The sequence below is a fragment of the Lemur catta genome, chromosome 25, assembly GCF_020740605.2.
Source record: "Lemur catta isolate mLemCat1 chromosome 25, mLemCat1.pri, whole genome shotgun sequence".
Lineage (NCBI taxonomy): Eukaryota > Metazoa > Chordata > Mammalia > Primates > Lemuridae > Lemur > Lemur catta.
In genome coordinates this window covers 9,543,521-9,660,671 of record NC_059152.1, presented here as the reverse complement: position 1 = coordinate 9,660,671, position 117,151 = coordinate 9,543,521, and the positions used below count along the sequence as shown (strand labels likewise).

The 117,151-nt window shown below is 42.6% G+C and overlaps 2 protein-coding genes across 4 annotated transcripts; one reads left to right on the top strand and one right to left on the bottom strand.

Moving 5' to 3' along the window:
* The first annotated feature begins 477 nt into the window (after positions 1–477).
* Positions 478–61,714, top strand: ERO1B (endoplasmic reticulum oxidoreductase 1 beta). 3 transcript variants are annotated; one of them, XM_045537256.1, is made up of 17 exons: positions 482–752; positions 10,502–10,621; positions 26,534–26,617; positions 27,940–27,981; positions 29,545–29,627; positions 36,437–36,510; positions 42,806–42,926; positions 43,050–43,096; positions 45,937–45,948; positions 48,501–48,527; positions 51,083–51,175; positions 51,304–51,550; positions 52,790–52,859; positions 55,482–55,568; positions 56,521–56,654; positions 58,743–58,799; positions 61,382–61,714. In XM_045537256.1, exons 1-17 carry the CDS (start codon positions 654–656, stop codon positions 61,395–61,397), a joined length of 1,413 nt encoding a protein of 470 aa, XP_045393212.1. In that variant the 5' UTR covers positions 482–653; the 3' UTR covers positions 61,398–61,714. The 3 variants fall into 3 exon arrangements, with proteins under 3 accessions (XP_045393213.1, XP_045393212.1, XP_045393214.1); XM_045537257.1 differs by lacking the exon at positions 61,382–61,714 and having other exon boundaries at positions 478–752; positions 58,743–60,576; XM_045537258.1 differs by lacking the exons at positions 56,521–56,654; positions 58,743–58,799; positions 61,382–61,714 and adding an exon at positions 54,436–54,490 and having other exon boundaries at positions 552–752; positions 55,482–55,566.
* Positions 61,715–66,524: 4,810 nt separating this feature from the next.
* Positions 66,525–112,004, bottom strand: GPR137B (G protein-coupled receptor 137B). Its single transcript, XM_045537034.1, has 9 exons — positions 111,855–112,004; positions 109,766–110,080; positions 108,060–108,944; positions 90,136–90,185; positions 82,267–82,489; positions 79,687–79,836; positions 76,734–76,862; positions 70,455–70,579; positions 66,525–67,360 (listed from the first exon to the last, which is right to left on the bottom strand). Exons 1-9 carry the CDS (start codon positions 112,002–112,004, stop codon positions 67,249–67,251), a joined length of 2,139 nt encoding a protein of 712 aa, XP_045392990.1. The 3' UTR covers positions 66,525–67,248.
* Positions 112,005–117,151: the final 5,147 nt, after the last annotated feature.

Below are 117,151 nucleotides of genomic sequence, written 5' to 3'. Positions count from 1 at the left end.
GTCGAAAGTCAAAGATGCCGAGCTGCTGGTTCCTGACTTGCGTTCGTACTGGGCGAGACCCTGGAGCCTGGAGGCCGAGGTGTCCGGGAGCCACAGCGCGCTCGGGGACCGCACAGTCACCGCAGAGAGGCTCCTAGCCCGGTTTCCCCGAGCAACCGCCCGGGGCGCGGCGACAGCTGGCCAGATCGGGGAAGAGGGCGCCCCGGTTCCCCGCCCGCCCCTCCCGGTGTTTTGGAGGCCCGCGTGGTCCGGCCTCATTGGCCGCCGAGGGCCCCGGGGAGGCGGAGCGGCCCCCTCAGCTGTAGTCCCCGGGATTGCTCGGCCGCCGGCTCCGCCTTCCGGCCGCGGCGCTCGGGCGGCCGCCCGGGACCACAACTCCCACAAGGCCCCGCGCTCGGGGGCGTGGCCGCGGGGCCGAGGCGGTCGGGGGCGGGGCCGCCTGGGGGATGAAGCGGGGGCGCTCGGCTTTCCGGCTTCACTTGCAGCTGCCGGGCGTCTGGGAGCGCGTCCTGCTGCCTCCCGGCCGGCGTGCGGACCTCTGACCCTGGAGTCGCTCGGCCGGCGGGAACCGTCCCCTCGCGTCGTCGCCTGGGCCGCCCGCCGTTCCCCGGCCCCGAGGGCCCCGGCCGGCCGCGGCTGCGGGAGGGGCCAGCATGAGCCCGGGGGTCCGCCGGGAGGGCGCGCAGGGGGCGGCGGCCGCGGTGCCGCTGCTGGTGGCGCTGAGCTTCCTCCTGAGCGCGGTCGGGGCCCAGGTGAGCCCGAGCGATGGCGGGCGGGGAACCCCGGCCGGACGCCGGCGGCCGCTGCGAACGGGCAAGCGGCGGGGGCGCGGAGAGGGCCGGGCCGGGCCGGGCCGGACCTGAGGTGGTTTTTCCGACGATCGGAGAATCTGGGGGGGCGGGCAGAGACCTGACGGTCGGTCAACGGCAGGGAACGTCTGCGACCCGCCTGCGGTGTGCGGGGACGGCGACGCGCGGGGGTAATGGCAGTCTTGAGGGGAAGATGGTGACGGTCCCGGGAGCTGTTTTCGTTTTTCTGATGTTTTCAGCGGCCGGGAGTGTGGCGGGAGAGGGGACCGGGCTGAAAACCCGGCGGTCCTGCGAAGAGAGCGCGGGTGCAAACGGGGACGTCCCTCCCTGCAAGAGTTAACGCGGGGGGGGGGGGAGGCCGGGGGGGGGTGGCCTTCTCTGCAGACCCCCAGGCCCCGCCGCAGCCGAGTGGGTTGAGGGGGGACAAGGCTCAACTTCCTTGAACTTCGGGACTTAGGGATTCCTGGGCTTGTGCAGCTTCCCCAGGTAGGAGGGCCGGGGTCTGCGTGTCGCCTCCTGGCCAGGGGGTGGAAGCTCTGGCTCTGCCAGTAGTGAGGTGCTGGCTGAGTTTGGGGGTGTCTTTGGGAAGCGCATGTTACAGAAGTGTTTTCAACATGCTGGAAATCCGAGGGTTAGCTGACCGGAGCCTTTTGCCTTAGGAGAAGCGTTTGCTGCTTTTTTTGTTAAATAGAATCGGAGCATTTGAACAGATCGCCAGGTGCTGCTGCGTCGTGTCTGCACCTGCTGCTAAGTGGCAGCCCTGGTAAGACACACGCACGTGTCTCAGGTGGCCTGATAATGAGGGGAGGTGTCATCTGAAGCAGTTAATGCTCATCTAAGAAAAATCGAAGGGAACTGTGAGTGTAATCGCGTAAACATGTTTTCTTGAATTTATTGAGACGCTTTTTTCATGGTTTTATGGCGCCCTCCGCTAAATCCCCAAAGGCCTGAGTATTCCGTTTGTAACCATGTTTGAATATGTTTAAATGAATGATTTCATAAAAATAAAAGAGGAAAACGTTTGATACTGGAGAACATATTAAAATGCAGATTTCTCTGGCCCCACCTCCTGATGTACTGATTGAGTGCACCTGGAAAGTGAGCCAGGAGTCAGCATTTTGGTTTTGTTTTTTTTTTTTTTCCCCCCAAGACAGAGTCTCACTCTGTTGCCTGGGCTAGAGTGAGTGTCGTGGCGTCAGCCTAGCTCACAGCAACCTCAAAGTCCTGGGCTCAAGCCATCCTCCTGCCTCAGCCTCCCGAGTAGCTGGGACTACAGACATGTGTCACCATGCCTGGCTAATTTTTTCTCTCTGTATTTTTAGCTGTCCAGGTCATTTCTTTCTATTTTTAGTAGAGACGGGGTCTCACTCTTGCTCAGGCTGGTCTCAAACTCCAGAGTTCAAACAATCCTCCCGCCTCGGCCTCCCAGAGTGCTGGGATTGCAGGCGTGAGCCACCGCGCCCGGCCAGGAGTCAGCGTTTTAAACAGGTCTTGAAAGTCAGTGACTGTAATGCTGTTATCCTTGGGACTACCTCTTGGACCCCACTTGGATAACACTGAAATAAATAGTGGAAATCTGGACAAACTTGCAAAAAGTAAATTTTCTAAATTGTCTTTGGCAAAATTATTTTCTAATTACTAGTTGGGTGTTTGTTTTTGAGTGGAATTTATGTTTAGATATTTTTCTAAAATGGGACTTCTCATTTTCCCTTTTTATGTAGCATATGTTAATTGTATACTTTATCACCAATCTAGAAGGTTAATTTTAGATTTCTTCATCTACCACTAATTATGTGTAATTAATGTTTTATAATTGCATCTGTACTTTTAATTTCATTATATTCAAATGAATATATATAGTTCAACAGTTAAAGATTCGTGCATATTGAAAGTAGCATTGTGCCAAACCGTCTTCAAAAGTGAATATATTTGGGCCAGGTGCGGTAGCTCACACCTGTAATCAATCCTAGCACTTTGGGAGGCCGAGGCGGGTGGATCGAGCTCAGGAGTTCGAGACCAGCCTGAGCAAGAGCGAGACCCCATCTCTACTTAAAAAAAAAAAAAAAAAAAAGGAAGAAATTATCTGGACAACTAAAAATATATAGAAAAAATTAGCCAAGCATGGTGGCGCATGCCTGTAGTCCCAACTACTTGGGAGGCTGAGGCAGGAGGATAGCTTGAGCCCAGGAGTTTGAGGTTGCTGTGAGCTAGGCTGATGCCACCGCACTCTAGCCTGGGCAACAGAGCGAGACTGCCACAAAAAACCAAAAAAAAGTCAATATATTTGGTTTTTGTTTTCAGTGGTACTTTTTGCTACAGTGTTTGATCATTTTTTAGATAGTGCTTTAATCTGCAACCTGTGTAAATATACGGTATCTCATTTTATTTGATACATCTCTTAGAAGTGGGGTCATTGAGGTAACTGTTCAGAAAGCTTAAATGACTTGTTAAGTGAGTGACATTAAACTGGAGACTTAATATGGTCCCCTTCTGGTCTATAGGGTATGTTAGTATATTTGTTTGTCTGTAGTATAGCAAAGCAGAAGGATACCAGGAAAAGCAAAAATGGAACTCAGCCAGTTCTTTCACTTCTTACATATAATAAATTGGTAGAAAAACAGTAAAGAGAAAGGGGAGAATTATAATTTTTGGAAAATATCTCTATTCACAAGAAATCAAAGTCATTTAAAACAGGTGTTTTGAATATATGTTGTAAGAAAAGCAGAAAAATATTTTTGAGCGCATAAAATGATATGCATTTCTATGTCTCATGCCCCATTTTCTTATGAATGAAGTGAGAATATGCTTTGTAGTTGGGTGAAGGTCTAGGAACTTTAGGCATAGTGCATACAGGTGATATAACAATCTTCCTATAAAAACTAATTTTAGTCAGCTATATATTAAATTCTTCTAAATGCATTTGTGAGGTGGCATGAAATCAAGTAATACACAGATCCCCCCAACAAATGAAAAGCCAGAAAGTTGGGACTCTAATAGTGCTGTGCCAGTCCGTTACTGAAGACCTTAAGTTTCTGCTTTAACACCTGCATGGGGTGGAGTGGGCAAGAAATAACGTCTGTTTCTGTGCAACAGGGGGAAACTAATAGGAGATATTACCATAAAGCCTGAACTCCAAACAGCTAGATCCTCAATGTGAGAGTAAGTGGGATATGAATCCCACTGTGAGTAAGGGGAATATAAGGAAACTTGCTAGGAGAGGGAGGGGGGAAAAAAAAACTCCCTTGGGAATTTGTAACCATGAGCCAGCCCTTACATAGGGCTGTGAATTTTGCAAGCCAAATTCACACTACTCGTGCTGGAAAAATTTAATTTATAGCAGTTCCAGATTTCTATGCCCCAGGTTACTGGTAAAAGCAAGTATCCATTCCCTCTGGAGGAATTTATTTTTAAGTCAAAGGTTAAAGAATTCTCAAAGATAGGCCGGGCGCGGTGGCTCACGCCTGTAATCCTAGCACTCTGGGAGGCCAATGCGGGTGGATTGTTTGAGCTCAGGAGTTCGAAACCAGCCTGAGCAAGAGCGAGACCCCATCTCTACTAAAAATAGAAAGAAATTATCTGGCCAACTAAAAAATATATATAGAAAAAATTAGCCGGGCATGGTGGTGCATGTCTGTAGTCCCAGCTACTCGGGAGGCTGAGGCAGGAGGATCGCTTGAGCCCAGGAGTTTGAGGTTGCTGTGAGCTAGGCTGACGCCATGGCACTCACTCTAGCCTGGGCAACAAAGTGAGACTCTGTCTCAAAAAAAAAAAAAAGAATTCTCAAAGATAAAGTGCCAAGAATAATAAACAGCTAGCAGTAAAACATCACAAGACACCCAAGGAAACAGGACACCATGAATCAGATATTAGAAACAGACATGTAATGACTTCAGATTCTGAAATTATCAGATAGATAATATTATGTTTAATGTGTTTAAAAAAGAGAAACTTGAAAGTATGAAAAGGGAACAAGAAATTTTAAAGAATGGCCAAAAGTATTAAAAAATAATGAAACAGAAGTTCTGGAAATGAAATTAAAAACTCAATGGAGATAAAATAGCTGATTATATACAGCTTAATAAATGATTATTAGACAACCATTTCATGTCTGAAATTTTTCTTTCTCCTTAATCACCATCACCGCCTCTTCTATCCTCACTCTCAGATTCGTTCCTCGCTACCAAAATTGGAGAAATCAGAAGAGAAGTTCCATAGAATAATTCACATCTGTCCGTTCACTAGTGTCTGTACCGACATATTTTGCCTTGGTTACCGTAGATGACCTGTTTGTATTCTTATCAAAGGCAACTCCCTCCGCTTGTATATTAGGTCCCATTCCTTCTTTCCCACTCAAGGCCATAGCTCCAGCAATGTTCTCTTTCTCTCTTGGATCATCAGTTTTTCCTTCTCCAGTGGACTTTCCTGTCATGATAAAACATGCTGTTAATTCTGCTATTTTAAGATTCTTTCTTGACCCACACATTCCTTTTGTCTCTGCCCCATTTTTGCTGTTCCTTCTCTAGAAAAACTACTCAAAAGAATTATATTTATTCTCTGTTCAGCCTATTCCAATCAGACTTTTGCCCCTACTATTCCTCTGCAACTGTTCTTGCAAGGTCACTCATGTCCTGGTTAGTTCCTTTTTTTTTTTTTTTTTTCTGGAGACAGTCTCACTCTGTTGCCCTGGGTAGAATACAATGGTACAGTGGTGTCATTGTAGCTCACTGCAACCTCAGACTCCTGGGCTCAAGCAATCCTCCTGCCTCAGCCTCCCAAGTAGCTGGGATTACAGGTGTGTGCCATGATGCCCATCTAATTTTTCTATTTTTAGTATAGATGGGGAGTGGGGGGATGTCTCACTCTTGCTCGGGCTGGTCTCCCAGTGGTTATTTCTTAAACCTTAGCTTTACCTATTGGCAGCATTTTTTCCCAGCTCATCACTCACTCTCCTTGAAGTACTTTTTTATTTTGACTTCCAGGATAACTAAACTACTCTGGTTTTCTTCCTATTTGTTGGGCCAGTCTTTCTTAGTATCCTTTGTTCATCCTCTACCCTTAATTGCTAATCATTTGAGCCTCAGGGTTCAAATCTTGTTCTCTTTTCTCTCTCTATCTTGGTTATTTCAATCTATTCTCTTGGCTTTAAATACCACCTATACAGCTGACTCTCAGTCTGAGTCTCCAGACTGGGGTTCTTAGCTCTAGATCCATGTATCCAACTTTTTCCCCAACGTTTCTACTTTGGTGATTCTTAGGTATCTCAAACTTTATATATCAGAAACCAAATTTTTGATCTCCCCCTCCCCCAATCTGCTTTTCCCATGATCTTTTCTCCCTTATACAAATGCTAGCCAAACTGGCCTCCCTGTTGTTCTCAAACATGGCAGATACATTCCTCAGGCCTTTGTAATAGCTGACCAGAAGAATGAGTGGCCCAAAACTTAAGATTGGCGTCTGAAGTTGGGGCCATCTTGTGGTTCTCAGCCCTTGTGAGTGTACGCTAATTCTGGATAGTGTCAGAATTGAATTGTTGGATACCCATTTGGTCTCTGAGAGTTGGAGAATTGGTTGGTGTGAGAAAACATCCCAGATTTAGTAAAAGCTAAAATCTTACTACGGTCTTCTAATTCTTTCCTTCTTGCCTATTGCATAGGGCAAACTTACTGCCTCACTAATGCCTGGAATGCTTTTCCCCCAGATATCCACATGTCTTGCTACTTTTTCTCCTTCAAGGTTTGCTAAAATTTCAGTGAGAGCTTCCAGAACTATCCCATTTTAAATGGTAGCAGCCCCAATTCTGCAATCTGTTTCCATTCCCTAGCTTTCTTCTATATCGCTTTATTACCATCTAACACTTTATACTTTGTCCGTTCATTTTTTCCCTCCCTTTTCCTTATGAGAACATAAACTCTTTGAGGGCAGAGATTTTTCTTTTTTTCTTCTCATTCTACATTTCCATCATTTAGAACAGTGCAAAGCTCATGTTAGGCCTCAATAAATATTTTGAATGAATGGAAGATAAGTGCAAATAAATTATTCAGAATTAAATCTAAAAAGACAACAGGATAATAAATATTAACGAGAACTTAAGATACATGGAGAATGGAATAAGAAGGTCTAATGTCTAATTGGAGTTGTAGAAGACTATAACAGAATAAGGAGGAAACAGTATTAATTTCTACAGATTAGTATGAAAAAGATAATCCAGTAGAAAAATGAACAAAAGATACAGTTCACACAAGAAATACAAATGTCTTATGAAACATGTGAACATTGTACCTTATTAATGCAATAAAAAAAATGAGATATCCTTTCATGCTTACTAGATTGGCAAAAATGAAAGCATAGATTAATATTAAATATTAATAAGAATATGGCTTGACAGTAACTCTCATCCATTGTTGGTAGGATAGTAAATTGGTACAAATGTTTTGGAAATTAGCCTGCCATTCCCTAATGAAGCTGAACATGTACTTATAGCAATTCCATTCCTAAGCATATAACCTGGAGAAACTCTTGTACATGTATATCGGGATATATGTACAAAAATGTTTGTGTAGCATTGTTGTTTAGCCAAATCTGAAAACAATCTAAATATGGATTGTATTAATATCCCATTGCTGCTATAATAAGTTACCACAAACTTAGTGACATAAAAGAACATAGATTTATTACCTTGGAGTTCTAGGAGTCAGAAGTCTGAAAATGGGTTTTACAGAGTAAAAATCAAGGTATCAGCAAGGTTCCATTTTCTCTGGAGTCTCCTTTTTCCAAGCTTTTTCCAAGCTTCTAGAGTTTTCCATGATCTTTGGCTTGCGGTATCTTTCTGCATCTTCAAAGCCAACAGTATACCATCTTCCAGTCTTTGTCTCTGACTCTGACCCTCCTGTCTCCCTCTTACGGGGAACATTGTAACTACATTTGTCCCACCTGCGTAATCCAGTATTGTCATCCCATCTCAAGATCCTTAATTTAACCACATCTTTCAAGTCCCTTTTGCCATGTAAAAATAATGTATTCACAGGCTTCAGGGATTGGGGTATGGACAACTTTGGGGGTGGTATTCTGCCTGCTGTATGGATCAACAATAAAATGAATAAACTGTGATATTTTTATATCATGAAATATAACAGGGAAAATGAATGAACTACTGCAAACCTCATCATAGATGCCAAAATAAAGTGTTAGCAAAAGAAGTACATTATAGAAGAATTCACACATTACATTTAATTTATATTAAAGTTCAAAAACGGGGAAAACTCTTAAGTATATTGTTTAGGGATGCATTACAAAGACAAGTAAAATTAATAACTAAAATAAAATTTGTTTTTACCTGTAGGGAGAAGGAGATAGATGTAATTAAGGAGGGATTTAAAGGATACTGGCAGTATATTTTTAAAATTTTGGTGATAAACAGATTTTTGTTTTGGTAGTCTTTTAAAAGTTACAAATATGCACATGGTAATTTTGTGTACCTTAACCCATCCCATACCACAATTAAAATATTTTAAAGTAATAAAACATGGTGGTTTATAAACTAAAAGTCATAAGAAAGAGCAATCTTTTAAATTACTTTTAAAAAAAACCTAGAAAGTTTTTCGGTTTGTATTTTTTTCCTCTATTCTTATTTAGGGGGCTAGAATTTGAAGTCTTGTAGGTAGTGAGAACAATGGGATGAAATTTGGGAGTTAGTCATGGGATCCTGGTAAGTGAGACAGCAAAGCATGTAGAATTCCAGAGCTAGAATTCTTGATAATGATTCCCTCTTCTTTTTTTTTTTTTTTTTTTTTGAGACAGAGTCTCGCTTATGTTGCCCAGGCTAGAGTGAGTGCTGTGGCGGCAGCCTAGCTCACAGCAGCCTCAAACTCCTGGCCTTAAGCGATCCTTCTGCCTCAGCCTCCCGAGTAGCTGGGACTACAGGCATGTGCCACCATGCCCAGCTAATTTTTTAATATATATTTTTAGTTGTCCAGATAATTTATTTCTATTTTTAGTAGAGACAGGATCTCACTCTTGCTCAGGCTGGTCTCGAACTCCTGACCTCGAGCCATCCACCCGCCTCGGCCTCCCAGAGTGCTAAGTTTACAGGCATGAGCCACCGTGCCCGGCTGATTCCCTCTTCTTTATCTCAGGGTAATATAGCTCAAACTCTATGTTGTAGGGAGTTTGAGGACACATTTATAATTCTAGGGAGAAAGAACGAGAAAGAAATAGCTGGTAAAGACTGGTTTCCATTTTCTGATCATTGCTTGCATATATTTCTCCTATGGACTACATGGATAACCTTTAACAGGCTCAGCCCCGTTTTTGTTTTTAGTTAAAAATTTAAATTGGGATAGTTGTAGCTTCATATGCAGTTGCAAGAAATAATACAGAGAAATCGCCCATGTACCTTTTATTTATCCCAATGTGTAACATCTTGTAAACAAACATACAGTGTAGTATTATAACTAGGATATTGACATTGATAGAATCTACTGATCTTATTCAGGTTCTGCCAGTTTATTTGTTTCATTTGTGTGTGTACGTATTAGTTCTGTACAATTTTATAACGTGTAGGTTCACATATTCACCACCAGAGTTAAGATACTGTACAGTTTCATCACACCACAAGGATCCCTACTGTTGCCCTTTTATAATCACACTACCTCCTTCCTACCACCCTTTCCCACTCCAGCTCCCATCCCCTATCCTAGTCTAATCCCTGGCAATCAGTAATCTGTTCTCCATTTCTAAAATATTTTCATTGAAAACTCACAACTAATGGACGCGGTCAGCATTGTATGGGGAAAGGGCACACCTCCAATCCTGGCTTGGGTGAGGCAAAGTCATAACATGTAACCAAAATGTTTGTACCCCCATAATATCCTGAAGTTAAAAAAAAAAGTTCTATAAATGTAATCAGATAGTATGTAACCTTTTGGGATTGGCTTTTTTCACTCAGAGTAATTCCTGGAAGATAAATCCAAGTTACACATATCAGTCAATGAGTCCCGTTTGTAATTTAGCCGAGGAATGTTTTATGGAATCTTTGGACTCTGAATTTACTTTGTAAATATCAATTTCTCTTCTTGAATTAATGTATACCCTGAGTACTGGATAATAGCATGGATTTGAAAGTCTGATTTGGGAATAAGTTCCATTTCTATTTTGGAAAAATTATTTTAAGGTTGCTAAACCTTAATTTGCTTATATGTAATATAAAGATAATAATACCTTATTCAAAGAATACTTTTAAAGAGTAACTGAGATAACATAAAAATCTTAGCACCACACCCATCGCATAAGTGTTCCATGAATGACAGCCTAAAGGAAATATGAAAGGTATGGGTTACTACAGCAATGAGTGTATTGTTACAGTCTGTGACTTCAGGGTTAGTTTGGGAACAGATTGCTTGAATGTTCCATTGTTTCCTTGGATTTCATTTATGTGGAGCAGAGGAAAGAACTGATTATATTTCTTTTTGAACACTAAACAAGAAAGTTTAGTTATTCAGAATGAGTATATCTGATCTTTCTATTTTGTATTTCATTGACCATAGTGAAAAGTAAGTGACTGTTTTAATGTTATATATCTTAATCAGCAAACACTTGGTTAACTTGAATGAATAAATTATCTTTTTATCTAATAGATTTGTTAAGGTTGAAACATCAGTAATTTACACATTTCAAATTTTATACATGCATTCTAGGTTGCTGGAGTTCTGGATGATTGCTTGTGTGATATTGACAGCATCGACAACTTCAATACCTACAAAATCTTCCCCAAAATAAAAAAATTGCAAGAGCGGGACTATTTCCGTTATTACAAGGTAAGGTTATAATTTTTTATTCTGTTACAGAAAAGATTTCTATGTAGCTGTCTGCAGATGTGACTTTTATCATCCTTTTGAAAACCCATTTCAACTCCTCTCAGCACAGTATGTATAGCTTTTATCATTTGAATGTATTAAGTATTGTAATGAAAACCTGCTAGTCTTTTTAAACACTAAGAATATGAACTCCTTCCTATGTTAGAATTCCTCATCTTTCAGTTTGGGTTTTGAGACAGAGACTCCTCCCCATATAGAACCTGAAAATGCCAGGGACTTATTTTGTCAGCCGTGTATAGTAGGTTCTGCCATCTGGACACACCCAACCAGGCTTCGAGTTGTGCTGCTGGCAGTGTGCTAGCATTATTAGCAGTACACAGTACCACAGCAGCAGACATTTGTTTAGTAGCTCTCTGCGAGGGCTAGCAAACCAGGCTGAGGCTCCAAGTGGAACACTACCTATAGTAATATTGCAGAATTGGTTATTAAATCTAATAATAGTCTACCTTAGACCTTTACAAAATAACCACTGATAGTTTAAAGGTAGCAGTAGTCTTTAAATATGACAATAAGGCAATATTCAAAATAACAATATTTAAAATTTTAGAACAGCATTTTAAAAGCTGCTTTGCCTGTGTTCTTGCTCTCAGTATTTAATTGCTTTATAATTTCTTAGATTTTAATGTTTACTTTATTATAAAAATTGAGCATGATTTTCTTTTATCCTGATTCTGTACAGGCTATCTTAGTTCTTTAAATATTTTTGAGAATAAAAAAATCTGGTATCTTAGCAGTTTTAAGTTGTGCAGAAAGATAACAGATGAGAGAATTAAAGATTTGGGAACTCATCCCCTTTTCCCATCAGCACCAAGAATATTCAAAAAGTGAATATTTCTTCTCTACACAGAATCTTTTAGGAATGCATATTTCATGAATTTATTTCAAAGAGTAATCTATACCTAAACAAACTACTGAGGATATATTATTTTAGGCATTTTATATACAAAAAAGACAAATGCTTCTTTAAATTCCCACCACTAAATCTATAAATCTTGTATGCACGTGTAGCTGCTTTCTCCTTCCTTTCTACTATTACAGGGTGTCCCAAAAGTCTCCATACAAAGGAAATTTTGTAAAATTTTGTGATATTTTGTAAGTAAAGATACATTTAGCTACAATTTCCCATTTTTCCTATGTATGGTAACTTTTGGGACATCTCAATTCAATATTTTCATGGCTCCCAACTCTTTCACTCCTTTCTTCTGGGATTGTATCTTCTATTTCTATATCTACAAGGCCTAGTCAATAGAAGTACTCAGATATTTGCATGAATTTCTCATTTAATCTTCACATCAAAGTTTTGTCAGGATTATCCACATCTTTCAAGTGAAGAAATAATGGTTTAAGTATCCTAGGTAAGGCATTTTATTTTTTTAAGAGATGGGGTCTCACTCTGTTGCCCAGGCTGGAGTACAGTGGTGCAGTGATAGCTCACCGCAGCCTTAAACTCCTGGGCTCAAGTGATCTTCCTGCCTCAGCCTCCTGAGTAATTGGGACTACAGGTGTGCACCACCAGGCCCAGCTAGGTAGGGAACTTTTGTTGGCTAACAAAGAAAACAGAAGTTTTATTAAGAAAAGATATAGAATAGCTCACAAAATTGAAAGATAACCTGAGGAAGCATACTTCAGAAAAGAAACTAGAGCTGGAACCTAATGGCCATTCTTTTTAAGGCACCACCAAAATTTTGGATCAAATTAACCATTTCCCTATATTTTTATAACAGTTTATACAAGAGTCAGATTTCTGGAGGAGAGGGTCTTACTAGTTCTAGGTAGTGTCGTGTGATCCCTTGACAAAAGAGGGAATGACACCTTGGTAGACAGTCCCATTTTCATGAATAAAAGTGGAGTCCTTGCTTCTCAAAAGGAAATTAAGGGACTGTTACAGAAGAAGGAAAAACGGAAGTTGGATAGACAAAAATAATAATGTGGCCCTTGGCTACTCAACATAGAATTTTTGCTTCCTCTTATGTTAATACATGCAGTTTTAAAATGTTCTAACCAACACAGTGAAATTATTCCATATGTACCCAAAACAGACTCATATCTTTCCCTGAGGAAGATAATCCCATGATCTAGTTAATGCATTTAGCTCCAAGTCCAGGATATTTGGGTGATATGTCTTCTTCTTTTAGTTCCTTTAGTCAACCTATAAAATAAATAAGAAGGAAATTTTATCACTCCCAGTATACATAGAATAGTGGCAAAAAAAGAAAGCTAAGAGAAGAGGTTAATTTTAAACACACACATACGTACTCATGATTCAGGAAGCAAGGAAATATAGATAGAAGCAGTAGTCTGCTCTTGTGCAGCTGGACAGTTGGTTGCTGAAGCTGGTATTTGTAACTTCTCTTTTGTACTATCCATTCTATTCCTTTATTCACCAAGTATTTATTGAATAGATCACTGTGTGCCAGATACTAGTCTAGGTACTGTGGATACAGTAGTGAATATGATGAAGAAAGCTTTTATTTTGATTAGGGACACATTAAACAAGTAAACAACAAAGGTAAATTCTATAGGGAAAAATATCAAAGTAGGAGATAAGGAGTAATGGGGGTTGGGGGTAGGAGAAGGAGGTACCCCTATTTTAAAGCAAGAAAGAGAGGTATTTATACTAATGTGACATTTGAGCAAAAACCTACCTAATGTGAAAGAATGGCCATTACAAGATTTGGGAAAAGAACATTCCAGGGAAGGGAGTAGAACAGCAAGTATAAAGAAAGGTCTCACACAGGGAATAAGCTTAGCATGTTTGAGGAGTAGGCAGAAAGCTAGTGTAGCTGGAAGAAAGTGAATGAAAGGGAGAGTTGGAGAGATAGGTAGGGGCCAGATTTTCAAAAATAGGGCTTTATTGAGGATGTTAGATTTTATGCTAAGCACAATAAGAAACTTTTTTTTTTTTTTTTTTTTTGAGACAGAGTCTCACTCTGTTGCCTGGGCTAGAGTGCCATGGCATCAGCCTAGCTCACAGCAACCTCAAACTCCTGGGCTCAAGCAATCCTCCTGCCTCAGCCTCCCAAGTAGCTGGGACTATAGGCATGCGCCACCATGCCTGGCTAATTTTTTTTTAATATATATATTTTTAGTTGTCCAACTGATTTCTATTTTTTAGTAGAGGCAGAGTCTCGCTCTTGCTCAGGCTGGTCTCAAACTCCTGAGCTCAAAGGATCCACCCACCTGGGCCTCCCAGAGGGCTAGGATTATAGGCATGAGCCACCGCGCCCGGCCAGGAAACTATTTTTTTATTTTCTACCTAATTTATTATGATGTTAATAAACGACATTAAGTAAAACATTCATTTTCATCACTTGCTTCTGTTCATCTGTTTTCTTGAACAGTCTTCCTTCCTTCTTCCAAAATGTTGCATGCCACACTTGAGGCGAGAAGTAGTACTTTTAAAAACCACACCTGAAGGACATTCATCTGCAACCTGTATGCTCAATACATGTGGTGGTCCTAGTTTTTTCCCTGCCATCTTCTATAAGTTTTTGGAAAACATTTGTCACAGTGACCTTTATACACCTTCAAAACTCATAGGCTTTGCTGCACCTCCAAGAGCCCAGCTACAGGTGGGTGCACAGGCTCAGCTGCTGTCCTACTGGCATAACTGACGGGTTTTTGCGAACCTTCCTCTCTCCCAACAGCAGCGTGGGGGGCCGGGGTGGGGGCGGGGGTGGTGGTGGTGGTGGAAAAAAAGCACGATAAGAACTATTGAAGGGATTTTTGTGCAAAATAGACTGTAAGGGTATGAGACAGGAAATAGAGAAACCATTTAGAAGGCTATTGCAGCAGTTCAGATAAAGATGATACTGATTTGGAATAGAGTGCTAGAATTGGATGAGGTGAAAAATGATCAAATTGTGATTATATACAAAAGGTAACACCAACAAGCTTTTCTGATGGATTGAGTGTAAAGTGTGAGAGTAGAAGTGAAATCAAGGATGATGCCTAAATTTTGAGCATATTAAAAAAATATATATCATGACCAAGTAGATTTTATTTCAGGAATACAAGGGTGATTCTTTTAGATCTTCAACAAAATTCAACATACACTCTTGATTTTTAAACAATTCAATAAATAAGAATGATGTATACTTTCCTAGCATGATGATTTCTATCTTAACATCACCATAGCCGGCATCTTACATATGGGGAAACACTAAAGGAATTCTCAGGTTAGGAACCAAGACAAGGATACCCAATATCTCAGTGACTATTGACTATGTTAGCCAGTGCAGTCATATAAGGAAAACCAGTAGAGGCATAAAAATTTAAAAATAATAAGGAAAATTATTTCTGTTTATAAATTAAAAGAGCATACCTAAACTCAAAAGAATCAATAATAAAATGAACATAAACAATAAAATATGCATTAAGAAAGCAGGCTATAAACTTAATATGCAAAACATAAATATCTTCATTAATGCAAATAAGAACCAGCTAGAAGATATAATGGAAAAGAAAAGCCCATTTACTTTAGCAATGAAAAAGATAAAATGTATAGGAATAAATGTATCAAGAAATATGTAAAACCTGAAGGAGGAAAGCTTCAAAACACTCCTGAAAGATACAAAAGTAGACTTGAGCAAATGGAAAGATACCATTTGTAGCATAAAGATGTTAATTCTCACCAACTTAATACATTATTTGATGTGATCCTAATAAAAATACCAACATGTTTTTGTCTTTTTCCTGGATAAGCTGTCACAGGTTAGGTTCCCTGGGAAGCAGATTCTGAGATAGTGATTAGTGTGCAGGAGCTTAATTAGAGACTACACTTGGGACCAACAATTTGGGGAAGGAAAAAGAAAGGAAATCATGATTGGGCAGAGGGAGAAGTCAAGCTGTGATGCAGCCTCAGTGGAAACCTCAGGTGACCCTGTGGGGAATTCCTAAGATGGAATAACCCTTCAGAGTTAGTTGTTCCCATTTGGGGTAGAGCTGTAGGCCTTTATATCCTTACATCAATTAGACATTGGGTAAAAGCTACCATAGGAAAGGGGAGGTACAATCTCGGGTAAGATGGCTTTCTTCAGCTGAGGTAGTCTGCCTGCAACATTTCCAAAGCTGGAGTAATTATAGCCCCTTCATTCCCGAAGGGTGATCTGAGCAGCATGTTACAGTGTACCACAGTCCACTGCTTATAGCATGTATTAGTTATTTATTGTTGCGTAACAAATTAGCTTAAAATTTAGCTGCTTAAAACAGCGAACTGAGAAGGTACCATTTGATGAAGACCTAAAGCAGGTGAGAAAGCAAGCTATGTGGATATCTGGGGAAAGAGCATTCTAGACAGAAGGAACAGCAAGGACAAAGGCCCTGAGATTATAGTGTGCTCATGTACTTGAGGAACAACAAAGAGGTCAGTGAACGAGGGGAGGAGGGCAGGGGGACCAGATCATGTAAGGCATTATTAGCCATCATGAGATGAGCGAGAGGATTTTGAGCATTTTTAAAAGGATCACTCTGGTGGTCATGTTGAAAATAAACTGTATGAGGCCAGGTGCGGTGGTCCACACCTGTAATCCTAGAACTCTGGGAGGCCGAGGTGGGAGGATCACTTGATGTCAGGAATTCGAGACCAGCCTGAGCAAGAGCGAGAGACCCTGTCTCTACTAAAAATAGAAAAAAAAAATTAACCAGTCAAGTAAAAATAGAAACAAACAGTTAGCTGGTTATGGTGGCTTGTGCCTGTAGTCCCAGGTGCTCAGGAGGCTGAGGCAGGAGGATCGCTTGAACCCAGGAGTTTGCAGTTGCTGTGAGCTAGGCTGACGCCACTGCACTCACTCTAGCCCGGGCAACAAAGTGAGTATCTGTCTCAAAAAAAAAAAAAAGAAGAAGAAAAAGAAACTGTATGGGTGTAAGGGCTAGGTAGGGAAACTATTAAAAGGCAATGAGAATAATCTAAGAGAGAGAAGCTGATGGCTTGGACCACAGTGGTAACAATGGAACTGGTGAAGTATTAAATTCTGAATATTTTCTTTTTTTAAGAAAAATGTATATGTTTATGGGATGTTTTGATCTATGTTTACATTGTAGAAAGATTTACTCAAGTGAATTAACATATCCACCAACTTTATCATTTTTTGTGGTGATAACATTAAAAAACTTTTAGCAATTTTGAAATATACAATACATTTTTATTAACTGTGGTCACCACGCTGTGAAATAGATCACCAAAACTTATTCCTTCAGTCTAACTGTGACATTGTACCCTTTGATCAACATCTTCTCTTTCCCCACCCCAGCCGTTGATAACCACTTTTCTGCTGTTGCTGTGAGACAGACTTTTTAGATTCCACGTATAAGTGAAACCATACAGTATTTCTTTCTGTGCCTAGCTGATTTCATTTAGCATAATGTGCTTCAGTTCCATCCATGTTGCAGATGACAGAATTTCTTTTTTAAGGCTCTATAGTATTACATTATGTATATATATCACATTTTTTTTATCTTTTCATCTGCTGCTGGACACTTAGGTTGCTTCCATATCTTGGCTATTGTGAATAATGCTGAAATGAACATGGGAACACAGATATTTTTTCACCATACTGACTTCAATTCCTTTGGATACCCAGAAATGGGATTGCTGGATCATAAGGCAATTCTATTTTTAGTTTTTTGGGGAACCTTCATACTTTTTTCAAAATTGGCTATACTAATTTACATTCTCACCAACAGTTTACAAGGGGTTTCCTTTCTCCACATCCTAGCCAACACTTGTTATCATCCATCTTTTTGATAATAGCCATTTTAACAGGTGTGAGGTGATACTTCATTGTGGTTTTAATTTGCATTTTGCTGATGATTAGAGATGCTGACCAGTTTTTCATATACCTGTTGGTCATTCTTCTTTCTTTTGAGAAATGTCTGTTCAGATCCTTTGCCCATTTTTAAATCAGGTTATTTGTTTTATTGCTATTGAGTTGAGTTCTTTATATATTTTGGATATTAGCGCCTTATCAGATGTAAGGTTTGCAAATATTTTTTCCCAGTCCATGGATTGTCTCTTTACTCCTTTGATTGTTTCCTTTACTGTGCAGAAGCTTTTTGGTTGGATGCAATCCCATGTGTCTATTTTTGCTGTTGGTGTTTGTGCTTTTGGAGTCCTATACAAGAAATCATTGCCGAAACCAATGTCATGTAGCTTTTCCTCTGTGTTTTCTTCTAGTAGCTTTATAATTTCAGGCCTTACATTTAAGTCTGTAATCCATTTTGAGTTGATTTTGTATCTGGTCCTTTCCCCATTGTGTATTCTTGGCACTTTTGACAAAAATCAATTGACCTTAAATACTTGGGTTTACGCCTGGGCTTCCTATCTTGTTCCATTGGCTGGTGTTTGTTTTTATGCCAGTTCTATGCTGTTTGGATTACAATAGCTTTGTAAATATTTTGAAATCAGGGAGTGTGATACCTTCAGTTTTGTTCTTTTTGCCATTCAGGGTCTTTTCTGGTTCCATGGGAATTTTAGGATGTTTTAAAATTTCTGTTAAAAATGACATTGTAATTTCGATAGGAATTACATTGAATCTGTAGATTGCTTTGGGTAGTATGATATTTTAATAATATTAATTCTTCTAATTCCTGAACATGGGGTATCTTTACCGTTGTGTGTTCTTCAATTTTTTTCAGCAGTGTTTAGTCTACAGATCTTTCACCTCTTTGGTTAAGTTTATTCCTAAGTATTTTATTTTTTTGGATGCTGCTGTAAATATGATTTTTCTTCATTCCTTTTTCAGATAGTTCTTTGTTAGTGTATAAAAATGCTACTGATTTTTATATGTTGATTTTGTAACTTGCAACTTTACTGAATTTGTTTATCGGTTCTAATAGTTTTTTGATGGAATCTTTAGGGTTTTCTATATATAATGTAAGATCATGTCAGCAATAGAGACAATTTCACTTCTTTTCCTGTATGGATGCCTTTTCTTTCTTAATTACTCTGACTAGGACTTCAGTACTATGTTGAATAGAAATGACGAGAGTGGCATCTTTGTCTTTCTGTTTTTTTTTTTTATTTCAGCATATTATGCGGGTACAAAAGTTTAGGTTACATATATTGCCCTTGCCATCCACCCCCAGAGTCAGAGCTTCAAGCATGTCCATCCCCTATACGGTGCGCATCACACTCATTATGTATGTATCCACCTATGCCCTCTGTGCCCCACATCTGCCTAATACCCGATTAATGTTATTCCTAATTGTGCTCTTAGATGATGATCAGTGAAACCAGTTTGATGGTGAGTACATGTAATGCTTATTTTTCCATTCTTGGGATACTTCACTTAGTAGAATGGGTTACAGCTGTATCCAGGAAAATACAAGAGGTGCCATATCACCCTTGTTTCTTATAGCTGAGTAGTAAAGCTTTTGGTGTTGAATAGAAGTGGCGAGAGTGGCATCCTTGTCTTTCTGATCTTAGAGGAAAAGCTTTTAACTTTTGCCTCTGAGTATGACATTAGCTGTGGGTTTGTTGTGTATAACCTTTATTGTGTTGAGTTACATTCCTTTTTATGCCCATTTCGGGGGAGTTTTTTTAAAATCATGAGTGGATGTTGAATTTTGTCAAATGCTTTTGCTATATCTGTTGAGATGATCATGGCTTTTATCCTTTATTTTATTAATATGGTATGTCATATTTATTGATTTACATATGTTGAACCATCTTTGCATCCCTTGATAAACTCCATTCGATCATGGTGAATGATCTTTTTAAATATGTTGTTAAATTTGGTTTGTGGGTATTTTGTTTGTTGAGGATTTTTGTGTCTGTTCATCAGGGATATTGGCCTGTAGTTTCTTTTCTTTTTTTTTTTGTAGTGAAGTTGTCTAGTTTGGGTATTGGGGTAATGCAGGCCTTATAAAATGAGTTTGGAAGTATTTCCTCTTCAATTTTTTGAAAGAGTTTGAGAAGGATTGGTATTAGTTCTTTACATGTTCAGTAGAATTCAGCAGTGAAGCTATCAGGTCCTGGTCTTTTCTTTGATGGGAGACTTTTTATTACTGATTCATTCTCCTTGCTTTTTATTGGTCTATTCAGACTTTCAATTTCTTCCTGATTCAGGCTTGTTAGGTTGCATGTTTCTAGGAACTCATTTTTTTCTCTAAGTTATCCAATTTGTTGGTGCATACTTGTTCTTAGTAGTCTCTTATGATCCTTTGTATTTGTTTGGTATCAGTTGTAATATCTCCTCTTTTATTTCTGATTTTGTTTCAATCTTTTTTTCTTTGTTAGTGTGCACTTAAGGTTTGTTGATTTTGTTTTTCTTTTAAAAAACTTTTCATTGATCTTTTTTATTTTTGTGTCTTTATTTTGTTTATTTCTGCTTTAATCTTTGTTATTTCCTTCCTTCTGCCTTTTTCTAGTTCATGGAGGTTTACAATTAGGTTGATTGAGATCTTTCTTTTTTGATGTAGGTGTTTACTGCTATAAACTTCTCTTTCAGTACTGCTTTTGCTGCATCCCATAAGTTTTGGTATGTTGTGTTTCCATTTTCATTAGTCTGGAGATATTTTTAAATTCCTATTTTAATTTCTTCTTTGACCCCTTGTTGAGGAGCATGGTGTTTAATTTCCACATATTTATGAGTTTTCCAAGATTCTGTTGGTTGTTATTGATTTCTAGTTCCATGCTATTGTGGTCAGAAAAGATACTTGATATGATTTCAGTGTTTTTAAATTTGTTAAGACTTGTTTTGTGGCCTAACATATGATCTGTCTTGCAGAATGTTCCATGTGTACTTGAGAAGAATATGTTGCCATTGTATAGAATATTCTGTAAATATCTGTTAGGTCCATTTGGTCTAAAGTGTAGTTCAAGTCCAATGTTTCCTCATTGGTTTTTCTGTGTAGATGATCTAATGTTGAAAGTGGGGTATTAATGTCTCCTACTATTATTGTATTGCGGTCTTATCTCTCCTTTCAAATCTATTCATATTTGCTTTATATATTAATATTTAGGTGCTACGAAGTTGCTTACATATATATTTGTAGTTTCTAACTTCTAAATGAATTGACCCCTTTATCATTACAAAATGATCTTTTATCTCTTTTTGCATTTTTTGACTAAAAGTCTACTTTGTCTGATGTAAGTACAGCTACCCCTGCTCTTTTTTTAGTTTCCATTTATGTGGAATATCTTTTCATCCCTTCCCTTTCAGTCTATGTGTGTACTTTAGAGGTGAAGCTAGTCTCTTATAGGTAGCGTATAGTTAGGTCTTGTTTTTTAATCCATTTAGCCACCTGATGTCTTTTGATTAGAGAATTTAATCCATTTACATTTAAAATAATTATTGATTGGTAAGGACTCTTGCCATTTTGTTAATTGTTTACTGGTTAATTTGTAATTCTTTTGCTCTTCTCTTCCTCTCTTGCTATCTTCCTTTGTGGTACTATCTTCCTTTGATGATTTTCTATAGTGCTATGCTTTGAATCATTTCTTTTCCTTTTTTGTGTATCTACTAAGGGTTTTCAATTTGTGGTTACTGTGAAATGCACATAAAATATCTTATACTAGTAACAGACTATTTTAAGCTGATAATGACTTAACTTTGATAATGTGCACGAACTTTATTCTTTTACTCCCCTCCCCCTGCAATTTTGTTTTGATGACATGTTTTGTATCTTTTATAGTTTGTGTCTCTTTACAAATTATTGTAGTTATAGTTTTTAATAATTTTGTCTTTTAAACTTTCATACTAGTGATGTAATTGACATTTATACTATCATTACAGTATTAGTAGTGTTCTGAGTTTGACTGTGTACTTGCTTTTACTAGTGAGTTTTATATTTTCATGTTGCTAGTTACCAACCTTTTCCTTAAGCTTGAACAATTCATTTTAGTATTTCTTGTAAGGCAAGTCTAGTGATAAATCTCCTCAGCATGTTTGGCTGAGAAAGTTTTTATTTCCCCTTCATTTTTGAAGGACAGGATGGCTGGCATATAGTATTCTTGTTTGGCAGTTTTTTTCTTTCAGATTTTTAAATATATCATCTCATTCCCTTCTGGCTGTGGGATTGAAAAATCCACCTATAGTCTAAGGGAAGCCCCTTGTATTATGTAACAAGTCGCTTTTCCCTTGTAGCTTTCAATATTATCTTTTTGTCACTAACTTTTGAAAACTGGAGTATAATGACTCTTGGTGTGAGTCTGTTTGTATTCATTCTGTTAGGTTTCCCTTGAGTTTCCTGGGTCTGGATTTTTGTTTCCTTCCCCAAACTTGGGAAGTTTCTGCCATTATTTCTTTGAATATGTTTCTTTGCCCCTTTCTTTCTCTCTTCTCCTTCTGGTACTCCGGTAATAAATAAATATGTGCATTATTCCATTTGATGGCGTCTTATATGTTTCTCAGGCTGTCTTCACTCTTTTTTTTTTTTGCTCCTCAAGATGATTTCCAATGACCTGTCTTCAAGTTTGCTAATCCTTTCTTCTGCTTGATCTAGTCTGCTTTTGAACCCCTCTAGTGAATTTTTGAGTTCAGTTATTGTTTCTTCAGTTCAGTGATTTCTGTTTGGTACTTTTTAATATTTTCTATCTCTTTGTTGAAGTTCTCAGTTTGTTCATGCATTGCCCTCTTTACCTCCGTGAGCATCTCTTTATGACTGTCCGTTTGAATACCCTGGCAGGTAAATCACATATCCCCATTTCATAAGGGTTGGCTTCTGGAGATTTATCTTGTTCTTTTCTTTGGGGAACTTGTTGTTTTGTCATTTTCCTCAACTTTCTGTTTCTGCATATTAAAGAACCACCTTCCCTAGTCTTGTTAGACTAGTCTTGTGTAGGAGATGTTTCTCTCCAATCAGCTTGGTCAGGATTCTAGGTGCGTTTAAACTCTTTGTGCTTGTCTAACTCGCTGTCTTTGTTCTTATTGGCCCCTAAGAAATTAGTGTCAAGTCATGCTATTGCCTTGAGAGAGGCAGGATAGAAGCCAGTCCCTTGGGATGCAACTAGAGAGATTGGAGTGATACCTGTGTATTCTAGTTTCTTCTTTCCTTGCAGAGAAGCTGAGAGCCAGAGTTTATCTCCCATTTGTTCTGCCCTACACCAGGGAGAGGTCTGAGGCAGATACCTGTACTCTGGATTTGACTTCTGACTTTTAACCTGGGGGTGATAACTGCTGAACATCTGTAAGTTTAAAAGTCACCTTTTTGTTCTCTGTGCTCTAGGAGACTCAGGAGTGCAGAGCTCCATCAACTCCCAGAGGTAGTTGATTTAGAAACCAGTCCCTTGGGTGAAGGCTATACAAGTTGGGGTGCTTGATGTGCTCAACAATTTCCAGGAAGAATCTGCAGATCTGTAATTATTGCTGGAGCCCGCAGGGAAGAAGGCGTGGGGAGTACCCACTCTCCTAGTCTCACCCATTTCTAGCAGGGGAAGACTTCTGGTCTGGAGTCGTCACTGCAGCAAGGCAGGAGGAAGGCGCAGGGAGTGCCCACTTTCCCTTTTAGGCATGGAGAGGTCCCCCACTTCCTTCCAGTGAGAGATTGTAGGAATTTATCTAGAGCAAGCTAAGGAAGAAGGCGTGGGGAGAGCAGTCCCTTCTGTTCTTGCTAGCAGAGGACCCTGGCCTCTTTCCAGGGAGAGACTTCAGGGCTGGGATTATTGCTGGAACAAGCCAGGCAAGGAGGTACAGGGAGTGCCCACTCTCTTGTTCAAGCAAGAAGTCTCAGATGCTCCTTGCTGGGGGAGTCTTCTGGTCTAAAGTTACATTGAGGCCAGGGAAGAAGTCACAGGGAGTGCCCCGTACCCTGTCCAGTCACAGAGAGTTCTCCCTGCCTTCTTCGAATGACAGATGCAGAAATTTAGCTCAGGAGCTAGCCAGGAAAGAGAGCGTGGGAATGCCATCCCTGCTGTTCTTGCTGGCAAAGGCCTCCAGTGTCTTTCCGTGGAGAGAGTGCGTGGCCGGGATTATCGCTAGAGCAGGCCAGGGGAAGAGGCGTGTGGAGTGCTGTCCCTCCCATTTAGGCTGGAGTAGGTTTATTCTTTATTGCTTCATAGGCTCCCAGGTAATGGCTTGACTGGGAGCTGCAACAAGCCTGTGGCCAAACCCTTTCCAGGGAGAAGGTGGAAGCTGGGCTAATCCCGGAGGCCACAGCTACTGGGAGTGCTTGCATGGTTCAGAATCCCGTTTGTTTTTATTCTTAAGGGAAATTCTCTGATTCCAATGTCCTGTTCCTGCCCTTCCTCAAACACTGTGATTTAAGAGCCAAACTCTTAAATCAAGTTCAGCACTAATATATGTGGTATAATCCCCTCCCTTACCCCTTGGGAAGAAGCTGGGAGTTGGTGTTTCCTTCTCTATAGTAAGGCCATCCTAAGGCCCTGTACTTAGGGTGGGATTGGTGTGAATGTATCTGTACTTTTTTTTAAAGACACAAGGTCTCACTATCATCCAGGCTGGAGTACAGTGGCATGATCAGAGATCACTGCAGCCTCAAATGCTTGAGCTTGAATGATCCTCCTGCCTCAGTCTCCCCAGTAGCTAGGACTACAGACACACACCACCATGCCTAGCTAATTTTTAAAAAAATTTTTTGTAGACACAGGGTCTTGCTACGTTCCCCCCAGGCTGGTTTCAAACTCCTGGCCACAGCAATCCTCCCGCCTTGGCCTCCCACAGTGCTGGGATTACACATCTGAGCCGCTGCACCCAGCCTTTCTCCTCTTTTTCTACCACTTTTGATGTGGATATTTTCTCAGACATTGAGTGTGTGGGAGTCTTTCAATTGGATTCTGCCTTTCTCTTGGAGAGAATTGATCCATGTGTAGGTGTTTACTTGGTGTGGCTGTGGGAGGAAGGATAGTTACAAGCCTATTCTGCCATGTTGCTGACATCACTCTGCATTCTGAGTATTTTCTGAAGATAGAACTGACCAGATTTTCAGAGGTGTTGTATGTGGGGTGAGAAAAAGAGGCGTCAAGGATTTTGTCACTAGGAACTAGAATAATGGAGTTGCTGTTTGCTAAGATGGTGAGAATGACTAGGAGGAGGAGCACAGCTTTGGAAATACTAAATTTGAGGTGCCTTTAAATGCCCCATGGAAATGTCTAGGAGACAGTTGGATATATAGGTCACATGCTTAAGGGAGGTGTCCAGGCTGAGAACTTGTAGTCCCCAAACATGCCATGCTTGGGGACTACAAGTTGGGGACTATTTTAAGTTTGTCTTTGAATATCCTGCCCCCTCTGTCTAGAAGTCTTTCTCTAAAACACTTCTAGTCATATATATTTTACTTATTACCAAAGTCAGAGCTGATAACCTCTCTGTGTTGCCAATTCTCTCTACCTATTTTTGCTTCTTCCTCTATAATGTAGATACTGTTTGCTTCACATAATGCATACTCATTGAGGTGTCTGCTGTGTATCCTGGGCACTCTTCTAGGCACTGGGGATTCTGGCAAAATTCCAGTCCTTACAATGGAGGGTGCAGACAATAAATAAGTAAATGATATTCATGTAGTGATAAGTACCGTAAAAGAATGTAAAACAGTATACTGGGGTAGAGATTGCATACTGAGCGCTACTCTAGAGAGCCTGGTCAGACGGTTCTCTCTGCTGAGGTGGTGTATGAGAGAGAGCTGAGTGAGGGGAAGGACTGAGCCCTCAGAAGGTCTGGAGGAGCAACAGGACGAGCAAAGAGAGCAGCCAGTGTAACGGCCTTGACACACAGGGAGCGTGGTGTGCTCCCAGCAGGAAGGCCAGCGCGGCTGGAGGAGCGTGGGAGAGGAGGTCAGAGAGGGGGCAAGAGGCCAGGTTGTGAAGGGCCTTGTGGAATTTGGATTTACTCTAATGGTAACGGGAAGCCACAGGAAGGTTTTGAGCAGGGATTGATATGATCTTATTTGTTTTAAGGAGATAACTGTGGTTGCTGTGTTAGGAATAGACAGTAGAGACAGTTGCAGTAGTTCAGGCAAGAGATAAGTGGTGACAATGGAGGGCTGGGAGAAGTGGACAATGAATTGTTTGAAGAGGAATAGGAAAAAGGAAGAAACAGAATAAAACCCTGATTTTTGGCATGGGCAATCCATCTGCAACTCCTATTGAATCGCTGTCTTCCCGTAATGTTTAGAATATGAAATTCCATTTTACCTTGGTTAAAATGTCCCACATGATCTGTCCCTTGCCTACCTATACCCTCATTCCTTGCCACCCTCCCCTTTCTATACTAAACATCAGCCAGACTGGTGTTTTTCAGTTCCCAGAACTGTCCAGGCTCTTTCTAAATGCACACTTCCTCCAACTTTCATCCATCCTAAAATATTACCTCTTCAGAGGCCTCCATTCTACCAGCCTAACTATTACAAAACTGGATTTTTCTGTATAGTAGTTAGCACACTTGTAAGTAAATAAGCATACAAATATTTAATTTCTGCTTCCTCCAATAGATTGTAAATTCTGGGAGGTAAGGAGGGAGCTCTTTTTCTGCCTCTTTATTCCCCTGGAGAATTCCCCTAGCACAGTGCCTGACACCTAGTGGATGCTCAGTATATACTTGTTATGTGAATGGATACATGAGTGAACACGGATTGATGAGGTAATATTCGGGGGTTGGAAGACATTAAAGTAGTTCTAAAATGCTTTCCAGTGTTCTTCAGATGAGCAGTGAGCTTAAACTTTCTTTTTTCAAGTGTCAGAGGACTAATAGCCATTATTTTAAAAATTAATATTATATGTGGGTGTCTAAAAAGCTGCAGTCATCTTAAATTCTGAACTGTATAGGTGCCACAAGGATAGGAAACTTTTCCTTCTTATTTACCACCATGTCGCTGGTGCTCTGTACAGTGACACTTTGAAAGCATTCTATAACTATAATACATGTTTACTAACATTAATTTATTCTTTCTCTCAAGGTTAATCTGAAGCGGCCATGCCCTTTCTGGGCAGAAGATGGCCACTGTTCAATAAAAGACTGTCACGTGGAGCCCTGTCCAGAGGTATAAATAAATAAATAAAAGGGAAAAGCTTGCTTTCTCTTGTACTTTCAGATAAGCATAACCTCTTTTATTTTAGGTTAATGTCAATGGATTTGGACTTGACAACAAATTCATATGCTCTCAGCCCTCCCCTTTATAACCAGGTTCTTGAGGAATCTATACTTGCCATCAAAATGGGTTTGAAGACACTTGTATCCAGCAATGTTGGTGATTGGATGTGGAAAGATAGTCTGATTCTAAAAAGAAAGAAAAATCAGAGGCCTGGATCTACACTGGACTTTTATGTCATGCTTTACTGAATCTGCATCTTGTTTCATAGGCAAAAAAAAAACAAAAACAAAAAGCTACTGGACCTAAACTTTAAATTCAGAGTGGGAATTAGAGTGAGTAAAGTGGGCAAATGTCAGGCTTGGAATTAGATTTTCACTTGGCCTTGTTACATTTACATTTTAAAAAAGAATGTGCCTATTACCAAGAGAATGCTACATTTTAGACTTTGATTTTTGACATCTAGCATAATTAATTATATTCTTCTCAATAGTAATTGGTTGTAAGCTATGTTTTCATTTTACTTCTTTTTTTACCAAATCTGTTTGTCTAGTTTTCTGCCCTTAAAAATAGGAAAACAACATCTGGACCAGTGTCCCTCCTAAAGGGAAAATTCTTTAAAAATTTATTATCTTTATTTTCCTTTAAGAGTAAAAATATATTTTTGTTTAAAGTTATATTTGATCAATTGTAATAATTCAGATTTGTTTATTAAACCCTAGCACTAATTATTGGTTTTATGGAAAAGAACATCAGACCTATGCACAGTTCTTTCTTTGGTAAACCCTAGGTTAATCATATGGGCCAAAAATTTGACTCTTGCCTTCTAGTAATCTAAAATTTTCTAAACTCTAAATGTCATCTGAGAGCAAAAATTAAAATTATGCATAATATTTTTCAAATAATTTTGAGCTTTTAAAAGCTTTCTTTTCTGTGGTAAGAAAGTTTATGGAAAAAGTGATTGTCAGTTTTTCTAACCTAAAAATTATTATAAACTATAAAGAAATACTGTGTGGAGAGTTACTAGAGCTGATTTTGGCTCTCTGACTTTGTATATGTCATTCAGTTTTCTATACTTTGATTTACAAGTCTGTATATTGGGATAACTCTTTACTTTTACCTCATGAGACAATGTGAAAATGGAATTTGAATGGATGTGTATATGTTCCTCCTAGAATAAAATACTCAGTGAATTAGAGCAGTGCATTACTCATTTGTGAAGAAATCTCAAAAATAAAGATCACTTTTTAAATTATTTTTTTTGTTCCTTTAAGAGTAAAATTCCAGTTGGAATAAAAGCTGGGCATTCTAATAAGGTGAGTCCCTTTCCTTCCTTGACTATTTGTGCTTCACATAATCAAACTTACCATTTACTGATTGACAGTGGTTGTGATGGAGAACCATAATACAGTTGGTTAGTTGGGAATGGAGACCTTTTGCCTCAAAATTCCAAATCCCTGGTGCTTGCATCAAACACAGAGATTATGTATTCCTCAGCTTCTTTTGAAATTACTTCAGTTCTGTTTTTGGAATCTCTAGAAGAACTATTAAAATGTAACTACAGTGTCAGATTACCTACTCAACAGGTGTTTTATCATGTAGATATTTTTAGTCTTCTGTTTCAATTAGTCAACCTGGCAGATGCAGGATTATATTGTATAGAGAAAATAATTATCGAGATATTTTTGAGCTGAGTACTTTCAAATGGTATTAAAATTCTCCTTTATTAATGATTGCCCTTTTCCTCTTCTGAGCATGCCATAATTTATTTTGCCATTCATATATTTTAGATAACTGTTTACTTTTAGTTTTTCACTATTGTATTTAATATTATACATACGTAGTAAAGATCATCATATCCTCTCTCTGCCTCCTTCTTGTGCACCCATCCTCTCTCCGTTTTCTTCTTGCTTGCTCTCATATGTAGTCTTTTGTTTGTGTTTATTTTCTCATATTTACTTTTGTTTCAGATCTGTAATAAATAAATAGTATAAAGGCAGTTGAAACCCCCTGAACTCCTTCCCAGTCCCATTCTACTTCCTCCCTCCCCAGAGTTAGCCCTTTTTCTGAAGTGTCGTTTATTGCATGTGTACCTACAGGTAATATACTGCATGTGTATCCACAAGTGTAGAATCTTTTAAATTTTTAAATAACATTTTGTATTTATTCAGGTTAAAAACATTTCTTTAGTTTGTGGTTTTACTCATTCTTAAGCTTTTGAAATTTTTTTCTTTGTTTTTGTATGTGGATTTTGTTCATTCCTCTTAATAGCTATATAGTAGTCAGTTATATTACTGTAACACAGATTAGGTGCTCCTCTATTGATAGACATTTCAGTTATTTCCAGTTTTTTTTCTATTTTAGAAAGCCATGCACTAGCAGTTTTGTCCTTTGTCTCAATGTGCACACATGTGCACACGTAAGAGTTTCTCTAGGTCTATAATTAAAAGTAGGATTGCTGGACCATAGGGTGTGCCTATCTCAACATTACAAATAATATCAAATAAGATGGTTGTGCTTTGCTTTTAAATTGTTGCCTTGGGATATGGTCTCACTGGTAGGACTGCTAGATCAAGGGTTTTTGTATTTTTACAGCTCTAGGTATATTTTGTCAAATTTCTTTCCCAAGAGGGTTTTTTCAGTTTATATCATCACCAACACATCATTGCTACTTGTTAAACTTTAATGTGTTGGCTTATTTAGTTGGTGGAAATTTGTACCTCATTTTCATTTGTATTTCTTACATACGATAGGGATTTTTATAATAGAATGTACCTATATTTAGTGTATCATCATTGACAAATTGATTGTTCTGCTGGGGGAGGCTGAAATAAAAAGAAAGGTAATAATTATTACTAAACTTATAAACTTCTTTGCAGTACTTGAAAGTGGCAAACAATACCAAAGAATTAGAAGACTGTGAGCAAGCTAATAAACTGGGAGCAATTAATAGCACATTAAGGCAAGTTTTATTTTAGTAATATTAAGAAAATATTCTCTAGTTTATTTAAATCAATAATCTATTTTTCTTGTGATTTTCCTAAAACATTTTTGGTAACCATTAAAGTTTCAACTAATAAATTTTTAAAAGGAAGAAAAAGTTATTCTTTATCCTAAATTCCGCATAGCTTGCCTCTTCTTGGTTGATTTATCCTTAAATTTCTAGAATATATGATTAGTACCAAATCTATTAAAAAGCAGAAATTTAGAAGAATGGACCCTAGCAGGACTATGGGGCCATTCTTCCTGATTATTATGGGAAACAGGGCTTGAACCTCTAAGTCTTTTATAAGTATATCAATAGTATATATATAAGTATTTTAATATATGTTACATTTTGAATGATAAAAGTTGCTATTAGCATAACTGTTAAGTTTCATATATCTTTTATTCTGTTACCTTTTCCTTATTTGCTTTAAGCAGAAACTTATGAAGGCCAACACGACTAATTTACAAATGGCCTCAGATTATGCAGTGTACAATAACTGGATATGATCTATAGCTAGGAATGGAATATTGCAGAAATTCTTTTTAATTTCTGTTGAGATTTATATTTTTATGTTCTGTAATTGTTAATGACTCATAATAAAGTTAGCAGTCTTATTTACTGAAGAAAATCATAGTAAAGAAAAGTAAAGGAGAGAATATAATAAACACCCACATATCCTCTATTTCAAATGAATAAGTGCTAGCATTTTCTACCATTTCTACCAAGAAACAAGAAACATCACAGATAAATTTAAAATCCGCTATGTTCTATTCCCTAATCTTGTTTTCTTTTCTTTGTCCTTAGAAGTAACTACTATCATGAATTGGTGTGTAACCAGTCTGTTTTTGGTTTCATCATGTATATATTCATATGTATAAATAATATACAGTTTTATTTTGTATATTTGGTTTTATTTTTCCTTCATATAAATGATATAATACTGTATTTAACATTCTGCTACAGTTTTTCATTGTACATAATTGCTTTTTAGATCTATCCATGTTGAAACATATGGAGATTTGTCTCATTCTTTTAACTGATGAATAGTTTTCATTGTATAAATACACAATATTTTATTTATCGATTCTGTCAATGGACATTTAGGCTGTTTCCAATTTTTTACTTTTAAACATGGTACCTTGAACATTCCTGAATATGTTGTTTGTTGTGCACTAGAAGTAAAATTGCTGAATTTTAGGATTGTCCTTTTGCAACTATTCTTGATATTGCCTAATAGCACTCCAAAGTACTTGATGTGAATGTGTACTGACTCCAGTGCTGAGAGCTTGTTTTGTTCTCCACATCCTTGCCAAAAGGTGATAATGTTTGGTGAGTGTGAAATAGTATCTCATTTTTGTTTGATTTATACTTTGTGATTATTAGTGAGCATTTTTTATCTGTTTATTGGACATCTGAGTTTCTTATTTCTTCAACAAATGAATACGTACAATGTGCCAAGCACTGTTCTAGGGTACTAGAAATACAGTAGTGTACATGATAAACAAAATTTCTGCCCTCATATAGCTTAATCCTCATTGGAGGAGATAACACAATAAATAAGTAAGATATATGAGTAAAAGTAAAATGATGATGAGTGCTAGAGAAAAAAATAAAGCAGGGAAAAAGAAAGGAGAGGGCTAAGAGTGAGGAGGGTAGCACTGTTTTAACCTGGGTGATCAGGGAAGACCTAAGTGATACTAGGACATTTGGGCCCATTACTGAAGAAGGTGAAGGTGTGAGTCATAATATGGCTGCCTGGGCGCTGAGTATTCCAGGTATATACAAGTGTTAGTGAAAAGGCCCTGTGGCAGGGTCATGCCTAGACTATCTGAGGAACCACACAAGAAGGCCAGTGTAACTGGAGTACGGTGATCAAGGGCAAAGTAGAACACAAGGTCCAAAGATGCTAGGGATGGGGCCAGGGGGGTAAGTGGTGGATGGAGATCTTATAGAGCCCTGCAGGCAATTATAATAAAAATTGCTTTTCAACTGAGTAAAATGCAAAGTCATTGGAGGATTTTAAGCAGGGGCCTGTGATAAGGGAGCCTGATGTTCTATTGTGGAAAACTGGTTATGTGATTATTGGAATACAAACAAGACACAGTGATCAGACCAGGGTGATAGCAGTAGACGTGATGAGAACTGGTCAGGTTCTGGATATATTTTGAAGATTGAGCTGATGAGATTTGCCAAAGGATTGGATATGGGGTATGAAAAAGATGAGCTTTATGGATATAACTATAAGGTTTGAAACTATAAAAATGAAGTTGCCATTTTACTGAACTGTGGACATCTGCAGGAGGAGCAAGTATGATGGAAAATTATAGTTCAGCTCTGACTTGCTAAGTTTAAGCTGCCTGTGAGACATCCAGTTGGAGATATTAATTAGGCAGTTGGATATCTAAGTCTGATTTAGGGGATAGGTCTGGGAGTTAATCAATTAATATATGGTAATTAGTAGCCCTTAACCTGAATGAGATCACCAAAGAGAGTGTAAATAGAGAAATGATCTAGGGACTAGGCTTAAGTCATTACCAAGGTTTTGAGGTAAACTGCCTGTTCATATCCCTTGTCATTGTTTCTCCACTGGGGGGTTGGGATTTTTAAATTATTAATATTATTGATTTCTAAGCATCCTTTATATAATCTGGTGATAATCTTTTGTGGGCTATTTGGGTTGCATAGTGCTTGTCTTTTAATTTTGCTCATAGTTTTTTTGTTGAACAGAAATTATTAATTTTTCAAACTTTTAAATTTAAATATGTTAATACATACAGTAAAATATAAAAACCTTAAGTGTAAAGGTTAATTTAATTTTACAAAGTAAACCCAACTCTGTAGCCACCATCCAGAGCAATATACTTGCTACCCAAAAGATTACCGTGTGAAATTTCCTAGTCACTGTCATCTTCCAAAGTTAACACTTAATACACTTTTTGGCATATGGTATTCTATAGTAAGAATGTGCCATGTTTCCATCCTACTGTTGATAGCTGGATGTTTTACACGTTGGTGCCATTTCAAAAATATTTCATTGGATACATGTATGCATTCACGTGGAGAATATATATCTAGGAGTAGAATTATTTATAGACGCTGCTGAATGGTTTTCCAAAATTTCTACCAAGTTATATGGCAACTAGCAGTATATGAGAGTTCCTTGTTCCAGACTTCTCCAACAACTGGTACTGTAATTTTTTTTTTTTTTTTTTTTTTTGGAGACAGAGTCTTGCTCTGTTGCCTGGGCTAGAGTGAGTGCCGTGGCTTCAGCCTCACTTACAGCAACCTCAAACTCCTGGGCTCAAGCAATCCTCCTGCCTCAGCCTCCCGAGTTGCTGGGACTACAGGCATGCACCACCATGCCCAGCTAATTTTTTCTATATATATTTTTAGTTGGCCAGATAATTTGTTTCTATTTTTAGTAGAGACGGAGTCTCGCTCTTGCTCAGGCTGGTCTCGAACTCCTGAGCTCCAGCGATCCGCCCGCCTCGGCCTCCCAGAGTGCTAGGATTACAGGCGTGAGCCACCACGCCCGGCCATGGTACTATAATTTTTAAACAGCTTTATATTGAGGTAATAATGACATAAAATTCACAGCACATATTTAAAGTGCACTATTTGATATTTCAATATACGTGCACATCTGCAAAACATCACAGTTAAGACAGTTATCATCTCTATTATCCCCAGAAGGTTTCTCATGCCCCTTGGTGATCTCTCCATCCAGTCTCCTCTCATTGCTTGTGTCCCAGGTTGAAGACTACTCCTTTAACCTCACAGCACCATCTTGACAGGGAGCACTGGGTTAAGCCCAAGAAATTCTTATGTAAATATTAGGTCATTAAGTATGAAATGTCCTATATCCTTAAGTACTAAGTTTGACAGTTGGTATTTCTGACTTTTCACTTTGACGCTACTTTTTTTTTTCCCTATTGTGAAAGTACATCCTTAGTCTTTCAAATGCACATTTTGGCTTGTGATTATCTTTCACATTTTTTTTAAGAGCGATTTTTGTGAAACCATGGATAAGTCAAAAATTCGTGTTATTTTTGAATACGAGTTCCATCATGGAACCAATGCAGTGCAGACATCTCGAAATACCACTGAAGTGTTTGGGAAGGATGTGGCTAATGAACACACAGGACGTCGACGGTTTGAGAATTTCCATTCTGGTGATTTTAATTTTGAAAGTGAGCCATGTGGGTAACTTGAGACCAAGGTAGATAATGATGTGCTGAAAGCTGTAGCAGAAGCAAATTCATCTCAACCTATGAGTGAATTAGGAGCAAGGTTACTATTCCAACAATGTTGGACCATTTGAAACAAATTGACAAGGTAGAGAATCTGGACAGATGGGTACCGCATGAATTAAATGAGCATCAGAAGACAAATTATCTCAAAGCTTGCCTTTAAGCCTTTCTTTGCTATTATGACATAAAGGCAGACCATTTCTACACCATACTGTTATGTGTGATGAAAGTAAATTCTTTTTGGCAATTGCAAGCATTCAGCACAATGATTGGATAAAGATGAAGTGCCAAAGCACACTCCAAAACCAAATATTCATCAAAAATAGCTAATGGGTGTCTATTTGGTGGTCCAGCCCTGGTATTATCAGCTATAGCTTCATGTAACCTGGTCAGTCCATTACAGTGGACCTTTACTGCAACGAATTGGACAAAATGATGAGGATGCTTGTGATTAAGCAGCTGAGATTGGTCAATAGATATAGGCTTATGCTCTTACAAGACCACATGTTGCAAAAATAACGCTGCTCAAACTGCAGAGACTGGACTTGGAAACTCTCTGTCATCCACTATATTCACCAAACCTTGCACCAACTGACGACCACTTCTTTCAGGCTTTGGACCACTTCTTGCAAGGAAAAATATTCAATTCTCAACAAGCTGTGGAAAATGCCTTTTGTGATTTCATCACCACTGGCTCTCAAGGCTTCGTTGCTGCTGGTATAAACAAGCTTACCCTTAAGATGGCAAAACTGTGCCAATAGTTTAGGCATGTACTTTGATTAACTGTACGGCTTCTTGTTTGAAATACAATAAACTGAACTTTTGATTGGAAATTGGACATTTCATATTTAATGGCCTATACCTTTGTGTCCATCCCCAAACTGACTTTTGGAAAAGCTAGACTAGATGACCTCCAAAGTCCCTTCTAACTCATTTATAAACCAGACGGGGCCAGCTCTATTAGCATTAGATGCACATTCAATATCTTTTCCCCTACCATGGCTTTAGGCAGGAGTTAGACTCCGAAATAATCAACAAAACCTTTTCAAATGAGGATGCGCAAAGAAAAATGTGCCTTGAGTCATATTATAAACAAGAAAATAGGAATTTATATCACAGTTGATTTGTTCTTCACTATTTTCAACATAAGCTGTATCTTATTAAACACAACTGTAGTGATGTCACTTTAGCTTTAACTAGATCTTAGGCATTCTTGTTTATGGCGTCTTATATTTCAACTGAGTCAACTGATAGAAATTTTTCCATTAACTTTTTTTTTTTTTTTTTGAGACAGAGTCTCGCTTTGTTGCCCGGGCTAGAGTGAGTGCCGTGGCGTCAGCCTAGCTCACAGCAACCTCAGACTCTCCTGGGCTTCAGTGATCCTGCTGACTCAGCCTCCCGGGTAGCTGGGACTACAGGCATGTGCCACCATGCCTGGCTAATTTTTTTTATATATATTTTAGTTGGCCAGATAATTTCTTTCTATTTTTTTAGTAGAGATGGGGTCTCGAACTCCTGACCTCTAGCAATCCATCCGCCTCGGCCTCCCAGAGTGCTAGGATTACAGGCATGAGCCACCACGCCCGGCCTTTCCATTAACTTTTACTGTTTAAGTTAGTTATATGTTACCATTGGGAAAAAATTTCAAAGAAAGTTGAATTGGGAAAATGCATTGATGAAGTTGATGTAGAGCAGCATCCAGCCTTATACACTTCTTTGTAGTGCTTATGTTATATAGCAGTATTTCAAATACCAAATAAATTCTTAACTGTGGCAGTACTGCATTTAGGAATTACCTGGTTTGTACTTGGTACACAAGCATTTTTTTGTGTCTTATTTTTTCCTTTTGTGTAATAAATAAAGGTAGGAAAATGATGCTTCCCTGATAGATGCTGCCATCATATATCAAGACAGAGAAGGCCTGAATATAGGTTAAAGTGCATGTAGATCAAAGTTTATTTGAATAAATGTTGTTTCTTAACAGTTATTCAAGTTAGAAATCTTGGTCACAGATTTTGTTAAATGTGAGGTGTAGGATGTAAGTGGCATGGGTGTAACGAATGAATACCACATTGGATGGGAGATAATAGAAATGCAATTCTCGGTATTTTGGATCCTGGAAGTGTAGGAGCAATTTAAATTACAAGAATTCTAGAAGTAAATTTAATTCCTGCTTCAAAAAGAAATATAAACATTGTTACAACTTCTAAGTCAATTGAAAAGGCCATCTTGTTTTTTGTGTTACATGTTACATGTATTTGTAAATTTCTAGTCAAAATAATTATTATTGGACTAGGGCTAATAATAATTTTAGTGTAGTTAAGGAATATAAATCATTCATGGAAGTTAATACATGCTTTTCATATAACTTGTTTTTGTCATTCCTTCATGTAATCACTAATAACGGAATTTGTGATATCATCTAATAAAGAAGTGACCTCAGATTATCTATTTTAATTATACTAGAATACAATGTTAAAAGTTTCAGCTCCAAATTTAATCATTTTTCTTTTTTATTTCTCCTTCCCATAGTAATCAAAGCAAAGAAGCTTTCATTGACTGGGCAAGATATGATGATTCACAGGATCACTTTTGTGAACTTGATGGTAATAAAATCAAACTATTATAATTAAATTATTTTAACTTCAACCCTTTTATAAGACATTTAAATCAATGAAAATATAATCTGAGTCAATAGCGTTAATACTGGGTTTTTGCTGTGCAGGTTTTATTCTTCATAGTGGCATTTATTGAGAACCTGTGTCCCAGGCCCTGTGTTAGGTGCCTTAAATACATGGTTTCTAATCTTTGCCAGCTACCTTAATAGGTGTGTATTATTTCATATGTGAGAAAACTGAGTCTCAAAAAGACTGACTTGCCCGAGATTACACAAGACCTTCTACTGAAGCTACTTAGTTATAGGTCTGTGAACATATTATAAAAATGTTTACACTGGAATTTGCTGTAGGTCTTAACAAGCTCACATGAAGATGCCTGCCGATACTGGAGAGGACTCTTAATTCTACTTCCCCACAGCCTTCTTTCCAAGAGTCCCCTGGAATGGTACAAAGACTGGACACTTTCTACCAGAGTAACTACAACTTCTCTTAGCAGAAGATAATTGCAGTGATTCAGAATTTTTATCTTATAGGATAATATTCCCAGAGGATTGTGCTGAGTAGGCTGAAATCATTCATTTGGCCTCTCTTTACCTTTTACCTTGGTATTATATTTTTGGTGGTGGAAAAAACAATTTGGGATTCCAAGCATGCCTAGTTGGAAACAGACAGCAGTTCTTCTGAACTCCTCATGTATCTAGAGTGATCATACTGCTTTCTAAAGGTTTAAAAAATGATTCATAGGTAGAATTGTGCTATTAATCCAGACTATAATGGAATAAGTTACAGTGAGCTTCTACTATAATATGGTAAATTGAGAAGAATGTCAGAAGATGGAAGGTTTATATGGTTTTAGCAAGGAAATTTTTAAGAAATATGAGCAAGAATATACTACTGGGCAATTAATGATATAGCCACCTTATGATATTTAGAATTGCCAAAGGTTTTATCGAAGCAGGCCATTGTACGTCTGCTCACTCCTTCATTTGCTCTTTGGTTTTCATTCCAGTTATATTTGAGTACTTAACACTCATAATCACTTGTTTCCAATTTCTCATTATACCTCTTTTATTAAAGTAAAAAAAAATTCATAGTGCCTATTTAACAGGTTTTTAGATTAATAAGTCATTTCTGTAATATTTTAATGTTATAGTAAATAGATATTTAATAAAAATATTCCTCAATTGCAGAGATTGTTATAAATAAAATGATGTGCTATATAACTATAAATAGGGTTAACTATTTTTTAAAACATAAGTTTCTTAAATTGTAAAAATGGGAGTGTTGTCATGTAAAAGTTTATATAAAATCATCCTTTAAGTTTTTAGAATTATATTTAAAATAATCAGTAATTTTTCTCTTTAAGGTAATTCTTACACATATAAAACCATGGTGCTTACTAATTGGATTACCGCTACTCTTCTTAGTTCCATTGATTTATACCTGTAATATTTTTTTTTATCACTGTCACGGTAGCTATAGAGTCATTGTTTAGTTATTCCTGTTATCTAAATTCAGTAGATTTTAAAAAAATCTAAAGAATATCCACCCCAGTGCATTACAGAATATATCTTTATACCCCTGCTCCCTATTGTTTTGTTGTTGGTATTATCTTTATTTGAATGAAAGATGATCCCTGTAGAATAATTTAGCTGTTTGGTATCCTTTAAGGTAAGCTGCCTTCCTCACCCTACCCTATTTTTTGTTACTGTCTTTATGCATGGCTTGCTTCTTCCTTTGGTGCATATTTCTGCTCAGATGTCACCACATCAGGAAAGCCTGCTCTCATCTTCCTATATAAAATAGTAACCACCATCACTCTCTGTCCCTTTGCACGGCAGGTTTCCACCCCACCCCACCCCCTGCGCTCCTCCTTCAGCACTAACAGCTGCCTGACAGCAGTGTGTGGTATATTAGCTTATCGGTTTGTTGTCTGTCTTCTCCAGGTAGACTGTGAGGTACTTGAGGGCAAGGTAGTATCTCTTTGTGTCCTTACTGTATCCCTAGTGCCTAAACAGTGCCTGGACAATGGTAGGTATTTAATTAATATTTGCTGAATGAAGTAGTTGGTTCATAAATAGCCTAAATAGTATGATAGATTTTTACTTTTATTTTGTCCCTTTAAACATGTTCATTAATAATTTAAAATGTTTGAAACAGCAATTTCTAAATTTGGCTGTGTATCAAAATTACTTGAGAGCTTTATAAACTGTAGATTCTCCTCAACTGTGTAAATCATATTTTAACAGTATTAGTGGCAATTTGGGATAGGGTTAGTGATGGAGGGTTATATGTTAAATCCTGAGTCCATAATATTAATACAATACTTTTTATCTGTGACCATAAGCAAAAAGCCTGCATAGTAAGTTGGCCCATGTTACCATTATGTTTTAAGGGATGTATAGGGTTAGGAGGCAGGGAGGAATGTGTAGCATCCTGGAAAATGTGGTGTGACCTCATAAACCCTACTATTAGGACTGTGAAAAGAAAATTTGGTTTGGAAAAATGGTATACTTGAGGAGGAGGAAAATAACTTTAGTTCCACTTGATGAATTCCCAGAATTTAGATTCATTGGAATCTGGGAATTTGGATTCAATGGGAATTGTTTGAATCCTTAGGTAACAGTTAGCATGGTCAAATGGAAAGACAGCTTTGGAGCAGCTTCGTTGAGGGAGGAAGAAGAGAAAACTTTTGGTGGGAGGAAATAGGAGGCGTCCAGAGAGAATTATCTGGATGAATGATGCCGCTGTACAAATGGAAAGAAGTTATAAGTTAGGAACAAATTAAAATCAGTGTCACAGGTGACGGGGTAAGGATGGGCACCAGCACTAGTGTGTTTGCAGGGAACTCAACCTGTATGTGCTTTCTCCCACACACGTTGCTCATTCTGGATGCCTGGAAATCAGTGTAGATCAGCGCTTGACAAGCTTTTTCAGTAAATGGACAAATAGTAAATAATTTAGGCTTCGTGGACTATACAGTTTCTGTTGCAGCTACTCAACTCTGCCATTATAGTGTGAATGCAGTAATAAGCAAATGAACATGGCTGTGTTCCAAGAAAACTTTATTTAGAAATACAGGCAGTGGGCCAAATTTGGTCCATGAGCTATAGTTTATAAACTATATAGGTTTGTATAGGTTAACAAAACCCACCCTTTTTGTGATTTGAAAAAGTATTAAAAGATTTTTAAAAACTAACTCGATTTGAATTAAAGATATAAACGTTAAGAATACTGAAAATATGAGTTTTGCCTAAGGAAAGTTGTCATGAAAACCAGCATCACTGAGCCAGGTGCGGTGGTGCATCTCTGTAGTTCCAGCTATTAAAACAATGATTGGCCGGGCACAGTGGCTCACGCCTGTAATCTTAGCACTCTGGGAGGCCGAGGCGGGTGGATTGCTCGAGGTCAGGAGTTCGAGACCAGCCTCAACAAGAGCGAGACCCCGTCTCTACTAAAAACAGAAAGAAATTATCTGGCCAACTAAAATATATATATAGAAAAAAAAATTAGCCGGGCATGGTGGCGCATGCCTGTAGTCCCAGCTACTCAGGAGGCTGAGGCAGGAGGATCGCTTAAGCCCAGGAGTTTGAGGTTGCTGTGAGCTAGGCTGATGCCACGGCACTCACTCTAGCCCGGGCAACACAGCGAGACTCTGTCTCAAAAAAAAAAAAAAGCATAATGATTTAAAATATATATTAAGGGAGCTAACAATTATGATAGTAAAATCAATTATATCAGGATTTTTTTTGTTTTAAGAGGCAAGGGTCTTGCTATGTTATTCAAGCTGGATTCCAACTCCTGACCTCGAGCAATCCACCCGCCTCGGCCTCCCAGAGTGCTAAGATTACAGGTGTGAGCCACTGCGCCCGGCCAATCATTATGTTTTAATAGCTGAATTATTTCTTTCTTTTTTTTTTTTTTTTTTTTTGAGACAGAGTGTCACTTTGTTGCCCGGGCTAGAGTGAGTGCCGTGGCGTCAGCCTCGCTCACAGCAACCTCAAACTCCTGGGTTTAAGCAATCCTACTGCCTCAGCCTCCCGAGTAGCTGGGACTACAGGCATGTGCCACCATGCCCGGCTAATTTTTTCTATATATATTTTTAGTTGTCCAGATAGTTTATTTCTATTTTTAGTAGAGACGGGGTCTCGCTCAGGCTGGTCTTGAACTCCTGACCTTGAGCGATCCACCCGCCTCGGCCTCCCAGAGGGCTAGGATTACAGGCGTGAGCCACCGCGCCCGGCCTATTTCTTTCTTTATTGGTTATTTAGTTGGTTTTAGAGTCCAGTCTGCCTATTCATAGGTGACCCTACACATATATACACACAAATTATTTATATATGTGTACATACATATATATGCATCAGAAATATATATTTATGTGATATTTAATGTTTGTTTAGTTTATATAATTGAATCAGTTTTGCAAATGAATTTATTCAAAAACAGCTCAAAGAAATTAAAAAAACAAATAATGAATTTTAACTTTTTTTTTTTTTTTTTTTTGAGACAGAGTCTCACTTTGTTGCCCGGGCCAGAGTGAGTGCCGTGGCGTCAGCCTAGCTCACAGCAACCTCAAACTCCTGGGCTTAAGCGATCCTACTGCCTCAGCCTCCCCAGTAGCTGGGACTACAGGCATGCGCCACCATGCCCAGCTAATTTTTTCTATATATATTTTTAGTTGTCCAGATAATTTTTATTTGTATTTTTAGTAGAGACGGGGTCTTGCTCAGGCTGGTCTCGAACTCCTGACCTCCAGCGATCCACTCGCCTTGGCCTCGCAGAGGGCTAGGATTACAGGCGTGAGCCACCGTGCCCGGCCGAATTTTAACTTTTTATTGTGTTTTTACTAAAAGCCATACTTTTAATAACTTCATACTTTGAATTTTTATTTTTAAATCAGAGTTTTAAAAATTATTGTTTTAGTCCTGAATCAGTATGTGTTCTTGGACAGTTTTTGTTTACCCATCTGTAAATTGTTTTCTTTGCCTTATTTTGTATAGTGGAATATCTTTATAATTTTAGGGCTAGAAATAGAGCTGATATTCTTAAAGTCTGCAAAATCATGTTTCCATTTTCTGTAAGTTGTATACAACCCATGTAATAATAGCAAATTGTTAATTATCTTTGTACTCTTCGTACATCATGAAAGTACCAGGTAATTCTTGGAAAGCATGAATTGAGATGCCATTTTCCCTTTATTACTATGGATAATCCCAATCTGTGATCATTGAATGTCCAGTGAATATTGTTCACGGACAGGAGTACATACCATCAGGTAATGAAAGGAAGAGGGACATTTAATAATCATATTTGTACCCTTGTTTAATCCAGGTGCCTATGTACTATTGATTTAATCTCATGACAACAAAAGGTAGTAAGCAAATAAGTTAAGGAATACATCTGTGCCAACATACAGAGCACTTGAGCTTATATGTATTATGATCATACATTTGTGAATCAGTCATTATAATTTTTCTTTTGTTATGAAAGCATGTTTTTCCCATTTCTACCTAGAATGTGCAGAAAAATAATTAAGAGCATTTTTCTTTATCTTTTGTATTCCTCAAAGATCTCTATTAAAATGTCCAAATAGTAGAGATCTAGTAAATACTCATTTGAGTTTCAACGTGCAAAAGTTGTTTAAATTTTAAATATTTCAACAAGTTTTTGAAAGTTGTGCCAACTATATTAGTTTGAGAGTGAAAAAAACACTTCAATATGTTAACATTGGTGAAAATAAGTAATATGTATTTTTTTAAACTGGAGCATTGTGTAGCTTTATGAATAATCAGATTTGAATCACAAAGTTATAGAGCCATTTACTTCATAAATCCAAGTAAAGAGAAGCAAGGAAATCTCTATTTTTAATACAATATATGTTACCAAAATGTTCGCAAGCATGTGGTTAGGGAGGTAGGTATATGCTTAGAGAGGAAATTGCATAAAATATTAAAGCAGGTTATGATTCTATTTGGTCTTTTCAATCGTGGGTGGTTAAAAATTAAGAAATGATTAATGTCTTTAATAAGGTGAGGGATGTTACATTACTTAAAAGAGCACTGAGTTTCCCATGGAAAGGGAATAGTTGTGTTTTTGTCTCTCTGAAGTAATTTTTCCAAGTTACTATAAATCCTGGGCCAAGTACATTTACAAGTATGCTAACCACTCTACATTTAAGTTGGAGATTACTTGAAAAAACATAGTATTTCTTTAACCTAGACCTATAGTTTCAGATAAATGGTGAAATATGGATGGTTTTTATGAATTGTTTCTTGTTCAGATGAGAGATCTCCAGCTGCTCAGTACGTAGACCTGTTGCTGAACCCGGAGCGCTACACTGGCTACAAAGGGACCCCTGCGTGGAGAGTGTGGAACAGCATCTATGACGAAAACTGTTTCAAGTAACGAGGGGGTGGGCAGGAGGAGTAAAGGGAGGGTGGAGGAAGGGAGCATTTTTGTTGGAAAAATAATTATATAGAAAAATCAAACCATTTTACATTTTGGTGTTGTGCTTTCTTTTTCAGGCCCCGATCTGTTTATCGTCCTTTAAATCCTCTGGCGCCCAGCCGAGGTAGGTGCTTTACACATACATTTTCATGCTTTTTAGATATTGTTTGTAAAATATCTTCGCAACTAAACTTTACACTGAAAAAATTGTCAGCTATTTTATATTTTTTCTTAATTTGATCAACAGAAGAATAAGATTCCTAGTCAAATCTCAAGATTTCTTTACATGTTTTATATAACTGCTGTCATTTATCAAGTACCTGCTATATGCCAAACTAGAAGCTTTTTTTTTTTTCGTAAAGGGCTTCTTATTGGCCTTACAAAGTCAACCTGATTCCTCAATGCAGTCCAGGAATATTTGAAAATATGCCATTTCAGTCAAAGCCTTGGTAAAATACCCAGCATCTTTAATTCTGTCCCGAGTTTCTCCCAGTGAGGTTGGGGAGACAACTGAGCTGTCAGGGGCTTGTGCTGACGGCAGCGTGTTGACCTCCCATCACAACAGGGGTTCTCCATGGGTCTCTTCATGGTGGCCATTTGTTAACACTTCCCAGCTTCTGTGGTGTCCTGGCATCCTCTCTGTGGATCTTTCAGTCAGTACCTGCAAGTCACAGGGCCACAGAGGCTGTGGCAGTCACCTCGGCCTCCCAGAGCAAAAGAGAAAGAGCAGTAGAGATGACCGAACTTGGCGGGCTGGTGGGAGATACAAAGTCCCAGGTTGTGGGAGCCCCACCCTCCTGCTGCGGTGCCTAATTGGACAGTTGCTATCCCAGGGCCCCTGATTGCCTAAACTAGAAGCTTTATGTAAAATAAACATGTGAGTAATCCATATATATCAGAGATTTCCTGGGGACCTCTTAAGAATCTGGATGCTCAGGCCCTGCCCATATAATTAAGTCAGAATCCTCGGGATAAGAACCCAGGCACTGGTATGTTTTGAACTCTTTAGATGGTTTCAGTGTGCAGCCAAGTTGGAGAACCAATGGCTTATACCAGTGCTTCTCAAACTTCAGTGTGTATACAAATCACTTAGAAGACTTAATAACATACAGGTTCTGATTCTGTAGGTCTTGGGGGAGGCCCAAGATTCCGACAAGCTCTGGGTGCTACCTCGGATGCTGACCCGTGTGCCACACTTTGAGTAGAAAGAATGTGGAGAAGTCTCAGAAACTTAGGCTGCCTTCAGCAGTACTGTGCAGGGCTCTGTCCAGTAAAGTGGGCAGTCACCACATGGGGCTGCCGAGCACATGAAATGTGGCTAATGTGAAACTGATTTTTAAATTTTATTTAATTTTAGTTCATTTAAATTTAAAAACCAAAGCAGTGTAAAATATTATTGCCACTAATCAGATCTTTATGGTTTTGGTAAGATTAACCCTTGCATCATGTAACATTATTGTTGTGTTGTAGGATGTGTATACATTTTACTTTTAATGATGTGGCTATTAGAAAAATTTTGAATTGCCTATGTGGCTGGCATCATATTCCAATGGGACAGCATTGCTGTAGTCAGTTGGGCACATCCTCAATCTAGTCTCGGTGAGGAACTGAACCCTGGGAATAACTCTGTAATTGACCTACCATTCCAGTGTTTTTTTTAGACCAGGATTGATTTAAGAAATTGAATTTCCTGGTCTAAATTTGTATCTTTAGGCCTTCTGAGGACACAATAGACTTGGAAGGGTTGATCGCATGGACTACTGTTACGTGCTCACTCTATTACAATGTGGCAAATATTCTTCTTCCCTAAACTCATTTTGAAACTGCCCGGAGAAGGGAATTGGATCATGAAAAAGACGTGTGGCTTCTTATCCTTTGTCTCTTTTACTGGGGGTGGGGGGGTGGGGGGTGGTGTGTGTGTGTGTGTGTGTGTGTTTTAAGAGACAGCGTCTTGCTCTGTAGCCCAGGCTGGAGTGCAGTGGTTTGATCATACCTGGCCCCATGTCTTAACTGTGTTTCTTCAATGCAATTCCTAAATTATAACAGTTAGGCTTCTACAACTATTTTTCCAACAGTTTTTGAGCAACAGAACCTTTTTTCCGAAAATGAAATCTTACATCGGAATCCCACATACAAAGCTGACACAGGTGGAGCTGCTGTGGAGCCCTAAAGCCCAACCTTCTAGCATGTTCCATACCTCCCGGCAGCCCTGGAGCAGCACCGCAGTGAGGGTTCATTGATTACAGTTTAGGGAAGTACTCTTACTATCTGTGCTGAAGAGCAGTAATTGAAAAGAGAAAAGTATTCCAGCATGGAAACAGAAATGTTCATAGCGTGTTGTGTACATGAAGATTAAAGGAGCGACTTTGGCTGGGCGCAGTGGCTCATGCCTGTAATCCTAGCACTGGGAGGCTGAGGCGGGAGGATCGCTGGAGGTCAGGAGTTAGAGACCAGCTTGAGCAAGAACGAGACCCCGTCTCTACTAAAAATAGAAATGATTTGGACAGATAAAAATATATACAGAAAAAAAAAATTAGGCGGGCATGATGGCGCAAGCTTGTAGTCCTAACTACTCGGGAGGCTGAGGCAGAAGGTTTGCTGAAGCCCAGGAGTTTGAGGTTGCTGTGAGCTAGGCTAACGCCATGGCACTCTAGCCCGGGCAACAGAGCAAGACTCTGTTTCAAAAAGAAAAAAAAGGAGCGACTTTGTATATTTGCTAATTTTTGAAACTACTGGTTTTTATGATTATTTTTAGTTGCTTTCCGATATTATTTATTGCATCAAACATACGTGCAAATCTTATACTGTTACTTTAAGAGGCCTCATTTCCAGGATGACTACGCACTGACCAAGGTTCATGATATAATTGTTAGTTTAACAGTTTTAATCCCATATTAAAATATATAAGTTGGAATCTGAGCTATGTAAAACATTTTCTAAAATCATTTCTATTTTCTCTTTTAGGCGAAGATAATGGTGAGTTGAAACTCTTACGTTTGTGCTTTCTTTAAATGTAGAGGAAATGTTTACAATGATCAAAATTTGGTATTTCCTTACGTTTGTGCTTTCTTTAAATGTAGAGGAAATGTTTAAAACGATCAAAATTTGATATTTCCTCTATGTAATTCAAAAGAAAGTGTTTATCCGGAAGATAACTACCAACAAATGGTGACAAAAACAGATTATTTTTTATAGTACAAAGTTGTATGTTTAAAAAAGTGTAAAGACCACTTTACCTAAATGTGTAGTTTGGAAACCAAGTTCACATTCCAAATTCCCCATTTTCTGTATTAAAATCTACTTGAGTATGTTCTGGGAAAATGGAGAGAAGTTAAGATACTTTTATCAGATAATTTGTCTTGCTCCCTCTTTATTTTCTTAGTGACTTTGAAATTTATAACCTATATATCAATATAATACTTAATCTGATGATGAACAACTTATCAACAATTGGTTACTTCAGGTTACTGAATGAGTATCAGTCATTAGGTACCCTCAGAACAGCCAGAATAATTTATTTCCACTGGGTGTTTACTATCTTTGTTCAAGGGCACTGTGATCTATTGTATTGTGCAAAGTAGGATGTATAAAACATGATGCCTTCCCTCTAGGAGCTGACAATACGTAGTATAGTAGGAAGGAGAAGCACTATAGATAAACAATGGTAATGAAGTAAAAAAATATTCCTTAATGGTATAGGCAGTAGGTGATATAGCTCCTTGGAGGTAAAACAAATCATACCTCACTGGAGTGATTTGGGAAAGCTTACTAGAGGAGGTGGCATTTGAGATGAATTTTGAATGATGGTACAAATTTGGGCCAGTAGAATTAGATAGTACGTGCTAGTTGGTGGAAATAGCATGAACCTAGGAGTTGAGAAAGGAAGAGTTAAGCATGTTTGGGGAGATAGTAAGGACTGCAGTCCCCGTTCCCCAACCCCCGGGTGCTGATGGCTGACTGGGCTGCAGAGCTCCACCACCCCTACCCTCACCCCATGGAAAAATTATGTTCCTTGAAACTTGGGAAAGGGGTAGGGGCGCCACACAGCAGGAGATGAGCAGCAGCTAGCAAGTGAAGCTTCATCTGTATTTACAGCCGCTCCATTCCCCATCCTGCATCACAGCCTGAGCTCCGCCTCCCCCTGCCCCTCACTGGCATGGAAAAATTGTCTTCCATAAAACTGGTCCCTGGTGCCATAAAGGTAGGGGACCGCTGGTATGGAGACTCTTACCAGTAGGAGAGACTGTATCGTGGTAGTTTAAGTTAGAAAGATGGGTAGAGATCAAATTATTGAGGACTTTGGGAGTTAGACTTTTCCTATTGGCACTTGAGGTTTTTTGAATACACAAGTGAGATAATGATGAATGATCCTTAGTTAGGTGTATGTTGAATGAATGAATCTGTAGAAAGATGTTTGTTTTTTTTGCAAAGGTGGCAAAGTAATTCCCCATCATCTAATTTATCCCACAGACTCCTTACTGAGGTCATCTCTGTGCTGGGTTTTCTATAATTTCTATCACTCCCAATTTAAAAATAATAAGAAAAGGATCAGTAACTTAGGAGGTACATTAAACAATTTTGGTCTTTATTGACTGCCATCTTTTTCTTTCTTTCTTTTTTTTTTTTCAACACTCAGAAGAAGAGTATTGGGCCAGGAATAGTTCTTTTTTAAAAATTGACAAAAATTATTTATCTTTATTATGTCCAACATGATGTTTTGAAATATGTATACATTGTGGAATGGCTAAATTGAGCTAATTAATACATACATTACCTCACAGACTTATCATTTTTGTGAAAAGACTTAAAATCTCTCAGCAATTTCAAGAAATAATAAATTGTTATTAACTATAGTCACCATGTTGTACAGTAGATTTCTTGAACTTATTCCTCCTATCTATCTGAAATTTCGTATCCTTTGACCACATCTCCCCAGCAATAGGAATGGTTCTTACGGCATTAGCACATTGATAGGTCAAGCCCTTCCATATTCTATTCATTAACTTTTCTGAAGAATTATATTGAAAATTAAGGGCATTTTTATTGTCCCTTGAGAGTTAATACTGTTAGGTAATTAAGGAAATATACCTAACTTTATTGTCTTAGTAAAAATGGAATAAATAATAATTTGATGTTTATATTATAATGTACTTTTTTCCTCAAATTAAAAAAAAATAGTATGGTTGTTATTGTGAAAAGCAAATTTAAGATTGTTAGACTATTTACCCCCATGCTTTTGGATATTTAAACCTTTGATGAATAAGATTTGTGTAATATTTTAAATGAAATGTTTTCTCAAAAATTTTAATAGTCAAAATACTACTTGTAAGAACATTATCTTAAAGTTACTTAAATTACTTGTGGGCTTTATTTCCTAGAATCATATGCCTATTTTTCCATTTCACCTGAAGCAGTAGACATCTCTAGAGATATTACTTAAATCTGTCATAATATTTTATAGACTTAACTTATTCTATAAATGATCATATAAAATATTTTAACCCAATTTTATGTGCCTCTCTTTTTAGGAGAATCATTCTATACATGGCTAGAAGGTAAACTTAAAGTCTGTGTTTTAAATACATTGGCTTTTTGTAAAAATGTATTTTATTGAGCATAGTTTACATACCATATTTTCTAAGTTTTAGAATTTTATTACCTAGACAACTAGTTTTGACGGTATTTGAAAGAAAATAACATTTGTTTTCAGTTGTTATATTTTGGGATAAAATGGTATAAAAAGTTTGAGGATATTGGTCAGCCAAAAACTAGTGTTATATAAATACACAGGCCAGATACTGTCATCACTTGTTCACAGTGGGTTCCCTGGTCTTATTTCCGTTCTGTATGTAATGCTCATCCAAACTACTTTTCTAGTAACCAGTATGCAAATCTATTTTTAAAGCAGAGATGTTCCTTTTGGAAGGAAGTACATTTTGTAGAAAAAACTGAGGGAAGATAAATTTGAATTTAAAAGGTGTTTGCATGAGTTAATATAGTCTGAACGTGTCTAATTAAAAGATAAAGCAACATAGATCCCAATGTTTTAGGTGCTTTTGCATTCTTATATTTCCAGTGTTGAAAGTAGAAAATGTTATTAATGGAAAGCTGAAGTGTTCTAGGATTTTAACAAATTTAGGTTAATAACTGAATATATGGTGCTTTAAAAAATTTACTTTACCAAATCACCATTAGTTTATGAAACTAAAAGTTAAAATGTATTAATGAAAGATGAGCAGGTTGAATGATAAAGGAAAATTGATATTTCATAGCCATAACCTTATAGGAACTCTACAGAGTTAAACTAAATTGTTAATTCTGTTTTATCTTTGTTAATTGGTCATGTTATCTTATGAACATGATTTTTCTTTGTTTTTAATGAACTATGTACATATATTGGCCATTATTAAAGTGAACATTATTGATGTGCAAATACTGTTGAGAGTAATATTGAAAAATGGCTTATGTAGAAGATGCATAGCTTTGTTTAATTATTAAGCTCTACTCTAAAGATACAAATTGTGGATAGTAATATTTAGGTTACAGGAGGTAGTTGGAGCTTTGTTTTGCCTACTGTCCCTTCTCTAGTCTTCAGCCATTTTATTGGGCAAAAGTCCTGCTTATAGAGATGTACACTGGAAAGAAAAGAAAGGAAACTTCAAATCTGATTATTTTGCTACTTGATAGAAGATTTGATGAACAGTTTTACTAGAGAAGCTAGTACTTAATGTTTTATTAAATTTGTTCATATTGTTTGTATCTCTTAATATTGTAAAAATTAAGAATTAGCCATATACTTTTAGGAGGAAGGTACAAAATAGAATTTAATTTCTATCTTTTGGCCCCCATCCATGACAGTTTGAATATTCTAGCAAGAATTCTGAATTAGGGATTGAGATCTCAAAAGAATTATTTTTTCTTATTAGAGGCTACTTATTTCAAAGCCATCTCTAGTAGGACATAAAAAGAGAGTAAATTGATCTAAAAGACCTTGAACCCATGCAAAGTAAGCCACATAAATAATCTTACATTTAAAAAAATCCCCTCAGCATATAAATGACACAGTATCTTACTTTCCACTATTGAAGCCTATTTCCCCCCCATGGAGAGTGTTAAAAAACAAACAAAAAAAACTGTTGGGTGGTGAAAAAAGGAAAAAGCTAATTGTTCTGTATCCGGTGACTTCTTAAAACTTAGTTTTCTGCATTTTTATTTATTTTAAAATTTCCCACAAAGAATATTTTTCTAAAAAATTTTTTTTATTGTGGTAAACACAAAATTGACCATCTTAATTATTTTTAAGTTTACCATGTAGTGATATTAAGTATATTCACAATCCGTGTTAGTATTATAAGAGAAAATTTTTTTAAATGGAGGCAGGGGTAGGATAGGATGGTGGGATTATCTTGACCTCTGTCGTACGTTTTGAGCAAAAGCCTGTGTGGGTTAAGAAGGCTGTGTAAAATAATTTCCCTTCATATATCCTGAACTCCATCTCATATGATGCTACTGAAATAATATTAATAGTCCACATACATTTTTTATTAGTTGAAATTCCTAGATGTCTGTTTACCAACTTTCAGCTCCTTGCAAGTGGAATATATAGGTAAATGAAATTAAGAGAATTCCAGGGCAGAAAGTTAGTAAGACCCTTCTTTCTCCACTGTCAAGTAGGTTCAACAAAAGAACACATATAGAGAAGGGAAAGGAAGAAACAGCTATTGTTAAGTCAAAGCACTGACTTTATAATTGTCTGCTTTAATAAATTTTTAGCCTAAATCACAAAAATAGCTGTGCTGTAGCCTTCTGGGTTCCATGGGAACTTGCCAACTGTATTCATAGTGTTTGGACTTCCAGTAGCCCAAACTTTTCTGTCTTGGTCTGCATTAAGTTCTCATTATATTCAGTTAACTCCATTCTAAAGCCAGAATCCTATTTTGTCTTCTAGTAAGAGAATCTTGATCTAATTGTTTTCATGTTATTCCTTTTTTCATTTTTAATATCTTTGAATCTTAACTTTGAAAATAAGCCTATCTACTGCATCTCCTTGTTTCAATATTTCTGTTGTCGAAATGGGTGTGATTTATTTTTCAATATTTTTCTGATTCAGGTTTGTGTCTGGAGAAAAGAGTCTTCTATAAGCTTATATCGGGACTTCATGCCAGTATCAATTTACATCTATGTGCAAATTATCTTTTGGAAGGTAACCAGATTTTTAAGTGGAAGTTTTGCCTTCTAATAGTGTAAAAATTATTGGGAGGAAACTCGTATCTCTAAAGCAAAAAAATATCCTGTTTACTAAAAAACATAATGTATTCTGTTTCTCTTTAGAAACCTGGGGTAAACCTAGTTGGGGACCTAACATCAAAGAATTTAAGCGCCGCTTTGACCCTGTGGAAACCAAGGGAGAAGGTCCAAGAAGGCTAAAGAACCTGTACTTTTTATACTTGATTGAGCTTCGAGCTTTGTCAAAGGTGGCCCCATATTTTGAGCGCTCGATTGTCGATCTTTACACTGGAAATGGAGAAGAAGATGCTGACACAAAAACCCTTTTACTGAACATCTTTCAAGATACAAAGTAAGAATTGACTATGTCAGGGATCTGAAGTTCTCCACTCTGTATTCAAATGAGGTAGCACTTAAAGTACAACAAAAACTTACTCCTAAAAGTTAGGAAAAGGGAGAATTAAAACTAAGAAGGAAAATGATTAATAGAAATCAGGTACTTAAAAATATTTCTTAGCCGGGTACAGTGGATCACACCTGTAATCCTAGCACTCTGGGAGGCCGAGGCAGGTGGATCGCTCGAGGTCAGGAGTTCGAGACCAGCCTGAGCAAGAGCGAGACCTCGTCTCTACTTAATTTCTATTTTTTTTTTTTTTAATCTGGACAACTAAAATATATAGAAAAAATGAGCTGGGCATGGTGGCACATGCCTGTATTGTATCCCAGCTACTTGGGAGGCTGAGGCAGAAGGATCGCTTAAGCCCAGGAGTTTGAGGTTGCTGTGAGCTAGGCTGATGCCACGGCACTCTAGGCTGGGGCAACAGAGCAAGACTCTGTCTCAAAAAAAAAAAAAAAAATTTCTTAAAATGTCAACTAAAAAGCATCTATAGAGTTTTGTTGCAGAAACTTTCACACTTGAGAATAGACTATATTTTAAAATATCACAAAATTTTATGTAGTATGAAAATTCAATATTACTTTTTCTTTCTATCAATTATATTATTCCAGTTACAAGATTTAAATTTAGATGATATTATGTTAACATTGAGATGAATATGTAAGGGAACATTAGCCATACCTTCTAGAATATAACCTTAAAAAAAATTAATAAAGTACCAAAAAAAAAAAATGCTTGGTCTATAAAACTTGGTTTACTGGTTGTTAAAATGAGCATGGAGAAAAGTTAGATTAAGAAGTGTTTAAAGTAAATTATGTATTAAATTTTAAAAGAATGTTAAAAGAGTTGCCTGGTTTTCACGTAAGTTGTTTTCAGTTAAATGTTTAGATTGTTTTATCACGTAATTTCTATTTCTTTTTTTGTCTGTGCTCTAGCACTTTTTAAATTTTTTATTTTTTTATCATGCAATTTCTTTAAAACATTACAGTTTTATAAATTACAAAACTATCTGTATCTTGCTTTAGTCTTTTATTAAATAGTTTTTATGTGAACTGTTTGTCACCTTCCTACTAAACCTTACCTATGAGTAAATAATGAATTTTAAACATTTATAGGGATAGAAAATTCTACCAGATTTCTAATACAAAGTACTTGGATTTTTCGTCTGTAACATGTAACTCTCATTTTTGTCAGGTCCTTTCCTATGCACTTTGATGAGAAATCCATGTTTGCGGGAGACAAAAAAGGGGCCAAATCATTAAAGGTAAAAAGTTCTTTATTAGCGGACAGGGTTGGGAGCAGTTCACCGGTTGTGTTGTCATCCCATTCATCTAAATTCTTTTCTTTCCTAGTTCTCCAACTTGTTGAAGTTGGTCTGACTGGATTTTACTATAAGTGGTACAAAAAGGCCTCTCCATTATTTCCTTCTTAATTCCTTTCTCTTTTCTGGTTTAACCAACTGCTTAGTGAATCCTCAGTTGTTATTATGTCCAATAAGTATTACACCTTTATGAATGTCTTTCTGAAAGATTTTTTGAGAGAAAATTTTCTTAGTTTACAATCAGTGTATATTATTGTTTTGATGCAGCTATCAAAATAGATTTTAGCCACTTTGAGGGCAATAAATAGTATATTTATCTAAAGTTTATTTTATGGAATGTTAGTTTTTTGAACTATTATGTTTTTGTCCTTTTTGGTTACCTAAAAGGTAAAACTTACCTGTTAACCTGTAATATCAGACAGAGAATATATTTTAGGAACATCATCAAACTTACTAGGCATTCTTTGTTTTGATTTGTGTAAAGTACATTAAGAAACAAATTGTACCCTTGAAATGTTCATAAAAGTATTTGAAATTGACTGGCAAATATTCTTCTAGTACAGCTTCACAATCTTTTATATGCAGTTCTGAAATCCAAAAGGCTCCAAAAATGGTAACATTTTCTCATGTTTGGTGCAAGGTATTTGTTAGCAAAACCCAACCTGACTGATGTAAGAATACAATAGGTACTCATAGTATTTGTTTTTTTTTTTTTTTTAAGAATTCTGCTTTGTATGAATATTCTTATATTTTGCTGCAGAACCATTAATGTGTTTGACTACAGGGTGTTGCCTCACACTCTGATGAGGAATTTCATGATATATAGTGTATGTACTGTATTTCTAAAATTTAAACAATTCTGAATTCTAAAACACATTGGACCCCAATGTATTTTAGATATAGATATACTACAAGAACCAGTAAATTAATACTGAGTGATTCTCCATTGGTGAGAGTTCCTTGCTATTTCTATAAGTAATTTAGCTCTGACTATACTTTAATGTTGGAGGGTTGTTTGGCTTCACAGTTGTTTTAGAGGTATATTGCTATTGTGGTATTTAATGTTATTTCATTTTCATAGTGCTTCTTTTCTAAGTATTCACACAAATATTCTACTTTTTATCTTCAGGATGCTGTTGTGTAACAGACAGGGCAACTGTAATTATGTATATTTTTGTAGATGAGGAAAGTGAGACTAAGCAAGGTCTAAGGTCTCACAACAAGCTTTCAACTACGAAATGCTGGCATTTTGTTAGCTATTTTTCAAGGGCGTATAAAGGAGTACCTAAGTCCATTTTCCATCTGCTCCACAGAACGTGCATTACATGAGAATGGCCAGCAAAGGAGTTTTTGTGTTCTGCTTATATTATCTTTCTTTTGCCAAGGTATTGATTCCTTTCAACCCTTTGGGCAGCTGGGCAGGGCTTTGTGGTGGCCATAGTTTTCAGGCTACTTGCCTCCAGCTTCATGCAGTAAAATGTTTCCCTCAGTGTAATAAAGTAGTTTCTGCTTTTCACAGTTGCCATGTGAAACAGATGAGGAGACTTTGTCTTAACCAATGTTCCTCAGATAAGGTGAGACTACTCTTAGAGGCATTTCACACACACATGCTTACAGGCAGAAGAGTTGCTCCTATGTAGGAAACTACTTCCACAAAATAAGGGACCTGGTAAAGTGTCTGTAGAATCTGCATTAGCAGACATGGGAGACTGTGGGACCATACACTTCGTAGACGCCTGTCATTACTGATGTTAATTGAGCAACCATGACAAACATAGTATAGTATTAAGGAGTGATAATAAAAATATCATTATTTTAGGACTAGCTTTCTGATACAGGATCACACAAAGCAAAGCATCAAAAATAAACACAGCCAGGCGCGGTGGCTCATGCCTGTAATCCTAGCACTCTGGGAGGCCGAGGCGGGAGGATCACTCAAGGGCAGGAATTCGAGACCAGCCTGAGCAAGAGCGAGACCCCGTCTCTACTAAAAATAGAAAGAAATTATCAGGACAACTAAAAATACATGCAAAAAATTAGCTGGGCCTGATGGCGCATGCCTGTAGTCCCAGCTACTCGGGAGGCTGAGGCAGGAGGATCGCTTAAGCCCAGGAGTTTGAGGTTGCTGTGAGCTGGGCTGACACCACGGCACTCTAGCCCAGGCAACAAAGTGAGACTCTGTCTCAAAAAATGAAAAATAAAAATAAAAACAAATGAAACAGAATAGCTATATTTATTACTGGTTGTGTGTAGATATCAAATGGAAGCAGCAGTTAAGTTCCTTAAAAGTAAAGACCATGTATTACTTACTTTTGTGTCTCCCATAGTGCACATTTTGTTGTTTTGCATAAAAACACCCCTCAGTAAAAAGTTTGTTGAAGTAACATATAGAATGAATTTTATTAACATCATTTGTTTTATGTGCTATGTTACGCTATACAAATTCAAATGTTTTTCTTCAGTGTTGAAAAACAACTCATTAATAAACTTCAAAAACTTATAGTTCAGCCAAATGCAATTTAATTTTAAAAGTCTGATTACACTGAAATTATTTTTGAATGCTAGGAGGAATTCCGATTACATTTCAAGAATATCTCCCGTATAATGGACTGTGTTGGATGTGACAAATGCAGATTATGGGGGAAATTACAGGTCTGTGTGTTGTCTTCTCTTTTGAAACTATTAATAATCTAAAGTTTTTCCACTGAGGAGTTTAAAACTTTATTAAAATATCCTCATTGTTGATTGAACAGAATTAAGAAATAGGCAGATCCACAGTGTGTTTTTTGTTTTATTGATGAAAATTAATATTATTAAACTGTGTGTATATGTGTATGTGTAAAGATGTTTTTGTATTAGTCTATGTAATGATTTTAGTTTTATTTTATCTATGTTTCTCTTGGCACAATCTCAAGATTCATTTCTGAAGTTGGTAGTTATGAACAGAGTATACAGAAGGTAAAATATAATTATATAAAAAGACTTAAATATCAAACTTGGTTATTGAATTTGTTTCAATGATCAAAATAAGACTACCTAGTCACAAAATAGGAAGACTGCAAGGCAGGCCCATTACCGTATATATTCAGCGTAAAACAGACTGGTATTTTCTCTTATTTTTGTTACAAAGATGATTATTTATAGAAAATCAAGAGACAGAATTATAATAATGGAGGCCACACTGAAATCAAATTTTTCTTTTTCTCTAGTGCTAATCAATTGAGAAATTAAGGGTAGGCATCACTAATCTCTGAGTTTTTAATTGCTAAAGGTTATAGAAAATACTTTTAGGGTTACAAATAGAACATTGTAATCCTAATGTGATATTTTCAAGGTTAAAAAAAGGCATTTTAGTAATTTGGAGGATCGTATGGTATGTATCCAGTAAGTGTTAGACTATTCAGGTTTCCTTAACAGCTTAGATAAATTTATCATATACATAACCTGTGTGGAAGTAGAAACGGTAGTTTAACATTTTGGTGAAAAGCCCAGTTCATATGAATTTCCCAAGTGTTGTGACAGTGGCTGTTAAGTATTCCTTTAAACTTTTATAGTAGTTACTATTATGTAAAGTTGATAGTAAGTTTTTTGGTATTTTCTTTAGACTCAGGGTTTAGGAACTGCCCTGAAGATATTATTCTCCGAAAAAGAAATCCAAAAGCTTCCAGAGAACAGTCCTTCTAAAGGATTCCAACTCACGCGACAGGAAATAGTTGCTCTTTTAAATGCTTTTGGAAGGTAAGAACCATTTTTACAGTGAAAGACTTTTGATTCCTCTTTGGGTTTCAACAAACTGAGAAGATCAGCTTCTCTGCTAAAGTTGGGCTTGTTTTGTTGACAAAAAGATAAAATTATATTATACCTGTACTCATAGTGGCTTTAATGCTGACCAGTCAGTTTCCCTACAGGTCATAGGAAAAATTAATAGTTTCTATTAAATTTATATTAAAAGTAATAGAAATTGCCAATATTTCTCAGTTTGCCACCTCAATTTTGTGGGGAAAGTGTAACATTCTGCTAATAGTCTCTTTAGCTTAGCTCCAACATATTCAAACACAACAGCAGGAGTAAGGAGGAAAGCTTGTTTGAGGCGATAAAAGAAAAAGAGATTAAATCCTTTATCTGCTCTTTATTTTGTAAGCTGAGGAGTCATTTTTCTTTCACTCATTTCTACCCCATTTTTTTCTGTATACAGACATACAGTTTGCTTGCTTGTTCACATCACCAGTGGTTTAAAAAATAATTTGAATTTGTCTTCATAGATACATGTACTACCAAGTGGGGACTACAGAAGGAAAAGAATCATAGAAAATAATACTATACTGCCTTGGAAAAAAGGGCAAAAAGTGAAATGAAGGAAGAATTTTTTTTTTTAAACAGGGACCCAAGTGATACAGAGATTATTCCTTAATATGCATCTTAAGTTAAAAGGAAACAATTAAATTAGAAATAGATTGTACATTTCCTGTCTTAATAGCAAAGATTTCACCTATTGCTCCCCTATATTTAAAGATGACCATGTAGGTTGAGATCCCAAACATAAGATAGACATAGAATGTCCATTGTTAATTGGTATTGATATTTCATGAAAAATTCAGTCCACCCACTCATGAGGCCTGTGGAAAGATAACACAGGAGAAACTGAATGAAATTTAAATTATTTAAAATGAAATTGAAATGAAAAGGATTTTAAAGAATTTAAACATTTTAAGTCCAAATAAAATTAAATTGAGAAAGATGAAAAAAATTGGATTTCATCAGAATTTCCCTGATTCTCAAAAAGAATATTCATAAATATAACCCTTCCTGCTCTAGAGAGTACTAAAGTTCTGGAATCCGGGTTGCCTTTTAGGAGTAGTGTAAGCTCAAGCATATCACTGTTCTATATTAGCTTGTTTCCTCTCTCTATAAAATGAGGACGATAAAACTTTTCTCACTGATCAGAATCCACCTACTAGCCACATAACTCTGGGTAAGTTACTTGATTTGAGCCTCAGTTTTCCTAAAATGTAAAACCAGGGTTAATTATGTCTACCTATAGTATTTTTAATGTTAAGATCATAAATATGATGGGCTCACAGCATTGCCTGACATTAAGCTCTCAATAAATGCTAACTTTTCATCCATCAAGTACTTAAGAGTAAAGAGCCAAAGACTGCATACTACATCACCCTAAGTTATAAGAAACAAAGAAAAACATGAGATTTTTCTTGTATCAACCCCGAATTGTACATAAGGATAATAGAGCTTATAAAATTATTTTTTTGTGATTCCCATTCCAGAGTCTTACTGTTGGGTCTGGGCTGAGAAACAGTTCATTCATTCATTCAGTCAGTCAGTAATCATTTATTGAACACTGTAAGCATTGATGGGTACAGGGCACAGGGACAGAAGACTCAGTGGGAGAGTCTTTACCCTCTGGGAGCTAACAACATAAAATAAATTAGTGTGTTTGGGGAGCAACGATAAAGGAGTGGTCATTTGGAGAGGAATGTGCAAAATGAATTTATAAAACCAAATGTAAATGATTTTTGAGGTTCTTATTCATATCCTGTTCCCATATTAATGTCATATCAGTTGATAATATGAAGTATCTGCTTTCCTTTGCCCCCTCTAAACCAAGACCTAAGAATCACAGCTCCATGTTGTGTCAATTTTTAATAAGAAATTATAGCATACTAATTTAAAAGTAGAAGCTTCGATGTTTTTTCTTTTAGATTTTGCTTTCAAATTATAGCCCATGTAACAGTATCAGTCATTTGAAATATGTATGTTTCATGTACGCAGTATCATGCTGTACTAATGTGCTTTTTTTCCTCTTCATAGGCTTTCTACAAGTATAAGAGAGTTACAGAATTTTAAAGTCTTATTACAACACAGTAGGTAATAAAGGCTTTTATATGTCTAACTAGAGACATAAAATGACTGTGTAAAGCCTTTTAATCTTGGACTTTCAGCAGAAAGAGACTAATCTTCCAAGATTTCAAGAATTCTGAACTCTTAAAGAAAAAATTCAAATGCTCACTTGAATATTTATGATTCTTCATAGATTATCAACTAGAAATATTTATAAATTAAGTATATACTTTTAAAATATGTAAGTTATACTAATTCTGTTTAATTTCATGTGTTTTCATCTGTTGAATATTCTATTTTATTTGCTTAGAATTGCTTTTGTTTTTATTCTATTATCCTTTATATTTCCAGTTGTCAAACTTTAAATGACTATGTCTCCATTCTAATAACACAGTTTACAGTGTGTTATGGAAAAGGAGAATTAGGGAACAAACGTTGCTTAGGGCTGGTATCAGTGACAAAAATTTATCAGTGATTTTTTTTTTTAATGTGTTTTTAGCCTTGCCTAGCTCTGTGTGTCACTTTCTATAATATGGAACTGTCACCGTGATGAATGGCCCTTTCATAAAAATTCCTTAAGATTTTCCATGACTTCAACTTCAGTGGTTTTTATTTAAGATTTTTAGTAGTTGTTGCTGTGCTGTTTTCTGTCTAAACGGCCTGCTCTGGTAAGGTGAATAGGTACTCGCCCCTATGCTACCCAGCCAGATTTAGTGGGCTGGCTCAAGAGTATTTTGCTTAGAACCTTCTTTTGATTTTGCTTTTCTTTGTTCCTAGAAGCTTTAGAGACAGAGAAATTTTAGAAATTTTCAGTTTCTTTTAGAAAAAAAAAATTGAATAAATATTTAACAGATTACTTCTTGATAAAATTTGAATGGGACTATATGAATTTATAATGCCAATTAAAAGCATTATATATACAAAATTTGCTATTTTAAATTAAAGCATTTTTATAGGTTTTAATTCTAGAATGCAATCTATGCAATCCTCTCTGTGATTTTCTTTGGTAGGATATGTAAGCAGTTAATAGATTAAGTCCAGCCTCCTTTAAGCCCCGCCCCTGCTTTTCTTTTCATTTTGTATATAAATGGTACTTTGTGTGATTTGTACCAACACATGGCTAATAAGTCCTAAACTGGCAGTTTCTAAACCTGGGATTTAAAATCTTGATTCTTTTAAAGGTGTCAGTAAATAGAATATGATTAATTTGGAAGGTTGCATCTGTGTAGAAGTAATGCGGATACAAAATCTAGTTTCTCCTTAGACGCTGCAGTCTTTTCTGAAGTAAATAATAAGTGCTCTTAAACCCTGTCTTATCCTACCAAAGTCTGAAATGTGTTCATTGATGATTTTAAATTGTGTTTAGTTGGCTCACCCCTCTTTTAAAAATACTTAGCCATCCCTTGGAGGGAGTAAGGTCTCACAAGTTACTTTCTCACTAATGTCTAATCTTTATAAACCTGGAGTCTTGTTGATGGTGGTGGTGGTGGTTTTTAAGCTGAATAAAAAAGACTGGCTTGATTGGAACCTCTGCCACTTTTTCTTTTCAGAGTTGCAAGTATTGTAGGGGAGAGGGAGGGACCTTAAGGAAAAATGTCTTAAAAGTGACTAATCTTGATAGTAAATTAATGAGAATTATTAATTTAGTGTTCATTCGGAGTTTAAGAAAATGTGAAAATTTTGCACTTTGTCTATTACTGCAAATTTAAAGATACTTCTGGTAGTGTTACTCTACTGTTCCCTCAGTTAAAGATAAAGGCTATTATTTAAACTATTTACTTAAGAAAACGCTTGGTCATTTCCATTTATTGCCTTTTCTGTAAGTGTGATTTGTTTTAATCTTTGGAAAAATAGTATATTAGTGTGTGTTCTAGGAAATTAAAAGATCTGGTTGGGATTAAGAGTTCTTTTTAAGGGTTTTAACAAATGTTTTTATGACTAAGAAAATAAACGAGGTATTCTTAACCTGAAATTCATTTATGGATTAATTTTATCTTATCATAAATTAGATTGTAGGGGGCAGCCTACATTTTTTCTTTTTAACTCACCACTACACTTAACAAGGGGGCAGCCTACATTTTTGTGTATGTGTGTATTTCTTAAATTGACAGTATGAGCGTGGTGACACTTTTATGGTCCTTGTGATATGAACTATTTTTCCAATTCACATACCTTTTGTTGTAAAGTGATACTAATGTTTGCATTGTGAAAATGCTTAGCTGGTGAATATCTCTTGGCATTTTGTTTTTAATCTCACCACTTAATTTAAAAATCCAGCACTTGATAATATAATTGACAGAAATGATTGTACCAGCTGATGATGTAATGAAAATGAAGAAAAGGAATATATTCCTTCCTTCAATGGCATGAGTTTATTTTCCTCTTAAGTGGCATCTATGTAAATCAGACAAATTATATATTAAAATTGGTAAATTTTGAATATTTCTCCTGTTTTGATTCTTACATTTTGAGGAGGATCAGACAGAATAGTAATAGGTTTCACAGTTTTGAAATTTGATAAGTCAATGTTTTGACATTTTAACATTGTGATTCAAAGTTTGTAATCTATGTATATGAAACACTGTGCCATGTTTTTCAACTTTGCCTAGGTGCCATTGTATGTAAGAAAGGACAGCTATTTTGATCTTCATCAGCATTGCCTTCAGCTGGAAATTTGGGAACAGTTCACAGTAAACCTCTCAGCAGTTTACAAACTGAATGAAGTGCCTGCAGAAACCATAGCTATTCACCAAAATACACAGATTAGGTGCATGGTATCATGGAAATTATTTGGTAAAAAAAAAAAACAACACATAAATCTATGTGTACTCTATTTTAAGTGACATCTACAGGTGCAGCTTTGATTTTTGAACAGAATTCCAAATAATTTACTGTTGTACCCACCAGAACCTAGAAAAGTGAATTAAAGTACATGTTTCTGCGATCTTTTCTGTCTTGTCTTCCCCCTCTATTTGAAGTGTTTCTTTTATGGCATGAGGATTTGGTTATAATTTGTAGAGAAGGAAAAAAACATAAGTAATCTGAGGTTATTACTTCTTATAATCATAATGGCACACAATGGCAGGCACTGTCTTAGGCCTTTACATGCATCATTTAATCTTCACAGCTGCACTAATCGCTAGGTATAATTACTTCTCCATTTTATAAATGAGAAAACAGGACAGAGAGAAGAGGCTAAGCAACTTGTCCATAGTTACAGATTCTAATCTAGGTTGTAGAGCTAGAATTTAAGTCATAATGTGGTCTATTTGTATAATTTCATAAGCTGGCTTATTACCACTCATCTCAAAAGTAGGGACTTTTCACATCTTTTGATTTGTATTGAAGCATAACACTTTTAAAATATGCTTATTTTATTTAGGTTTTTGAATAGGTAATACATTCACATGGTTAAAAACCAAATAATCTAAAAAGTTATTCAGTGAATGTCTTCCTTCTACCCTTGGCCCAACTTCCTGCACTACACACATACCTCCCACAGTAAATTTCCCCCACTTAATTTTTCTTGGCAGTCTTCACATATCGCTGGATAGCTTTCTCATTTTTTTTAGTAGCTGCTTGGTATTTTGTAATATGGATGTGCCTTTGTTGAATTAACCAGTCTCCTATTAATGGGCAGTTGGGCTGTTTCCAGACCTTGTATATGTCATTTCACATTTTTGTGTGTGTGACCTCTTCTTTATGGAACATTTCACATTTATGTAAGTATGTCTGAATTTCCAAAAATGGAATTGTGGGTTCAAAGACTATGTGCATTAGGAATTTTGAAAGATACTGTCATATTGTCCTCCATAGGGGGCAGTTACCAATTCATACATCTGAAATTTATGACAGTACCTGTTCACCCACAACCTCACTAACATAGACAGTACTAACATGTTGCATTTTGGCCATTCTGATATATGAAATATACATCAATGTGAAAATTCTTATAAGGTTGACCACATTTTAATATTTTAAGAGCCATCTGTATTTCCTGTTGTGTTTATATCTTGCCTATTTTTCTGTCATATTGTTGGTAGTTTTCTTATCAATTTCTAGGGGTATTTTATTTGTTTAGGGATATTAACCCTTTGAATGCAACGAGCTGCAAATATTTTTTTTCTAATTTGTTATCTGTCTTTGGCTTTGCTAATGATGGTTTTGCCCATGTTCATTTTAAAAAATTTTTATGTAGTCTAGTCTGATTTATCAATTTTTTAGTGGTTTCTGGATTTTGAGTCATAGTTAAGAATGCTTTCCTCAACCCAGAGCAATAGAATAATTTGTCTATATTTTCTTACAGAATATTTATGATTTTATTATTTTACATCTAAATATTGAACCCTTGGAGTATCCTGGCATAAGATGTAAGTTATGGATTCAACCTAACTTTTTTCCCAGATGATTAACCCAGTTCTAATACCATTTACGGAAACGTTCATTTTTTTCCTCACTAGTTTGAGAGGCTACATTTATCATTTCTAAAATCTCGTATGTATTTAGCTCTATGTCTGGGTTCTGTTCCCATTTCATTGGTCTATTTAGTCACGTACCAGTACCACACTGTTTTTGTTAGGCTTTATTTTTAATATCTGGTACACTGGTCCTCTCTCATTCCTACCTTTTATTCTTGTTACAGGTTTCCTAGCTGTTCTTACTTATTTTCCCATATGAGCTTTAAAAATGCTTAATTAACATATGGAACATGCTAAAACTCTCTCCAGCTCAGGTTCTCTCAAGAGTTATACTTTTAACCACTTAACTGTGTCACTCTTCTTTCGCTAGTTTACCTGATAAAGACATACTTTTTACTACTTTTTAATTACGTCAGTATTCTATTTGCCAGTGCCCAAACAGGTAAAGGCAAATAGAGGCAGCACACATTGCCTGTGTGGACAGAATTTCATCTGTGTTTCTGTTTTAAGGCTTAGTCTCCAGAAGTGATTTCAGGACTGTTTTCATATAAAATCCTCTTTCCTTTTTTATTCCGTTATGAATTGTTTGTCCAAAAGTTGGATATGTGTCAAAGATTCGTATGATAAGAGGGAAGGGCGCTTACATCTAAAGTACTTCAATTAATGCTTTCAAGGAACACCATGACTTGGGACTGCAGAAAGGCCAGAGGGACTGTCATAGGTTAGTGAGATTCTTGGGAAAATGTCATAGCAACAGGAATCAGTAGAAAAAGGGAGGCATTCTGGGGAGCTTATAGGTTAAAGAGACGCAAGTCACAGATCTAGCTCAAGAAGTAAGTTTTTAAACTTTACAGCCCTTGATGAGAAGAATTCTATTTTAGCCTGATCCTTTCCAACAGCTCCTCCATCTGGAAGTCTTAAGTAGCATTATGCACAGTTAGAAATGTTTTTTCATAAAATTCTCACATACGATAAAAAATGAGAATGAATACTAGGCATGTCTCTGATCAGACCCATACCAGTCTATTTTTTATCATGCAGCAATCTAAAATGAAAGAAGGGTACTTTTTAAATAAAATTTTAGTTGGAAATCTTGATAAAGTTTCAAATACTTACACACAATTCTAATGTAAGCTCACGTGTACTGTTAAAAAATAAAAGCAATATTCTAGTAATATCCACTCTATAAATATAAATGAGAACCTTTTTCTGACAGTGCTACTCAAGCTCTAGGGTTGTATTTTTTTTCCTCTTAAGGGGGGTATGGGGGTTAAGTGTACAACTAAGTGTCGGCCCAACACTAAAGCCAACAAAGAGCAATTGTCTTGGGTTTTGGTGAAAGAAAATCTGGGGTGTATTCCTGTCTAAGCAGCTAAACGTAATCACAGCTATTAAGAATGTTCTTGATACATTCAAGAGAATTGGCGTAACTAAATGTGATTAAAGTGTATATTGTAATAGTCAAGACTTCTGACAGCCCACAACTCTTGTATGTAACATACTCCAGATGTTTTAATCATCAGCTCAATTAAACAGGTTAATTGTAAAATGGAAAAAGAGCCAATGAAAGATAACTATACAAATCAGTTGGCATTCTTAGTTAGCTGCAGAGGTGGACATAAAATATTTTCAGAAGTTACAAACATTCACCTGCAGCCTTTTAGTGTTGCATCAGACTTAGATAAATGATACAAATTTTCAGTGATGGTGCCTTTTCCCTATATACTCTTTAACTTTCAAATTATCAAAGTTTTAACGTCATTGTGTTGCTTTAAAACAAGAGGACATATGGCTATTTTAGAACCAGTAATCAACATTCCTTTTCCTCTCTTTGCATTTAATATTCCACGTAAGAATTTTTTTCAGTGTACCTAGCAGAACAAGTAAATTAGGAAGGTAAAAGGAATTTTAATTTTCCTTCCCTTACCATTCCTGCAATATTTCACAGGGTATACATACATGATCATTTACTATGAGAGAAAGATAGTTTGATATAATCGATCATAGTCTTTAATATTCTGTGTTTACAATGCTCCTAAAAGTTTTAGCATTACTTTTTTTAAAGGGGGGAAGAAAAAAGAGGTAGTACTTAGAACATTTTTATCCTTTCCAACAAAAAGTTTAAATAAATATTAGTAACTGTATCAGAAAGTAGACTATGACTTTTATCAGTTAATGCTGAGTATTTCAATTTTTCTGCCAGTAACAGAATTATGTTTTACATATATGATTATAATCAATTTTAGTGATTCTTATCATTGTATTTTTTAAAAATATATCTGCCCTTAACTGATCTAATATTGAAGGGGTTTTAAGCATATGCTGAGTCTGCCTTTAAATTCTTCCAAGAATTAGTAATATAGACAGTGTGACCCCAATACGGTTTCTTAAAGTTATTTAGAATAACAATTTATTTTAAGGCGATCTGAATACCAGTGCGGGGTTTGCTTCAGTGTAGAATTTCCCCTAACAAGTAACTATTTTATGGGGTATGTGACCTAAGTTTATCCATGTACTGAAAGGCAAGAATGTTGTTATGTGGGATTATGCAGGCTAAAAGTATTCCATAAAAATAAAAAAACCCAGTCAGTCATGACCCATTTGAAACCTGCTATCCCAATTTTAAATACCACCAAAACAGAGAAGTAGACTTGATCTCTGTGAAATCAGTGCCCAGAGATCAATTATTCCTGAAGACCAAAATGGTAAGAGTCATCTGAAATGAGTTACATCAGATAGGCAGGACTTATTAATATAAGTTCCTCTTCATTTGCCCTTTCCTCTGTCTCAAGGTGAGATTTCCTAGGCAGAGCAGAAAGATACTTTCTCTCTGGTAACAGTACTTCCTCTAGAACCTTATCTCTGTTTTGTAGAAAATCGGAACATTTAACCACCTGACAGGCAGAGTTTTATGGCTCCAGAATGTATATAGTGGAGGTTTTAGAAGGGCACTTCTGGTCGGGGAGGTAGTGTTTCATCACATGAAACTCAGGACTTGTAAGCAATTGTGTGGAATATGCCCCTTACATGGCTAAGAGACACAATGCTGCTGCCATTTTAATTGTGCAGTTTCCAAAAGGCTGTTTATAGAGCTATTTAAAAATAAAGGACATTATTTTAAATATGGTTGAAGATTACAGAAAAAATTATTAGTATTCCACACAGTCTTAGCTCAAGGGCTTGGGATATTTATTATTAATGCCCGTTTTGGAACCTCTTATTTTCTCCTTGACTATAATGAAGGTTCGTCGAGTTGGGAAAGGTATAGTCTTGCTGTCCTCCTGAGGTAATCGATATTAGATTTCACTGGGCTGAAAAAACTGTGCAAAATCTCTGAATAGAGCAGAGGAGGTTTAATAGTATCAGTCACTGACATTTTTAACATCATTGTATTGTATACATTAGTGCCCTACTGAAAGGAAGTACCAGACTTTTGGCACAATTTAAGAGATTCTTTGAGGCACCAACCATTTGGACCTTAAACTCTAAAGAGCCAGTTCCCTCCCAGTCTGTTGATACTCCTTTTCCTTTTTAACTTTCAACACTGGAGTTGCAATTAGCTTTCTAGATGTTAGGAGTCTACCACTGTGGAGCTCAGGATCTGAGTGACCTGAAGAGGTAAGGATTTGAGGAATACTTTAGTCCAAAAGCCTTAAAAAACTATTAGACCATATATTCTATACTTGTAAAGTGAATTATGCATAAATTCTGTGCAAACTGCAACATATATTGCAATAACATTCTCAAGAAAAAACCCCTAGTATACTTTAGCATTATTATTTAAGTTATATAAAATATGTCTTTATAAAAGTACAGATTTTCTTTAAAAAGTTTAAATTATACCCACTGAAATAGCCAGGCTCACTTTTTAGTACTAAAATAAGAGTTTATCAAATCTAAATTATTGCTTAGTCCTATGGAGCCATTAGAAACTTGTAACAAATAAAAATCAAGTCCTATTTCTTAAGGAAAAGTGTCCTTAAAAATTCAGCTGTCAGTAAGTTTGTCTTTCTGAAGCTTTTCAACTGAGGAATCGTCCATAAAACTGTTAACCGATGCTACCCATGGCTTGGTTTGTCAGGATCCAACGTTGAGTCTCGTTGCAAAGTTCCTGCTTGTGCCAGGAAGCTGTTAGTTTGTTGTCCCCAATCATAGTAGTCTGGAGCAAAACTTAAAAAGAAAAAAAAAATTTCAGTGACTTGAAACATTATACTGTGTGTGACATGTCTAGTTTAGAGTTGGGATTTTGTGTAAATTACAGACAATGACAAAATTCTTTGAAGTAGCTTCTTGAAGCCTCTTTTCCCACAAAACAGTGCTATGCCCAGTGATAGAAACCCACTCACTAAACTCTACTGAAACTCTTTAAAGCCCAGAAATACAGTATTACTAAAACCTTAAACCACTCATTATGTATGAGAGATTTTTTTGTTTGTTTTTTACAACAAACTGTATCTGAATCCTAACATGGAGTATACTTCATAACCTCTATATCTTTGGACAAGTAACTTCTGTGCCTCAGTTTCCTCATCTGTAGAATGGGAGTAACAATAACTATGTTTTTGGGCTATTGTAGAGGCTAAGTCAGTTACTGCCTATAAATGGCTTAGAACAATATCTATTAATAACATATAGTCCGTACTCAATACATGTTGTTTTCATTATTATTATTATTTTTCCTGTATAGTAGAAAGGAGATTCTTTTCTTCCCCCATATAGGTAGTAAGGACTCCCTCAGCTCTAAGTCATTTCTGGCCAGTGAGGGTTGGGGTTATTCCGGCAGAGTGTGGGTTTAAAGGGGCAAAAATAATTGACAGGAAATGCAATGGGGTAACTGGATAAGAGAAGAGTTCCAGGGACGAGGTGAAGGTCAGCATCTGAGTGGCCTGAAGGACAACTCTGGACCTCAAACGGTCCTTCTTGTACCTTGGCTCACTTCCAGATTATGTTCTTCACCTCTGCGGACCCTAGGGATTGGTCTGCTTTCTTCTTTTTTCTCAGCCACCATCTTTTATTCTCTCCAACCAGGATCTCTCTCCTCCCTGATCTACTGAGAAAACAAGGTATTCTCACAGCTTTTCTTCACTTCTCCTGTCCCTAAAGCAAGGGCCCTTTTAAGGTTTTCTAAGGACTTTTTTACAGTTAGTAATAAGGAATAAAAAAGTAAGTATCATTTCACCCCATAGGGGAAAAAAATGTTACAATGTTAGTGATGAGTCTTTAATTCACCAAGGATTGCTTAAGGTAAGTTTTCACTTCTAAGAAGCTCCCCTTTCCCAGGACAGGGGAAGTGGAGAGGGGTTTGGCAAGCACCCGGTCAGCCCTGGCTCCTCTAACCCCTGTGACCTTGCTGGCCTTACAGTCCCAGATTCACAGACTGAAGTGGGGGCCATGATGGTCATCGGGCAGTGGGGTGTGGCTGAGGCACAGCAGGCTAAGCAAATGGGAAGGGACTCACCATAGTTACTACCCCTCCTGTGTGCAGACTGGGCCGCCCTGGGCAGGTAAGCAGACCTGCGAGTCCGGGGGTGGGCGTCTGCTGTGGGTGCAGCTAGTCTCCCGTACTCACTGGGTGCTTCCCAACTTCGCTGAGAATTAGGTGATAGCAGCTCATTTATTGTCTTACCCCCTCTACGTATACTGGTTTCAATTTATTAATGAATTGCCCTCTCCAAAATATTCTAAGCCAAATCTCCAAGTGGATATTGAAGAAAGGAGACTCTTCCTATTAAAACTCACAAGATAACATAACATAAGCATAGGTAAAACCAGGAGACAGGGTACTGAGATATATACAAACTCTTCATCTAGAGCACACATTTGAACAAGATTGCCTGAGCTGGAATCCCAGCCTAACCACTTACTAGCTGTGTGACCTTGGACTAGTCACCTAACACTAACATGCCTGTTTCATCTGTAGTATGAAGTTAGTAACAGTACTGACTTCACAGAACTGTTATGAAGACTAAATGAGTTGACACTTGTGAAGCTCTCAGAACAGTATCTGATACTTATTTAATAAACACGTAGTCGCTACTACGTATTTGTCCTAGCACTCTGGGAGGCCGAGGCGAGGTGGGAGGATTGCTCAAGGTCAGGAGTTCGAGACCACCCTGAGCGGAGACTCTGGCTAATTCTCTTCATATTTTTAGTGGAGACAAACAACTAAAAATAGAAAAAATTAGCTGGGCCTGGTGGCGTGTGGCACATGCCTGTAGTCCCAGCTACTTGGAAGGCTGAGGCAGGATTGCTTGAGCCCAAGGAGTTTGAGGTTGCTGTGAGCTAGGCTGACGCCACGGCACTCGAGCCCAGGCAACAGAGTGAGACTCTTGTCTCCAAAAAGAAAAAAAAAAGTATTTGTCTAAATTAAGACCAAAATAAATATCCTTCATTTAAATGAAATTTTCAATTAAGAATTTATATCATTCAAATTTGAAAATTTGGCCCTTATAAGGTATAATTTATCTTAATACCTGAGTATTATTCAATTTACTTTCTGGCTTTAGAACATGTGATTAAAGAAATCTGCCTGGATATCCCAAATCATGTTCTACTGAGTGATTCCATGGTCAAGGGCAGTATTTCCTTCTTGGAGCTTCAGAGTGCACATTAGCATATCATAGGCTCTGAAAAATCCTGCAGTTTTTTAAAAAGCTGATTTTCTTTTTAAACCATCATTTCACTCTGGGAGGCTGAGGCGGGCAGATTGAGCTCAGGAGTTCGAGACCAGCCTGAGCAAGAGTGAGACCCTATCTCTACTAAAAATAGAAACTGTATGGACAGCTAAAAATGTATATAGAAAAATTAGCTGGGCATGGTGGCGCATGCCTGTAGTCCCAGCTACTCGGGAGGCTGAGGCAGGAGGATCGCTTGAGCCCAGGACTTTGAGGTTGCTGTGAGCTAGGTGATGCCATGGCACTCACTCTAGCCCGGGTGACAGAGTGAGACTCTGTCTCAAAAAAACAAAAACAAACAAAAAACCCATCATTTCCATTTGCACAGCATAGCTATTAAGGGAATTGTGTTCCATGAAATATTCTTTAGGAAACAGTGCTGTATATGATAATGCTATGAGGCTTTGAAAGTTTTGATGTCAGTCCTTTCTCAGTCCTCAATGTTTCACATAAGTAAAATGATCTACTACTACTGCTACCCCATCCTACACTACCTCCAACTGCACGGTTTTTATGTAGGTATTTTCTTTTAGTTTGAATCCATTTCATTGGTTCAAATGAGGTCTCTCTGACATAAACCGGGGTCTTACCTTCCCTGAAGTCCCTGAGGGGCAATATTCCAAGCAAGATCATCATCACTGTCATATCTTCGAGGGTTGTCAAAGAAATAAGATCTGGGACTGAATCCGTGGCTGGGAACCATTCCAGGGTTGGTCTAGAAGATAAGTAGTCATTCAGCGTAATTCCAGACACTGTGCGTTGCACTAGACATAGATAAATAAGATCTCTTTCTTGACAGATATGGTGGCTCATGCCTGTAATCCCAGCGACTCAGAGGGCAGAGGCAGGAGGATGGCTTGTTTGAGACCAGCCTAGGTAACAGAGAGAGATCCCATCTCTTCAGAAAATATTAGTAAGAAAAAAATGAACCAGATTTGGTGGCACACGCCTCTAGTCCCAGCTATTTGGGAGGCTGAGGCAGGAGGGTCACTTGACTCCAGGAATTCACTGCTGTAGTGAGCTGTGATCGCACCCCAAGCCTGGTCAACAGAGCGATGTCCCGTCTCTTTAAAAAACAAAGCAAAAAACTCTTTCTTGCAGGAGACTAGAAATGTTCTACTCATCTGAACAGAGGCTGCACCTGTTCGGCTGGAGTGTTCATTTCAGTTGTTTTTATGTTTAAGAGGGATTAACTTTTCCTTTTATCAGCATGGACAAAATCTTCTATCACAGTCTCACATGCAACAATGAATCCTCATTGTTTCAAATCCCTAACTGAAAAACTAGACAATGCCCAAATTAGCCAGAACAATTTGGATATCAATCTGTATAATCATGTGAGCTGTTACTAATAAGAAATATTAATGATTAAATCATTTGGGAGGATTTCTCGTCCCATTTCCATATCCTGCCTCTGTAAATCATTTCATCCTGTTTCTGTCCCAAAGCTGAGTTCACCTCAAAAAATTTCAAATGACCAGTTTCAAGTAGATCCTAGAGGTAACTGCCAATTTTTAAGATCATACTTGCCCTGGGGTAACTGCTGTGGTTTGAAAAGCCTTCTCTACCACCAACTCCTAAAAAAGTAAAGTCCTCTTTGTCAGGAAAGATCTCCATAGTTAAAGAGACAATCAGGACTAGATTACATGGCAGACCAAATCTGGCCTATGGTTTGAAATCCTTGTACATACCATTAGTAGACTATTTAAAGGTTAATCAATAGAATATGCAATGAAGTGGTCACATGATGGATATATATTTGTGAATTCCTGCTTTTCTCAGACTACTCTAGCCCTAAGGAGCAAAGTAGAGCTTATACAAGTCACGATGTCTTAAAATTTACTGTTTTTAACAGTTCAAGACTGCCTATGAGCCACATGCACAAGAATGAAGTTGGACCTTTAAGTTAGACCATATACAAAAAATAACTCAAAATGGATCAAAGACCTTAAATGTAAGAACAAAAACTATAATATTCTTAGAAGAAAATAGAGGGGCAAGTTTTCAGGGGTAAACACAGATGCTCCTTGACTTACAATGGGGTTACATCCGATAAACTCACTGTAAGTTGAAAATGCATACTTTAGAGCTGTAGTCCCCAACCCCCTCATCCCGCCCGCCACCCACCTGTCACCAGCGGACTGTACCAGGTCCCAGGGCCTGTTAGGGACCTGGCTAAAGAGCTCTGCCCCCTGGTCTCTGGAAAAACTGTCTCCCATGAAAGTTAGGAATGGGGGACTGCGGGCAGGGGAGTGTATTTACAGCATCACCACCTGAGCTCCGCCTCCCCTCCCCACCTCCCATCCATGGAAAAATTGTCTTCTATGAAACCGGTCCCTGGTGCCAAGAAGGTTGGGGACTGCTGCTTTAGCATATCGGTCGCTCACCCCTGTGACTACAGGGCTGGCTGGGAGCTGTCGCCACTGCCCAGGCATAAGTGGAAAGCCAGTCATAAAACCACATACTATCGGATTCTCTTCTAGAACAGGGAAATCTAAGCCTAGGGGGGGAGGCTGGGGCAGACAGGGAATGGGGAGTCATAGGTAAGAGGATGGGGTTTCTTTCTGAGATGATGAAAATGTTCTACAAGTGGCTGTGGTGAGGGCTGCACATACCTGAATATACCAAAAACCACTGAGTTACATGTATGAACTGGGTGAATCATACAGTGTATGAATTATATCTCAGTCAAGTTGTTGAAGAAAAAGAATACGGTATCAACAGAGATCCCCAAACTTTACAGCACATACAGCTTCCTGAGAGTGCTTATTCAAACCGTGGGCTCCCAGAACCTGCGCCAGAGATTCTGATCTGGGTCTCGATCGTGACCTAAGAATCTGTACTTGCACCCAGCGCCCGGGGAACTCTGCTACAGATGGCGGAGAGCCGTGCTCTGAGCAGACTGTCACAGGCTCTGAAGTTTGGCTCTAATGAGGCCACCTTCAGAGACTTACTGTACCAAATCAATTCTGGATACAAATGGTAGATAACACTTAAAGAAATGTTTTACATCTGCAGTGTGCTCTTTTAAAGTAGATTAAGTATAAATTAAATTATCTATTTCCCCCAAAAGAATATTACACTGTTTTTTCTCCAAGCAATTACAGAAGTTATATAGATAGTAGCAGGATTATTAAATCATCCAAATTAGGAATTTAATTTCCTCTCAAAACCTTACGACGCCAAGGAAAGACACAGTGTAGCACAGTGAATAAAAATCACAGACTCTGGAGCCAGGCTGCTTGGTTTGAAGCCTGGCTTTGTCTCTCGCTAGCCATGTGAACTTGAGCCTCCATTTCCTCATCTAAGAAAGAGTACAGTAACAGTTTCTACCATGCCTAGCACATGTAAGTGCTATATAATTGTTAGCCGTGTTTAATCAAATTCTATATGTAACCATGGCATTAGCTCTGGTAGTCTTGGCCAAGACTATTTTATGAACACACCAGTGCTTCAATCCAAATTTGCCCACTCAAATTACCTGCTAATGAGTTACTTCATGAGTGCAACACAAAAATGGAAAAATGTTTTTTCTGTTTATGATTATGCATCCTTCATACTGAATATACACCATCATGATAAATTAGGAGATAATGTCATAATCGTTTTAATTCACTAATACATTACTGTAGATGAACAGTTATCAATGTGGTCAACTGGACCCCTGGAGGTCCCTGCGATCCTTTCGAGTCATAACAGTTTTCATAACCAGTAAGTTGTTATTTGCTTTTCCTATGGTGGCGACATTTGCAGGAATGGTGCAAAAGCAGTGAGCGAAACTGCTGCTCAGCACGTGTGCATGGAAGCAGGGGCACCAGCTGCACGAGCAGTTACGTTCCTCACCACCACGTGCTCACACTTTAAGGAAAACTGTTTCACTTAATATGCTTGATGAAGTAGTAAAAATTACTAATTTTATTAAGTCTCAATCCTTGAGCACATCTTTTTAATATTCTGTGCCACAAAATGGGAAGTATGCATAAATCACTTCTGCTGTACAACGGTTGTCTTGAGGAAAAGAGCTTCTACAACTGTTCAAGTTTTAGCTACTTTTTTCATGCAACTTCGTTTTTAGTTGACAAACAACTCAGACAAACCAAGGTTATTCAGACTTGGGTATCTGGCAGACACTGTCTCGAAAGTGAATAAAGTGAGCTGTCACTTCAAGGAAAGCAACTGGCAGTATTTGTCATCACAAGAAAATATGAGCTTTGAGAAAAAATTAAAGATTTGGAAAAATTGTATTCCCAACCTTGACAGCTTCCCAATACTTAAAAGACTTTTCTGAGATCAGTGTTGATGTTAATGAATGAGATTTTGGTTTTGGGTTTTACATAATGAAAACTGTTAGTAGGCCGGGCACGGTGGCTCACGCCTGTAATCCTAGCACTCTGGGAGGCCGAGGCAGGCAGATCGCTCGAGGTCAGGAGTTCGAGACCAGCCTGAGCAAGAGCGAGACCCCGTCTCTACTAAAAATAGAAACAAATTATCTGGCCAACTAAAAATCTATATAGAAAAAATTAGCTGGGCATGGTGGCACATGCCTATAGTCCCAGCTACTCGGGAGGCTGAGGCAGGAGGATCACTTAAGCCGAGAAGTCTGAGGTTGCTGTGAGCTAGGCTGATGCCACGGCACTCACTCTAGCCTGGGCAACAAAGCGAGACTCTGTCTCAAAAAAAAGAAAAAGAAAAAAAAGAAAACTGTTAGTAAACCAGTATTTTCCAAATGACCAGTGCGTGATATTCCAAAACGATGCAGGGGGTAAAAGATCCAAAGCGCAGGACAAACCAATGGATTTTAACATAGCAAACAATCTGCAGGGTTCATTGAGATGGTGGTAGATTCCATACCACAACTAACTTTTAAGCCACACTTACTGAGTTTGAGTATAGTGTCAAAGAGTATTCGCAAATATGTGAAAAGGCTATTAAAATACTCTTTTTTGCAACTATATGGAGAAAATCAAGCCTCACAGAGATATAATTAATAATATCCACACCAACACTCACAGCAAACTGAATGCAGAAGCAGATGGGAGAATCCAGCCCTTTTCTCTTAGGCCAAACATTAAAAAGATTTACAAAATTTTAAAACAATGTTACTCTTCTCATTTAGTTTGGTTTAGAAAATGTAGTTATTTTTCATAAAAATTTTTACTCTAATATACAGCGAGTTTACTATTTTTAATTGATGAATATTTTTTAAATTTCTGTTTTAACTTCTAATGTGATACTACTACACCCACACATCCTCCAAACGAAAGCTTTCTGGGGTAGGTCCTCAATAATTTAAGAGTGTGAAGTGTCCTAAGACCAGAAACTTTGAGAACCACTGCTCTCAATAATACCCCAAAGAGAAGATACTTTTGAACAGAATACCCTGTATTTATGAAGAGTGTATTAAGGATGACATGTTTCTCTGGATAATGAGATCTGAGAGTACAGATTAGACTGTCAATATTATTCTATATTCGTTTAATAAAATAATACTTTGAGCAACATCACATTAGCCTTTCACCCCTCAGGATTCAGATATATTAATATAATCTCTCCTTCAGACTGCCTTGGTTTAGGGCATGTAGTTCCTAAGAACACTGGAATAATGAAACACTAGATGATGAAAACCAGGAATGATAACGATGACAACGAAAAGCACATGGGGAGCCCAGGTGAAGCCTCAGCAAGCACTGCGAGTTTTGCATAGGAGACTCCTCACCTTTCTCTTGTTCAAACAACATTCCCAGATAACGTCTGTCATCTTCAGAGAAGGAAGAACAACAAGGCAACTGGAGTCAACCTACAACCCACTTCCTACCTCTTTCACGAGTGTCTTTGCCCATGAGGAGGTGGTTTTTAGGGCCTGACTTTGCAGAAGCCTCCAGGGGGTCCCAGTGCAAGCAGAGGTCAGATAAACTACAGACCCACTGTAAAGAGGGCAACCTGATCCTGCTGTCTAGAGAACGTGCTAGATTTCATCCTGGCCGTAGCCTGAGCCACTGCCATGCAAGGGCCCACTGGTGCTTCACCCCTCCTCCCAACGCTGTTTCACTGTTTTCCACGCCCGCCTGGCTCATTAGCGACCATCCGGAGATGAGTAAGAAAAAGCAAAACACAATTCAGTTATCGTCCGGGTATGAAATAAGAACTGTGAATTATTTGTGGAAGTCACTGGTCTGTGCTTTCCTTACCACCTAATTCTTTGCTCACATCGCCTCAAATCGACTTGCAATACTCTTTTCTGGGTTTCATAGATCAGCGAATCAAAAACCTACCGCTAATTTGTGTGGCTGGAATAATTTCTGGAGCAGGGCTGCCAGGAGCTTTCTCACTCTACCCGGTTTTGCATTTTCTGTCCTGTCCCCATAAAGACATTTATATAAGGTTGGTTGAACAGAAATGTGACCAAACTGGGGGAGTGGCTTTAGGATTCTTCACAATAATGTTTTTATTTCCCTCTCCTTCCATTCCCTAATCACCATCTGGCACACTATAGAGGTGACATCGGCATTGCCACTCCCTATTTTCCTTTGCTAAAAGAAAAGCTCACACATTGGGTTCACAGCAAGTCAAGGATCCAATACAAGCAAGGCTGTGTCGCATGAAGCAGTTAATCATGTTCCCCAGGCCCCGAGATGCAACTTACCTGCATTTCTTTGTAAAATAAAGCTAAACTGAAAAAACACATTCTCCCTCTTTCAAAAGAGAATTACAGGGCAGTCTCAATGAAATAGCCAAAGGATCTTTTTATGTCACTTTCATATATGGAAGAGGCTTTCTCCTCTATTGAAAAGCTAAGAAAAAGTCTTAATTGCAGGTTTCACAATCAGAATTAGGAGACATTTTCTGAAAATATAAAATGGTTTACTTACAAGGTCCTTTGCGGGGTTTCGAACTCGGAAGAAGTACACTACTAAGGTGGTAGGTAAGAGTTCCCAAACAAAAAGCACCACTCCAAATAGCACATAGCCGGCATCTCCCAGCTGATTCTTCAAATCTGCCTGTTGGAGGGAGAACGGGAGAGTCACTATGCCTAGGGCAGAGGAAAGAAATTTGATAGATTCTTTCTAGTGTGAACAGAGAATCATCCCAATACCGTAGTATAATTCCCTTCCCCTGAAATGTGCATACTGAAATCGGGTAACAGTGACAGTCCAAACCTGGCAGGGGCGCTATTTAAACCATAAGGGATAGATGACCATCTTCAAAGTATTCAAAGACAGAAATTCCCAATCTCTGATGTTTTAAAACTTCATCATTCGAAACGGTTCCTTATGTCCAAATGAACTCTCCCTTAAATCTAAGCTGATTCTCAACAATCGAACAGTGACAACATCACATTGCTACCCTCTAAATTCTTTTTTTTTTTTTTCTATTTTTTTTCCTAAAATGCTACCCTCTAAATTCTTGAGAGCAGCATGTAACTTTTACCCCTTCGTCTCATCTCTGGGATAAACATGTCAGTTTTCAAACTTTTCTTCACATAAACCATACCCTGCTCTTTACCCTTTAAAGCTTTTTGCAGGCTGGCTGGTCTGGAAAACAAATCCCCAGAGTCCAGCGTTTGGCTTCTGGCCCAGGGAGATGGCCGAACGGGCTTAGTGAGGCAGTGGTCGCCTTCTCCCTTCGGAACAGATAAAAGCCACGCGAGGAAAGTGCACAGTGGAGTCTGACAGCCCTATCGGAAAGGCCAGCACTTCCAAGAAAGATAATGCACCAAAATCAAGCCATAAGGGGCCAATTACCCAAATTTAATCCTTCTGCCTTCTCTGTTAGAACATATTTAAAGTACAGTAACCTAAACTACTCATGCTACTCTTCAGAAAGACTACTGTCCAACTTTGCATCTATTTCATCTACACCACGTGTCTCGGTAGCATGTTCTTTTTCCACTGTACACGAATAACATGTGCAACTGTGGTCATTTGTTTTGCTTGCTCCGAAGTCATTTCAAAGGCAACACACAGGTCTAGACAGCCATAAATAAATATCTCCTAAAAAGAATTTAAAAAATTGTGATCATATTTTAAATCCATCGTAACTGTAAGTTCTTCATTGAAAGAAAAATTGAAATAATTATTGTGTTAACACCGAATCTTTGCCGTTTAAGGAACACATTAAACAAATGGGTGTTTCAGTGTCAGAAGATGAAAAAGTCCTAGATGGTCGTCACGGTGGCAGAACAGCGACTACATTTAATGCCACTGAACTGTACACCTAAAGATGGTTAAAATACTAAATGTTATATATGTTTTACTACAATAAAAAACCAAATCCTCTGTGTATTATGAGTCTCTAATGGATCACTGTGTAAAGTTTAGATTTTTATGTATTTGATTTTCAAAAAACCTGGCACACCCTTAGCAGTGCCTTGCTCCCAGCTTTCCCCCATCCTGTATGTGGGGTGTTGGTTTGGGTGAGGGGTTCCTGTTGTTATTGTTGCTGTGCTAATCCTTTCTAACTGTGACACCTTACCTGTGCCTCTTGTGAATGTCACCCTGTCCTCACAGGGTTAGCCAATCGTGGTCATTTTAGTCTTTCTTGCACTGTCTTAATTCAGCTCAGGTTTTGAGCACTGTGGAGATTTTAGAAGTGGATGTATTTGCAGTTGGTATTCAGTATTTTTCCAAGAAAATAAGGAACCTTTGCAAGTCAATCCAACAGGGATCCGATCCTATTAGGAAAGTCATGTTTCTTCACTACAGTGGCTTGTCCGCACGTCTCCTTTCTGCAGCAGACCGTAAACTCCACTGGGCAGGGAACGAAATCTGTTCATTTTTGTATCCCCAGCAATTTGCACAGTGCCTGAGACAAAAAACCTGGTATCTGTCAAATGAGTGAATGCTAGCTCACCCTCATTCATTTTTCTTCTGAACTTTTGTGAGCATGACATTCCTCTACCTTGGTTTATTTGCTTTTCAATTTATGAATTTATATAATGTATTTTTAAAAAATAAAGAGTGCCATATTGAGGCCACTGGTATGAGCTTTTACTAAAACCAGAATATCCTTAGTCACTTTTGTCTATATTTTCTCAAAGGCTATGTACATGCTCCATTTAAAAAAAAAAAAAAACTCTGACAACTTCGTAGTTCTATGTATTTTCTGAAACCTAAATACAATTTGGTTAACCTTTGCAAATTTCACTCTTTAATCATGCTATCTTACATTTACATGCAAGCACTTTAAAAAAAAAATTTAAGTTCTGCTTGACAAGAGCCCAAGAGGTGGAAAGAAGTGTGTATGTGTACGTATGTGTATGTGTGTCCACACACACGTAATCTCCCAGTTTTCTCAGAAGACAGGTGAACAGGAACGAGGGAGACGCTATGATCCCATTTACCAGATGAGGATGCAGATGCCACGCAGGGCAGTGACTGTCCAGGTTGCCCAGCTGTCCAGCAGCACAAACACGGAGCTTAGCCGTCTGCCACACGGAATGTTGAACATCAAGTACACCCGGCCCTCCACACCCTCAGGTTCCTCATGCACAGATTCAACTACCCGTTGATCGAAAATACTCAAAAAACACTTACAAAAGAGCAATATGACAAATAAAAAATAATACAAATAAAAAATGCCCTATAACAACTATTTACATAGCATTCATGTTGTATTAGGTATTATAAAGAATCTTGAGGTGATTTAAAGTATATGGGAGGATGTGCGTAGGTTACATGCAAATACTGCACCATTCTATATCAGGGGCTTGAGCACGTGCAGATTCTGGTGTCCCCGGGGGTCCTGGAACCAATGCCCGGGGGACACTGAGGGACAACTGTAGTCCCTGTTCTGGAAATTCCCACCCAGGGCCCCTCCACTGACCTGGTCTGACACATTGTACCAGTCGTAATCAAAGGAATGGACGTTCTTGTTCTGAGAGAACGATAAGATGAACAGGTTGTAGCAGGCCCGGGAGGTGTACAGCAGTATCACGGTGACACCGATGGCGGTCACTTGACACACGGAGGAGCCCTGGAAAAGAGGGAGCAGGAGGGGTGGCCGCTCCAGGTGCAGGACAGCAGCCCCTGCCCCAGACCCTGCCTGGTGTCGGCCCAGTAAGCCTCCGGCCGTCAGTAGTTCATGCCCTGCTACCAATTTCCAAAGTCAGTTCAAAGACCCCTAGAGCTCGAAACAATAAACATGACCGAAAATCTCAGAGGCTCTGCCGTCTCGTCGGGTCTCCTGCGACAGCCTCCACCCTTGGGCCTCAAACCCCACCCCAAACCTTGCCTCATCCATGCTCCTGCCTACAATTTCAAGTCACCTTCATACAGACCTTGGAACTTGGTTTAGAGATGCTTTTAACAAAGGGTTAAAATACGGGCCGTTTGCCCAAGGCCTGGATTGTAAGTGCAAGAAAGCCAGATGGATTATTTTGTTAAGCCTCTAACTGCCCCTGCTCAGCTCCCAGAGGATCCTCTCGGGTCAAGGGGGACAAGTAAACAATCTCAGAGGGACAGTGCTGTGGGCAGGGAGCACAGCCTCAAAACCCAGAGTCTTTGAGGCTGAGAATACAGGAGTCCCGGTGTGACACTGGGCTTGGAATCACCCGGCAGTCAGTACTTCATGCCCTGCTTTAGGAATCTACCAATTTCCAAAGTCAGTTCAGAGACCCCTAGCTCGAAACAATAAACACGACCAGAAATCTCAAACGGATTTTTGAGTTTTGCCTTCGGAAGTCAGTCATTAACTAAATCCAGCATATTATTTTATTTTGCCAGTAGTGCTCTGTTAGCTTGTGCATGTAACCCGGGGGTGAGCTCAATGGTATTTGGACAATCTATGATTTAACCCCTTCCTGTTAAAAGCTGCAGTTCTGTTGCTAAAGGCTTTGAATATCCCCTGTACGGGAGACAATGAAACAGATAAAGTTGGGGCAACATCAAGTTGAAAATTCACCAACATTTATAAACAACAAAAAAAAACTATTCTAGTGCACTAACTTTAGGGATTTCCAAGAGTCTGGCTAAATCACAGGATATCCTGATTGAGGCTTTATATTTTTGAAGTTAGAGGACCAGACTTTAATTCCTGATCCTACTAAAGACACAAGATTGAGGGAGACAGAGCTGCCCACAGTCTTCAGACCAAAAATATATTATGGCCAGATGGGACTCCCGGCAAAGAAGGTGGCCACGGAGCTGTGTCACAGGCTGAATTCTGGAAGCAGAGGAGCTGGAGAAATCACTCGACCCCTCCACAAGTGACAGAAGCAAGGCCCGGAGAGGCGAGGTGTCCGGGCAGGGGTCAGGTCCCCAACCCCCCTGCTTAGGAGGCTCCTGGGCTCAGGTTCAGAGTCTGTCAATGAAGGGAAGTCAGGGGACAGGGCCAATCGGAAGCACTTTGGCCCCGCGGCGTATTCGCATAGTTGCCCTTCTTCATGCCTCTGGGGAAATGGAGATTCCAGGCGGCCACGCACAGAGTGAAGGAAAATGGGCCAGAAGTTTCCATCCCACGTCCTGTCTGGCTCCGTCTCTGGACGATCACCAGGAGGGGAGTGCTGTCCCGAGCGAGAAGCTGCTCGTGGGCACAGCCAGTCCGGGCACGAGCCTGAATCAGCCTCCGCAGCTGCTGCTGGGTGTGAACCTCAGCTTCGCACCTACTAGCTGTGTGACGTGGGGCAAGCCACTTGACTTCTCTGTGCCTCAGTTTCCTTATCTATAAAGTGGGGATTAAAATACTACCTACTCCCAGAGAGTTGTGAGGATCACATCGGTTTATACTCAAAATTAGTCAAGTGCTTATAGAAGTGCCCGGGGCCCGGTGTGGTGGCTCACACTTCTAACCCTAGCATTTTGGGAGGCCAAGGCAGGAGAATCACTTGAGGACAGGAGTTCAAGACCAGCCTGGGGCAACATAGCAAGACCCCATCTCTACAAAAAATTAAAACATTAGCTGGGCGTGATGGCACATGCCTGTAGTCCCAGCTACTCGGGAGGCTGAGACAGGAAGATCGCTTGAGCCCAGGAGTTTGAGGTTGCTGTGAGCTATGATCACACTCATTGCGCTCTAGTCTGAGTGACAGAGCAAGAACCTGCCTCCAAAAACAAAACAAAAAAGTGTCTGGAACACAGTCCACACTAGATAGGTGTCTGCTATTAATGTTATTAGTACAATCAATGCCACTCACTCCTTAAAATGCAGCTTAAATCACTGTATGTGTAAATCAGAGACTCAGCTCCCTGCTGCGCACACCAACGCACTCTAAGCCATCAGGAATGGAACTCTCTGGCACGCCAAGTTCAGCGGGCTACATTCCACCGTGTCGTGGCCGCCACAGCATGGCTGATCACCGGCAGGACGTCGGGTGCGAAAGCGCTTTGCCGTGTCCTGTTTGCAAACCAGCCAACTACTGTCAGAACAAGTGTCACGGGAGGGATCGCGACCACGTTTCTGCCCTACCTTGGATTCCAAGTAGATGTTGGCCAAGGACATCTTGGAGATTTTGTAGAGACAGACGGAGAGAGAGACGGCGCACAGCACGAAGAGCGTGTCGTTAATGGCCACTCGCACGGAGACGATGACTTTCCTCTCCCAATTGCCCGTCTTCACCAGCACGGCACAGGTTAAATTCACCAACAGGAACACGAGGCTGATGAAGAGCGAGGCCAGGTAGAGCGGCAACCTGGGAAGGACGAGAGGGAGTCAGGGGCCGTGCCCTGCACGCCCGCCGCGCTTCCTCGTTAACCTAGGACACTGCGACAGCTTTTGAACAACTGCCACCAGCAGACACGTGTCACCAAAGGTAACAAGATTTAAGAGCCTGGCCCTTGGCAGGAGACGTTCCCGGATTTGAACTACAAACTGGCCCCAAATCGTGCCTCTGGAAGGTCCTTTACCTCTCTGAACCCCTCTTTGGTGGCCTATGGGACTGAGAACTCGCACGTGTTGGCCGGCGTGAGCACCCCATGGGTGTCCCCTGCTCACAGGGACACGCAGGAGTGCAGAGCGCCAGCCCGGAGTCGGGGCTGCACGTGCGTCTCACGGTCCTGCACTGTCACAGCGAGACTGGGACAACATGCAGCCTCTTTGAGCCTTAGTCTCGTCACCTGGAAATAAGAGTAAATAACACCTACCTCGAAGGTTGTTGGCGAGACATCTATTTGCACAGGGAGATAACATATATGTTTAGTGTATTTTATACCCAAAAAGTCACTACTGGAGTCCAGGAGCGTTCACCATCGGGTGGAGCTGGCACTGTGATTAAAACCTGCTGCAGCGACTGCCCACTTCCCCGGCCACTTTTTGTTGTTGTTGTTGAGACAGAGTCTCACTCTGTCGCCCGGGCTAGAGTGCCGTGGCGTCAGCCTCACTCACAGCAACCTCAAACTCCTGGGCTCAAGCAATCCTCCTGCCTCAGCCTCCCGAGTAGCTGGGACTACAGGCATGCGCCACCATGCCCGGCTAATTTTTCTATATATATAATTTTAGCTGTCCATATAATTTCTTTCTATTTTTAGTAGAGACCGGGTCTCGCTCTTGCTCAGGCTGGTCTCGAACTCCTAACCTCGAGCGATCCTCCCACCTCGGCCTCCCAGAGTGCTAGGATGACAGGCGTGAGCCACCGCGCCCGGCCCTAAGACACATTCTTTGCTTCACATTTCATGTCTCTACGGTCAGGATCATCCGGCAACGTGGAACACGGTGCACTTAAGGCAGGGGTCTGTCTGCCCTTCCTGAAACCTGCTGTGATGCCCACAGCGTGCCTGGGCTGCTGGGAGGTCAGGACCAGGAAACTATGACGTTTGCTGGTGACCCTGGTTGAGTCCCCTGACCAGGCTAAGCCCCCGCGTCCTCCTCTCTAGAGCTCCAGGTGATCTGGGCCCTGGGCCTCCGAGAGACGCCCGCGGAGCACCGAGTGCCGGGCTGATCGGAAGTCGTTCTGGGTCTCACAGATGCCCGGCCATGTCCTCACAGTGGTCGGCAATCGGGGGCCATGCAGAGAGAAGAGACAAAGGCAGGGCCATCTGGGAGTCACCAAAAATCTGTATTCTGGTTCCTCAAAAGCTCTGTTTTTCTTGTTTTATTGTTATCTGCCATGCTTTTGTGCGGAGCACAAGTTGGAAACATCCAGAACCTGCTGGCGCAGCCCTCCTGTCTCTGGCCCCTCGGCAGTGTGCACGCGCATTCCGCACGGTGACAGCAGCTGGCCTCTGGAGAGGCACAGTGTGGCCACTTGTCTTTTCCAGCCGCTTCCTTGTGGGTGTTGCTTGAAACCCAGCTGACCCTCGACCAACACGGTTTGAACTGTGGGCTCCACGGATACGAGGACTTTCTCCTGCCCCTGCCGCCCGGAGACAGCAAGACCGACCCCCCTCCTCCTCAGCCACTCAACGTGAGGACGACGAGGCCGAAGACCTTTTTATGATGATCCACCTCCACTCAACGAGCAGGAAATACATTTTCTCTTCCTGAAGTTTTTCTTAATGACATTTCCTTTTCTCCAGCTTGCTTTATTGTAAGAATACGGCATGTAATTCATAAAACACACAAAGTAAGTAATGGACTATTTATGTTCCTGGGAACGCTTCTGGTCAACAGTAGGCTATGAGGAAAGTTCTGGGGGACTCAAAAGTCAAACTTAAGGCCGGGCGTGGTGGCTCACACCTGTAATCCTAACATTTGGGAGGCCGAGGCGGGAGGTTTGCTCGAGGTCAGGAGTTTGAGACCAGCCTGAGCAAGAGTGAGACCCCGTCTCTACCAAAAAAAAAAAATAGAAAGAAATTAGCTGGACAATTAAAAATATACAGAAAAAGTTAGCCGGGCATGGTGGTGCCTGCCTGTAGTCCCAGCTACTTGGGAGGCTGAGGCAGGAGGATCGCTTGAGCCCAGGAGTTTGAGGTTGCTGTGAGCTAGGCTGACGCCACAGCACTCTAGCCCCAACCCCTGTGTTGTTTGGGGGGTCAACTATATAATGAAATTGCGGATGTAAATTCTTACTCTTCTTTCTTCATTATGGAAGCAATGCAAGACCGCCAGTGGACACTGGGAAAGTACCAAAAGGATAAAGGCAAGGAAACCTGCCATAACACCCCATTCAGTGTGGCACTGCTGCTGGCAGTGGGGTGTGGCTCCCTGCTCTCCTTCTTCCCTCTTGGCTTCTGCAGCATGTCATCAGCCTCCACTCCATCCTCTTCCTTCCCTCGCCTGCCCAGCGTGACACAGAGGGTGTGAGATGCAGGGAGAGCTGCGACATCATGAGTGCCTGTGGGCCACTCTGAACTGCAGTCTCCTCATCTCTCCAGTAGAGATGTGACTCTGTTCTTGCCTCAAAGAGTTCTTGGGAGAATTCAAGGGGACCCAAACCTTCCTTCTCTGCTTTCTTTTCTCTCTTGTCCTCAACCTTCAGTGCCTCCATGTTTCACCCTAGCCCCTCCTTTCTTCAACAACTTCTAGAAAAAGCCTTCACCTCCCCTCATCACCACGCACAGCCCTCATGAATGGGCTCCGCTCATCCCCCTGCTGACCCTGTGTCCTCCCAGGCCCCACCACCTCCTCACTGGCCTCAAAGGGCCTCTCTTGGCCTCCGTCCTTCCCAATCTCCCTGGGGCCCACCGCCTTGTCCCCAAATGGCCCCGGTTCCTCTTCCTCCTCCTCTTTCTCCAAAAGAAGGACGTCCTGGGCTCTCTGCTCCACACTCTCTTCCTTGGGAAATAGGCTCCCTCCTCCAGCTTCTCCCACGACTTTCGTACAGCCAAGTTCTGAGATCTCTGGTCCAAAGCCACCGCACCCCGCCCCGAGCCCCGGACTCAGTTCCCAACGTCCCCCCTCGAACATGTCTCTAAGTCCTCCTATTTCTGTTAAAGGCACCATCACTTTTCACAGACTCCTGAAAGTCGTCTTTGATCCCACCCTGACCCCATCCGTCAAAGTCAACAGATTCTTCACTCCCACTCTCCCGTCTGGGCCTCCCACGACAGCCTCACGACACCACCTCGTGCCTCTGGCCAGAACTAATGTACAGTCCCTGATTCACCTCCACCCCGAACCCCGGCCTCGCACCCTCCAATCCACAGGCGGATGCGTCTATGGACCCCCCACGTGCTAATTAAGCCAGCCTACCCCAGGTCCCCAGACCCACCCATGCGTCCCCAGTGCCCTGTCTCCCCAGCGCCCTGTCTCACGCAAGCTGACTTTTCTGCCTGAAACCTTCCTCCTCCTTTGATTTCTTTCAAATCCTATTCTCTGAGCCTTTAGGAGGCTTCGCTTAGCCTCCCAAACGGAAGTCTGTGACTATCTTAAATAACCAGGCTCTGCTGGGAGATTGGAGACAACATGGAAAAAAAATATGAATGATCTAACATTAACTTAAAAAGTCAAGATGCAGAATTGTACCTAAACCTCAACTTTGTCCTAGGAAATGTATATAAAACCTGCAATGGAATACATCTTCCAATCTCCTTAGGGCTGAAGGGGATTTATATCGGGAGGAAGAGGAGTTCAGTAGATTTATTTTTTTTCACATATCTATAGTACCAAAATTTCAAGTTCCATTTTATAATTTTTTTCCCAAATAAGCCTGCAACCCTTTCATAAACTGAAATTACCCTTCCAAGTCTAACCTTTTCCCCACAGACCTTCAGCTGCGGTAGAAGGGGAGAGATCTGGAGGTGTCGAGAGTGAGTTTTAAAGAGGGGGCCAGAGTAGACGGTACCCAAAAAGTATGTTGCCATAGGAACAGAGTTTTGTACGTTGCCCCAAAACTACCTCTGTTCAACCCAAGCCATAGGCTCAGGACAAACAGCTCATCCTGGCATGACGACAGGAAAGACAAAAGGAAAAGAAAATCGCATGACCCAGCGTCTGGGAAGGACACAGGGCTTGTGAGACTGGAGGGTCAGCGTCCTGGTCACCAAGTGCAGAGACAATGAGTGTTCAAAGCAGCCCGCAGAGACGGGATGCGGGACATGCATGCTGCCCGTTCCCCAACACCAGAGTACTTTGGTGCCTATTGTAAAGGTTAAGTTTCTTAAAGAAAGGGAATAGCAAATCCTGGCTTATGATATGTTTTTTGTTTATTAAAAAAAGTCAAAGATGGAGGGCAAACAGTTGAAAATGTTTAAAACCAAAGTCCTCTCGAGCACTCGCATGCCCAGTGTTCACATTTCCCAAACCAAAGAGATGGAAACACATAGACTGCAGGAGGAGAAAAACACGAACCAACCTGGGACCCACCCCAGCAAAACTGCCAGCTAGCTGGTGTGGGAGGGGAAGGGGGGGCTTTAAGTGAAAAAAATAAAGGGATTCTTGGCTGGGCCGGATAGAAATTATATCCAAAAACAATGCATTGCTACAGGAATAGCTTGGGGTGGGAAGTTTCAACTAGTTCTACACTAATGGCTCGGGTTGCATTTCAAATGAGTCATGATTACATTGGGGATGTCAGTCTATTTAGAAGCCAACATTGCCAAGACATCTCAAGGGATACATCGTGGCCTGCAATGTTTCTAAGTGGCATCTGGTTTAAGAGAAACAGGTAGTTAAACAGATGAGATTAAAGATGTGCCTACACATGAATAAATTCCTAGCATTTCTTTCTACTCGGCAATGAAATTATCAGGTCTGAGTTAACAGGTTTTTCCCTTTGAAACGTCTACCCCCCTCCTTCAAGGAACCTTCTACCCTCTCTGGTCCAAACATCTCACTTTTTTTTTTTCTTCTTCCCAGCCTCCAGAACTGTGAGAAACATCAAGCTTTTAACATCTGGACCCACCTGTAGTTCTCCCCATCGTCTGCCTTCATCTCTGCAAATCCCCTCCCAATAAAAACAGCCCCATCAGCACCGCCTGTCTCCGGGGTGTGTTCTGCTTCAAAGATCAAGCAGGGACAGTCTCCATGCATACGTTTTCTCACCTGGAGACCCCACCCAGTGCTCGGGGGCTGAAAACTTTTTAAACCATTTTCTTTCTGACCAGAGCTCTCACATTCCACTTCTAGAAGATACCTAATGACCCCAGCCCTCAACCAATTTCAAGATGACATCAGTTCCACGATCCCATCAGCGTGTTCTCCCATCACCCCAATCTTCACTCATACTTTGACCTGCGTTCTGGCTGAGGGGTTGGGAGGCAAAGATTACGGATGCAGAGGGAAGGCTAGCTGGTTTGCTACCCGAGAAGACAGGGAATTGTCTACGTGGATTTACCACAGGTTGAAAATCCCAAATCTGAAATGCTCTAAAGTCTGCAACTTTTTGAGCATCAACATGATGCCATGATTGGAAGAGTCCACACCTGAAATGTATGGGATGGGCCACAGTCAAAACTTTGTTTCGGCCGGGCGCGGTGGCTCATGCCTGTAATCCTAGCACTCTGGGAGGCCAAGGCAGGTGGATCACTCAAGGTCAAGAGTTCGAGACCAGCCTGAGCAAGAGTGAGACCCCGTCTCTACTAAAAATAGAAAGAAATTATATGGCCAACTGAAAAATATATATAGAAAAAATTAGCCAGGCATGGTGGCGCATGCCTGTAGTCCCAGCTACTCGGGAGGCTGAGGCAGTAGGATCGCTTAAGCCCAGGAGTTTGAGGTTGCTGTGAGCTAGGCTGACACCATGGCACTCACTCTAGCCTGGGCAACAAAGTGAGACTCTGTCTCAAAAAAAAAAAAAAACCTTTGTTTCATGCACAAAATTATTTAAAGTATTATAAAACATCACCTTCAAGCCAGGTGTATAAGATGTATATGAAACATAAATAAATTTTGTATTTAACCTTGGGTCCCATCCCCAAAATATCTCACTGTGTATATGTTAATATTCCAAAAATCAGAAAAAAAAATCTGAAATCTGAAACACTTCTGATTTAGGATTAGAGATACTCAACCTGTACTTTACATTGCCTTCCTTAGGATCAGCATCATTTCACAGTCGACGCCGAAGTTCTATCACATAGTCCGGTGGAAACGAGAACTGAACAACCCAAAAAGTAGGGAAGGGAGGTAGCAAGATTGGGCGAAAAACAAAACAAAGCACAGGACGAGGAATCTCAGGACTTGCATCCGGGCCCGAGCACCGTCGCTTAACTTTCTGAACTTCAGAGCAGCTTTCTGAATTTGTTTCCTTGGCTATAAACTGGGGATTAAAATATTGCACTTTCAGAATTGTAAACAAAAAGTCTTTTATAAATTTTCATGTGTACATATTACAGATTTTAAAGTCACATGATTTTTTCATTTTGACCCAAGAAGGTAACTGGCCAGAGTTGCCTTTCCAGAAACGTCTGCCCGCGGCCGTGGTATTCTCCTGGGCAGGCAGGCCAGAGTGCCCAGACTCACGCTGCGCCCCCTCGCCCCTTCCGGAGGCCTTTTCCCCTTCCCTGCTCCAGGCAAATGTGACCATTGGCGAAGCCACTGGTTCTAGGCTTTTGGGACATCACAGACCTCGTTGAAAATCTGGGGAAAACTATGACCCCCCTCCATAGAAAAAGCACAAAAATGCACCTCTTCACACAAATTTGGCACAGAGCTTGAGAGGTTCCCTCCAGATTACAAGCCTCTCCTGTACACCCCACCTGGCATGAGACCCTCTTCTTCCACGAAATGCCCACGACTCCCTGAGCCCGCAGTGGCCCTGGCAGAGCTGGTCCATGCTGTCAGCATGTTGCACATGCTGCTCTGCCTGATTCTGGAAGCTTCGGTGTTGAGACATCTTTACAAACAGAGTGTGTGTGTCCCAACGATGCGTCTTCCTTGTGGTGCCCAATTACCGAATGGTCACAACTCCAGATGGACACCCGGCAAGCGGCTGGGTAGCAAGTCACGGCCACTGTACAGCGGGTGCAGGAGTTCTAGAAAACAGGGAGCCTCCCAGCCGTCAGCAACCGGCGACAAGGGGGCTCAGGCCACCAGGAGGGGAGCCAGGTACTCCCAGAGCTGCACCTGCAGCCAGAGCGGGGGATGGGGAGGGAGGAGCACCCGGCATCTTCAGGGCACCCTGCTTCCTTCTGCTGAGGCCCTTCGCTTCTCAAGTGCCTCGGAAAGGTCTAGAAGCAACACAGCACACATCTACTCTATTCCTGACTATTTCCTCTGGGGTTAGGAGAGGCACCAGGCTCTTGTTTCTCAACAGGGTAAGCAGGCTGCGGGAGCCAGGGAGCCCTGCCAGGGAGCCAAGTCCCACGGGCGACGGATGCGACATCTGTGGGCAGTGAGCAAGCAGGACCGCACCTAGTGGCTCGCAGAGGAGCAGCGTGTGCAAAGCCCAAGTGCAGTGACAGGTTCCACGTCTGCATGCTTTGACCTGCGATCACGGAGAGGAACACCCCGGGTACTTACCGGTACTTGAGTAATTCTGGAGAATACTTTGACTTGGCTTTGAAAATCACCTGCAAAGACAGAAAAACACGGCAGGTTGGGGGTGTGGCACGCTGACACCCACCAGCGGATACCATCCCTTGGGGTTCTCCTCTTTCCCTTTATACCCAGGTGCTGGGGCTCGTCGTCTGAAAGCGAGGTCTAGGTTTTGTGACAATGTTTGTCACGCCAAATGCTTTCTTATGCCGTGCACACAATTTTAAAAGGAAAGATATGTAAAAAACGGTTAAAATGGTTAAAAAGGAAAACAGAAATAAAGCTGTTACTCGTCTACTCCTGCCAGCTGCTTCCTCTTATTTTAAGATTCCTATTTAAGATAAACAGGCCACCCTCTTTATTAGAATGTTTGGTGGCACCAAATCAACATTGTTGAAAGTAAGTGTCGCAGGCCTCAAACTCTGCAGTATGTTTAAGATTATAAAACGTCTTTGGACCATGGAAGTACCCAACTGGGCTGTTTTCTATGAGAGAAACATTGCAGACTGGAATTGCTCAGGCTCTTCAGAACCCGCACAACTGCTGAAATTCCCACGCACAGCGAGCGCGGAGCCTGGCCTCTGAGAAGGCAGAGAGGAGACAGAAAGCAGGTTGTCGGCCAGGTGCGGTGGCTCACGCCTGCAATCCCGGTGCTCTGGGAGGTCAAGGCGGGAGGATCGCTTGAGGCCAGGAGTTTGAGGCCAGCCTGGGCAGCACAGCAAGATCCCATCTCTACAAAATATTCTAAAATTAGCTGGCCACGGTGGCGCACGCCTATAGTCCCAGCTACTCAGGAAGCTGAGCCAGGAGGATCGATCGCTTGAGCCCGAGAGTCCGAGGCTGCAGTGAGCTAGGATGGAGTCACCACACTCCAGCCTGGGCCAGAGAGCAAGGCCTTATCTCAATCAATCAATCAATAATAATGTAGGGGGGAGGACAGCACTGGAGAAGAAAAGAAAGGGTGAGGGAGACCGGAAGGAAGAAGGTATCTTTTCAGAGATGATCTGCCGAGTATCAGAACCCCGTATTCCAACAGGTTTGGACCCTTGGAGTGACATCCAGCCCACCCACCTCCAGCCCCTGACAACCACCATTCCACGCTCCGTTTCTGCGAGTTCAACTTGCTTAGATCCCACTTGTAAGTGAGCACACGGTATTCGCCTTCCTGTGCCGGGCTCACTTCACTAGGCCTAGTGTCCTCCGGGTTTGTGCACGGTGAGCAAGTCCTGGGATCGACCCTCCACGCACGGCGACCCCCGTGAGCAATAACTGTACTTGCAACTTGCCCAGGGAGCGGATCCTAAGTGTTCTCACCACTAAAACAAGGTGGGGGTGATGGGCGTGGCGGGGACGTTCACCAGCCTCGTTGTGGGAATCGTCCCACTGTGTGTACGTATGTCAGGGCAGCACACTGCACAATGTGAACATACACAATTTTTATTTGTCAATTACCCCTCCACAAAGCTGGGGGGAAAGTAAGGCACATTCCTTACGTCCCAAGCCAACAGTTCCCTGTGGAGCGCCTACATGCCCCTGACCTCCAGGCCTTTCTTCCTGCGGCCCTGGGCCTGTGCCCCCTGAAGCCCACCCCGTCCAACACACATCCCTCCTGGGCCCCTCGCCCTCGTGAGCGCCCCTGTCACGTTGGCTTGTCCCCTCTTCTCAGCTCTCTCTGCACACGGCACTGCTCTGGGGATCTGCCCAAGGGACAGAAACCTATCTCCTGAGGGGGAATCAACCGAGTGCCAAGCGGGGACTGGTCGGGGGAGAGGGGACAGGCAGCTCTGAGACCCATGGGGACACTCGAGGGGTTAGATACAGTTGCCCCCTCGTCTAAGGAGAAAGCAGGAGGAGACCCGTTTGCTGGACGGGAGGGAGATTTGAAAGTAACCCCAGGAAATCTGTCAGCAGATGTCACAAGGCGGGGACCCACGCGTGACTCTGCGGGCCAGTTCCCAGAATACCCAGGCAATGGGAGGAGCCATTTCCCCTCGGGAACCTTCTAGAAGGCATTCTTCTGAGGACCTTCTGTGGTCGTTCTTGGACTTACATGTGCATAAGAATCACCTGGGGAACTTGTGAAAAACACAAATCCCATTCCCCGCCCCAGTACAGAGATTCCAATCCGGCAGGTCCAGGGTGGGGCCCAGGAATCTGCATCGTAAAAGCCTCCCCCCCCCATTTAGGAAGTCCCCCCAGGACTAGTGCTTGAGAAATACTGATCTAAAGAGAACAAAACTGCCTGACCTAATATTCTTGAATAGCTTTGCAATCATTCGTCTAAAACATACTGAAGCAGGAGTTCACAATAACCAGATGGCATATGAATCAGAGCTGGCATGTGGGGGTCAGAACACGGGTCAGAGAAACACGGAGTCCGCAGATGGCCCCACCTCCAACTTCCAACACGTGCCGCCAACAGAGCCGCTTCTCCAGACATCGAAGGGAGAAGAAACCACAGTATTAAAAAATTATTTGGCCTCGTCGAGGGAAGATGTGACTTGTGCTTTCATATTTTGCCACCCTTCTCGGGGCTTACTCGGGGGTAAGTAACTCAGCCCAACTCGCTTGGACTATCTTACCTGAGGCATGGCTTCTCAAGGTGTTCTAGCAGAACTGGAAATTAGTAATAAACGTCACTGGAAATAAACGCTGTGTGATCAAATTTAGAAACTGCTAGGAAAGCAGCATTTTTCTTCCCTTGCAGGAATTCTCAGAGCCTTTAAATGGCTAACGTTGTCAATCTTCAGGGGAAACATACGGGATTACAGCAGTTTTCCAAATGTATTTGACCACTCACAGTCTTCCTAACGAGTGTTCCAGGGAACAGAGTTTGGGAAACACTGCCCTGCGGAACTAAGTACGGATGGAATGTTCACTGCAGCCTTAATAACAGCAGTAACAACAACAAACGAGAAGCAGCACGAACTTGAAGACGATGTTTAGCCTCTATCCCGTGAACATGAATGCACATCAAGCAATGGACTGAGTACGAGAGGCCCGCGGGGGTCTTCAGTCCCGCAATGGAAGAGTGACTTATGCAGTCGCAGAGGGGGACACTCACAGATCCAGACTCATTTCATCGTAAAGGCCACACCCCTGCTTGGAAGGAAAAAATCATCAGCAGGGAAAGGGACAACCTGAGATTCAATAAGTCATTTTGATCCTCCCAAGCTCAACGCCACGGTGCTAACAACAACATCAAAATCAAAGCCTTGACCGTGGTTTTTAATTTTTTTGTTTGTTTGTTTTCGGAGACAGAGTTTCACTCTGTCACCCGGGCTAGAGTGCCGTGGCGTCAGCCTCGGCAACCTCAAACTCCTGGGCTTAAGCGATCCTCCTGCCTCAGCCTCCCGAGTAGCTGGGACTACAGGCATGCGCCACCATACCCGGCTAATTTTTTCTATATAGATTTTTTTAGTTGGCCAGCTAATTTCTTCCTATTTTTAGTAGACACGGGGTCTCGCTCTTGCTCAGGCTGGTCTCGAACTCCTGACCTCGAGCGATCCTCCTGCCTCGGCCTCCCAGAGTGCTAGGATTACAGGCGTGAGCCACCGCGCCCGGCCTTGACCGTGGTTTTTAAAAGCTCTCTCCATTCTTTATAATTTGTGGCAATTGCCTCTTGAATCCAACTGGGCCTCTTCAAGCTGTGCTCAGAAATGTTTCCTAATCCTCCAGGTTAATCTGTAAACTTAAGTTCCTTACAGTTATATTTGCATTCCTGGCATTTGCAACTGGAATGGTATATATGTGCTGGTACTATCTACGTGTATAACTGACTATATAGATAATATCAGTACACATAGAGATATGATTTCAGCACAATTGTTGCCTTCATTAATTAAAGGGCATAAATGTCTGAACCAAGTTTTAAAAAAAATAGATCCCCACTCTGCTACCCTCTCCTGTCTGTGTTCCAAGGGGCTTCAGGAAAGACGGATTCGTGTCCAGAGCTTGAGCCAAACCTCCCGGCCACTCCCGCTCAGGCCACCGGAGTCCCTACCCGGCTGCAGGTCTCCGCCAGCCTGTCCCGGCGACCAGCGACCTCGGCAGGAGCTGGAGGGGACGAGGCGGAGGCTCCCGAGGGGAGGCAGAAAAAGATTAACGTCGCTGTCATGTTCTGCAGCGCGGCCACTCTCTGCCCGGTGCAAAAGCAGGGGACAAACACGTAAAGGAGGAAGATGGTGAACGTGACAGGGGCTAAAGGATAAATGAGGCCAAAGACTCAAATTGTCCCAACTTTCAGACTGGTGTTCAAGCCGGATCAACCGACAACGAGCACCGAGTCTGCACCAGACACCAGGCCAAGTGCTGGGCCCAAGACTGTGAGAAGTAAGAGCGGGACCCTGTCCTGGGGACACACACGGCCACGCGGGTCAGCAAGCAGGCCACAGCGGTGCGAGGGGGGATAACTGTGAGAGGTGTGAGGAGGTGTGGGAAGTGTGAGGAAGTGTGACCAGGTGTCAGGAGGTGTGACAAGGTGTGGGGAGGTGTGAGGACCTTGAGGAGGGGTGAGGGGCTGAGCAGGGAAGGTGGCCCAGGGAGCTGGGCCGGGCTGTGGACCAGGCCAGGAGGCGACAGTCTGAAGCCAGTCAAGGCGCCCCTTCCCTGGTCAGGGCACCACGGAGGCTTTCAGGACAGAGACCCAGGGCTGTGCCACAAGACAGGGGCCCGGGGTGTGGGCCAGAAGCCAAGGCCTGGGCTTGGGTGGACACAGCAGGTGAGAAGGCAGGTGTGTGTTTAAAGGCAACTCACAGACATAGCACGGAGCAGTGGATGCCTGGGTCTGGGGACAGCGGGGGAGAAACGGGGACTGACTGCTACTGGGCACAGGCTTTCTTTTTGGGGTGATAAAAAAGTCCCAAAAGGGACCGTGGTGACGGCTACACAAGTCTGAACACAGTACACTTTTGAATGGGGGAATCGTATGGAACATGAATCTTAATAAAGCTGTCATGGGCCGGGCGCAGTGACTCACACCCGTAGTCCCAGCACTTTGGGAGGCCAAGGTGAGAGGACTGCTTGAGGTCAGGAGTTTGAGACCAACCTGGGCAGCACAGCAAGACCCCATTTCTACCAAAAAATTTAAAACATTAGCCAGGCGTGGTGCTGCATACTTGTAGTCCCAGCTTCTCAGGAGGCTGAGGCAGGAGGATCGCCTGAGCCCAACAGCTGGAGGTTGCAGTGAGCTGTGACAGAGCCACTGCTCTCTAGCTTTGGCAACAAAGTGAGACCCTGTCTCAAAAAAGATTTTTTTAAAACGCTGTTATAAAACCAAAAAAGAGTAGGGAGGAGGTCAAGGAGCGGCCCCTTCGGTAGCCAGGGCCTCAAAGCATGCAGGGCTCGAGGCCGGGGCGGCATCCAATGCTGGCGAGCAGACAGGATCGAGGTGGAGGAGGAGGGCCCTGGAGGGGGAAGTGGGCAGACGCTGGCAGGAGGAAGTGGCAGCGGTGAGTCAACTCTAGAGCATGAACTGCTCTTCAAAGACGGCGTGCCTGGGAAATGCGAGACAGAGCCTCCTCAAGGCTGCAAGGACCCTGCTTTAAGACAGGGAGACGCGAGCACGCTTGTGGGCAGAGCACGGAGAGGCAGGAGGGCAGGGGCACAGCGGAGGGTGGGGAAACTGAGGCAGCAGCGGGGGGGGGGCACGGGGAACGTGGGGAACAACGGTGGGAGAAGGGTGGGGGAGCCCCAGCTGCTTCTTGGGGGAACTTGATCAGGAACCGAACAGTGAGTGCAGGAGGGTCCCTCCTCCTCCCCCGCCCCTGCCTTGGGCGTCTACGCGGTCTCTGAAAACACCAGGGTTTTTCAGGGCTTCCGCCACGGCGGTGAAAGGGCTGCGAGGACAGGGGCAGCAGGACCAGGCTTGAAGGAGAAACAGGAAACAGCAGCAGCTGTCGTCAGAAACCCTAAAGTCCGTCATCTCATGAAAATAAAGCATTTTCCCCCCAAAGGCAAATTCCTTTCGGTTTTCGCATCACTTCTGCTTTTGCAAGGCCTACCTAGGACACGTCAGCGGGTGACGCTGTGAGTGACCCTGGCCCCCCCTGGTGACGGCTGCAGGACTGAGCCCAGCTGCAAGATGCCCCCAGCTGGAGGCCGGGCAAGGTTTCTCTCCCACAAGGGGCCACGGCCCCCTCACCCCCTCGGGAACCCCAGGCTTTCACCCGACCCTTTCAGACACAGGAGGACCCCGAGCTCGGCGAGTGTCACAGCAGCAGAGAAGCTTCCGAGGCGGCGGCTGAACCCTGCCCGCCCCCCTAATAAATCACCCTGGTCACGCGTCACACTGGTTTGTTCCCCAGCTTTGAACCCGACTGCCTATTTTTTCAACTGCTAACCCAAGTTGGCATTTGCTCTCGATCGGTTTTACTAGCGTCACGCTGGTGTTTGTGGCAGAAATGTCCCCTGCTACTGTCTGTGGCTATGACTGTCCCTTGTGCCATCAGCGAAACTCGAAAGAGGTACCCTCTGCGGTCCTCTAACTTGCAGTTGCTTCAGAAGTTTTCTATGCACCATTCTGCTTTACAAATCCCCCCAGAACACGACCCATGTCTTGGAGTCTCCACTTCTCTGACACCCCTCTGGGGACACGCCACAATCCTCCCACCCTTAAGCAGCTCTGCGTCCTGCCCCCGGGTGACTGTGCACCGCCACTCGGTTCCAGCCTTAACACGTCTCCACGTTTGCTCCAGCTGTGTCTGGCTTTTAACAGATCAAAATGACACAGCTGAAGCCCCCAGGCCCCCCCTCCCTGGTTCTGTCCTCCCCCAGGACGGTAAGCGCTATCCCGAATTTGATGTTTTCATACCCAGGCAAGATTACACGTTTGCTACATCCCTGTGTATTCACAGAGTGCCGTCTTGCAGGCCTTTGTACTTCATATAAATGTGGCAATACCTTCCACAGCCTTCTGCCGCTTTCTCTTCCCCCACGATTACGTCTGGAACGTGTCTATGTCGAAACACACGGCTCTAGTTCACGCATTTTCGCTAACGCACCCGACAGCTGGCCTTCAGCAGCAGGGGCTTAACTGCACGGGTCCACTTGTACTCGGATTTTTTCAACCCAATGCGATGGAAACCACGGTATTTGCAGCGTGTGAAACCTGAGTATGCAGGGACTGAGGCAGCTCGGGGGTGCTGGAACCAATCCCCCACGGATACACAGGGACAACTGTGTCTGCCACTGCATGAACAGGACACGGCTGTGCGTCCGTCTCCAGCAGAGGGAAACCTAAAGGAGGTTAAGACCATGAACTCCGGAGCTGGCTGACCTGGGCTTGAATCCTGGCTCTACCAACTATCAGCTGTGTGATCTTGGAAAAGTCACTTGACCTCTCTGGGCCTCAAATGCCGCATGTGTTAAATGAGACTAATAACAGTAGCCATCTTACAGGTTTCTGTGAGGATCGGGCGAATGCATACACACAGAGCACTGAGACAAATGCCTGCCACCCCGTAAGTGCTACGTAGCGTGCGCTGCCCCTCGGCTGCTGCTCTTCTTGGTCCTTACGTGTGTTTCCCAACCACGATTCTAAATGCACAACTACTGAGCTGCGATCGCAGGGGCTTTCTCGACCATAAAGGGAACTGTCATACTCAGAAAGGTTACGAGCCACTGACACATTCGGTATTCGCTCCCGTGGTCTCTCTGCGCTGCCACTTCCTGATATATTGGGGAAATGATGCCAACCCCGAGGCCCCGGTCTCCCCGGGCAATAGCCATTAGTCAGCTGTTCCAGTCTGTGTTTCTACGTGCACCAGAGCAGGGTGACAGGACAGTCACCGTCCTGCAATCCAGACACAGGCTCTCTCCCCTTCTGCAGGGTCCCCTGGAAAAATACCAGGTGGCTGTAGGGAGATCTGCACTTGAGGTCGACTGGCCAAGACGACAAGAGCAAGGGCAAGGGCAAGGGCAGGGCCGCTGTGTTTGCGGTGAGGGTTTTTCCTTTTCTTCCACAGCTGCAGGGACTCAGGACCAGGGTGATGACCGCGGCCCCACTCCCAGTCCTGCAGCCACGGTGGTGGACGGAGAAAATCGAGCACGCTGACTACGCCGGGTAATTCCGGCTGGGGGTAGCCCGAAGCCAAGGTACGCCCAGGCCGCGTCCCAGGCTGGCCAGGGTGAGGGGCCCCCAGGGAGGTGACTGGGTTCCAGGGTCAGGGCTTTACTGTGTCACTCCCCACCTTTGAACTTGGCAAGTACGTGGCCCAAGGAGCGTGCCTCCTATCCGAAAGCTCCCAAGGGTCGACCTAAGGACGTGCTAAAGGCTGTCTCTCTGTGTCTCTGTTTCTCTGTGCTGTCTCTTGTCACCTGAGTGTCTGGCTTCAGGGACAAGGCTGGTCTGACCACCAGGAAGCTGCTTTGCTGGCCCCTGATTAACTCTGTTTACCTTTCTCGGCCTCAGGGTCTACCCGTAAGATAAAAAGTTAGTAGTCATTCATCAAGGTGCCTTGTCCTTAGAAAGCTCCATGACATGAGGTGCTGTCCCAGAGGGCAGCCTGCGAGCTCCGCCCTGCGAAGCCCCACAGGTGGCCCCAGCGCAAGGGCCAGCTTCAGTCACAGAGGTGCACTGTCCTGCCCTCCTGCCCTCCTGCCCTCCTGACCCCGGCCTGGGCAGAGGCTGTCGAGCAAGCAGGTCCCCGCTGCCGGGCACAGAGGTGGAGACAGGTCATCCCACCTGCCAGGATTCTCTCTCTGCAGCCTCGTGGACGACAAGGGCTGTGCCCGGGGCACTCTGATCATGACGGTGTTTGTTAAGTTCTCTGCCACAAACTGCAGTGCACAGTTTACCAGCCAGGGACCTGCCCATAATTGTCCCAAACGTACTTAAATACAACGACACATTAGAAGCATGGAGGACGCGATTCTCACCGTGGGAAGAACTAGCCAGCCGGGCCCAAAGTGAAGGAAGGTCCCATGCGGCGTGGCACAATCCCTGCTGGCAAACCATGCAAAAACTACACAAGAAGTTGGCAGGTAAAATGCCCCAGTTTTTTTTCACTCACTCACTCACGAATATTCCGCTTCAGAAGGGACGAGGATCTAAGGCTCTAGACTCTCCTGGGGACTCCTGCCCTCGTGGGCACGTTTGGTATTAGACGACACTCCCCGGGTCCTGCCACGGGCAGAAGGCCACCGGGACCTCCTCAAGGGGAAGCAACGTGGCATGACCGAGAGTGGCTCTCCCTGGGAGTGAGACCTCGGCACTGTCCCCAGCTCACCGTGGGACCCCGGGTTGGGACTTCAGGAACAGGGACCAGGATGGCGAGGGACAAACCTGTGATCGATCGGTAGTAACGAGAGGAACTGAGATTGGCTGACCCTAAGCAGAGAGGACTTGGGGAGACACAACAGACGCCGTCAGATCTGTGCCAGGCTGGCTGTCCCGGGAGGAGGGATTCCGCGCACTGTGGATGGCCCCCAGGGGTGAGAAGGGGAGTTGACCAGCACCACCTTCCACGCCAATGTCGGGCCAGACCCAGGGTCCGCCGAGAACGAACCCAGGCAGGCCACACGGTCCAGCCTACCCTGGAGCAGGACTGTGACGCTGGCTCCCCACGCACAACCCAAGACCAGCCAGGGAAATAGCCGGATCGCCCCAGAATCCAGCTGTGGTCAGAAGACACCCCGTGTCAACCGACGTCTAAACCTTCACCCCCGACGGCATCCAAGAAATGGGCTCTCGCCGCAGGACTGGGCAAACACGGGTGGAAATCCAACCACAGGCAGCAGCTTCAACCAAGAACTCTTCCCTCCACCATAGCACTGGCAGCTCTTCAAAGCGAACGCTTGGCTTTGGGAAATAGTTTTATTTCACGGCAGTAAGATTTATTTTGATTATAACAAGGTTTACTGCAAACGGATTATGACTTACACTTAAATAGCAGCAAAAGCCACTAGATCTTTTCCAAAGCACATATGCTAGAGGGAGAATCACAGAGATGAAGGAATGAAGGAAGCTCCCAACTTTCCTTTGCAAACATCTCACACTTTGTGTCACCACCAGAAGGACTCTCACTAAGTAACATGGGCCCATCAATCCCACAGTGGGGAAATTATTTACGTAAAGTCTGTTTTCCCTGCTCCATGCTAAGTTCCACGAAGGGAAGAACAATACTTGACCTTAACCAGATTCTACAGAGTGTCTGGCGTGCAGCAGGCAGTCAAAAGTGTACGACAGAACCACCTAAATGCCCATCGATGGATGAATGGATAAACAAAATGTCTATCCCCACAGTGCAATAATCTTCAGCCACCCGGAGGAACAATGTTCTGATACACGCGACAATGTGGATGAACCTCAAAACGCTATGCTAAGTGAAAGCAGCCAGACTGAAAGGATACATATCGCACGACTCCTTTGAAACGAAATATCTGGAATACAGAAATCCACAGAGACGGAAAACAGACGGGTGGCTGCCAGGGGCTTGAGGTGACACGGATGGCGAGTGACTGTTTAATGGTTATACTTTCTGGGGTGATGAAAATGTTCTGGGACTAGCTAGAGGTGACAGTTGCAGAATATTGTGAATGTACTCGATGCCACTAAATGGCACGTATTAAATGGTTTTAATTTTATGTCATGTCAATTTCACCCCAGTGGAAGATTTTTTTTTTTTTAATTAAAAAAAAAATACTTGTTGAATGAATGAAATGAGTCCTTGTGTTGCTCTGTGGAAGCTGGGAGGACAAGGACCTCTGGCCGGGACAGATGTGTGCTGTTTCCCGGGAAAGGAGTGTGGTCCTGAGGGGGCCTGGCCCACGGTGAGCCAGAGTTGTCACACCCTGCCCACTTCTCTCCTTACCTGCCACCAGTCATGCATCGCAACGGACCGTCACAACACTCTCATGGGACAATGTGACCTCGGACAGCTATGAGGTCCAGGACGCCAGGGAAAGTAGCATGTGAAGTAGGGGACAGCCCAGGAAGCCGATTCCATCGTGTGTGTGGATTTTCACCCTGTGTTTTGCAGACTGTGTGACCCAGCAGGTGTATGTGCCATTTAAAAATGGGGGGGGGAGGGAGCAGATGACAAAATCACATGACATCAAGATCATGTCCCCAGGCCAGGCAGTGGGTCCCTGCTGTGAGCCCTGGGTGCAGGTGGCCCACTGCACTCTCATTTCTGCTTATGTCTGTCCTTCCCGATAGACCATGGCCCTTTGGGGCCAAAGTCCCAACTTGGTATCTCTGATCCCAGACACCTGTGTGTAGGTGATCACTGTTGGTTTATGCACCGAATGGGTGACACTCTGTGAATCATGAGAGAAGTCAAAGCCTATTCCTGACTTCCCTGAAGGACCTGCCCCAGCAAAACTAACAGAACAAAAGCGGTAGTGGAGGGAGGGTCTCGGTGACAATCACTGGGTGTGTCCTAACCCGGCGGTTGGCAAACGACAGCCCACAGGCTGAGTCGTCTACCCCACAGGCTGTGAGCTCAGAATGGTTTTTCACCATTTTAAAGGGTTGTTTAAAAAGAAAACGGGAGATGCGACAGAGACCACTTGTGGTTCTCAGGCCTAAAATCTAGCCCGCCGGACTTCCTCTCTAGCAGCCTTTTGTCGGGCGAGCTTGAGGACATCAACCCACGTGCAGAGCAGCACTATTTGGGCTTCCTCTGTCCTCACAGGTTAACTGACTCTACACTTCAGCCACAGGATCAATAAAAAGTGAAATATTTAAGAGCCTTTGCAGACCGCAGGGAATGCCTGTGGTCCCAGGTACTGTCTGAACCGTCTGCGGAAGCTGTTTGTGTCCCGAGAGAACTGGCCGCCGGCATGTCAGGACAGGGGCAGGCCGCGAGCCAGGAAGCGGCTGTCCTCCTCTCACGGGGAAGGCAGGAACAGCCTGACCAGAGCAGCTCTTGGACTCACATGACTTTGCTGTTTGCAAAACCCTAAGGAGCTCGCAGTGAGATTCTGCTGAGGAACCTTCCATCCTGTTGCTGTTTTTCTCTGGGCAGCCCTCCCCTCCCTGAGCCCACCCCTGCCCTGGGGGCTCAGAGTGGGGACATGGTGGCAGCCCTCGGGTGGGGGACGGCTGCCGTCAGACACAGCCATGGGTGGGCTCTACAACTCACCCGGGAACCTGCACCGGCCTTAGGATGGTGCCCTGTCCCTGCTGGTCCCTGCTTGTCCGACCCTGGAAAGGCAGATGAGCAAAATGACGCAGCAAAGCCTGCAAGCGCTGCAGTGCATGGTGCCAACAGCGGGGGGAGGGGGGGGCCTGATGGGGACAGGGGCGGCGGTGGCAGCCTCAGCCCAGCCTCTGCGGTGGGGCTGGATTTCAGACGTGCTGAGTGCTGAGGATGCTAACCTCAGTCTGGGTCCCCTCAGGTGGTCTGAGACACTAAAGCAGGACGGCAGGGACAATAAAGAGCTCAGGAAACTGAGCTGTAAAATCAGGCGGCGGCCTCCTGGGAGGTGCTGGGGGGAGGGGGACAGCAGACCGAATGCCAATGAGGAAACCCTGCCACCCCCTCACACACACAGGTGCACACCCTGCCCTGGGTGGCCGGGAGTCCACAAGTGACCACAGGGAGCCGGTGCCAGGGGCCAAGACCACAGGTGCGGGGACACAGGCCAGGCTCAGCATGTCCCCGCCCCTGGACCGCCCTGTTTCCTAAGCGTCTGTCTCACTTCTTCACCACCACCAGGAGGCCTAGACGCTTCCCTCCGCACAACTCCTAGATCACAGCCTGGCACGTGACAGGGATGTGATCAACACTTCTTGGCTAAAGAGCTGCCTCCGCATGCCGAGCTGGGTGACCAGGGACAAGACCCCTGACTTCTCTAGACGTTGGCCAGCTCACGTGCAAAACAAGAGGCTGGGCTGCTGGACCTTCCAGGGCCTTCCGCTGTCGTTTCGGACGCTGCAGTTAGGCACGGTTGACTGGCCGTACTCTCCCTGTGTCAAGAGTCACTGCCACTTTACAAACACAAACGTTCTAACTTGGTAGCAAAAGTCATTTTGATGGCACCGTGCGTTGGTAAAGGACAGGGCCAGCCCCGGGACCTGACCTTCAGGACAGTGGCTGGGTGTCTAAGCAAGAGCCTGGGTTCAGGGCTGCTGGGAGATGCAGAGTGAGAGCCTTGATTTAGGTAGGACAGAAGAGGAGCAAAGGGATTCCGTGTAGACTGCGTCTCCTTCACCCCCCGCCAACCCGCGGGAGGAGCATTACAGTTTCTGCACAGAGAGATCAGTAACGGGTCACGGGACCCACATTAGGGGCAAAGGCAGGATCTGAACCAGCTCTGCGCCCCCTCCTCCCACCGCCAGTTCCCCAGCCTTTGCTGGCCCGGTGCCCGCGATGAGCCCCGGTCCCCTCCGTGACCCTCCAGCCCCAGCCATGAGCTGGCACCACCCCCCCCAGCAGCACGTGACTGACAAACCGTCCCTGCTGCAGCTGAGTGCGGGGACGTGGCAGTCCCTAGCCGGGTTCCAGAACAGACCAGACCCGACAAATGCCAGCTCCCCGTCTGCCCTCTAAGGCGCGGCGAGTTCTCAGTTCCCGGGGCAGCGCCTGTCCCCCATCGGGAGGACTGACTTCTCCATTTCCTTCCGAGAACCACCGGCTGACACGGCAGGAGTTTGTCACAGGGCTCGGGATGAGGCTGGACCAGCCTGTTCCATTCAAACAAGTGCAGGAACCTCGAGTCTGAGTTCCAGGCTGATCATCGGGACGGGGAACGGCTGGGACAGGTGGCCGCCCAGGTGTCGCCGAGCCCCTGCCACACCACCCTGTGCACAGGCCCGCTCCACCCAGGGGCTGCCGCCTGCACCCTAAAACCTGGAGTCGGAGGGCACCATAGCACCTCGTGAGCAGACACCCCCGCAGGCCTTGGGTTTCAGGGTCCTGCACCCCTCCCCCACCCTCAGCCCCATGAAAAAGGCAATTGACATGGTGCTTAGAGCAGGACCTGGGTCCTTCCACTTCCGGGTGCAGCAGGGAGCTGAGTGGGAGCCCAGCTGTACCCGAGTTGGCACAAGGAACCACAGCTGCCAACAACAGGTGCACAACACTCTGTGTTCCGAAAAGTCCCAAGGATCTGGGGCCAAACAGGTAGACAGGGATACAGAGGGCGCTTGGGGTTAGCAGAACCTGTCCCCCAGCTGCCTCCCCACCTTCCCGGGCGACACCAGGAGGAGGAGGAGAGCGGAGACGGACAGCAAGAGCCAGTGGCCGGCCGGCAGGAGACCACCTCCGCCCAGGTCACTGGGGACAAAGCCACACGGGAACCACTCACGGGGGTTAGGAAGAAAGGCGCCGGGCGGAGGCTTGCCAGGCTGGGGACGTGCAGGGCCAGCGGGTCCAGCTACCAGAGCAAAGCAGGTTTGGAGACGGAGCCCCGGTGGGTGCCGACCTGCGCCCTGGAGGGTGGTGTGTGCTTCCACCTGGGGTCTCTGCAGGGGAGGGCCCCTCGGCAGGCAGGGAGTGCAAGGGGCCAGGGGGGCGGGCCCAGAAGATACTGGGTGGGCACCCAGCCGATCACTGGTGTGGCCACGTGGGAGTGGGGGGCTTCCATGATGCTGGGCTTCAAGAGAAAAGGAACAGAGTCAGAAACGGGGCCTAAAGCCGTGTGGCCGCCCCACTCGAAGAAGGGACTGCGACAGAAGGGAGACGGCAGAGGGGGCCAGGAGGAATGTGGAGCCCACCATGTAAACACAGCCACATGGCAGAGTCACCCACAGAGGCAGAGCCGGGAGAGACCAGAGGCTGACATGCTGGGAGCCATGGGACGACGTGTCACTCCCCTGGCCAGCCGGGAAGACGGAGGGGCAGAGGCCAAGAGCACAGGGCAGGACACACCCTTGAAGCCAGGCCCCGGGACGTGAAGCCTGGCTTGCCCAGGACGGGGTCAGGAGACGAGCTTTAAATTGGACAGGAAGATTTAATAACCGAGTATGACTAGAAAGCTGTAAGATCCGTCTGAGAGGTCACTGGGAGTGGAAAGAGCGACTTAGCCTAGCAGAACTTAAAAAGCAGTGATTTGGAAAGAAAGTGGATCAAACTGAGGCAGGCTCAGGTCACCTGAGATGTGTGCATTAGGGGGGCAGGGCTGGAGGGAGGCGTCAGCCGGGGGCAATGGGACTGAGGGGGACAGGACCGACCCACGGCCACCTCACAGAGTGAGGGGCCACAGGGCACTGTGTGACAAGTGTCCTTATCTCTCGGAGCCTCAGTGGGGAGAGTAACAGCACCCTCCTTATGGGTCCTCAGGGCGGCTGAGTACGTAAGTCCTAGGCACAGCGCCTGGCATGAAGGACCCGACAAGGACAGAAAAAAGCTTCCTCCACCTGCTGGACCTCCGGCCTTCCAGTTCACTCCCAATTTCAAACCTCTGTCCTGCTGCTGTCTTCCCACCGCCCTCTCCTCCTTCCCACCTAGCCCTGGGACCCACTTCCTCTCTGAGGACATAGGTCGCACTTGTGACTTAACTGTGTCGCATACTTTGTATGTCTCCAACTCAATCTTAAGCTCCTGGAGCACAAGGTGTTACATGCAGAGAGTTATGCCCTCGTAAGAGATTTCCAATACTCTACCATAGAGGACAAGCCTCACACTGACAAGCCACAGATGTGGGTGTGAATCCTGGCTCCACCATACACAGCCAGTGTGACCTTGAGCAAGTCCTTCATAACCTCTCTGAGCCTCAGTTTCCTTCTCTGCAAAATGGGAACAACAGCAGGACTTTCTTTGGAGGGTTGTTGTGAAAGTAAATGATACAAATTGCTTACAACTGTGCCCAGCAACAGTATGTACTTCTTAATCGTTAACTGCTACCCGCCCCCTAAATTGGATTTACTTGGTCTGAGACGGGGGCCCCGACAGCAGCAATTCTAAAGCTCCCCACTTTAGGCAATTGCAATGGCTGAGAATCTGGGTAAGGGAATGAGTGAGAAGAGAGAGGAGATTGGAGGCAGGGGGTGGGCTGGGGTCAAAGGGCAGACCCCTTTTCTAACTCCCCGGAAGCATCACAGTTTTTGTCAGGAAGCCAGGAATGACTCTGTCCTGCCAGGGTCTGAGATGCCAGCACTTTCCGTGCCACCTTCTCCTGCCAGCCACTGTGTGCCCTCAGGCGAAACGCCCTCGGCTGTGGTGCCCACTGACCTGGGAGGTGTAAAGGAGACAGCACCGTGACTTTGGGCCTCCCGGCCAGAGTGGCTCTGTCCGCCTGGTCACTTTTTCCCTTGCTCAGCATTTGCTCACCAGCCAGCCCATGGTGCAGAAAATGCGCGGCCCTGCCCCTAATCCGGCTCTAAGTTCAGAATGTGCATGTGATTTCCAGAGCGCCACGGCAGTTCCCTACACTCTCCTTTTTGTTTTTCTCTCAGAAAGAGTTGAGAATAAAGATCTCAATGTGCAATATTACCAGTGCCACAGTCTTGGGGTTACACCAACTTAGCGTGACTTTTGCATCTCGCTGGAACCACCCCGTTTGGATTCAGTGACAAAGCCCCAGTGTCTGTCTGCAATGCAGCCAACTGCCTGAACTGGTTTGCAGGTTCAAAAGCAGCATTTGGAGAGACAATACACATTACTCTCAGACTGGAAAATATGCTGATACGCCGGACTTAATGAGAAGGCTCTGACTTGTAAGGCCCATTTTTACAAGATTATAATATCAACTAAATATTACACATGCTAATTTTTAGCCAAAAGTGTCTGCTCCAAATTTTCAATCCATTGCTCCCACTATACCAGGGCAATTCTTTTTCTACCTTTCTTTCTTTCTTTCTTTTTTTTTTTTTTTTTGAGACAGAGTCTCACTCTGTTGCCCGGGCTAGAGTGCCGTGGCGTCAGCCTAGCTCACAGCAACCTCAAACTCCTGGGCTCAAGCGATCCACCAGCCTCGGCCTCCCAGAGTGCTGGGGTTACAGGTGTGAGCCACTGCACCCGGCCTTTTTTTCTTTCTTTTAATCAATGACGGTTTCTTTTGAGAACTAGAGACATTGTTATAAAAAATAAGATGCCTGGTTGCCTGGCGCCTCTGCTCATCAGACAGCTCTTAAATTACCCTCACCAGGTGACACAGTTGGCACCTGCCCCTTGGGCAGAGTTCTAGTGATAATGGACATCTTAGTGCTCAGAAAGCTAATGGGAATCGGAGATGACCACGATGAGAACACCGTGTTACTAAACCTCCGTGCAATGCTTTCCAAAGTATTTGCAAAGCGCTTTTACAATTACTGTGTTCTCACTAAGCCAACCACCACCGACCGGTAAAGAAGCGGCCAAGTCACTTCACACGCTCTCCCCTGCTCTCATTAATAACATGCCTCGTAAAACCATTTTTGTGTGTCTGTAAAAAAGTCCCGGTCAACTTTTATGGCTTTTTCCTAGGGCCTGTGAGATGAGCTCAGACAGTACCGCCCGATCTCCGGTTGCCGCAGCTCGGGGCTGGGTGTTACCCTAGAATGCTGTTCAGCAATCCGGAGGAGTGAATTAGCAAGTCGCAGTTCAGCTGAGATCCTAAGCCAGAGCTTCAAAACATCTCATCCAAATCAGGACAGTTCCACCCTGCCATCACTCAGAAAAAAAGGGGGGAGGCCTGGCCTGGCCCAAACCTGGAGGCCACCAGGCAGATGGCCTGCCCAGGCCAGGGAGTAGGTGACATGGGACAGAGGGGAAATGCTAGCGTTGGGGCCTCCCTGGTGGGCACGGCTTCCAGCAGTCCCGGCCCCAGGGGTGTGCAGACGCTGCCGCGTCGCCCCGCGCCCAGGGAGGCGCCCGGTGCCCACTGGACGGTGCGAGTGACCGGTGGCCTCCCTCCTCCGGGAACGGGAGGGGGTCACCTAAGACAAAGGCCCGCCGGCAGGACCCGGTCACACGAGCCCGGAGCCAGGGCCTCGTCCTCCTCTCTCGGGCCCCGCGATGAGCCCTCCGGCGCCCGCGACTCACCTGCGCGAAGTACAAGTTCATCAGCGTGAGCGTGAAGAACTGCAGGCACACCGGGAAGCAGTAGAGCAGCCAGAAGACGAAGGGGCTGAGCGAATTGGCCGCCACGAAGTCCTTGAAGTAGAAGGAGAAGAGGACGGTGCGCAGGGAGGCCCAGGAGAGGCAGAGGAAGAGGAAGACGCTCTGGTAGCTGAGCCGCTTGTGCCGGTAGCGCAGCACCAGCCAGAGCTGCACGTAGATGAACGCGAAGAGCAGCGCGTAGAACACGGTGTAGACGACCGTGAGGCCGAGCTTCACGTAGGGGGGCACGGCGGGGGTCAGCGTGGGCTGCAGGGAGTCATTGCGGACCGGGACCCACGCCGGGGCCTCCATCGGGCCCGGGACGCCGCCGCGCGGCCGGGGTCGCTCCGGCGTCACCGGGGCTCGCGGCCACCGCCGCCCCCGCGGGGGTCTCCGCGCATCGCGCTCCGCCTGCAGCCGGGAGACTGGAGGGAAGAAAACAAGCCGCACTTCCTCCCCGGCACCACATGATTCACTGGGGCGGCCTCCGTCTGCGATTGGCGGCGCCGCGCCCGCCGCCCCCGCGCGCCCCCCGCCCCGCCCCGCCGGCTGCGGCCCGCCCCGCCCCGCGCGCCCCCGCCCCCGGCCTGCGCGCCCCCCGCGCGCCCCCCGGCCCACCCCGGCGCCACGCCGCGCGCTCCCGCACCGCGCGCCCCCGCCCGGCGCGTTCTCCGCACCGACTCCCGCACTGCGCGCCCCAGGACCGCCCACCCAACCCCCACCCGGCACCGACCCCCGCACTGCGCGCCCCGTGACCGCCCACCCAACCCCCACCCGGGGACCGACCCCCGCACTGCGCACCCTGGGACCGCCCACCCAACCCCCACCCTAGGACCGACCCCCGCACTGCGCACCCCGGGACCGCCCACCCAACCCCCACCCTAGGACCGACCCCCGCACCGCGCGCCCCGGGACCGCCCACCCAACCCCCACCCGGGGACCGACCCCCGCACCGCGCGCCCCGGGACCGCCCACCCAACCCCCACCCTAGGACCGACCCCCGCACTGCGCACCCCGGGACCGCCCACCCAACCCCCACCCGGGGACCGACGCCCGCACTGCGCGCCCCGGCACTGCCCACCCAACCCCCACCCTAGGACCGACCCCCGCACCGCGCACCCCGGGACCGCCCACCCAACCCCCACCCTAGGACCGACCCCCGCAATGCGCACCCCGGGACCGCCCACCCAACCCCCACCCGGGGACCGACCCCCGCACCGCGCGCCCCGGGACCGCCCACCCAACCCCCACCCGGGGACCGACCCCCGCACCGCGCGTCCCGGGACCGCCCACCCAACCCCCACCCGGGGACCGACCCCCGCACCGCGCGCCCCGGGACCGCCCACCCAACCCCCACCCTAGGACCGACCCCCGCACCGCGCGCCAGAGGACTGCCCGCCCCGTCCCCGCGCCGCCCTGGGGACCGTGTTCCCAGCCTCGCTCGTTCTGCTGATGACTTGTTTTGCAGAAGTTAATTCTTTAAAAAAAAGAACAACAATACAGACATTGCAAGTTCCTCCCCCCCTTAAAAATAAAACTTGACGGCTCTGTGGCCACGCACTGCCCGGCGTCTGGACTGATGCTTATTTCTAAATCCAGAAACGCCAAAGACAGGGTTTGCGTTTTTGAGCTCAGGTTTCTATGCTCACAGTAAGCAAGCGGACGGTCCCCGCGACTGCGCCCGGGTCTCGGGGTAGGCGGCACGGCTTTGGCCCGAGGTCCCCGCCGTGCGCCCAGCGACGCGGCGGTGCCGGGACGCGCGCGGGCGGCGGGTCCGCGGATGGAGCCCCCCGGGCTGGAGAGGAGAGCGAAGCGGGCCGGGGACGGCGCGCCCCGTCGGTGGTCTCTCCGCGCGCCCGGGAGCCCTTGTCCTTCGCCGTTCCGAGCGGGTCACGGCCGCTCCCGGAGGCGGTGAAGTTGGGTTGGTTTTTGCCCCGGGGCACCACGCTGCGCTTGCGCTGGGACTTGGGACGCGTTGGGCAGAGAGGAAGCCAGGCTGCCTTCTGGAAGCATTGCTAGCCAAGCAGTTTGGGTAAAGGGAAGAAACTGGAATTTCCAAGGCTCCAGTACTTTCTTGTGATTTCTTTTCTCATCTTAAATTAATACTCCACTTTGTGCCTAACTGTGTGTTCTTTTTCCTGAAGAGGATCTGGAGGAGCCTGAATCCACGCTGGCCTTTCCTCGGAATTCGTGTTTACGCCACTCCCAATATATTCCAGGTGATTCCTCGGGGCCCAGCGTGCCTTTAGTGTCCAGCGCCTGTTCTAGTTTTTCTAATCCTTTCCCTCTCTCCCCGTTGCTATTCAAGAGCAAATACTCAATTGGCTCGATCAGTTCTGCTCAGAGCAGCTGGGATGATCTTTCTAGAGAATCCGTCTGACCCAGTAACAGCCATGCTTACTTCCCTTCACTTGCTACTCACTGTTCTGAGGGTAAAGTCCAAAGTCCTACCCAGGTTTACTTCCCTGACCTAGCTCTTAAGAGGTGTTAGGCAGTGTCATTTAACACCTCTCAACTCCCCTAGGCCAACAACTTCCTCCAAAAACTGGCCAAATCCACTTGCTCTGTAAGGGTGTTATTTCCTGCAGAGACCCCTTCCAGACCACACCGGCCACCACACTCAGGGTCAGGCTAGGTGCTTCACCTGTGTGCATACTTGTTGGTCACCCCCACTTGTTAATACGTTTCCTTAAGGTAGAAACTATGCCTTGTTTGTTGGTGTCTTTTCTGACACGTTGAAAAAAAAAATCTATATACATTTTATTACACTGAAGGAATATAGTTTGTTATCAGAGATCCAAGCTCTGATGTTTCTCCTCCACTGTGCGTGGGCTCTGTTCCATCCTCATGATGGAAGGTGGCTGCGGACTCTCCCACCATTGTGTCCGCATCCCAGGCTGGCATTAGGAGGAACAACGGAGGAATAAAAGGCACTTATCCTCTTCGGTTTCTGGAACCTTCCCAGAAGTATCACGTGCTGTATCCACGGTTAGCTCGTTGGTAGAACTTAATTACCTTAGTCAGCTAGTTATAAGAAAGACTGGGAAAGGTAGTTTTATTTCCACATGGCATTGCGCACAGCTAAAAGTCATGATTCTGTAATTAGAGCAGGTGATCTTTACGCACCTTCAAAGCAGCTGGAAAGAATGCCAAATGTCTGCAACAGTCCGCCCGTTTGGCTACCCGGTGTCAAACATGCTCCTTCCCATCCTCACAATTCTGAAAACAAAGGCAATATACAGTAAAGATGCTTCCACTTAATAAAATGCAATATCCCTCGTACAGAACACATTCCCTCCTTCCCCCAAAAGGACGTCATTTTCTGTGTTGAGCTCCAAGCTCAGGACCTCTGGGTGACAGTCATCCCTCTCATTCTGTCCGATCTCAGTGTTCTGTGTCTCATGGACTAAATGATTGAGTTATCCATCACTGTATAAAACAGAGGAAAAGGAATGGCAAGAAAAGGGCAATTAGTTGACATGTAACATGCGCACATAAGCTACTGCAAGGAAGAAAATGTAAGTAGAAGTTAGAGTTCTTGTTTTTGCAGCTGGTCATACAGCTATAATTGATGTTTGTGACTCATTAATGCATGTCACAAAATCCCCCTTTCCCTACATCAGGCATCTCAACTAATCGGGGGTCACCCTCATTTCTGCAGGATCTGAGTTTTTAATGTTTGACATTAGACACGCCAGTAGCTAGAGGCGTGACCGTGACTGGATTTTACCTACTCGCCTCCTTTTGATCATCACGTAACCGCAACCCATTTTCCCTTTGGTTGTCTCTGTCATCCCAGCCGACACTATAATACTTTTTGCAGTTCACCCACTGGCATGAGGCGTCTGAAATAGCCAGGGTCTCAGTTTCCACTTCAATGGAATCCATGCTTGAATCCCCAGGTGGAAGAATTTCTCCTTGGGTACTAAGACCTTCAAACTAGCAGAGCCCAGAGGGGAAGGAACAGAAAGACAAGAATTGCAAGTAAATCGTTGGCTGTACTAGTGAGAGGCGCTGTTCTCTTGGTTCCCATTGTCATGTATTCTGACTGCAGGACAGAGAGCGCCATGCATCAGCTTTGGGATCAGAAGAGATTCTATATACTGTAGGACAGTGACACTGCATTTCCAGGCACTGTCTTCCTGCAGGCACGTAACTAAGTCTGCAATTGGTGCTCTCACCATTCTATAAGGCCAGCTGCTACTGAGGGACAGAAATTGGGCCACTTCATTTCTCCTTTCAGTGTAAAGTGAGGTCCTTAGTCAAAAGCAATATCGTGTGGGACGCCGGGATGATGAACAAGGCATTTGGAAAGCCCAAGGATGACAGCGCAGCCGGCGTGGTGGGCAAGGAAGGTCAATCCAAGTTCAGAAGCGTTGTCTGTTCCAGTGAAGACAAATTGCTGATATCCGCCATGATTAGAGAGGTCCATGTAATCTACTTGCAGGTGGCTCTCGGGACCTCCCACGAGTTTGGTACTTTTAGGGAGGCTCAGAGTTGGCGGGTGACGGGAGGGGAAGTCCAGATTGTTAAAAACGTGTGGTCTCTGTGTCCACGAGCCCATTGAACAAGCAGCGGGCCAGCTGGGGACAGATGGGACTCACATCCACAGGGCGCATTGACTCACCCGCCGGAATGCTGAGAATCCCCAGTGCAGCTGGATCTTTGGTGAACCGGATTTGGTGGCTTGATGGATCCAGATAACATCTGGCCCAAGACAGGCAGCTCAGAGTGCACGGTACTTGCATCTCCTTGATCGGGCCCTCGGTCTTTTCTGGAGCCCAGTAGCAAGCCACGTCTTTTTCTCAAAACGAACGTAGTTATTTGACAAAGAACTCTTACAGTTGTGCCTGTGCGTTCCATGGTGAGAAGGTCTATGCAAACCTACCCCCAGAGCCTGAGGAAGCCAGGGGGGCAAAGAAAGAGGCCGACACATCCCCTTTCTCAGAAAGAAACATTTATTAGGCACTTAGGAACCGAAGCCATGTCTCAGTGGGTCCAGATGGTGGATCCCCACGCCATTATCCGCCAGACCTGCGTCTTGTATACTGTAGAGAAGGAAGGCGTAGGGCAAGTGAGGTCAACCCCTCAGGGAAAGACAAGAATTTGCCTAAGGGAAGGATCTATGGTAAGTGGGGAAAGTGGAAATCTTAGAGGCATTCCCCAAACTGAGGTTAATCAGAAGTCAGCATGGTGGAGGAGCATCCAAGATGGAGTTGCTTTATCCTCCCCATGTGATTCTTCTAGCAGGGCTTGTCACAGATGCCATACAAGGTACCACACATTGGAGCTACCCTCTAAGATGCCATTGACACTTTGAGCACCGTTAGACCCACCGAGTCATAGACAACAGAACAGACTGCATTGCAGCCTGAACCAGGCCGGGCACCTCCTCCGCCTCTGGGCCCCTTCTCAAAATGAGCACCCGTTTGAGTTACCCCCTAAGTGGGGCAGAGAAGCACAGCCTAATGTGACAAATGTCACTTCCCTAAAGACCTCCAAGCATTGCGCCCCTCTTTCCTTTAGGAGGTGGTGTAAGGAGCAACAACTCATTCTTCACTTTGTAGGAGATAGCTCAGCCTAGAGCGCTAGACCTCCTCCAGTGCTTCCTTAAGGTCACAGGCCCCTGTAGATTCATGAGATTTATTTCCCACGCTGTAATTTGAGTGTTTCTTACATAGCTCGAATAACGGCCATGCCTGCCCCGTAGGTCTTCATGGCATGGAGTCATCAATGTGGCAATCACTGTGATGTCCCGAAGAACATGGAGGTGATTGAGATCGCTGAAAACCAAACTGTGGCATAGAGCCAGAGTTGGCCTTACTCTGAAACGAGATGGGAGGATGTCCTTACCAAATGAGACAAAGCAGCTTTGGGAGGTCTTTGCTTATTGGCAATGAGGAAAAAAAAAAGCATTTTCCTCCAGGGGCTGTGTGAGCTTGCGGTATTGAAGCCACCCCTGTAGTTAGGAACCCCCAGACTGCCATGTGCATTGTATTTAACTCAGGCTACTTTTGAGCCTGGGGCCTCGTGAACCAAAACCCTGCAGCTGGTTCATGAAAATCTTACTTGTGGATGTTCTTATTGTTACAAGTAATATTGACAATTTAATTCTAAAACGTGGATTGCGTGGCATATAACTCACACACAGTAATCAATAAAAAATAACAAATTAGAAAGGATCGTTTTGTTTTAATCAAACACCATAGCCCCCGGGAAAAATATTTTTTCTAGTGTGGCAATCAGTGTGTTAAGCTTAGGATAATCTTGTTTGCATTCTCCGAGATCCGTCTGTCTCCTATGCCAACTGAACGGCTCAATGGAGAAGTGATAGGAATTTTACCACTGTGGGAATTTTACACCACAGGAATTTCTGTAGCATTCGAGTCTGAGAGACGGGTGTGGGTATAACACTCTCTGTTGTGATGGCTTAAGCCAGACCTCGAGGGTTTTTGTTTTGCTTCTGGCCTATAGATTAAGTGGGGCCACAGAGGGCTGCCTATTTTTGTCCTATGGGATCATGATCAGTTAGTTTCTGCCAAAGATCTCTGATGTGCGGCAATTCCGATTCCCAGACTGCCGCTGGCTAGGAACAGTCATGGGCGTCCTGCCTTCTGCTGAGATAACCTCTCCCTCACTGGTGGCTGGGACACCATTGGCCTCTGGACCCAAGATCCCAGCAACCCGGAGAGAGTCCACCAACTCCAGCAGGTCCAAACAGCAGCCCTGGTGTCCATAAAATTGTCATGACAGTGCTTCTGCGAGGTCGGGGGACTTCTCTCCCCAATATATTTCTTGGCGCCTTGACAAAGCCCCCAGTTAGGGGATTGGTGAGCGGGCCACTGCATAATACATAGACACCAGCGTTCCTATTTCCTTGCATCCTACTTCTACGTGATGCCAGAGAATGTCAGGCATCTCAAGTCCTCTTGAATGGTGTGTGCGGCCAGCAAGTCCAGGTTTCATTCAACCAACAAACCAAGCAAACAGTCAGAACCACTCGCTCTGCTCCAGGAAGCACATTGAAATGGAATCTCTCGGTCAACAAATGTTCTTGGCCTCCTTCCCTGGTTGAGCACCCTCAGAATCCATTCTCACATGTATTCCCAAGACGTTGTACAATATAAGGAGCAAAATCTTGCAGTCATTGTGGTGTGTAAGTCTCCTTCCAAGTTTGGCTTTGTGACACGAAGGGTATGTTGGTATCTAGTTCTGTTTTTGTCTAAAGAGCAGTAGGGGGGTACAAGGGGACTTGACTTCTCCCTGCGAAGTGACTTTCTCAGGCAAAAACCTCATGGTTTTTCAATCAAGGAAGGAGCAGCCTGTTCATACAGGGAGAAGGGGCTACTTCCTGTGACTAAAGAAGCTTTGTACACTCTGCATTCTCAGTTCCTTTTGTCCCCGTTTCCAGTCTCCCCATTCCCGCTCTTGCCAATCTGTCCCCTAACTAGCACAGAAGAGACAAGAGGAGGCTGAGCATTGAACAGATGCCGAAATCAGAAACCCCTAGGCTCTCCCTTTTGGTTTGGTTGTGGTTGCAAAAGATTAGATATTCTTTCAGCATAGTCACTGAACGTCCTTGGTTTTCAGTCTGTGCCCTGAACTAGAATTTAAGTCTTTGCTATTCACTTCTTGAGCTATCCAGCCACTAGAATCGACCACTTCCCCCCACAGTTCTTGAATTCTCTGTACCCTTCATGCTGTTGTCTGGCAGCATCCACTCTGTTTCTGAAAGCTTTAACTTCAGTAGGATCTTCATTGCACCGTGAGACCTCTACTGCAGGTGAACACAAATGAGAATTTGTGCCATGAGCTATCTTAACACTCCCTGAATTTTCATTGTCCTCTGTCCCAACCAGACCGGATAATCAATCTCAAATTCTCCTCATTCTCTGAGAGTACGTTGCTGCCCTGGTGTCAATTTCTTTATTTCCCAGAGTTCTTGGTTGCAAGCAACAGAAATGAGATTTGGTTAATTTAAGCAGGAAAAGAATTCATTAAAAGGCGTATTATGTCGCTCACAACATCTTCGGGAGTGCTGGAGGAGCTTGGAGGCTAAGAAGGAGGAAGACACCCACAGCTATGCTGCAGAACTGGTTCTATAATAATATCGCTGCCACTACTCCGACGCTGAAAGTTTGCACCACAGACAATACCAGAGCTGGATACTGGAAACTGCCTGTATCAGTTAGGCAAGCAGATAGTTTCAAGTAACAGAAATCTGGCCAATAATAAGTTAATAGTAAATGTTTATTTTTCTTAACATATCTAGATGTCAGTTGTTGTAAGCATTGATTCAATTGTCCCCCCAAAAAAATCTGCCAGGGACCCTGGCTCTTTCTGTCTTTCTTCTTTACGAACCTTAGTGTATTGGCTTTAATCCTCAGTATTGTCCTCTCATGGTTGCAAAATGGCTGCTACAGCTCCAGCCCTTACACTTGTATTCAAGGCAGAAATTAAGACGGAAGGAATGGCTTCTATCTCAGGAAGGCAAAAGTTTACCAAAAAATCCCAAGCCAGATCTCCACTTATATCTCCCTGGCCAGAAGTCTTCCGTAAGCTATCAAAAGATACAACAGAAGCCAAGAAAGCACTCATTTGGCTTGGCCATCTCTATCATAGGGATAGGCAAAGGAAAGGGATCGTAAAGGGTGATGGCTGAGCAAATCCCTCTCTAGAATAGATTATGCAGTTCATGCTTCTTGGAGTCACAAGCTTCTAATTCAAAGTGTGGGGCAGGGACATTTGATTAGCACAGCCTAGACCATGTACCCGCATCTTAGCAGCAAGAGTGGCTGGGAACATGACAATCTGGTGACAACCCAAAATAAGTGACTGAGGCAAAGATCTCAAGCAATAGAGGTTTATTAAGCAAAGTTTGAGGATGCACCGGGGAAAAACACAAACCACAGACTAGATCTGTGACTGTTTCTCCAAAGGGTAATTTGAGAACGTCAGTATCTCAGGGGGATACGATATACAGAAAGAAAAAAGGAGCAGGGGATGGGCGGTGAGGCAAATGGCTCTTTCTTGTG

Coding starts and splice junctions, on each gene's coding strand:
- GPR137B (XM_045537034.1), bottom strand. CDS start 112,004: ATGGATTCCATTGAAGTGGAAACTGAGACCCTGGCTATTTCAGACGCC. Junction 108,945..109,765: donor GGACCGTCCGCTTGCTTACT/GTGAGCATAGAA, acceptor GGTCGGTCCTAG/GGTGGGGGTTGGGTGGGCGG. Junction 79,837..82,266: donor ACATCTACTTGGAATCCAAG/GTAGGGCAGAAA, acceptor CCTCTTTTCCAG/GGCTCCTCCGTGTGTCAAGT.
- ERO1B (XM_045537256.1), top strand. CDS start 654: ATGAGCCCGGGGGTCCGCCGGGAGGGCGCGCAGGGGGCGGCGGCCGCG. Junction 36,511..42,805: donor TCACTTTTGTGAACTTGATG/GTAATAAAATCA, acceptor TTTCTTGTTCAG/ATGAGAGATCTCCAGCTGCT. Junction 51,176..51,303: donor TGCAAATTATCTTTTGGAAG/GTAACCAGATTT, acceptor GTTTCTCTTTAG/AAACCTGGGGTAAACCTAGT.